We start from the raw sequence: 144179 nt of genomic DNA, 5'->3' as shown, positions 1-144179 counted from the left end.
CATTAGGCAAGTACTCTGCCACTGAGCTATGTCTTCAGGACTGACTACTTTTATGTTGGAACTCTAGAGACTCTTTTGTGAAGGGGCTCACCTGACTTAGGTCAGGGCCACCTTGGAGAAACACTTTTTTTCTTTTTTTAAAAGAGGGAGATGGAGAGGGAGAGGGGGAGAGGTAGGGGGAGGGAGAGGGAATTTTTAATATTTATTTTTTAGTTTTTGGTAGATACAACATCTTTATTTTATTTTTATGTGGTGCTGAGGATGGAACCCAGCGCCCTGTGCATGCCAGGCGAGCATGCTACCACTTGAGCCACATCCCCAGCCTAGCATTTTTTCTTTAACTTAAAATTAATCAACTAGGAATTTTACTTATGTGTTCAAAATCTTTCACTCTTTCCATATGATGTGACCTGACCAAGGGAGTGTCATCCAATTGTATTCAATGGTCCCATCCATATTCCAAGGAAAAGGATAATTCAAGGGCATGTGGCACCAGCAAGTAGGAACCTTAGGGTTATGTTAGAATTGTGCACTACAAATGGTATGTCTTAGTACCATTTGTGAGCTGTACTTCTACTTGGCTCTTATAGTTTGTCTTGGTATTTTTTGCCATATTGTACTAGTAAATAGCCAGAGTTTTAAAATTGCATTTACTTTCAATAAAACTAGAATTCTACTAAATGTAATATTCACACAGAAGACTTTGAGATTTAAAAATCATATCTACTCTGGATTAACATTCTTACAATCCTTGTGCATGAAACACAAGAGTTTTGTTCTTTGTTTAAATGGGGCAATGATTAATGTGATTAAAGAATAAAGTGTTTTATTCACAAGCTACATGGGGAAAATGAAGGTGGCTTGAGCCATTAAGTAGCACCTGTGAGAAAGGAAAGCAATATTTCTATCAGAATAAACTTAAAATCTTTATCCTTCCCATCCTTATGGCAGTGCACTGTGTCACTGAACCAAATTTGATTACCACTGTCAATGCTAGAGACAATGGAAATGAGCAAGCCTGCCTATGTTTGGGTCTTTTAAGCTAACAGTCTGTGGCAGGGTCAAATGCTCCAGATCACACCACATAATCTATAATGTTTTAAAGGTGTTCAATCACCTCCCTAAAGAAAGGAATGAGAAGCAAAGAAATTTCAACACTTAGTAGTTTCTCCAGAAATATGTTAACACAGTTGCATTAATATTTTCTTTACTCAGGGGTAAAGATATTTTGTGTCTTTCAATATTTAAAAAATTAGATGTTTTGCTTCCATTTGATCAATAGAGAACTCCATGTACCTCCAAATTTTATTCATACTCATCCATTTTCACAGCAGAACCGACCAAAGTTTATTAAAATAAATCATTACAATTTTGTTTCAGTTTTTAAAAAGTGCAAATACATTAAAACTGTTAGTGTCATAAGATTGCAAACATTGTCTTATGAAATTATAAAGATGTAAACCTGTTTAGTAAAAATTATGAAATATCAATTCAGTTTTCACATATAAAAATATATTGTTTTATGAAACACTGAACAGTTAAGGCCACAACACTTTTTAAGAAGAGTTTGAGATGTACATATTTTGAAACTGCTGTTAAAAATTAGCATAAATAAATATCAAAACTGGTCGTACTATTTAAACAGATCCAAACATATTAACTTATATTTTTAAAAGTCTTTTATCAGAAAATTTCCTTCAGAAGTCATACCATTTTTTTCAAGTATAAATTATGAATGTGCTCAGTGATCATGAAAACATAAATGTATATTTATAGTATTGTACAGGATTTTGACTTTGCCTCCATAGTTGGTGGTGAAGTATCCTGAAGGTTTTGTCCCATGTGGTTCTGGTTTGCATCTTTCTTATTGCTTTGTAAAGCTATTTGATCTCCTATTGGTTTTATCTCTGGGAGTGGCTCGCTATTATTCTGCGTAATTTTCTGACCTGTCAATGACATCCGCTTAAAGAGGAAAATCTGGAAAAGACACACAAACAAGATATTTCATTTCAGTAAATCAACTGTTCACTTAGTATCGAGGGATATCATTTTTTTTTTGTGTGTGTGTGTGTGTGTGTGGTACTGACTGGGATTGAACCACTGAGCTACATCTCCCAGGTCTTGGTTTTGTCTTGTTTTGTTTTGTTTTATTTTCAGATATGGTCTCACTAAATTTCCCAGGCTGGTCTTGAACTTGTGATCAGCTTCTCAAGTAGCTGAAATTACAGGCAGAGCCATGGCACCTGGCTAGGGGTATAATTTTTAACAAGTACAAACATGATTTTCTCACACCTTTATGGGGCTGTACATGTATAATGGTATGTTCTTAGCATCCATCTGTCTTTTCTCTTTTACCAAATTGCGGTCCTGATTCCACTCTAAAGCAAGACCTTTCAGGATTTAACATCTAACAACATTAGCATCTTGGTAATATATTATCATTTTTCTTCAAAGGACACATTTAATATTTCATTTTGTTGGATTATAAGAGGAAAACAAAGATATCATTTATTATAGTATTTAAATTTAACCAGGATGGGTTGTTTTGGGGGCATTTCTGCCACTGCCAGTGTATCACAGTTACATTGAATTTCTATTGTAATGTGCTGGTGAAAGAAGATATATTTCCCTATTCCTGTGGATCAGATCTTTTGGCAAAATGTTAGTGCTGCCAAATAACAGCAGTCTGCACCCTGTGGGACTGAGTAGGCAGTAGGAATATAGAGATGCTGCTTAGTCAAGGCCAGGGCTGTAGATATGCAGAATACTGATAAAATTCAGTAACCTAGGGATTCTTGGTATGCAGAAAAGAAAATATTAATAAAAGAGACCGAAGAGGAGCAAAATATGAGAGGCAAGCTCAGGGAGAGGAGCCAACATTGAGGATGGAGGTTTGTAGGAGCAAAACTGGCAAAATGAGGCAGCTTGGAAGTCAGGGGAAGAAAATACAAGAAGGGAGTGGCCAACAGGCCAACATACAGGAGAGATCAAGCAAGATGATGACATAATTCATCTAATTTAGGCCCTTTGAAGATTTAGCCAGAGAGAAAGATAATAGCATTATTTAAAGAGTTACAATACAAATAATGATTCTGACAATATGCCAAAACCCGAAAAAGAGGAAATGAACACTAGATGAAAACTTGTCTCTTTCAGAAGCCAAAATGGTGACAATAATAGTAGCTAAACCTTTATCTTTAAAAATAGGAGAACTAACGTGAAAACTTGTAACCCCAAAAGTTTAGGGTCTATGAATGAAAATGGAAGCGTTTGGAGGCATTTCTGTTTTTGCTACATTGGAAGAATACACATCTTGAAAAATTCTGCCACCACTAAATACCAAGAAATGCTAAGTATAAAAAGTAGAGTTTTATAATGTGTGAGTAATCTCTGAAGAAAATTAAAGGAAATCCCCTGTGGATGAAAAATAAGGAAGGAGCTTCAAAAAGCCTCAGAGATGAGTATTGACATAGTTTGATCTCATAACAGACTCTTGCTCGGGTTTTAATCTCACAAAATGTGGGAAATTGGAGCTGAGACCCCTAAATAATGTGGGTATCCTCTAAGGACTATGTCTTTAACATAAGGCCACAAACATTGGGGGATAACAAAATGTCTCCCTTGGCCTGGCATTTGAGTGAAGAAGAAAAATGTTTGGTTGAGGTGAGTTTGAGGTTCACATTACCAGTGTGAGTGAGTGACCCTTAACCCTTAGGTGCTTCAGAACAGACTAATAAACATTCTCTATGGATAGACTCACTTTAATCTGACTTTTATAGGATTTCCACAACACCTGATTAAACATGAACTTATAATCCAAATTCCAAAACACATATGGAAATAAGTCATTGCTAGCAAGTCTGCCAAAGCAACACACAAATTTCAATCTTAAGGATGAATGACATTGGAATTAAGAAACAGTAAAATTATTTAAAGCACAAAACAAGATGCTAATTTTTAAGATAAGATTGGTAAGAGAAACTATGGAATCAATAAGAACCCTGAAATTACCCAGAATATCACTTAGATATAGAAAATATGGAACTGACATTGAAAGATATGGACAAGGGCTAAGAATGTAGCTCAGTGGTTGAATGCATGTCTAGTATGAGGGAAGCCCTGGGTTCAATTCCCTAGTACCTCCCCCAAAACAAAACAAAAAACCCTAAACAAACCATAAAAGACATGAATAACAGAATGAAAAGTTTTATATCAGAGTTTGAAGAGGAAGAGAGGAAAGAATCAAATATATAATGGATGAGAATTTTAAAAACTATGAAAAATGTTATGAATTCTCAGAGTTAAAAGTACTAAAAAATTTCAAAAAAATTAAAATAAAAAAAATTTTCACCTAGGTAACTAATTGTGAACTGAAATATATCAAAGAATCTAAAAAAGCAGCCAGGGAGGGGCTGGGGTTGTGGCTCAGAGGTAGAGCACCTGCCTTACAGGTGCAAGGGCCTAGGTTCGATCCTCAGCACCACATAAAAATAAATAAATTAAAAATAAAGGTATTATGTCCAACTACAACTAAAAAGTGATTTTTTTAAACAAAAGCAGCCAATGAAATGACAGACTACATACAAAGTTATCAGCAATTACATTAAAGCAATATTCTTAACAATGGAAGCAAACACTAAGGAAAAATAACTGCCTATGGTAAAATAAAGATGTTTTCAAATGAACAGAAACTCAAAGTATGAACTACCAAGAGACACCTATGACAACAACTTCCAAAGGATTTCTTCAGGAGGAATAATAAGGATGCCAGAAAGGACATTGGAGATGTAAAAAGAAATGGTGAGTAAAGCCAAGTAGTAGAGAAGACAAATAATAACTTGATTTGTGAAATGAAAAAAATTAAAACAGTGTATGATATGACAACTTGTAAAATGGGAAGGAAGAGGTGATAGGAAAGAAAACTATTCTAAGATCCTATCTTTCAGGAAAAAGATAGGAACTCCAATTAGTTTTAGATTTTAGGTAGGCATGTCAAAAATTTCAAAGACAAAATCCAGCTGTATAGGTCATTTACAAGGTATCTAAAACACAAGTAAAAGGTGGAAAGAAGATCTATCAAGCAAATGCTAACTAAAGGAAAGATATTTTATTAATATGTAAAACATCAATCTGAAATTCTTCACATATTTTTGGGACATAAAAACTTATATTAAGATAGTTAAGGGGCTGGGATTGTGGCTCAGTGGTAGAGCACTTGCCTAGCATGTGTGAGGCCCTGGGTTCGATCCTCAGCACCACATAAAAATAAATAAAGATATATTGTGTCCAACTACAGTTTAAAAAAAAGTAAAATGTTGTGGATCACCATATGAAAAGCAAAAGGGGCAATTTGATACTTAGTTCTTAACACTACAATGGAAAATTCATTTCACTCACCTTTTTGGTTTTTTTAATATCCTTATTTGGTGTTGATTCACTAACTTCCGAAGCTTCTGAAGAACTGCTCTTTGCACGATCATACACACATCCTACAATTGAATACAGTTAAAAATATTGTTCCAACTGATGAGGAAAAGAAAAAAGCTGTTTACTTCAGCAAACTCTATTGACCTTGACTTATAGGGTAATATAAAAAAAAGCTCACCACTGGACAATGTCTATATAGTTGTAGTTCCTAAAAAGGTGAGTTAAGGTTAAATGCCCAGAATGACCTGACCAGTATTGAAATGTTTCAGTGATCTGTATCTAAATATGGTCACAAAGGTAATAGAAAAAGTTAGAGAAGACTTCTGTAAAAACATAAATCACTTTTTAAAACTTAGCCTAGTTATATTTAGATTCTTTTACTCAAATGGACTTGTTATTTTAGGGTGTTTCAAATTTTCAAATTAATCCATATATTATGTGGTTGAATAACAATCTTTAAAGTACACTTATAAAGCATGCTAATATTTTAACATTATAGACTTCTTACAGCTTATATTTAATTTCTTTTTTGGGAGGATAACGGGGATTGAACTCAGGGGCACACTGAGCCACATCCCCAGCCCTATTTTTTTTTTTTAATTTAAAGACTTTAGTGCCTCACTTTTGCTGAGACTGACGTTGAACTAGTGATCCTCCTGCCTCACCTTCCTGAACCAGTAGGATTACAGGCATGCACCACTGCGCCTGGCTTAATTACTTTTTGACACTATTGGCTATATGCTAAAAATATTTAAGAGGTGATAAATACTTTAACATTTTGCTTAAAATATTCTAAAACTTACTCTTTTTGTAGAAGTTAGAAGGACAAAAGGATTAAAAAAACCCCTATTCCTTCCCTTGCTTAAGTTTAGATCAGATAGGCAGTATTATGGACAGTTTTTTTTTTAACTGATTGACTAATTGTGATACTGGGGATGGCACCCAGGGCCTTGAGCATACTATGCAAGCACTCTATCACTGACCCACATCCCCAGCCCATGCACAGTTATTTTTAATGAGAACATGATAAAAATCACACCCTGGTGTAGGGGTATTAAAACATAATGTAGGGACCATGAAGCAAAATCACAGATGATTTGGGTCTAGAAAATGTAGGTCTTGAGGGCAGTGACAATCTGCTCTATTCTGTGGCACTTGTTCTCTAATGCCAATAGCGTGGCTTGGGAAAGGACTTCTTTTCAATGCTCATGTAAGGTCAGAGACTCAGGTCTGGACCCCGGGCGGAATAACTGGCTGGCTACAGGGACTCTTGGCCAACATAACATGGGTAAAGAGATCCACAGTGCTCACCATAGATATAAACTGGGATTTGGGGCAAAATCTCAACTTAATAATACTGATTGAGTTGGAATAAAATAGGGAATAAAAAAAGCTGTCCTAAATCCCCGAACACTGACACATGAATACACATGAGTACAGTGACTATCTGTATATGACAGAGCTGTGGTACTTATGAGATCAGATAAGGGTGTGTTACATATTTCATAACTTGCTATGAGAGTCCTCTGACATAGAAATATAAAAAGCAGGGGCTGGGGTTGTGGCTCATCGGTAGAGTGCTTGTCTAGCATGTGTGAGGTACTGAGTTGATCCTCATAAAAATTAGTAAAATAAAGGCAGGTGTCCAACTACAACTGAAAAAAAAAACTTTAAAAAAAGTAATATATGTATTATAGTTACCCAATCATGGTGCACGTGCAAGCACACACACACATACATGTTCATATGTATGTATGTTATGTATCTAGATTTTTAAAAAATATGCTTTTGAAGTGAAGTATGCTCATACCTTTTGGATTTTCATTGTATTCACGAATGGCCCGTTCCTCTAGGTTGGCTTTTTTCTCCTATAAATAACAAAGAAACAATATGACAAAAAACATTTATGTGGTGGTAGAAAACTTAGTCTTAGTTTTAAAGCAGGGTTCCAGAGCAAGCTTTTATAATGACTTAAATGTGTGACAACCACTTAACTTTACTGGGCTCTTGTAAAATGGAGCATTTTAGATGTTGATTAACTGCTAATATCCTCCTAGCTCATAACTGTATGATATACATATATATGGATATATATTTATATATATCAATATATCATACTTATACCTACATATACTATATATTATATATAATTATATAGCATATATATTATATACATTACATACATATAATATATATGCTATACAATTAAAGAATTCTCAAAGAAGATTCAGGAATACCAATTAGTATATGATTTGTCTTAATATTTTAAAGTGTCAAATTGGTGTTTATAGAACAGTGATATTTTGTTAAGTTAAAAGTACATGCATATAAAACAAGGCATGTTTCACAACTACACATTCAAATAAAGGACAGATATGATTCAGTAGTTGTCTATGTTAGGGAAAAGGGAGACAGGCAGAGGCCTAAAAGGGAATGAATTTAAATACGAGAGAAGACCTTGGGTACAGAGCAAGGATGAGAGTATTTCAGCTATAGGCAAGACTAACTCATGTTCTTCATGAGAGTCCCAAAAGCGCAAATGAATTAATACAATGTCATTTAGTTTTGGGTTTCAGAATTCTGTGCCTCTGAAATGAATCCACAGTACTGTTAGCAAAACAAATGATTTCAAACCTATCAACTGTCTCCTAGCAAGGTCATTCTCAGACAAAACCACCAAATGCAGATTATATTTTTGGAATTTCTAGTTCCACTTTCAGGATAGTCTTTGTTTACTCAGTGATTCTCCCTCTTATTTCTCCTACATATACTTTTGTCTAGAGTGCATCTAAGGAAGAACTGATCGCAACCTCAGATACTGCTGTGACCAACTTTCTTTGCCTATATACATATACATGTGTGTGTATATATATATATCTCCCATTTCTGCCACCAGCACGAGGCTCCTAACTTTGCATTTCAGACTGGGTGCCCAACTTTTTGGTTCACTTCCCAACAATGTACTATTGTGGCCCATACAAGTTTATTTCCATTCATGTAGGGAACAGAATGCTACCAAGCAGTGCAGCAAATATGCTCTAGATGTTTGCTTGACTCATAAACTAGCCAAAGCCTTTTCCTGGCACATAAATGAAGTTATTCACATAACTATTTCTGTTCCCAAAGGAAACTGTAATCTTCCCTCTGCAGGGACCAGAGGACCCCCATGCTTCTCTTTGGCATGATCTCAGGACTTAAGCATCCATCATCATACCTCTGTATCAACTGCAGCTGGGCTGTCATGGATACTGTTCAACTTCTCTGTTTCACCATGGTCATCTGCAGAAATACTCTCATCACTTCCTACAGATTTCTTTTCTTCTGTCAGATATTTGTCATTGATATCCTTATTAACGTCTTCTGATTCTGTTCCAGTTTCTGAAGATTCCTCATTCTGTGACAAAATTGATCATCAGAGAAGAGTAAGAATTTCTTTTTTAAAAATTAGAGATTTGATACAGCTGTCATAAATAATTCATACCACCTAAAAGAACATGTAGCAAATAAAATCACATACAGAAGCTGAAAGAATAAAATACTGTGTAATCCATGATGAATATCAAGTTACTGTATTTTATGCATGCTTCTCTATTTCAACTACTAAGATTCCCAAAATTCTATTAGTACCTATGGCAAGGTTAAAATGGGAAAAAATGAAATTCATTTTCTTAACTGTCTCCAGAGTGCTTTTAAACTTGAGAAGTTAAAAAGCTTTTTATTTACTATAGCAGCATAACATTATTATGTTCATTTTCTAAGACACAGGGATTTAGAATTCCTCCAGTGGTCCAATTCACTGATATTCCATAAGAGAGGCAAGTATAACTATTTACATTTCAGGCAAAAAAGATAAAAAGATATAGTTTAAATGCTTTGCTCTTGGTTATTAAAAACAAAGGGAAAACCAATTGGAGATAGAATTTTGTTTATCTGGCTACTATTCACCCAATCCAAATTATAAAACACCCAGTGTAAGGATCAAACAGATGGTTAATAAATCATATAATAATATTAAGAAAAGACATAAAATATTAATTTTAGTCTTTGTTTTATACTGAAAAACATATTTGCAGTCAGGTTAGGTAGGGTTAACCATGAGGTAGATACCACTTACCAAAGACTTCTAAAACTTTTTTTCTGCATGTTTTCCCTCTAAGTGTATTATATGGTATATTATGCCTAGCCAGATACACATTGTGGGTAGTTAACATTATCAGGGACAACTTCACTTTGAAAGGGAATAAGAAGCAAGGCTACTAGATCAAAGGGTAATGGGTGATAAATAGATATATTCATAAATATATATAAATGAAAGGCTAACTAGAAATAACAGTGCTCCTGAGAAATAGAATTCCAGACTATGCCCCCAATGCCTCCACCCCCATCTCACAGAGGGAGGGTCAGTGAGAGCAGTGTTCCCAGAATAATCCTCACCTGGAGAGTCCGGCTAATCTAGCACCTGGGTCAACTCCAATCAGGCTTGTTAATTAAGATATTAATGTCATTATAGGATAAGAGCACGCTATTATAAAAAGGGATTTGGAGTTTTACCTTATTTAAAAATAAGCAAAACACAGCATCTGTTATAATGAATTACAATCTTACTCATTAACTAAGAAAATCTATAATAAAAAAAAAATTTTTGGAACTGCATCATTTTCTAAAATTTGAGAAAGCTATTAGAAAATGACATTGTTCACTAAAAATTACATCAATTTTAAGACTTTGAGCTTACTAAGCACATTTAAATTATTCTATACACATCTGGACAACGAGTTTAAATCACAGAAAACACTTTACCTTCAAACTGAAACAATTTAGGAGAGATTGGCAGAATACTGTCATTTTATAAAAATAAAGGGTGAAGTTTAAGCACATTCTTGGCACTAGAACCATATAAGGCATGTAAGGTAGTCTGAAAGGGTCAAGTATGTGTCTTATGTTAGGACATCAGTAAAGAAGCAAGTGGGCCTTGACCTCTTGGTTCAGACACAGCACAATGAGCTGAAGTCTTTGGTGTGGTTCCAGGTAACATTTAAAAAAATATTTCTGATGGAGATTATCAAGAAAGCCAACATTCCTTGTAAGTTTCAGTTTGTATAAGAATATAATTACAGGGCTTGGGGTGTAGCTCAGTGGTAGAGTGCTTGCCTAGCATATGTGAGGACCTGGGTTCAATTACCTGTATTTTTAAATACCAGGACATTAAAAAATCTACATTGCATATTTTAAGAACTAGAGATTGGTGTCAGAAATCAGCATAGTGGTTACCCTGGGGGGGGGGAATGGTAAAAGACTGGAAGGGAGCTTCTGGGGAGTCGATAGTATGCTTTTTCTTGATTTGAATGCTGATTAGTTTGTAACGTGTGTTCAGTTTGTGAAAAATGCATTGAACCATGTATGTATGGGATATGCATTTTGTGCATAGTATAGTTTTATACAGTTAAAAGAACCCTAAATTCCACAAAATTATAAAGCATAAAATTTTGTGCTATAATTCTGTATTTGTGATATGCTTCCATGTCACTTAGTGAACTTTTTCCAAATAGGTTATTATAGCCCTAAACATTTGCATCTTAAGTAATATCTGTCAGGAAAATGTCTTTATTTTTAAACTTTAAGTTCAGGGTTTTTTTAAGGGTAAGTTTTATTTTTTTCTTTGTGCATTTGGGTGTGTGTCTGTATGGCACTGGGGACTGAACCAGGGCCTTGTGCATGCTAGGCACATGCTCTACCACTGAGTTACACCCCCAGCCTTCATGTTTTAACTACACTAGAAATTACCAAGGTAGTAGTGAGGAGTGGGAAGGACATTAAATACAAAGGTTTAAGCACTGTTTTCTAAGCCTTGTTCTATCACTCACGGCCTCAGCATGACACCTAATCAATGTACTTTACAGGCTATCTGTAAAATGGGAAAATAACATTAGCAACACCTTATTCGGAGTGTTTGCGTAAAGATTAAAAAGACTACTTACACAAAAATAACATGAGTAAATAGTGCATATATTGTACATAAATATTATTTTATACAGGGCCCTCCATAAAGAATATTTCTAGTGTACTGAGGACTGGCAAAAAATAAGAAAGTTGGACATTTTTTGCCCTTATGTCATAGATCTTGTCATTAGAAAATAGTTTATTTAATGTACCCTTGTATTTATTCTACCCTCATCCGTACATCCTTTTCTTCTGAGCCAGGAGTCCTGCAGCTAAGCATGTAAGAAGGCAGCTGCATACCTGTTAGAAGAATCCATGGGACCTTAGCAAATTGGGGGTGCGTCAGCCTTGACTCTACTTCAAGCTAGGGTTGCCCCAGAGAATGATGCTCCTAGGCACTCAGGCTTTCCAAGCGAAGTCCAACTAATATTTTAATAATGTAAAATCTCCTCATATTTCAACATTGGCAACCAATCCAAATTTCTAAAAAATCACTGTGTACATAGGGCAGATCACACTCATGGGCTACCAGTTATGACTTCCAAATTCTTGTCTTGATACCATTTTAAAATCTCTTAAGTCTTCCTTCTTTCTAGGCACTAATCTCTTATTCCATTCTTAATTCTGTATTTTAATTGCTGAATGTATTGTAATTTAACTTTGAAAGATACAGACCTTCCTGCTGATAGGCATTTTCAGATTTATTCTTTATTTCCCTCTCTTTTTCTTTAGACACTTTATTTCCTTTTTGTATCTTAGACAAATATATGATTGCATGATCATACTTTCTGTGCTAATTACTTTATATAATTTGACAATAATGTTGGTACACAAGAAAATCTGTTGTGTGACAGCACTAACACCTACATTTTAGGTTAACCACTCGAGTGTGATCAGCCTTTCACTGCACTTCAAACATGGAGGGGCATTACTGACCCACATAATGGTGTATAAAAGTATTTTCACTCCACCTCTTGCTAAAGGGTTATCAATATTATAATCTAATTTATTCCCAAAGATCTATTCCCATAAGTCATTTTTGGTTGGTATATTGTATTTAAACAAAAGCCAAGTTCATAGGACTAAACTCATGCACATCAGTCAGTGACTTGAAAATTCCTGACTGTACCTTTGTGTGTGACTTGGTGTGATCAGAAACGATAATTACAGTGATACAGAATACTATTGCTGAACGCCCATAACATACTTCATGTACTAAGTACTCTGATCAAAGGACCCCTCCTTTATTAAAAGAGGAAATAAGACTCAGAAAGGTAAACAAAACAATAACTAGAAACCTTTTCCAGGGACGCAGGGCTAATCAGTGGAAGGCTGAGATTTGAATTCAGGTCTGGACCCTAGAACCCATATTATTTCCCAACTCTGCCCAAATAATTTGAAGATCATATGGGCTGCCCTCACAACTATTTTTTTCCCCTCCAACACTGATATTTAAAGTATCACAGACTCTTCTTGTGGTTCATAAGCTCCTACCAATAACATTCTTATGTACCACTGTACATATTAATAAACAAAAATTTAGAATATTTTCCTCAAAGTATCCAAGTCTTGAGAATATATATTTCCCTTTCTAAACTGAGAAATATGCCAGGAGCACTCTATGCCTGATATTTATTTTTCTAAGTTTAGAACTGATTCCATTCCATGCAAATGTCCCCTGTCTTCATCCTCCCTATCTTATTCCAGGCCCTCTTCATTCTTTGTCTGGTTACAACAACTGCCTCTTAACTGGGACTCCCAACTCATCCTTGTCCTCTTCAAATCCATGTTCCATATTGCTACTAGAATGATCACACAAAAAACCTTTAACATCTTGGTTAACAAACACATCAGGCCCTTTGCCTCTCTATTTCTAAGACCAAAGTATACCCTAGGCTGTCATTACTTCAAACATTCTCATGACTCCCATCAGCCTGGAAAGTCCTCATATCTCCTTGACCCATTTACCTGATTGTTTTATTTGACATGACTCAGTTCAAGTTTTCCCACTTGTTCCTAGGAAGCTCTTTCCTAACCATTGTCTAGCAGCTGAACTTCAATGCCAAACAAACACTAATTTCCCATTCAGACTACAGAGTTCCTTGAGATCAGGAGCCACATCTTACTCCCTGCATACCCAAAACATGAAAACCTTTTCTTCTTACTCATTAAGTAATTTAATGGAAGAAAAAAATCATAGAGTTGTTTTGAGGGTCATATTTTTGTCTGGGCAGTCCTGGCAAAGAACACAGGGTACCAGGAAACAAATAGCACAGTTAAGAAACATCCTTTGGAGAAATATATACCTAAAGTCCATGACAGCTAAGAGGGCCACAAGAGGTGGATTGTAAACTGTTCTCACTTTTTGAGATTGACCTGACTTGAGGAAGCTTCTGTTGCTTTTTGGTGTTTGGTACATAAGTATTTGTTGAATGAATAATAGGTACCAAATATTAAGCCATGATTCAGGTACTGGAATTGAATTTGCACAATGAAAAAAATAAAGGAAGGAACTACAGCACCTTCTTCTGGGTGCACATTTTATTTTTTATATATACACGAAGAGCAGTTTATCTCTATCATGAATTAACAAAAGACATTTCAGTTGTACTCACCTCAAGTGCTGCTGTTCAGCAGCAGCAGGTGCTTCTGCCAGTACTCCTCAGCAGCTTACCTTAAAAAGTCTTTTTCTGCCAAAGTCCTTATTAGGAAATAGTAACTCAATGGATTCTACATATATAACTTATACTTACTTCCCTCAGTAATGACCAGTGATAAGCTATAGTAAAAGCTCAAGAAACCAGCAGATAGGAATGATAAAGAAGCAACCAGTGATTTTAATCTAGGTAACCCAAGTGTTAATTCATGAGGGGCAATGTGGTCTCATTCTTAACTTCCTTTCCTTTCTCTCCTTATCTTTATATAATATTTACAAATATGCAATATATATATATATATATATATATATGTAATATTTATAAATAATCAAATCCCTTCTATTCATAAAGGTCTCGGTTCTTTTACCCACACCATCCCACCACTAACTAGCAACAAACTCCCTTCCATAAACTTCAGAGGGCAGGAGGCCTGCCACATAAATGATTAAATAAATGTTCATTGAGCAGTGGGCACTGAAAGTTTGCATGCTTAGTTTAGTCTAACTGTTAGTATGCTTGAAGGTGGGATGATTTTGGTGATTGAGAATTTTTTTTTCTGAGAAAAAGAGATACCAGCAATTCTGGTTCTGACAAAGCTGTAGTTGGTAAGGAATACTTAGCGTTCCTATAGAATTACTTAACTTGTCCATTCTAATTTCATACTTTTCCAGGTAAAGAAACCAAAGCCTGCAAAGGTTAAAAAAAAAAAAAACGGGCTCAAATTCATATAGCTTTAAAGTACAAATCTAGAAGTAGGGCCTTGGCCTCAAAATGACTAGTATACTGATTTTAACCAGAACATTATCCCTATAGAAACTACTGCTTCTAAGTTTTTGGCTATGGAAATGGAAAGAAATGTTGTCTAAAAGTGGATATCCAGACCAGCTGAAATACTAATACGTGCACACATTAGAACATGATTTCAGTATTGCTGGCTGGTTATCTCTTAATTGGAAGATGAATGCCGCTACCTTTAAGTTTAGTAACTTGAGTTTAGAGTTTCTCATCTCCCTTGAGTTCCTTTATGGGCTTCCTTTTGATCTCTGTCTCTATCATCCATCTTACTTAATCACTTTAAGTCTACTTTTTCAATATCCATGTTTGGCACATAAATTTTATTACAGTATTATTAATCCCACTTCTCAAACACTTAATGAATGTGGTAGAATTTGGTTGAGGGCTGCAATGCCAAATCAATGTATTTGGTTAGATATGGGAAGCTACCAGAGATTCTAGCAGTTAAGATACAATTTATAGCTGTTTCTAGAAAATGCTTCACTTTGATTCTAGTCTTTCTTCTCTTTTTCATTTTTACCTAAGAGAATCGAATGTGCAAAGTATTTATCTACACAAATTTCATAGGAAGTTTACCATCAAGTTTACTTCTTTGATTAAAATATAAGAAATCCCTCATGTCCAAAATATGGAAGTGACTGGGAAAGGAAATCAGTTGAAAAGGGAGCAATAAATACACAACAATACACAACAATCAAACTAACTGCATTTTATACACTGAAAATTTATGGGAAGACTAAAATTACTCTAGTGGATATTAGTCTAAATCTACTTTAGCCTCTTTAAATTTCAATATCTAGTACTAGACAGTTTCTTTTCACACACAATTACTGACTGTATACATTTAATCTTTATTTTACTGGAAACATCCTGATATGCAATAGACAAACTGAGAATTACAGGATAGTTAATGAAGAGTACATACAGGGCAGGTAACAGACACTGAGTTTGAAGGTTCTGACAGTACAGTTAGAGCTCAGAAATGATAGTTTAGAAATACAGAAGACAAGAGACATTAAAGCCAACAAAACTTGTTAAGAGTAGAAAACAAAAATTTATAAAAACTTAAGTTAACTTTAAAGTATATATTTTTCTTCCTTGAAAACTTATTATACAAATAACAAAAATGATAGAGCAAATCTGCTTGTCAGAATGGAAACAATGTTAAGAATTAGAAAAGACCATAGTTATATCATCTCATCCACTCTATTTCATGAATGAGGAATCAAGCTTACTGAATCACTTTGCCCATCTGATAAACACTTAAAAGTTATACATACTTTCAGATTACACATTTAAGTAAATCTCCATTTCATTAGGTATACTAATGAAATGGAGAGCTCAATTAGGAGGTAATCCCTGAACATAGCTGTCACTTTGTAGACACAGACTGAAAAAAATGTGCTAACATATGTATAAGAACTCAGAAATTCTGATAGCCCTTAAGAATCTATACTATTTTTAAATGGACTGATTATTAATACAAACAAAATACTCTTGTAGTATATTTCTATTTCCAAAATGTGACTTAATGATGAAAATATAATGTCAATTATCTGTTATGGTCTTTTAATATTTTCTGGTTATAAATTTATAATTTGGGGCAAAACTACAATGAGATGCCAGTTTAGAAGAAACTAATTTTGCAGTGCCTCCTTCTGCCTTTGACCCCTGAACACAACCTGCATCAGTTACTTCTTTACCACATGTAAAATAACCACAAAACAAAATCAGTTTAGTAAAATGAGTGCCAATCACATGCAAGGTGTTCAAATGATTTAGCTGGCCATAATCAGGTCAAATTTAAAGTCTATTACTTTAATTCCAAATAATGTGGTAATACATTATTCCAGAATTTTTTGGAACCTGGTGGCCCATTCTCTAAAAGTTGTTTTGACTGCACTGGCCTTTTGAACCTCTGCTCTTTCCCCCTTCCCTGTGAGTTAGTAACAGACTTTTTTTGATATGTTCTATGTCTGTCACATTCCATAGATCCTTTTATTTTGCTCTCTTTTTTGGACTCTTTTCTGTTACCCTGATTTTCCTTCTCTTTTTCACCCATTTCCTGGTATTTCCCCTCTTTTTCCTCATTGTCTACCTCTTCTTCCTCCTCCCCTTCCCTCTCCTTCCTTTTCCTATTCTCCCCTTCCTCTTCTCCCTCTCCTTCCCTTTCTTCTTCTTCTTCTTCTTCCCCCTTTCCTTCGTTTTCCTCTTCTCCTTCCTCTTCTTCCTCCTCTCCTTCATTTTCCCCTTCTCCTTCTTCCTCTTCCATCTCCTTCCTCACTTTCCCCTCCTTCATTTCCCTCCTCTCCTCCTCTCCTTCCTCTTCTTCCTCTCTCCTCTCTTCTCCTCTCTTCTCTCTCCTCTTCCCTTTCCTTCCTCTTCCTCCTCCTCTTCCCTCTCCCTTCCTCTTCCTCCTCCTCTTCCCCTCTCCTTCTCTTCCCCCTCTCCTTCCTCGTCTTCCCCCTCTCCTTCCTCGTCTTCCCCCTCTCCTTCCTCGTCTTCCTCCTCTCCTTCCTCGTCTTCCTCCTCTCCTTCCTCTTCCTCCTCTTCCCCCTCTCCTTCCTCTTCCTCCTCCTCTTCCCCCTCTCCTTCCTCCTCTTCCCTCTCTCCTTCTTCACTTTCCTCTTCTCCCTCTCCTTCCTCATCTTCCCCTTCTCTTTCCTCTTTACCTCGCTCCTCTTCTTCCCCATTTTCCTCTTTTCCTTCCTCTTCCCCTTGTTCCTCTTCCCCCTCTCCTTCTTCCTCTTCCCTATTTCCCTCACTTTCCCCTTCTCCTTCCTCTTCACCTTGTTCCTCTTCTCCCTCTCCTTCATTTTCCCCTTCCTCTTCTCCTTCTTTGCCCTCTCCTTCCTCATCATCTTCTTCTTCTTTTCCCTTTCTTTCTTTCTCTACCCTCTCTCCTTCCTCTGTTTCCCCATCTCCTTCCTCTTCCTTCCCCTCCTCTTTCTCTTTTTCTCTATCTCTTTCCTCCCCTCCATTCTTTTCTCCATCTTCTTTCTCCTTTCCCCCTTTTCCTTCCTCTTCACTTTCTCCTTCCTCTTCTGCTCTTTCTTTTCCCTCTCCTTTTTTATTCTTCCCATCCTCCTCTTCTTCCTCTCCTTGCCCCTCCTCCTGCTCTCCTTGCTCCTCCTCCCTTTCCTCCTGCTCTCCTTGCTCCTCCTCCCTTTCCTCCTGCTCTCCTTGCTCCTCCTCCCTTTCCTCCTGCTCTCCTTGCTCCTCCTCCCTTTCCTCCTGCTCTCCTTGCTCCTCCTCTCTTTCCTCCTGCTCTCCTTGCTCCTCCTCCCTTTCCTCCTGTTCTCCTTGCTCCTTCTCTCTTTCCTCCTCCTCTTCTTGCTCCTCCCCTTCTCCATCCTCCATCTCTTGGTTTCTTTCTTCCTGGTGGCCTTTGTCCCCCTCCTTTTTCTTCTTTTTTACCTCATCTCTTTTCTCCCACTCCTCCTCCTCTTTTAGGTACTTGCCTTCTTTATCCAGACTCTCCATTTTTCCTCTTCTTTCATCTTTCTCCCCTTCCTCCTTCCCATGCCATTGTTCCACTTCTGAACTACCCTCCTCACAGATTTGGTTCCTTTCACCTTCAGTCCCATCCTCCGCCTCTCCCTTGCCTTCACTCACCTCTGCTCTGTCTGAAAGGTCATCTGACAGGGTTCCTGCTTCCTCCTCCTTTGTCTCTCCTTCCACCTCCACATTTTCCTTATGTGCCTCTACCACTTGCTCCTCTATTCCACTTCCTTCTGAATCCTCTGTTCCTTCCTGTTCCTCTGGTATCTCTGACAAGTGGTCACACTTAAAATCATATTTTGTCATGAATCTGGATACTCTGGGTTCAGTCTCGAGTCCTTGTTCGACATATTTTCTGCTGAACCACATGTGATGATCAGTTTCCAGTTCATCCTCTTTCTCTTCACTATCAAATTCTATTGACTCGGGCTGATCCAATATGTCGGCTGTACCCATCTGTCTCTGGCTTTCACATTCCATGTAACTGTCTGGCTCCTCTATCAATTCTCTTTCAGGGTCAAAGATCATATCTTGCTGCCTACTTTTCCTTTCCTGAGTAAAGCCTTTGTCGTCTTCATCCTCAAAATTCACATCTTTTTCTGGTAACTCATCAAAGAATGTATCATATGGTAAACATTCTATATTCTCTTTTTTTTCTTGTATATCTTTCAGACCTGCCATTTCCATCAGCTCAGTTTTCTTCTCAGACACTATTTCTTCTCCATCACTTTCTTTTTCTGTGTCCTTAGTATCAAGTTCATCAACCTCACTTTTACTCTCATGTCTAAATATCTCTTTTTGCAAGCCCTCTTCATTGATGTTGGCCTCAGGGTCCTCCTGGTCTGAGTCATTATCTACTTCCTCATCTGTAAAGGTTTCCATAGTCTCAGCTGCTTGCATCATGAAGATCCCTTCATCTACCTGTTCCTTATATGATTTCCCTTCTTTCATTTTTGATACCTCTTCATATTCATATTCATTACTATCATCATCATTTTCAGTACAAGCTGCATGCTGAATCAATTGGTCAACTGCTTCTTGTTTCTGTAAATTTTTTGAAGTAATCATCATACTACTATTAGTTGACAATGGCAACTTTTCTTCTATAAATTACTGCTACGATTTTACACTTTTAAAAGTAGAATAAAAACGTCCAGATAGAATAAAATTATCAGATATTTTGCTGAGGTTTTATTTTCTTTAGGAAAATATAGCAGTATATCTAATTTTGACTTAGTAACATGTATCTGTGTTTGTTTAGCTTTCAGTTTTAATCATGTGCCTTAATTCTGCCAATCACAATTCCAATATTTATTATCTACCCTTTTTCTCAATTGGAGTAAAGCCTTACATTATGACATTTCCAGACTGATTTTGCAAGATGCTATTTCAAAATTTACACCACACTTGCATGAATCATTTCAGTATAATTTTTCCACCTTCTCTATCATTTTTAATATCCAAATTTTGATTAGTCTTTGAGTTCATGAAATCCACAAAATTAATCAATATATGAAAATTTTTAAAATTGAAAAAAATGAGTAGCTTATTTTTAGAAGAAAAAAAGGAAAACTGCACATGAAAATTTTTTAAATCTATAAGCTAATAACAATTTTTTCTTTCCTAAACAAAATCTTTGTATGAATTTTCAAAAGTTTTACCCTATTATATTCTTTAAAATAATTTGCAAACATGAAAAATCACTAAAAAGAAAAAAAATACTTAGGGCAAAATGTAAGATTTAGGTAAAAACTATGAAATCACACATTGAGATTTGAATGATATATCAACAATATAAAAATAATTTCCTGCTGAACAAAATAAGGCAAAACCAAATTGTTGACCTAAATTCTACAAGTTAATGAATTCAAATATTTGATGAATTTGGATCTCTGGATGGTAAAAGCTCACAAAATCAAATTTTATAAATTGTGATGAGTGTTAAGGCATAGGAAGAGGTTCAACTTTTACCAAAGAAATAATTAAAACAGGACAAGTTACGAATTAACAAACTGATATAGAGAAATGGTATAACAAATATGTTTTACTTACTAAAGTAGGCCTGATAGAGCCTAAACTTAAAAGGACTATCTAAAGTATAAAATACATATCAGCTTAAAAGGAAGTACTTTTTTCTTCTATTATGTTCTAGGTCTGTCATTTCAAAAGTACTAAAACTTGAAAGTTCTTTCCAGAGCCCTAAGAGAAACAGGCCCAACAGTCAGAACTGATTTCTAAATGTATGTGCCTTTCTTTTCCCAGAACAGTAAGGTAGCCCAGAAGAGGCAGAGCCCAGAGTCTAAGAGCAGAGAAAGGAAAGAGGAAAGATGGAAGTATAGTCAGTAACTAAAGCAGTTAACATTCATTGAGCTTCCACAACTGCGGTGGAAGCCATATTCAAAGGCATGCTGTTATTCACCATGACTCTCACTGATATACACAGGACTAATGAAGACTGGCTCTAAATTTTTATGATTTATCAAGATGCTCTTTAATTTCAGTGGCTTTGGTTTGAAGAATTTTTATCTTAATGTGGCAAAGACACTAGAAATAGAAAATGTTTTTTACAGCCTCCTTCCTTTAATTTACATTTCTCTGCTTTATTTTTCTAATCTCCAAACTCCTCACCCTTTTATCCCACTAGTTCTTAAAGCCAGGGAAAGCAAAAAATCTAAGGGAAGGCCTTTATTTCTCCAGGGTTGTGGAAGACATAGACTACTCCTTCCTCTTGCTATTTGTTATTCATTAAAGGTCTCCTTTTCACCCATAAACAGTCTCGAGTTTCCAAATATTTATTTTAATAATGTTTTATGCTATCCATTCCTTGATAAATTAAAGACAAATCTAAAAATTAGAAGTGATTATCAAATATTTTTACTAAAATCACAAAATATCAGACCTAGAAAAAAATGTTAATATCACCCAGTAAAGTCAGCATAGTAACTCACCCAACATCATATTCAACCAGTCAGAGAGCCACTCTGATAAACAGTGGCCTCTTTCTATAAGTAAGAAATACAATTATGAACTATTGCTAGACAGAAGAAAATATAATTATCACAACTTAAGTTAGTAACTCCAAAGAACAAATTTCAGTAATGAAATTCTAGCATTCTTGCTGCATCACAGAAAATACATACCAACAGAACAAGACAAATGGAGGTCATCTACATTGTGCTCCTCTGTCCTTTAAATTCTTAAATAAATGAATACTTACCTTTCTTGTGGTCTTCCCAGAAACTTTTCAAAGCAAAATAATTTAAACTGTTCTTACCTACCATAATAAAAATAATACTCTATATTATACCTTTTGTTTTTGAATTGGCGAAAATGTTAATGACTTGTCATCAGAATTCAGGTTCATCATATGTGTCTGAAATAAAAACAAGTATATGTTCTCAAAAATATAGGAGATACATAGGCTAATGCAGGCTATATATATGATCGTGCATTCTAAACACACACACACACACACACACACACACACACACACACACACACACACGCACAGTAAAATGAATGCCAAACAGTTCAGACAGTAATACAATCTACTCTCAATTGCCATGCTAATAGTGTGAAGATAGAAATAAATTTTATCATACATTAATTGAACTTTGTTTGCTAATTTTTAACCAATAAAGTTGGTTAAAATTAGCAAAACCAAAGAAATAGTTTTTTTGTGCACCAGATTATAGAAGATATATACATACATGTTCACACATAAACACATGAACCAAAATTTATACCAAACTCATCTAGATAGATACAGAATCATTACCATATTTAAGATATCATTAGTTTCTTCAAGGCTTTCTGAATCTGCTGCTGAAGAATTTTCTGTCTCTTTCTCCTTGGTCATGTTATCTTGAAGAAAGTCTGAATGATGAGAAGGAAAAAGGAAATCCAGATTTCAATAGAAATATAAAAAGCAACTAGACAGAAATTCTATAATACAAAGTGTGAGTACAATTTTACCAAAGGTCCTTTGATTTAATGTCAGGGGAGCTGAACAGAAGTAAACCACAGTAATAACGTGTTTTAAAATCTCTTTTTCAAGGTTTAAGAACTTTGACACCAATTAGATAATAACTGTGTCATTCATATGGACAGGTTAATACTGCTCCTTTGGGATACCTACAACCCACATATTGAACACTGGATGCTAGCCCCAAGAAAGATCCCAATCACCCATATATTCCTGGATTTTTACCCCAGTGTAGCTCCCCTATACATCATATCAGGTTGTATGGCCAATTAAATAAAGCAGACATAACTATGATGTCATTCTAGCTCTGCTTTGCTACACGCATGCTCTCTTTTGGATCACTTACTCTGGAGGAAGCCACTTTGTGAGCATCTTTACATAGAAGCCTATGTGAAGAGTACAGGAAGCCCTCTGCCAATGGCAACATGAATGAGCTGGAAATTCAACTACAGCCCTGTATGACAGTGTGACTTTAACTTGATGAGTGAGCCTGAGCCAGAATTACCCAGTTAATGTGATCCTGGATTCTTGACTCTCAGAAACTATGTGAAATAGTGTCTGTCATTTTAACTTGCTAAGTTTTATGGTCATTTTTAAATGTAGCAACAAATAACTATCTCAAGTACCTTTCACAGAAAATGGCAAGTTATTATATCATAAAGCAGAAAATTAAAAGTCATAAGCTCTATTTGACCTTATATTTTTCTAAAATTTCTCACTATATCCTCTTTGATCACCTGTCCATTTATTTGAGGGGAGTTTCTTAAATGAAGTCTTAACTACAAAATGCCAGTCCACACTGATCTGTCCATTTTAAATCTATTCAACTCCATGAGCAAGTACTCATTTTGTATCTATTCCATGTGTTGTAATATGCAGAGACAGTACTTAAATTTTAACTGCTAATTCTTTTGTTGTTCATTATCTATATTTAAGTTTTACAACAGATGCTGATATACATAGACTATAAGTTCATTAAGAAGTAGCAATTATCAAGGGAATATAAAAACATAGAGGAAAGAGAAATCACACATGAATGTTGGGAATCAGGAATGGTTTCACTAAAGAGGTGCATGGAAGGATGAGTAGTGTTCTGAGAGGCAGGCAGAGATAGAGCTGGAAAGGGAATAAATGAATTCCCATTCCTAATAAAGCCAAGGAGTAGGAAGAGAAGCACATGGAAGGAAGCAACTTGTGTTGAAGGCTGCCAATGTCCTAAGAACATATACTCTTTTGTGTGTTGTATTAATACTATGATAACAAGAAAGGTTAAACATTATATTCTCATTTTGCAAATGAGAAAAGTATACTTAATTTACCATTATAGTACTTAATGTCAATCTCAGGTCTATGCGACTCCATAGCCCATGTTCTTTCCAGTAAGTCAGACTCTGAATTGCTCAGTTTGATCAAAATCAGGGGTAACATTTTTTTTCTCTAAAAGACCACACAGTAAATATTTTATGATTTGTGAGCCATATAGTCTCTGTCCTAACTTAACCTCTGACATTGTAGAATGAAAACAGCCATAGACAACACATGAAAGAATGGGTATGAATGGGTTCAAATAGAAGTTTATTTACAAAAACAGGTGGATGGCTAGATTTGGTCCATGGGTCATAGTTTCCAGACTCCTGATTTAAATAAAGGTTATAAGAAAAAAAAGATTACTGAGAGAGCCAGAAAAGCAGTTGAGAGTTATAAGGAAACATTTATTTTCATAAATATCAGGGATCCTCTGAAGACAGTGGAGCAGACAGGATCTGAACTGGACTTAAGGGAGATTAATGTGAAAAGTGTTACATTGGATATACTGGAGGTAAGAAAATGTAGGTTTAGAAAATAGAGTAGCTTTTTTAAGCTGATGGCTTTGTCTCAGATGAGAACACAGAAATCACTAGACATGATGTGCTTGATCTTATCACCAACATACACTATTACCTAAATTTGTGCCCAAGTTCTCATTTTCCTGTTAATGTAAAATGTCTTTCCTATTACCAAAGACTGCTCTGTATGCCAGCCTCTTCTGTCTTCCAAGAGCTTTGCATCTTGTCTCCTAGGGCTACCAAGATCTTCTGATTATAGGTATACACATGTGTTCCAGTTTTTCCCATGGATCCCACAGTTCCCTCTAGCTGCCTGCCAAGTGTTCTGGACTATCTCATGACCAAATAAGCAAAATAATGATCTATACAGCCTATCTCCTCTTCACTTCCTCATTCCCTATTCATGCTTTAATACTTATCATTCTGGCTTCTGTGATCTTTCCTTGGAACTGCTCTTTGTTGAGGTCACCAGTAATCTCCAGGATACCAAATGCACTGGATGTTTCTTTGAGTTCTTTTCCCTTAATCTTTGAGCAGAGATTTGCATTCATGCCTCTACTTTTTCCTAATTTTCCTCCTCCTCTCTTACTGACTGATGAGATCGAGAAGGATATTCTTATGTCTATATCCTGGTCCCTCTTCTCTTCTGACTCTACTCTCTGTTGATCTCACCAACTTTGTACATTTTAAATACCATTTCTCTACTGATGGTTTCCAAATTTTATCACTAGTTCAGAGCTCTTTTCTGAACTTTAGGCTATTTTTCAACTGCCTGCTTAATATTTCCATTTGCATGTCTCAAAGATACCCCAGGCTCAATTCTTAAATTTCTTCCTCAAACTTGTCCATCATCCTATTGCTTAGGAACTACCCTTGATTCTTCCCTTTATGTCATCCCTATGTGTAATCTATTAATATGATAAGCAAGTCTAGTTGTTATATGTCTGAAACATATCATCTCAACTGCAAAGACCTTGGTCCACACATTGCTATCTCTTGCAAAAAAAAAAAAAATCTGACAAGTATTCTTCTTCTTCTTCTTCTAATATGGCTTCCCTAGAATCCACATGGAGGTAGAAATGATCATTTTAAAATATCAATTGGATTGGAACATATCAGTCCACTCTTTAAAACCCACTAATTGCTTTTTATTGTATTTAAAACCATTCAAGCTTGACACAGTAGTGCACACCAGTAATTCCAGCTACTAAGTAGGTTCAGGCAGTAGGATCAAAGTTTGAGGACAGCCTCTGCAACTGAGAGACCCTGTCTCAAAATAAAAAAGACTGGGGATGTAACTGAGCAGTAAAGTATCCCTGGGTTCCATCCCTAGTGACATACACACTAACACACACACACACACACACACACACACACACAGAGAGAGGGGGGAGAGGGAGAGGGAGAGGGAGAGGGAGAGGGAGAGGGAGAGGGAGAGGGAGAGAGAGAGAGAGAGAGAGAGAGAGAGAGAGAGAGAGAGAGAGAACCATTCAAATTGAATAGGCTCTTTCTGGCCTATAAACTGAGGAATAATTTTTCACTGTCTTTTCTCCAACATCATCCTGTTCTGTCTTTTCCCTCACTTTATAGCCCTACTGGTCTTTCCTTTTCTTTGCCTCTTATTTTCTCTGCCAGGAATGCAACTACTGTCAATTTATGTGGCTATGTCTTATCCTTTATGTTTTAGCATGAATGGCATCTTCTCAGCAAGACCTACCCTGATCCATTTTCTTCCCTTATAAAGACAAAAGTCTGCAAATGATTTAGAACAAATCATATCATATACTGAGTATAACTTATAAGATAATTATTATAAAGAAAGTTTTATCAGTCACAAAAAGATAAGGGAAAATTTTCCTTTTGATCTAGGTACAAAATTATGTATATATTTACACTTAAATCTCTTGAAGTGGGAAATGACTTTCTTTCCCCAAACCACATACTTTTCTTCCCTGTATACAGTGCTTGTCAGAATTTACTACTACACTTTCCATGTCTAGGACTGAAAAGCATCATTTGACATTGATTTTTTTTGCGAGGTGGGGGGTCCTGGGGTTGAACCCAGGGGCATTTAACCACTGAGCCACATCCTCACCCCTTTTTTTGCATTTTATTTAGAGATAGGGTCTCACTGAGTTGCTTAGTGCCTTGCAAAGTTTCTGAAGCTGGTTTTGAACTTGTAATCCTCCTGCCTCAGCCTCCCAAGCTGCTGGGATTACAGGTGTGTGCCACCGCACCCAGCCTTGACACTGATTCTTATTTCAAAAAGACCATACAGGAGAATTAGGGTTGTAGCTCAGTGGCAGGGCACTTGCCTAGCACATATGAGGTACTGGGTTCAATCCTCAGCACCACATAAAAATAAATAAATAAAATGAAGGTATCGTGTCCATCTACAACTTAAAAAAACAACATACAAAAGTTGTGGTGAAGAAACTCAGCTCATTATCAAGGTCCTGTGTCTAGATGATAGATTGCAAACAATAAAAATTATGTGCCATGGTTCTTAATTCCCAATGTACAGGTTTCTCTTTCTCTTTTCTTTTTTGGTACTGAGGAGTGAACCCAGGGGGCACTTTATCACTGAGCTACATACTCCATCCCTTTTTAGTTTTTGAGATAGGGTCTCTCTAAGTTGCTTAGGGCCTTGCTAAGATGCTGAGTCTGGCTTCAAATTTGTCATCATTCTGCTTCAGCTTCCCAAGTCACAGAATATGGACCTGTTCCACCAAGCCTAGCCAGGTTTATCTACTTAAATTTCAAATCTACTTCTTCTTCTGATCTCCTGGACCTGCGCCCATCATCCAAGCATACACCCTCTAATACCATACAGACACTCCTTCAAGATATAAAGTCTATGAACACAATCATGTGGAAGAGGTGTATAGTAGTAAAAGAGTTGAGATTACAATTTAAAGTATGAATATCTAATAGGGACTGAGATAGAGGTGTTACTGATAATCATAAGTATATTTATTTAGGGGTTTCTAGAGGTGATGAGCTCAATGCTAAATATTTTACATGCCTGATATCACTTAATCATTGAAATCATTCTCTGAAGTAGGCATCATTAAACCTATTTAAGTGATAAGGAAACTGAGGCTTAGATTTAGTCACATAGTTAATAAATGTCAGAGCTGGCATGTAACCCTAGATCAATTTTAATTCCATATCTCATGCTTTAACCACTATGAATCAATAATATAGAACTTGACATAAATATAGAACTAAAATATAGAACTTGACATAGATCCAGAAGACCTGCATTCAAATCCTGTCCACTTCAGATATAAACTGACTGACCTTGGGTAAGTCACTTGATTTCTTCAGGTCTAGCTTTTCTCATTTGTAAAATAAAGAATATAATTCCCACTTATTTCATGAAGTTGCTTCAGGTTTTATAGAAAGTAATATAATAATGGCATGCATATTATCTCCATTACTCTATAAAGACATGCTGCTATGGTTACAAGATTCATTGATGGTGCTTTGTATTTGTAAGGGTATTTTTGGGTTTGAGTTCAAGTGGGTGATATCAGGCTCTAATTGGGGATGAAACAATTTAATGAACTAGAGAAAACATCTTAAGATAAAACATAAAAGCAATAGGAATAAAAGGCACATTTCTTCTAAGAGCAAGCAGGGTGACAAGTATTACCTGGATCCAGTGGCTCCAAGAAGTCAGAGGTGCATTTCTCTGAGAGGTAATTCATAGGCACAGGGAAAGAGATTGAAGAAGGGGAAAAATAAGGTATGGAGGCAGTCTCCTCTAATGGAGGTAGTGTTCGAACCATGTGAATAGATTCTGGGGATTTCTCCTTTAAAATAAAATAATAAATATCTGTCAAATTATGTTATATATAAAACATTGGCATAAATTTCCTTGCGGTTGCTAAAAATATTTAAGAGAAAGAGTCCAAAGTCTACCAACATTCCATAACATTCACTTCTTAATAATCCCCAGGGGATCAAAAACGTTTTGTTCTGTTGTCTCTGTATCTTAGTTGCTCTAAATTGTCAATTGGAAAGCCTGTTTTTCACATTTTGGGGAAAAAATGTGTGTGTGTGTGTGTGCGTGTGTGTGTGTGTGTTTTCTCTGCTTTCTCTTATAGAAACAAAAATTTGCTCATGAGATATAAAAAATTACAAAACATGGGTGGAATATTTCTCAACCTTTCCATATATACTTTCTATAAATAAAAAGTCATACTTAACTTCTACTCCAAAAGGAAAGAATTTAAGAACTTAAAGTAATTTTCAAAGAGGAATGTCTCCTTTAAATATTTGGCATTTTCATTTTTTAAAAAAGTATAAGTGTCACTGAAAGAGTAATTTTAAAGCACATGAGAATCTCCAAATTTAATTGAAAGAAAATATTCCTTTTCTCCAAATAAAGTCCTTCTTGGTTTTTCATGTTTCATAGTTTATAGTATATAACCTTCCACCACATGAGGTCTAACTAAAAGATAAAAGAATATAGCATTAGGCAAGATGATGAAGTCCTAGAGATGTGCTATACAACATAGCGCTGTGCCTATGTTAATAATACTGTATTGTATACTTAAAAATCTGTTACATGGGTAGATCTCATGTTCTTACTACAATAATAGAAAAAAGGGTGTGACAAGTTAAAGTAGAAGATGAATCAAATGAAGTTAAAAAAACAATGTAGCATCTACTCTGAGGTGTAAGAAAGGTCTGTAAAAGGATGCTTTGTATACTATCACTGTCTACAAGCAGAGGTTATCCATGATAATTTGAATTATCTAATTTGTGTCTTTAATGGCTTATTCTGCACTCACTTTAAAAGTCCAAAATCTTCAGCTCTAATCACTTTATTAGCAATTTTATCTGAGAAGAGCCTTTGATTTTATAAAGAAAATAGTTTTTTTCTTCATGTTTTCTTTTTTTTAAGAGAGAAAGAGATAGAGAGAATTTTTTTTTAATATTTATTGTATAGTGTTTGGCGGACACAACATCTTTGTTTGTATGTGGTGCTCAGGATCGAACCTGGGCTGCACGCATGCCAGGCGAGCGCGCCACCGCCTGAGCCACATCCCCAGCCCCTCTTCATGTTTTCTTAGCAGTGCTATACAATACTATTATATAGAATAGGCCACAACTGTACCCGCTCTCTTCGCCGCAGACGTGCTGATAAAGTTCTATGCAGTAAATTTCCTGAGGTCAGATCAGTGGTGGACAGAGAACTAGCTGCAGGTGAGGATGAATCACTTATTTCATCTAATTCAACTTCTCCTGATATATTGAGCCGTGGAGTGGCAAAAACTAGCATGTGACATCCACCACAGGCAACCTGCAAGCATAAAGCCACAGAAAAATTAATCAACATTGGATTCAAACACAAATGGATTTTGTAACAATTATCAGGTCAGCTACAAGAAATTTACTTAGTGGAACACAGCAGACTTCCTAAACTGACCGACTCACTGATCTCTTTTAATCTCTCTTCTCCCTCTTTTCATTTAGATATACATGTGTGAGTGTGCATGTATACATCACATGTCTGAATTATATCTATGAGAATTAATGTATATATTCTTTAAACACTACAATTGAAAATTAGAACAAGTTTAATTCACCATTTGCTTTCATTTAACATAACAGAGGGAAAAAGTACTTGTCACTACATGTTTCATTACAAGTTAGAAGGTGTTATATTTTCAACTGGGAGCAATATTAAAAACTTAAAAACTATTCAGAGAAGATCTACTGGGAAATAAAATGAGCCAAGAATAAAACAGTCTCCTGAGATAACTATATATCCAAAGCTTTTTCTTTACATGAATATTTTCTACATTTAAAGCTTAAAAGTCCTTAGAGAAAAACAAGAATTCACAATGATGAAACAATGAAAAATAATTTTGAGATATCAATGGCTTCTAAGAAAATGCCAAAAAAGATCCCATAGTGTATTTTGGGGGAGGTACTGAGGATTGAACCCAGAGGAACTTTACTACTGAGTTATACCCTCATCCCTTTTGATTTTTTATTTTGTGATAGGGTCTCACTAAATTGCTCAGGCTGACCTCGAACTTGTGATCCTCCCACCTCAACCTCCAGAGTCACTGGGACTACAGAGGTGCATTACTATACCTGGCCCCAGTGTTTTTAATACATAGATTCTAGCCATTTTATAGTGTTTTGACTATACCTTTCTTTTATAATATTTTCAAATTTAAAATTCATGAACAATTTTATTTATCACCATTTGAACTGATAATCTCTGTAAGATTATAAACCCAATGAATGAGGATTAGTTTCTTCATCACTGAATACTCTGTATTCCTAATAATTAATCCAGTATCTTGCACATAGTCAAATCAACAAATGGAGCTCCATAGTATGAGACAATGCATCTTTGGAGAAGTAAAATTATTGTCAAATAAACAGAATTTTCACAAGTCTATATAGCTCTTAACAAGCGAAAGTATTAGAAACAATAGACATACAATGTGTGATGGTAATGTTAAACTAAAGCCACACATTCTTATCTAAATAATATTTAGTCAATAAAACATTTTCACACCTCTTCATTTGTTATCAGATTCCTCTGGTACAGGATTTGAGAGTCTCAGTAACATTTAATTGCACAAATATTTACTGAATACTACTGTGTTTCAAGAGACATATGAAAATACAGCAGAAGAGTTAAGATTTCAACAAAAAGGAAAATGTTAAAGGAGGAAAATTAGGAAAGGGACAGATTTTCAGAGTGGCATAATGTATGAAATTTGACTTTTAGAAACTAGTTGTATTGAGTAGATAAATATATGATAGTCTCTAATATAAACATAAAGGTAAGTATTATTATGAAATACTGAAAGACTCAATTATAGAAATATAAAAAACATAAGGAGGGGAATGTGATAACCTTACCAAATGAACTGTAAATTTCAAAAAATTAGAGCACAAAGTTGGAAAGAATTGATTGGTAAAATTCTCCAGTCCAAGTCCTAATTTTCCATGTCGGCCATCTCCAAAAGTATACATAAGGCCTACATCTAAAATGCAAAAATAAATAATTAAATAAGGAGAATTATACAAGTGTTACTTGCATTCATCTATTTATAATCAGACGAATATATTAATTCACACTGCAGTTATAATTTTCCCATCAAATTCTACATTGAACACTCTGGTCCACTGATCTTTCCACACACACTGATTTCTATGGTCCTATACATAACAATATGCAGTAGATATTCTGAGAACAAATCACTAAACCCTGGTGGTTGGTGAAATTGATGCCTTGTGGTGCAAGAAATTATATGGAACACCAATAATACAGCATGAGATCTTGTGATGTACATCATATTCTCAAGGAGAAAGAGATGCTTGTATTCTGATCTCTTATGTTGTGATATAACCTATTTTATTTTTTCCTCAGATCACTGATTGATCAGTTTCTCAACCTCAGCACTACCGACAGTTGGGCTGAATTATTTTTAGTTGTGAGAGTCGGTCCTGTTCATTGTAGGATGTTTAGCAGCATTTTTGGCCTCTGCCCCACTACATGCCAGTAAAACTCTCCTCTGCAGCTGTGACAGTCAAAAATTTCTCCAGACATCACATCTGTCTCCTGGGGGGAACAAAATTGTCAGTGGTAGAGAACTACTGACTTAGATCAATCCAACCCCTCTCTTTTCTTAGTTAGGTTCCTGGACTGAATAATGCTGCCTAAAGAACCTACCATAAGCCAATCAATAATGCTGACCAGTCCCTATACCAATAACTGGGTCTCACCTATAGCTGAGCTGCTGATAAGTGATCTGGTTACTTCTCTCCAGTTATCTTTTTGCCTATACCATAGTGGTATATTCTGAACCTCAGCTCCTCTTCTCAGGCCTCTCCTCCATATACTGCATCTCAAGTGAGGTAGGTACCATGGAAGCAGAATTAATGAGTGACAATGTGTGTGCAGAGAGGGATTTCCCTATAGTTTGAGGATGAGGGAAAACATTCAAACTGAAACCTAAAGGATGACTAGGGTTTAGCTGGAAGAAGAAAGGAATGAAGAATTCTCCAGGTAGAGTCAGCAGTAAGTAGGAAACACCTGAATCAAGAGAAATCAGAGCTAAGACAAGAAGGTGAAGGCAACCAACAAGCCCAAAGCACAAAGGGGAAAATGTATGAGTGAGTCTGAGGAGGAAGATAGAACCATACCTCAGAGGATTCCATTAGTTCAGATTATAAATTTTTGAATTCTAAAGGCAAGAAGAAGCCAAATGAATGGTTTTAGGCTGGGAAATGATTAGATGATATTTAGGGACTTCTGGTTTAAGAAGGCAAAGTAACTGCCTACCAAGAAAATATATAAAAATTGACTGAAAAATGACTGTAAATAACATAATTCAATAAAGTGATAAGTTCAAAAATTAACTTACAAAAATAGATTTGTATAAATAAGCAATAACCAGTGTTTAGATGTGTTAGCTCTTATAACTCTATTTCCTTTCTTTATATACTCTATTACTGTTATCCCTTCCTCTCCCTTCTTTTGATCCCAATTTCTTTGTTCAAAAGTGATTTTTAAGGCTTGCCTTTCTAATTTGATTATCTTTTGCCTCAAAAACTAAACTCTGATCCAAGCTGCCTGATTACACTTCAAACCTCAGAGTGATTTAAAAAATATGAGCCACTGGCTATAATGAGGAACTGATAAGAACTTATAGATAACTCAGTATACACATCTCATCAGTCTAGAGGGGAAAAAAACTACACTTGTCCTCTGGGGAGGACAGAAGAGCAAAAAGGCAAGTGAAGTTTATGTTCAATTATTTGTGATATAACTCTTTTCATTAAGAAGAAAGATATTATGAAATTTTAACTAAATAACCTAATTGTATATTAGATGATACATGAAAGTCTGTTTACCATCAATTGCAATTTGGAGTTGATGAAAAATGGCACTAAGGACAGACAAACTGAGATTAGGACCCCACAATAAGGGACACATATCAACTCTAATGAGACAACAAATGAATAACATTACTTTACATTCTATACAGTACTATTTCATGCCATGTTAACAAGAACATAAATAATTGATGATAGGCAGGTCATCCTCTCTGAAGAGTTCTGTGGGGAAAAAAGAACTGTTTAACTTGTGTGTGCTGATTCCTACACTTCCTCTAACCTGTTATCATTAGATGAGCTCCACTGTAGCAGTAGCATTTTTAGAAAGAGGGAAAAAGTAGAAATACAAGTATCTGGATTATTTCAATATACTAGATGATTTCTGAATATTTGGTGCTTTATTTCATCTTCAGATAGAAAAAGTGAAATTACAGACGGTTTTCTTATAAAGCACTTAAGTTTGTGGAGTCTATCAATTACCTATAAGTAATTGACTGAATTATTTCGGGGAAGCATTTTCTTGAGTTCTACACTATTAGCAGAACCTAATTTCTGAAGTTAAGAAGCAGGCCCAAAGGAACATCTCCCTGGATAAAGGAGAAGCCACAAAATTGAGAGATGTATTCACTTGGGGGTCTTTGAGGTACCTTTCTCTCTATCACTGTGGAAAGAGGAGTTATTCCTGAAAACGCCTCCTGGTGGCAAAAGCAGCATAAAGAATTTACTCAGCCTGAATGCAGCTCTGTCAAAATGAACATGAGAATGTTCTTCTGAAAAACTTCTTTCTTTCTTCCCTGTGGCTTGCACAGCGTTAAAAGCCTTCAATTTCAGTAAGATTCTAACTTTCCGCCAAAGTACAGTATATTATGGTCTTTTGACATCAGTTGGTCTATTTTGAGGTTCTAAATCTTTAGATCTTTTACTTTTTTTTTCGTGTTAGGGATTGAGTCCAGGGTCTCATACATGCTAAACATGCATTCTACCACCTAACTAAAACCCCAGACCCTACATTTATTTTAAATTGAATTAAAATAATCAAAATGACTTTATAACTTTATACTTTGGGATATTAATCAAAGAATTCCAATTTTCTCAATTATTAATTCTTTTACTTAAGTTAGATAATTCATTCCCTATATTATTTAGTTTATAATAAAATACACCCAGTTCTAGAAATATAAAACAGAAAAATCTAATCCATACCTGTTATCAAAGCTGTGTGATTTTCTCCACAGGCAATATAACTTACTCTCTGGTCCTTCATATTTGCAATGACTTTGGGTTCTGAAGTTTCAAAAAGAAATGTGCCAAGCCCCAGCTGACCAAACTGCCCTAGCCCAAAGGTATACACAGTTTTCTCTGAAAGGAAAGGCACAATACAAGAAAAGGATTACATGGAAGCAGACACTGTCACCATCATATCTAAAAAGATTGTGACATTCTTCCTTTTATATAACAATGGTAACTTTTCTCTGAAAGAAGTACTCATTTAAGAATACTAATACTGAAATATAATTTTTTCAGTGATAAAGACAAAAATCAAAGGCACACAATTAGTTGTGTGTGGCAGTGCATACCTGCAATCCTGCCTACTTGGGAGGCTGAGGTAAGAGAATCACAAGTTGGAGGCCAGCCTTGGCAATTTAGCAAGACCGTGTCTCAAAATAAAAAGGGCTGGGGATGTAGCTCAGTGGTAGAGCATTCCTGGATCCAAACAAAAACCAAAAAAACGAAGAAATAATAAAGAAAAGGTACACACTGTAAAAAAATTATGGCAGGTGTTCAGTTTTATCTTTCATATCCATAACCACAAAAGGAACTTCTATAAGTAAGAAACTGATACAATAGAAGATATATAACTCAAGGAACTAACCAACATGTCCCTATAATTACCATGTCAATTCAAAAATCATAAATTTTCATAAAGGCAATTTCTTTCACTGCCAAAAATAAAAATGTGAATAGTGTCTCCTACAAAAATAAGCATCTAACTTTTAAAAGAAGTTTAATAAAACTATTTTATAAAACATAATTTCTGAAAATAATTTGCAGAGAAATTAAGATTTATGATGGATATGCTATATTCAGTCACAAGTAAAGCTCCTTTATTAGGAAATGCAATGCTGAAGAAAGGACAGGAGAAGCTTTCCTTTATACTGATACTTTTGGGGTGAATACAAAGGACCTCAATAACTCCATTAGCTCATATATTTTCTAGAAATGCACAAGTACAAAAGCAGGATACATGCATGGTGACAAATGGGTTCTTTGAGACACAATTTCCCTGGTCAATGTGTTAGGAAGTACAGTGCCCTTGGTTCAATCATGTGAAGAAAGAACAAGAAATTTGCATTAGGGCCCAAACTCAAATCATGGTTATTACCAGCTGTGGCAAGTAGATAAGTTTCTTAGATTCTCTGATGTTATAATCTTTATTTCAGGTAGATTAAGACATTTAGTTTTAAAGAACAATTTATCTTTGGAAAAGTCATCATTTAATCAACCCATCTAATTCTGGCAATTGCAGGGGTTACTGATGAATTCAAAACTGTCTAATACCACATTCATTTTACATCATTTTCTGCCTAATAAGAATGTTTGCTTTATCAGTAAAACATAGATATTACTCCTTATAGAAAATATGCTGTGTCAAGGACATGAAGCCATACTGAGGCAATGGCAAAACACATTCTTGTTTTAATATAAAAAATCTTTTAGTTAATTAATAACCACATGGTATATTTCCAGTTCTAAATGTTCAGCTTAATAGTAGAATGTTGGGTAAATTAAAACAATTATTTACTGTTAGCTTATCAACAATTACTCAACTTTCCTTGGGCTGTCTGATATTAGCCTGTGAAATGAGGCCATTTAGGTAGGCAGCTTAATCATATTTTAAAAGTTTCATTTTATCCTGTTAGGTTCACTTTCAAGTGCTTGGATGATTAGTGATGACAGCAGTTTCTAGTTTTTAAATATCTACAACTCTTTCAACTAAAAATAGTACATATAAAAAACTAATATAATTTTTGGCCATATCACCTTTATGATATTTAACAGTGTAATTTATTATCCTGTAGAGAACTCAAGTTTGTCCAAACATAATCTGGAGAAGCTAGATTATCATTTGCCTCAGGACCCACAGACTTCATTGTGGACCCCTCTTATAATTGGCCTTTCTCATCTTTTGGTAACTGCTATGGGTAATGTAAAAGATTACATCTATCACTCTGTCTCAGTGTGTCCCAAGTTCCAGTCTGGCCCTTTCTCCACAGCAGTCCACTGTTCCTGCTTCTAAGGAGAAACTATAATCATGCCATCACTACAAGCCGTAGTTGTATTTTCTAACCTACTGTGGTCACATGCCTATAGTACCTTTTAGATAAATTGATCAGCAATGATCTGCTTATCTTTAAAATGGTTTAATGAGTGATATCCAAACTGATTGTAAGATCAGAGTTATAGACACAAAAAAACAAAGTTGAGGAGGGCCTCTATAGAATCATCTAATCACTACTTAAGAAATGATCTAGAATAGATAATTATTTATTTTACCGTAAGTTCTCAGAAAGTATTCCATAACTTTCTTAATTATCCAATTTAGTACTTAGTGAAAATGATGATCAACATACTCTTCAGGTCCATTTCTTCATTACCTAGGACTAAATATTAAATATTTCTATCTAATTCCAGTACACAGGTTCCTCACCAGTGGTGGCTAATAACAACAAAGCTCTCATAGATTCATGGAGCAATGTGGAAAATAGGCAAAATAGTGAATTTTCCTTATAAATAAATTTGTACAATCTAACTAGATATATTTTATTACAAAATTAGGAGCTTTTGTTTTGAAAATGTTCCTTATTTTATGACATGATAGCGAAAACAGTCACTTTTTTCAATGCTTATATTTAAGCAAATGCAAGTCAGAATTTGACAGCCATTATTTTTCGAACTTAAAGTTTAAATTCTACTTAAAAAGAAAACAAGTTCTTCACTGTTTCCAAGGTTACTTATAATTTATACAAATTTTATCTTCATATTTTCCCCTGTATTACAAGTTTTTCTCTTCTATTCCCCTGTTCAGTCTACCACAATCAGAAAGACAGGAAACACATAAAAAAATGTTTTTTCCTGCATCTGTAATAGAAACCTTTGCAGTAGATAGTAATTGCTCCAGATCTGTCAATAAATATATCTCATATTTAAAAAAAAAAAAACCTTCACTGATCTGTGAGATCCCAAAGTGCAAAAATCTGGAGAGAAAAATCAATTTCTGGAAACATGATTTGTAAACTCAAAATCAAATTCACAAAAAGTTAAATGTATAACAGTACAAGAAAAAAAATCACACTTTAAGTGTATTCATAATTTTAAAGAAAATTTTAAAGTATCATTGATTACTTTCTTGTTCACATTATATATTTTACAATATATAGTTGAATGGTTTATTTTAATTATATAATCAATATCTGTGTCATTCCAAATAATCTTGAATCACCTAGTAAATTTTCTGTTTGTAAAAACTAGAGAAAACACATAATGCATAAAAACTAAGTTGTCTTTTTAACTATAGATTAGATTTTCAAACAATTTATAAAGATTTAATTTAGAATACATCTTTTAAAATTACATGAAAGCTCATTTTGTAAGCAGGAATTCAAAATAATCTTAAACCTTAGAATTATTTCCAAATTTAGAGCAGAGGTTTTGAAAAAAATTATTTCTAACTTAGAAAAGATTCCATCTAGAAGTTGTAATTCTGGGTAACTAAAGTTTAATAAACATGACTGGGACTAGAATAAGAAGTCAAAGAAAAGAAATACAACAAAGGAAAATCTAAAGATAAAATACTGCTCCTCCATTTTGCAGCATTAAAAATATCATCTAAGAATTGGTTATTCAGAATTTGTCTAGAATACTTCTAGCTTTAGGTTACTAAAGATTAAGTAGTGACTACAAACTGTTAATTTCTTAAAACTCATGATAATAATTCACTAACTACATTACTCCTATATTACTCATCTAAAATAAATATAATACTGAATAAATTTGAGAGCATCAATTTAGCAGGAATATTTTCAAATGTGAATATATTTCAATATATTGACTAGAATCCTAAGAAATGACATGTCACACACCAAATATGAAATTCAGAAGCCAAAAGTGATATTACTATTAAGGTTCTAATTTTTGTTAACTATAATTTAAAAACTTACCACTTTTTAATGAATTACTATAACAATGTAAAATCACAAAGAAATCCCTAAGTTATATATTGTGACTATCACAAAGAATTATCAATGACGTGTTGAAAATAGCATGAACAGGAAGCTTCTCCAAAAGAAAGCATTTTAGGAAAAATAATATCAACTTTAGATAGATAAGTAAATAAATATATATATATGAAGAAAACAGTTTGTCCTTGAAAATGAGCTAAAACAACATTATTTGCTGACATTAAAGGTATTTAAGGCCATGAAGATATCAATTATGTTAGCAGAAACAATTCGACAAGATTCATTTTTTTCTACTTAAAAATTCTTCCATAAGCCAGCAATGTATATTAACTATAGAGTTAAAAGGTGGGGATCTTAGATGGAAGGCTACTTCCATAAAGAATCTAAGAGAATCAAGCTCATAAAAGCTAATAATCAAATGGTGGTTGATAGGAGCTGGGGGTGGAAGAAAGGGGACATGCTATACAAAGGTCACAAAATTTCAGTTATACAAGGAATATTTTAGAGATCTTCTGTATGATATGCCTATTATACACTTAAAATTTTGCATAGAAGTTAGATCTTATATTAAGTGTTCTTACCACAGAAAAAAAAAATCATCAAAAAAATGTCATGAGCCACCCCAAGAAGCAGGGATTCTACACATACCTGTGAGAACTACAGTATGCCCTCCACCACAAGCTACTTGGATCACCTTCTCAGGAATTTTAGCCACCAGCTGGGGTATTCTGTGATTGATTAGCATCTGACTGGGAAGACCTAACTTTCCATTCTCAGGTTCTCCAAATGTGTACAGCTCACCATCCACTATTGAAGAAGGAAAAGCAGAGTGATCAATGATGGCATAAATATGAATAAAACACTGGTCTTGTTAGTATATGTTCTCAAGCTCCATAAAAAATTTAGACAATGAAAACTTACTAAATTTGACCTTTATTGAGATATTCTTACTATATGGTAAAGAAAGAAACTAGATTTTCTTTTTCGCTTGATTATTTTACTTCAATAATCTCCATGAATTCATGACTATCACTACTAATAAACCACCAGAAAACAGTTTTAGCTCTTTTGCAAAAGATATTATCTTCTGATCAATTTTTTTCCCAGTGCTTAGGATAGAACCCTGGGCCTCCCAAATGCCAGCTTAAGTGCTCTACCACTGAGCCATACCCCCAGCCCTCTATTTGCTTTTAATAAAGCAGATGACTAGATATTAAGCTCCCATAACTACACAGATTTTTGTTTTTATCATCATGGTATCCCAGAAACCCAGCTGTGTCAAGCACAAGAATTTAATGAATACTTGTTGAATATATGCTTTCTATGAAACTCATTTTAGAAAACTCACTTTATTTGTTAAGTACAAATGTGGAGTGATTCTTAAGATAGCAGACTTTAGAGTTAGATGGCACTTTCTCCAGACTCTCTTACCCTAGGAGCTCCTAACACTTATGACTGCCTTGTATGTACTAACACTAATGATATGCTTTTGTATTATTCCACTTATAACACTATATTATGACTGTGAGTTTCTTGAAAGGAATTTTATAAATTTCTGTAATACTGCCACTTACTCATTGAGTCATACTGAGCAATCACTGTGCCTGTAAAATGGGAATAAAAGTACCTATGATATAGGGTTGTTATTTAATAGGAATAAATTAATTAATGCATTCAGGAATACTCTTTAGAACACACAGTCAGTGCCCAGTTGTTATGAGTTGCTACTACATTCTCCTCCTCCTCATGTGGGTTTAGAAAAACTGGGTGCCAACAAAAGTCCTTTAGGCCTATAGAGTCCAAAGATCAAGGTCCAAATTCTGGTTCTGCAACTCAGCTGCAGTATCACCTTGAATAAAGCATGTTCTAAACCTGCTTCTGCATATGTAATCAAGAGACACCACTGCCTCTCTCACAGAGTTATCATGAGATTAAGTGAAATGTAATTTGTACTTGAAACACGTTGTAGATGGCAAAACCTTATACATTTTGGAGTGAGTAGACTGTAAACTCTAAAAGATAAGCACTTGCTTTAATCAACCTGGCATTGTAAGAAACATACTTTAAGATGACTTGTACATGGTAAACTGCTGAATCATTTCTTACAGTGTCAACTTTTTAAATCATTTACACCTATAAAGGGTTAGAAAACACATTTCCTGTAGCTATCACTAAGACCCTCTTTAAAGGTGAAGGTAAGTGCTTTTATCTGTATAAAACATTCAATTTAACTTCAAATTCTTTTTCTTATTTATATATAAAAATAAAATAACATCATGATAAAGAAATAGTAATTTCATCTTACTCATTTTTACTTTATTTGAGCCTACTAATTTTTATAAAATCTGGATTCCTCAAACTACCTACCTGGCTCTGATATCTGCCTTCTCCAAGATTATGACCTTAACCACCCTGCCATATGTCTCTTCTCCAGTCTCTGAAGCCTGTTCCACACATCCCTGCCCTGAGTCCCCACAGCCCCAGCTCTTTACTTATATTCTCTATTGTGTTGCACATAATTCCCTCTTTACTATATGGTCCATTGGTTGCAATGCTCAGACTCCAACTATTAACGCATCAGATGAAAGACATAGAAATCAGTGATAACACCTGAAAAATCCACATATTTTATTTCAAATATTTTAAATTAAATATTTTATATAATTTAAAACCATGGACTTGAATTTAGAATGTGAACATAAGCATTCAAATACACAAGTAAATTAAAAATTTGTAGGAAGCCTTAAATGTGACTATCTCGGTGATATGTTCTGCATTTTTATTAAAAATTAAACTCTTCTTTTTGGTCTCTCAGCTTGACATACAAAGACAAAAAGATAACTACAGTCCTTTTCTATACAACATTTTTATCTATCATGAAATATATATTAAGTAAAATCTCTTATACTTGGGTTATTTCCAAGATGTGTAAAAAGTTGCTTTAAACTATTAAAGTCATAAAATAATGGCTAGTGTGAAAATTACTCACAATTCATATCAGTTGTTATAAATGAATCTCCAGCAAAATGTTTAGTATAACAGTTCACGGTATATACATTTCTGTGAATATACTAAAAAAAATCTTCAACTGTATACTTTAAATGGGTGAATAGTACAGTATTTAAATTATATCTCAATAAAGCTATTTTTAAAAAAAGATATAAAAACAAAAACAAAATAACTCAATATAATGCTTGCTGGCTTAAGACAACAATTCTATGTATTCCTCTAATGGCTAAAGCAGAGTTTATTAATAAACTTGGCTTGCTCCCTTAGTATTTATTAAGTCTGTGCAATAAACCAGAGATACAGTGATGAACAATACCAACAGTCAGGTTTGCCCAATCTTGGTATCACGCTGCTACCAATCTGTTGGTAACTCTGGGGGTACTGGGATTGGTCAGTCAGCACTTCTAAATTTCAATCTGTAGTATACAGAACAAAGAGTAAACATTTATTTATTTTTTAAATAATTTAACCTTTATTTTTTATTTATTTTTAATGTGGTGCCAAGGATCGAACCCAGTGCCTCACCCATGCGAGGCAAGCACTCTACCACTGAGCTACAACCCCAGCCCCAAGAGTAAGTATTTAAATAAATATTTAGAGAGGTATCTAAGAGGGTTCACAAGACTATTTTCTCTAGTAAATTAGATGGAAATCCATAACCATACTTTTCCTATTATTAATAGTGTAGATGCAGACTATAATAGAGCCCAACATTTCAAATATTTTAAGGCAGAAGAGATTGTCAGTAGGCCCAGAGAAACTAGAGATGCTGAGAAAAGTCCCACCCAAGGAAACTATTTCATACTGAGTTCTCTTCCTTTTTGATCTAGTCTTCACCTCACTTCCCATTCATTTACTTGAAATAATAAATGATCAGTACAAAAGAGTAGAGGTAGGTTAAGGTACAGAGGCAAGTGGGTCCAGAGGAAAGTGGCTCATAGGTCTTTTTTTCAATGCCAAAGGGATTTAAAAAGCTTGAGAATCAATATTTAGAAAGGTTTCAATTATATCAATTGACATAACATTCAATTATATCAATAGACATAATATTCACCTAAAAAGCCAACATGTCAGAGAGAATCTAAAATTACAAAATTTATTATAGAAATAGAGAAATACTGTGATGTAAAACAGATGGAAATAATTTCATTACATGGATAACCATGGCACTATTTCTACAGAACTGTAGAATATGTTAATATAATTTTATTATTAATTGAATATTTCAGAAATGAGAGATAATGTGATGAATCCAAAATGTTCTGCTTACTTGTTACAAAAGCTGAATGGTAATAGCCACAAGAGATCCAGGAGATTGGTTTCCCAATGGTCACTTGATGAGGCACACACACATTACTCATATTTTTTAAACCAATTTGCCCTTCAGAATTGTCACCCCACATAAAAAGTATTCCATCCTCTGTAAAGAAAACACAAGGAGAGAAAAGTTTTAAAAGGTAGTAGGGCTCTGCAGCTATTGTAATTCCAACAGGCCATTTATTTTTTTAATTTAGAAAAACTATGTCTTAAAAGAAAAGTACCAAGACAATTATATCAGCTGGCTACTAAAGAGTTCAATTTCTATTATGAAATACATCAATAACAATAAAAAACAGAGAATGACATGATTGTAAATCTCTTTGATTATGTTCATACTTTTATCTCGATAGCAAACCCAGGATGTCATTTCCTATAATCACCTTGTCTCATTATAATGTCTCTAAACAGAAATATTTTCCTTCTTCCAAGCAGTCTACCTGCCACTGAACTGAGAGCCAGCATGAGTCACACAAAACATCTCCAGAACAAAATAGCAAGTTCCAGGTCAAAAGTGAATGGAAGACCTTGCTCTTGAGAACACTATATAAATGTTTTAAATGAAGAAGAAGAAGAAGAGAAAAGAAATATGTTTCACTAATCTCTTTTCTTTATACCTGAAAACACAAATTCTAGTTTCAGAGAAAGAGGAGATATATTACCATATCTAGCATCTCAAAAACATGTTCATTTATGACCTTTCTGATACGGGTTTTCAAAGTTGGAAAAAGTTAAATTAGGATAAAAAATTTAGAAAAGAATTACTAATGCTTATTTGCATTAATTTTTTATTAAAAAACTTTAAAAATCTTTGAAGTGGTTTAATAATAAAATGATAACTGAAAACTAGAACTGAAAGAAGAATATGAAAAAGCTAACTATCTGGTTGACAAAACTGAAGAGAAAAGCTTCAGATACAACTCTGACTTTCCTAATAGAGCAACACTGGACATTTATAGTCTCCTATTTGGAACAAAACAGATAGCAAACAGCTTCAGTGACACCAAGGTGATCTTGACACCAACTTTTAAAGTTCTTATATGTGCTTTTGACAGGGAAGGCTGAGATATGCAATAAACATTATAAACCATAATATTTTTATATCGTATGCCCAACAGGTTTCCATAGATTGCTTCTGATTAGTAACTTCAGTTAAAACTGGAAGTATATCAGCACACAATTAAGATAATATTTCAGATTATCTAAATTAGTAGATGGATAGTAGAGCTTAAAATTTATTTACAAATTACCTCTAAATATATGTTTATATCCCACTAAAAATATATTGAAAAATGAGGCACACCACATTACTCATATTTTTAAAACCAATGTGCCCTTCAGAATTTACACCCTACATTAAAAAGTATTCCATCCTCTATAACAAAAACAAATGTCTTCTGAAAGCACACAGTCAATGCAAGAAAATTAAATGACAATGCTGTCTTGAGTTTACCAACTTGGTATATCTTGGTCTTAAACGAAAGTATGTGTCCCAGATTGAAATTAAAATACATCTTACCAGTTAGGGCAGCTGACGTGTTAGATCCAGCAGAAAGCTGTTTAATATTATGCTGGGATGTAAAAAAGCTAATTCGATGAAAGGTGTTTCTCTCTTCAGTGTCACCAAGTCCCAATTGCCCTTCATTATTTCCTCCAGCTGCATATACACTGCCTCCTTCTGTACACGGAAATGAAACATTGTAATACTATAGTCATCTTGCTTACAAGACGGGTTAGTGTATACCAGATATTCCCTCTATTAACAGTGAAGAAAAATATAAACAAAGGCAGACTGGTGAGGAGGAGCTAAGGCAGAGAGAACAGCCTAAAGATAGAAGCAGCTTAGGGATGGAGGAAAGGAAGGAGTCAAGAAGAACTGTTAAGTAGTCAGGAACTGCTAATTGTTAAATTTGTTGAAAATACTTTCCCTGGGTGCAGTGGTGCATGCCTGTAATCCCAGAAGCTCTCGGGAAGCTGAGGCAGGAGGATCATGAGTTCAAAGTCAGCCTCAGCAAGGGCAAGGCACTAAGCAACTCAGTGAGACCCTGTCTCTAAATAAAATACAAAATAGGGCTGGGAATGTGGCTCAGTGGTTGAGTGCCCCTGAGTTCAATCCCTGGTTCCCCCCGCCCCACCCAAGAAAAAAAAAGAAAATACTCTCCACTGATTGCCGTAGCACCTTTGTCAAAAATCAGTGGGGCATATATGTGAGAATCTATTTCTGTACTCTATTCTATTTCATTCTCTTTCTCTATCTTTTTGCTAATGCCATGATGTCTTGAATATTATAGCTTTATAGGTCTTGAAATCAGGTAGTATCAGTCCTATAATTTGGTCTTTCTCAAAATTGTTTTGGCTGTTTTATGTCCTTTGATTTTCCACATATATTTTAGAATCACTTTGTCAATTTCTACCCCCCCACACACACACAGCTTGTTTGGATTTTGATTAGAACCACGCTGACTTTGGTTGGCTTCCACTTATCCTCAGTAAGGAAGAGGTAAGAACAAGAACAGAAGCAACTAGATATTGAGGTGTGACTATAGGTAAGGAAATGCTGTCCCTTGATATAATTTAACAAAGGCTTTTTCTTTAGTCATTTAACATTTATCTGCATATTTACAAAGGCAAACATGTACTAAACACATTTTTAAAAGCCCTAATCTATCTATTGCCAAGGTACCATTTTCTATTAATTTTATAAACCCCAAAACATTACCAGAGTGAGATCTCAGTTCTCAAAGCCGGGCAAGAAGTCATACCAGTTAAATACTATACCTGTTGAAACTAGGGTGTGGTTCCTTCCACAGGCAGCAAGTTTTACTTTTTCAGGTTTAAGAGCTAAAAATATATGAATATGACAATTAAAATATTTTATGGTTATGAAAATAAGAAATAGTCCAGGTCAAATGGTAACTAAATGGTAAAAGAAATTGTTTATTTATTTTGGTGGTAGGGATCAAACCCAGGGCTTTGTGCATGCTAAGCATGTGCACTACCACTGAGCTACATCCCCAGCCCCAGAACTGAGATGAAAAGCAGGTTTACCTGATTCCAAAGTTGATGTTCTTAACTAGTTTTGCATTATAACACAGTGAGTCACTGAAAACAGTGAGTCAGTGGGTCTGAGGTAGGGCTTAAGTATTGGTATATTTTTAAAATCCCACAGGCAATTAAAAGATGCCACAATCCACTGGATTCTGTTGTGCTGCCTCCTCACCAACCTGATCCATTACCTAACCTGCCATCACCATTATCAAGCTCATCTTTTACCATATCCAATGGAAAACCATAAGTCCAATATTCATAGGCATACACCTATGTTAAAGTTGTTCATTAATTTATCTACATATTAAAAAACATTTCTAGAATATCTTCTAAGTGCTGGGCATAGCATCTACACAGATGATTAAAAGCCCCTGGTCTCAAGGATCTCCTTTTAGACTATTAGATAAGATATTAAAGAATAAGCACTATGGGCACTGTGAATACCCACAAGCATTTAGCAGTTTGACCATGTGGAATATTTCAAAAGTCCCACAACAATACCTATATAAAGAACATGGATAAGATAAGCTTGCACCTGAGATTCTGAGCTGCAATTTAAATTTTAGGTAGAAAGATAAAGAATACTGTTCTAAGGAATGTCTATCACCCTTCAAATTTAGTTGATGTTAATGGTTATACCCAGAGGCTTTGCTTGTAACAGTTAGAAAGGTTTTCTGGGACAGTCATGATTTCAGATGTTTAGTCCTGAAATTCTTGCACACTAGTACTAATCAATCCCAGTCTTAATGTTTTGTTCAGTTCATCTACTCATTATGTACTACAGCATAAAGTATGTTTTACAAAACTAACAACTACATATGACCATGATATATGAGAGCTCAAAACTCTAGCACATTATAATATCTGTTATCTATGTATGCAATAACAGTAATATTTAAGTAGTTTTACAAAGAAGCAAAAAGAGGATGTCCAAATGTAATACTGTAAAATCATGACTTCCTTTGTGATCCCTGGGTTTAAAAATCAGTGTGATTTTTAGACTTTACCACATAAAAGTAGGTTTGAATTTCATATAAAGTTCTGATAATATTCAACTGAATGTTACAAAATGAAGAGCTAAAGACTTTATCATTTATGACATTAAAGAACTACACAATCAGTATGGAAGTACTTTATGTAGTTTGTTAAGTATTTAAAGTGATAAAGAAGACAAGACCGCATACCTTTGACACATGTTGGCTTGCTGATGGTTGACTTTGATCCTAATCCTAACTGACCCCAGTTGTTACTGCCAAACATGTACAATTTATTATTTCCTAGTGGGAAGAAAAGAGAAATAACAAATTAAAACACTCTTCAAATAAATAATGTGAGATAATATTATCACATGGCAATAAAAAAGTTATGCCTAAAAAAGTCACTATTTTTCTATGTTAAAACATATTACCTTCAATGTATGACCAGATTTTATTAGTAGCTTCTAAGATTATACAGCAACAATTTTTATTATATTGAAATAGACTTATTTGAAGAAAGTTGTATGTATAGGAAATCATATTTTAATTAAATATATTAAAGTAACTTAAAATCAAAAGACTCTTGATGGAATCAGTTTGTGAAGAATTCTCTGGCAAAGTAAAAAACAACACCTTTTATTATCTTCAACATGTTGAAAACACAGCACATCTATACTATTTAGAATTCTCAAAGTATTATTGTTCTGATTAAGGATTGTAATACTAACCTGTAACAATAGCAGTATGTTCATCTCCACATGAGAGATATGTAGGTATGTCATGTTTAAACCAGAATTTACTGGGCATGTTTTCAGCAAATTTAGTTTTTCCAAATGTAAACACAGCACCCGAATCTGCAAATATAAGACAATTTCTATTTAACAACTTTTAATATGCTGCCAGTTATGAAAATACACTTTTAATAATATATCTACACAAATCCCTGTCTCATGACAGTTCTACCTTTACTGGAGCACTGTTTAGGGGGATGGTGGGGTTACTATGGATTGAACACAGGGATGCTCTACCACTGAGCCATATCCCCGGCCCTTTATAATTTGAATCTTGACACAGGGTTGCACTAAATTGGTGAGTCTGCCTACAAACTTGCAATCCTCTTGCCTGAGCATCTAGAGTAGATAGGATTACAGCCATGCTATATTATATTAGCATCATACCCATGTATATTACCATCATACCCAGCTTCAAGCACTTCAAGTTTCCCTTCTTCCCCCTTAATTCAGTCTTACTCCTTAAACGTCATTCTAATTTGACCTATAAAATCTATTAGTGAGAAATATATTATCACAAAGAAGTCAGTCATCTATTTCTAATAGTTCTGCTGTCATCAGGTAGACATCTGATCCTGGGAATGAGCTGGTACAATGTGTGCCCTATTCACTCTGGTTAACACCTCAAAGTCTGGTCCCTGGACCAAGAGCTCTTTTCTACATTCAGAAATAGGGCAGTATTGAGTTTCTTCATTAGGCTCACCAGGACATTCTAGGGGAGGATCTATAAGTCAGTTTGAATTTTCTTTGGTCCAGTTTTTCAAAAAAACCTCCAGTGTTCTCATGCTAAGGGAAAGGAATGTAACCACAAATGGTCAACTCTTTATGTGTCTATTGGTAATCACCATGAATACCCATAAAACCAGGGTCAAGACAGAAACAAATTATTTACACAATACCTCTTTCATTTGTACTATGGGACAGCAGCTAAACAAAAAAGCTTTAAGTGTAAAAAATTAGGTATTCAGATTCTTACTCTGAATAATTAGCTATGTGATCCTGAACAGGTTACTTTACTAAGACTTCGATTTCTCGTTGATGATTAGTCTTTATTTGATAGTGTCTAAGTACCAATATTCCATCTTATATACCCTGAATCTCACACAGGTATAAGCAGGTTAGTGAATGAATGTAAAATGCATTTATAATAGTGTAAATACAGGGCTACACCAATTTCATAGGGTTGTTTTGAGGGTTAAATGAGATAGTATATGTAAAGAATCTAGTATGTTGCCTAGAATGGCCAATATTTGTTAGCTCACAGCCACCTTCATAAACACTTCCTTTATTCAAAGAGCTGGAAGTGATCATTGGTTTCTCTGAATTATGAGATGTACAGAATTTATATGGCAATTAACTATGCACTATTAAGCAACCTCTCCAATCAAATCGTTACACACATCTTTTGTTGCTCAATATTTTGTTTTCTCACTTATATTCTAAAGTTTCAGAGAGTGTAGATTGTCCTCAGTACCCATACTCCCTTACACAAAGTGGTCCTTTAATAAACTTCAATTATTTTTAAGTCTGTTACCTTCTTACACACATACATTCATAACTGTTTTCAGGTAATCTTAATGGTGAGCAGGTAGTCAAACATAACTTTCAACAATCTTAATGTTAAAGATAAGATTATCTAAGCATTTAACAGAGAAACTTCAGTTTCCTGCTGATTTTATTGAGAATTGAGGATTCAGTTTAAGGATCATGTATATAATGAAAAGATTCTCTCAATAGAACTACTCAGGAAGCTTCTCATTAGTTACAGAGATGTTTTCTTTCTTTCTTTTACCATAAGCTCTGTAAGGGAAAGAATGGTTTATTTTGTTCCTTCAAACACTATAACAAAATGCCATGATTCTAGGAGATTAGGGGCAGCAATGTAGAAATTTAATATTCTTAAATTAAGTCATTACTTGATTTGAGTAGTATTCACAAATTGTTTTGGCCCAGTACCATTTTGAAGAGAGACTGAAAACCCCTGTAAGTTCCCAATAACCATTTAAACACAAACACATGCCTGTACTAAATAGGCCAGATCCAACTTCTGAGGAAATCTCAAGGAGGATCATCACATAAACTAATTGGTACCAGAAAGGAAAATGTAGCAAATATAAGTATTAATAATAAATATCAATGCTCATGAGACTAGCCACTATGGAAAATCTTTTGAGAATCCTTGTGAAGCATCACATTTCAAATTAATCATTGAGAGTTGGGAAGCCAGGATCAAAAACAGTTTCCCCAGAATGAATCACTGAACTGTTCTGTCCTGATTCTCCAGGAAGCCTCCCTCTGCCACCCCACCCCAGGCTAGGGTTTAGTGGCTCTGTTCTGGTCCCCTGGCATCTATTGTCAAACTGCTCTGTTACTTTTTTTTTTTTTTAATTTCTTGTCAACTTTCACAACTCCAGGAGGCCAGGAATCTAAGAATGTTTGAGCCTGGAACATGGCACAAAATGCAACACATATTTCAATGACTATAATTCTGTTCTAGTCAGTGCTTTTTTTAAATTCAAACTGTTGGTCGTGATCCACTAGTGGGTCAGGAAAATCAATTTAGTAGACTAAGACCAGCATTTTTAACAAATGTATTATAGAAAACTCCGAGAGCATCTCAAATGGTTATAACAAGTAGTGCTTCGTGAAACGTCTATTATGTCGTAGAAGGTACAGGTCACAATGTCAAATGTATTTCAAATCGTACAGCTGATGGTGGGGGTCTTAAAAAACAAATAAACCCCAAATCACTATCTCAAGCTTTCCTCTTCTCCAATTCGTTTTTTCCACTCCCTTTAACCCGAACCCCCTTATCAGCCCCCTTTTTTACTGCGCTGAATATGTAACCGGGTCCTGCCGATCTCCAAGGCGCCCAAGTCTGAAGCCCGTCGTACTTCGGGAAGTTTGTAGTGAAGAAAAAGGTGTCCCTGCCTTGGAGAAACTCATCAAAAGTTTACCTGCCTTGGAGAAACTCATCAAAAGTTTATTTAAAACTCAGAAAGTCAGGAACCCTTTTCCCCACTGTCCCCTGTCCCGTCCGTCCCGTCTGATCTTGTCCCCTTAGTTACTCGCGGAGGCCGGGCAAGAGATCTGGTCTCAGTCCGGTCGCTAAGCCTCAGGCCTGTACCCCGACCGGGCCCGCCCGGAGGCGGAGCCTGGCCGCTCGCCCGCCCGCGGACCCTCCCTCCCGGCCCGCCGCCACCGTCGAGGGCGCGACTCACCGGGCACCAGAATCTCGGGCTCCCCCATGCCGAGGACCGTAAGGGAAGTCTCCGTCAGTTCTGGGAAGAGCGCGGGGGCAGCTCGGGGGAGCTTAAGGCAGTGCCTCAGCCACAGTGCGGGCTTCTGTACCCCCGGGGGCCCCCATAGCGACCCTCTTGGCATTGGCCGCTGCCGCGCTCCCGGAAGTCAACAAACAGCCGCTATGGGCAACGGAGGCGGAGCGTTAAGGCACGAGGCGGGACGGGCGCCCAGTGTGGGACGGGGGAGGGGAACGGAGGCAGGGTGGCCAGTGCGGCGCAAGCGCAGATGGCAGCGGGCGGGGCGGTAGAGACCGCGCGCCCTCTGGCGGCTCAAAGGGGAGGAGCGGCCCCACCGAGCTGCGATTCCTGCAGTGAGCGTTTCTGCTGGGAGGAATACTGGCTCCACAGGGACCCTGCCTGGATTAGTGGCAAACGTCACAAATCTCACATATTTGATCACTGGGGCTTTGTGACACATGCGAATGTCGATGCGCAGCTATGACAACTTACTAATAGTAACTATATATAGCGTTAAATGAGCTAGGCTTTCTGCTAAACGTTTTATATCCTAAATTACATTTGTACCCCCAGTATGTCAACCAAAGCATAGCATACACTAGATGTTCATTAAATATTTATTAAACAAATGAGGGCTATTATAGACCTGTAAGGCAGTTAATGTCACCCTATTTATAAATGTGGCAGATTATATATGGAGAGAGTAGGAGTCCCACTTAGCTTGTCCATTTTGTAGTCTGAACAACCTTGCTTCCCAAAAGAGGAAAAACTGAGGTGTATAGAATTCACTCAGTAATATTGTATTTTTGTAGGTCACATCTTGTTTTCCTATGCATTCATATGTAACCATCATAAAATAAGGAGGCAAAAAGTCATCTTCCAGAATGAGTACATCTATATATCTGTGGTAGTTGTAAGCAAGGGCTCTAGAATCAGACCCAAGGATCCTTGAATTATTTGTGTGAACTAGAGCATGTTCCCAACTCTTTCTCAGGGAATTCACATTAAAATGGCAGTTTAAATTATCCATTAATCATTCATTAATCATTTACTTACAAAGCACACTGAGGCGTGCTAAGAAACTGTTTAACAAGAAACACTGATCTGGTGTGGGATGTTAAAAAAGACTTATTATGTAACCCAATTGGCCATGCCTTTTTTGTTGATACACTTTTCTATAGGTTCTTCCTTTATGGTCAGTTTATCCCCTTTTCAGTTTAACCATCTTTTGCTGAGCCATTAAATTTTAAATTCTATGCTACTTATAATAGCCTCTTTTTCCTTCCCATTCTAGTTTACCTGTCCCCAAGGTTGTTATCACCACATAAACCCAGGAATTCACCAAATATGTGCCTCCATATGGGGCTTCTGCCTACCAATTGCCTGCTCAGCTCAAACCTCCACTTGGATATCTTAGTGTGCTCAAGGCTGAACCCATCTATCTAACCCAGAAAGGACTTTAAGTCTAAAAACTGAAGAAGGGGAAGCTGAAAGGGAAATGAGACCTCTGGGCAGAGTAAGTTGGCTGTGTGGCTCCTAAGGCAGTTGGTTCTTTCCAGGAACTCAAAGAGGCTGGCTCCAGGTGAGGGGCAGGGTTTGGGGCCTGTTAAAGAATCTGAGATTTTATCCTCAGGAAACCACTGAGGGGTTTTAAGCAATGGAGGGACAGGACAGGATCAATTACACGTGTTCCTGAAATCATTCTGCCTGACTTGGCTATCCCGTGGGGAGTAAATTAGAGCAGCGAGAACAGTTCAAAGACTATCACAGGTGCTGATAAATAGTCAGGCTGACTTGGATTTCAGTGCATTGGCACTGGAAAGGAGTAGGCAGATTTAAAAATATTTTAGGTGGTAAAATCTGATACACAGAAATGGTGTCTGTGTATCAACTCTTAAAAAGTGCTGGTTTACCAAATAACAGATCAACAGCAAAAAAAGGGCCCAAAGGATTTGTTGTTCACTTTTAAAGGATCATAATAGTTACTGTGGGAAAATCAGAATTAAAAAAAAAGACTTACATTAGTTATGATATGCTTTCATTTGCTTTTTTAAAATTTTCAGAATGCAGTAAAGCACATTTTGATGCTGAGCACTTCTGTAAGTATTGATGTACCCAACACTCAGGTTCCCAACATAAGCAAATTGGAGTGGGGTGGCACAATTTATGGATATGGGGAACTCTGAGGAAGGAGGCTTGGGTTAGATAGATGGGGTACAGTGAGTTCAGCCTTGAGCACACTAAGATATCCAAGTGGAGGTTTGAGCTGAGCAGGCAATTGGTAGGCAGAAGCCCCATATGGAGGCACATATTTGGTGAATTCCTGGGTTTATGTGGTGATAACAACCTTGGGGACAGGTAAACTAGAATGGGAAGGAAAAAGAGGCTATTATAAGTAGCATAGAATTTAAAATTTAATGGCTCAGCAAAAGATGATTAAACTGAAAAGGAGATAAACTGACCATAAAGGAAGAACCTATAGAAAAGTGTATCAACAAGAAGGACATGGCCAATTGGGTTACATAATATGGACAAATAGAGTAAAAGCCAAATGGCTACTTAATTGTGCAATGTGGTGATCATTAGTGTTATTGAAAAGAGCTATTTGGTAGGATGATTTGAATAGTTGCAGAATGGGAGAAACTGAGGGAGACATCAAGGTGATAGCTTTGGATAGGATATAGAGATGGATTCAGTGGGAAGGGGAGACAGTAGTCAGGGAAGTTAGGTGGATGGAGGGCTTTTGTGAAACTTGGAGAAACTTGAGAATACTGAGGACTCAAATGGAATAGATGGAGAGAGAGTGTGCAGAGTCAGGAGAGTGTGAGAATGATCAATAACATAAAGCAGGAGGAGATGACATCCAGACCCCATGTGGAGGAGCTGCGTTAGTTAGAAGGAGACAACATTTCTAGCATACAGGAATTGAGGGAGAAAGACCCCATTTCACAATATAATTTTGATGTATATGATACATTTATATATGTAGATAGATGACATCTATATACTGTCAATATATATGATCTAGAGTTATGTCATATACATCATACTTTAGCTATGCTATAGTTCTAGATCATATATGATACAATATATGGTGATACTATTGTCCAGCTCAGAAGGCTTTTGGGAGATATTAGGTAATGCATGTGAAACAGCTTAGAGCCTGGTATAGAATAGCACTCAATCATGTTAGCTATTATTAATGAGGCAGAGTTGACTGTGCCAACTGTGCTCATCAGCAAAATTTAGGCTGTGCCTCAGTACAAACACCCAAATCTCAGTGGCCTAACACAAACAAAGAAGTTTTTTTCTCATACATGCTACACGTTCAATGTGGGTCAATGGGGAGATCTGCTCCTTCTGGTTACACAGGGACCCAGGCTACTGATGGAGGGTCAGTTACCTTGTAGCTACATCATATGCAACTTCTGATCTCTTTGGATGCTGTAGCAGGGCCAGAGAGATGGAGCAGGAAATTAAATGCTTGAGGCCAGAAGTGACATGTTTCTCCTTCTTATAACCCATTGACCAGATCCAGTGTTATGTGCCTCTGTGTTCTACCAGGGGCCTGAGGAATGTGGGAGAGCCCTTGAATATTTAGTGAGCAGTAAATACCTCTGCTGCAGTCACTGCAGTCAGATGGCTTCAGCTCATGGAGTTTCCTCCCTCATGTTGGAGAAGGCAGGGTGTTCCGCAGTTTATGACTCTCAGCAGCAGTCATGTGCTCTCTTTTGATGTCCTCTGCATACAGGGCCAAACACTCAGATACTCCTCAGGAAATCGTGTTGATACACAAAAGTCATCACACATCTGAAAACATGTACAAGACTTAGCAATTTCCTCTATTAATTCTAGTTGTTATTCATTTCTGGAGCATTTTGTGTCAACTAAAAATAGCGGCATTTATGAACAGGGAAGACATTTGATAGATTATGCTTCCTAGCTGAATTCATTTCTTTTTTTGACAGCATTCATCAAAACTTCCAAGGTCTGCGTTCTGAGCTGCATTACAGTGCAGCTGCCATCACTGTTTATATCTCTCTTTGGAACCAGATAAACCGATGTGTCTCCACTTTGCAACCTCCATTATAAAATTTCCACAAGCATCCAAAATTTCAAAACATATTCTAATAGCTTTTTTGATTTCTGAATTTTTTCATGCAGCACTGAGGACTCACGAGTCCAAATCTTGGCTAAAGTTTTACTTATGAAAAAGACAAAGGTAGGTGGGGTGTACTATGCTACTACCCCACCAAAAAAATTTGCATTTTTGTTTCTTTCATAATTAGTTGGTATTTTAAAATCCTTAATTTGTACACTGATCATCTAGAGATCTTGTTAAGATTTTGATTCTACAGATCTAGAGTAATCTGAATTTTTTAAAAATTCCCCGCTGCTGCTGTTGCTGCTGATTATAGATCACACTTTGGGTAGTGTGTTAATCAGCATTTTATCATTGGGATCAACATATCTGACAATAACTACTTAGAGGAGAAAAGGTTTATTCTGGGCTCATGGTTTCAGAGGTTCAGTTTATGGTCTGCCAACTCCATTGCCCCAAGCCCAAGATGAAGCATAAGATCTTTCTAGAAGAGCATGACAGAGAAAAGTGGTTCAACTCATAACAGACAGAATAGGGAGCACAAGGAGCCAGGAATGACCCACTTTCTCCAGTTACACCTACTTGTCTACAGTTACCACCCAGTTAGTTCATTCAAATTATTAATCCATAAAATCTGATTTATCTACTGTCTTGGTTATAGCTCTCCTAATCTAATCATTTCACCCCAAACATTTCTGCATTAATGCAGGAGCTTCTGGTAGATATCTCATATCCAAACAATAGTAGGTAACAAGAACTTAAACTGTGGAAAGGTATCAAAACTAGTCTATAGAAGCCAGAAAGGAAAAGATTGGTATATGTGATTGTAGGTTCTCCCTTTATGATCAGTTTCCTTTTTAATGGACAAAGAGGCTAGTATTAAGAATATGTACAGGACACCAATAAATCAATAAGGAAAAGGCAAAAGATGAGAAAAAATGGGCAAAGGAGGGGCTGGGGTTGTGGCTCAGTGGCAGAGTGCATGCCTTGCACATGTGAGGCACTGGGTTCAATCCTTAATACCACATAAAAATAAATAAAAATAAACAAAAATAAAGATTAAAAAAATGGGCAAAGGATATTGCCTTCATAGAGGTAAAAATCCAAATGGCCAATATATTTACCAAAAGCTATTCAGCCCTACTGGTCATAAGGGAAATGTAAAATAAGTAATAATTAGATAACATACTTGTAAGATTGGCATTAAATGTAATAATATCAATAACTTTAGTTTTGAGTGTTTATGCAGGATATATCTTCATAGGAAGACTACTGCAATCACATTAGAAATTAATTTGCTAATACTAATCAAATTGAAAAGGTAACCTGTGTCAAAGAGGCATACACGAGGATTCTCATTACAGCAGTAACCTAGGAAAAAAATGGATATGATTTGCATCAGTTTCCTCCAAAAGAGGGAAGTGTGTTAAAGGTTTGTTTGCTAATCTACTACAATAATGGGAGATGGTGGAATCTTTAGTAGGTAGGGCCTACTGAAGGAAGTTAGGTCATTGGGGGCATGTTCTTGTAGTAGATATTGAGAGACCATGGTCTCTTCTCATTTCCTTTGCTTCCTGTCTGCCATCAGGTGAGAAGTTTCCTCTGTCACACCTCCTTCCACAATGTACTGCCTTGCCTCAAGCCCAAAAGCAGTGGGGCCAACCAACTGAATCTATGAAATTTTGAGTCAAAATAAAACTTTCCTCCCTATAAGTTGCTTATTTCAGATATTTTGGTTGCACTAATGGAAAGCTGACTAACATTTAACCTAAATGTCCATCAGTAAAGGAGTGGACACACTGTTTATTTATATAGCAGGATATTATGTAGCAGTTAAAACTAACGAACCAGTTCTACATGTATGAAAGTGAAGAATTCATGAAAACAAAAATTTTGAGAGAAAAATAAAATCACAAAATGATGTATATTATATTATGCTATTTTATTAAAAAATTAAACTCAGAAATACCTTCCAGTGGCTACTGTGTTCATTCAAAATGAAAACCAAAGTTTGAAAGCCAAAGTCCCAACTATAGCCTTCATGACTGCATTATATGGCTCTCTACCTCACTGAGCTTATCTCCCACTCCAAATCTGAACAGCAAGGAATAATTAAATCACTTTACATATGTTAGTGATTTATAAGTGATTCTGTTAGCGAATATTGAACCAGGATTTAAACCTAGTTTTATTCCACACTGGACTCCCTCCATTACACCATGCTCTAATAAGATGGTGATTTTTTTGCTCTAATATGAGCATTACTTTTTGCTAGACAAAACTCATATATCCAAATGAGACGAGTCCCTTTATTTGGGAGGTCACCTAGCCTAGCATTGCTGCAAATTGCTGAGAAAATTCTTGGACTCTTTTTTTGGAAAAGACATCAAAGCATGGGATATGTTTTGGTTAAAAAGCTATGGAAATGGAAAATCCTTAATCTTCGCATATAAGAAAGATTTTTAGAAAACAATTTTCTTTTGATTAGATTTTAGGAAGCCAAGTTATTTTGAAGAAAATTTGAAGTGTAAATTGATGAAAATTTAAAATATTGTCAAGAACAAAAATAAATTGCAAATACAGGATGACTACCAATAAGTAGATCTGATGATCTTGGATGGCTCATAAATTAAATCAGGATGCAGTTCCAAAAGAAGAATTTTCCAGTAACTGTGACCATAGTTGTATGATGAGACAATGTCCTGGATAACTACTTTGAAGGGCCGTGTAGTGTGGTGATTATAGCTTAGGTTAATCTCTCTTATTATGCACTAGCTATTTCCTAAGCATTCTATGTATTAACTGTTTATATATTACAGGAGAGAAAACCAAGGTATACAGAGATTATGTTACCCATGGTCTCTCAGCTAAAATATAATAGGGCTGAGGTTTGAACACAGGCAAACTGGTTCTAGAATCTATGCTTTAAAAAACTACACTACTGTCTCTTGAAACAGCACTGAGCAGTACCCTTCAAATTTTTTAGATTACACGTCTTCACTTCTCATAAACCCAAAGTCAGAAGACTTAATAGAGCCTATTGATGTAGCCATGCAAATCAGCTTTCCTGGGTTGATATTTGGCACTTAAGACTATCCGCTGGTGCACAGACTCAGGGTGGGGGGAGATTGAGGAATGAGGCTCAGATGAGAGGGCAGAGATCGAAAGATACTACCCAGCCAAAGCAGTAATGTGCATTTACATATTTATATGTATGTACTACTGTTAATGTTGTATGCATTGTAAAACATTCATAAAACAATAGAAGATTTAACATGGTAAGATTTTAAAAATAACTAAAAGTTCCATTATTTGTTTTGCTTCACTGAGATGGATTGTCTTGAATATCCCATGGGGGACACACATCCTAGACTAGGCTTGGGATAGCAAGGTTTTGAATCCAGGCATTACCCTAGTACTCTGGGCAGTTTCTTGCTCTCTGCCTCTGACTCTTCATCTGTTGAATCAGGATATTAACTTCTAATTTGCAGAATTACATAGTTTAAATGAGATGCTGTGAACAAAACTATAGTTCCTGTCTTTTGGCAAGCTCTTTACATATTACTTTGCCTCATAGTTTTGATTCCCCTTATTTGTGTTTCATGGTCTGTGTTTTTAAAGTTTCATTACTTTGTACACACTCCTGTAATTAAGTTGGAAGCAGCCTTGCAGTTAGGCTTGGTGCATCTAGATGGAGCCAGATTAATAGCTTTTTCATGCTGCATCATTCTAAACATGGCGCAGCTGTTTCTCTTTCACAGCAAAGAAAACTGGGCAGGAGACATCTGGAAGAACCTGTGTGCATTTTACTTTGTGTAAAGCACTATAGGAATCGGGAGGGAGAGAGGGAGGACTTAATGACTATCAGACACTTAAAAATGAATGGCCCAACTGTTCAGCAATTGTGTCTGTGAACAGAGGTTCCCTTTTACATCAGCTGTTTGTCATTGCCCTTTGTGACTGGGAATCAGGCTTGAAAACTCTCTCAGTGTATTCTGAGCCATTTTTATCTCAGCCTTTCCATGGGTCACTTTTTCCTAACGGGGTCGCTTGGATACATTCAGCCCATTTACCATTACCATTCACTGAAAATTTCACCTTTGATCCCAACTCTGAACTTTTGTACTCTCCTTATCCTCCTCTTAAAATGCTAAGTCTGTTGGGTTTCCATGGCATAAAGTTAACTAGAAAAGGAATGTACTTGAAGGCCCATCAACTAGGTTTCCAACTAACAGATGACACCCTCTTGTTAGGATAATTTCGTAATTTAAAAGGAACCAGTTTATAGGAGTTTATTGGATTAGACAAAGGGGGGTGAAGGGAAGGGACCAGGGATAGAAATAGGAAAGACAGTGGAATGAATCGGACATAACTTTCCTATGTTCACATATAAATGCACAACCAGTGTAACTCCCCATCATGTACAACCATAAGAATGGGAAGTTATATTCCATGTATGTGTGATATGTCAAAATACACTCTACTGTCATGTGTAGCTAAAAAGAACAAATTAAAAAATTTAAAAAGGAACCAATTTTAAAGGTGTTGGCACAAACCCAAGGCATAGTGCTAATATCAATGTTGGACACACCCAAAGCTAACAGCAGTGAAGGTGTTACTATCCTTTGGCCCAAAGACATAAAGGAATGGAGAGTTTATTAGAACTTGGAAAGAGAAGGAGTTGTGTAGAGCAGGTCACCTTGAAAGGAAAAGTAAATTTCTATTGAAGAGCAAGCCAACCCATGATATCCATATAGGGAGAGAACAATGAGAATTAAACAATCTTCACTTGACCTTTCCCCGTTTTTCTGCTGGGATTCCAATAGTCAAATCCAACCAAAATCTGGAAGAATAAGAGAGCTCATTGATGTAGCCCACACAAATTAACTTTCAGAGGTAGATATCTAATATGTGGGGCAATCAACTGTGGCAGAAGCAGTGCAAAGGCTTGGGATGACAGGGGAAGGAGGCTCAGTAATAGCAAAGACAGAGATCAAGAAAGGCCACTCAGCAGGAGTAATCTAGCTCAGACATCACTTCTGGATGTAGCTGCTGCTTTCACCATACTTCTAATTTCATTGATTGTCCCTTCACCATTTGGTCACACTCTCAAGAGCAAAGTCCTGAGTGGGAACACTCAATTGGCTGAGGCTAATTCACCTGTCTACACCCTCTTTTCCAAGTGCCTGGTAGAGGCAATATTGCCTGCCTTTGGCTTTCCTGGTTGCAACTGGGAAACTGCCTTTTGAAACTCACACAATTAGAGATTTCTAGGTATTAAAAATAGTTCAGAAACAAGGCTGTGTCCTTTCTAAAAACAGACAAGTCTCTACTAACAAATGACCTCCTTAGTCTTTATTTTTATTAATCTGCAACAGTAAGACTATCAAACAAGAGTACTGACTTTTAAAAATTTCTAGTTCCCTCCCTGTCCTCTCTCTCTCATTTCCTTCCCTCCTCCATTTCCTGATCTCAGGAAGGCCTCTTTATCTCTCTAGATCTTTATGCAAGAGAGCAAGACCATGATACCCAAATTTAGTTAGGAGTTCAAATGCTGGGCAGTCAAAAATATATACAGGTCCATCTAATAGAATTCTCTAGTCAATATTTTCTTGGTAGAGTGCTTAAAACCTTTTGGGCTATGGATGTATAAATGTCACTGAACATGCATTTCTGCTAATACAGTATTGGAGTTTTTCAGCTGCTATCTTTATAGGAAACATTTATATGATAGTTATGTCCTTAAAATGAAATGCAACATTTATTAACTGAGTAATAAACATGACAGACATAAGAGGCTGCCACCCTATATGGCTTCTGGTGTGTACTCATAGGGACATCAACATTCCTACCCACTGAGAAGTCTGTCCACATTTTCCATAAAAACCTTCTTGTCTCCAGTCTTTGATCTTGCCCTTCCCATATGCCTAATTATCTGGCCAAATCATGAACCACTGCTCATGAAGTGGTATAGATCCATGCCTCAGATCATCTTTCCTTTCAGGTAAAATGCAGTGAGGCACACTGCTTGGACTCGTGCTCACTGGGAACATTACCTCATTCACTCCTTGGATTCAAGATGGCTGCTCCTCAATCTACAATGATTCTTGAATTATTGGACCAATATAAAATCACATTTCTCATCCTTGATCAAACATCGTTATACTCTATTCCCATATACACTTCTCAGCGTTTTACCAACAAAAACTAGAAATTTGGAAGTTCATTGACTTTCTTTGGCTTTTGACTTTGTTAGTGCCACCTCCTTCTCAGGGTCATGCTGACATCTGACAATCTTGGGAATTGATGGGGGAGGGAGGAGGATGAAGTGAACTGGCTTCATCTTGCAAGGTAACTCCCTCAGGTGAAAGAGCATCTTCAATCAAGGGAAGAATAGTCTCATCAGGCAAGGTAGGAAAGGTTTCTTAAGCTGGCAAGGAAAATTCAATGAGAATTAAGGGTTCAACGTTCGTAGTAGGGTCCTCTAAATCCTCTCATATATTTCCATGTCAATTTTCCAGCTTTCAATCTAACCCAGATAATGCCACAATATGCAACTCAGAAACCTGTCAGGGCTGTGAATACTACTGATATTGTAATTCATCAACACACTGGATCAAGTCAAAGTCTGAATTTATCTTCAACCATCTCAGATCTGCTGAGGCAAATGACTTTTTTTTACACCATTAAGCTATTTATTATAAGAAGCAGTCACCTCATCAGCTGCCATTGAACTCCTCGTGCCCTTCATACTATTCTCCTTCAAATTGGATGTTCATTGGACATTCCAGGCAACCATAGGCAATTGTTTAATAAACTGGTTTGCTGCTGTGTTTCTAAGGGGGAGTTTTACTGTCAGTCAACCAATTCCAGTTTTATCAATTTTCTCTGAAGGTCAGTTGCCTCCAGCTTATTTTATGATACCAATTTCTGAATCAGGGTTCTTGGAGGAAAAAAAAGATTTAGTGGGAAACCATCAGGGAACTCATAGAATTAACAGGAAGGCTGGAGAGGAATGCTTGGGTAAAGGTGGGAAACTAGGGAGGGGAGGCAATAGGAGATTAGGTTGGGGTGTAGCCAGTATCTTTGCTGTATTCCACAGCTACTACTGGACCTAGTCACTAAGGCAAGACCTTGCTAGCCACTGGATATGGCCAGAAATACTGGTGGATACAAGCATGGTTGTCAGGATCCGTCCATGGGTTGCATGTGAGTGACTATTCATGGAAGCCTCGTGGATAGAGACATCTGGTGTCTGGGAACGGCCAGTGGACATTTCCTCTGGTCAATTGTCCAGGGACAATAGGAACCTCTATCCCACTCTGCTGTGGCCCACACAGCACCTGAGATGGGTGTGACCTGCCAAGATGTCAATCAACCTGCTGACTACAAGACATCACAAAGCAAAACTCTGCCTTCGAAACCTTATCCCTGCCTCTGATGTCCCCCCTTAAATAAACCACTAGATGTCATTTTGTCTTTGTCTAGTTTCAGAATCCATGTGGACTAGATCTATCAGGGGCTTTGCTTTCTGTAAATATATTTCTGAGTATTTGTGCTTTGTTATTTACTAATTATTTGAGATTGTTTTAGAGTAGATTATCCTGGGCAGGAAGAGGAACCCCTTAATGAGCCGATGGTGCTCTCCCCAACCCCATACATGGTAAATTTCATTTCACTGGATCTTTTTCTTTAGTCATTCAAGATTCAAAGCCCAAGGTAGGAGCATCTACTGGACTGTGTGCCAATAAGTTATATTTGTGAAGGGTGGAGAAAGAGTAAAACTTTATACTAACTGAAGTGGGGGGTTAGATGCTGGGCAGTGAAAACCCCTCCTTTTCCCTCAATCAAGAGTAAAAAGAGGCGAGGCGCAGTGGCACACGCCTTATCCCTGTACAAGGCTAACATTAGGAGTTTAATGCATGCATAATTTAAGATCTTACCTTTTATCTAATGAGTTGTTTCAAGTGATCGTTTTGACCCAGTTGTTTATTAAATATAATATTTCTACATATGTCACATTCTACATATTTATTGAATTTCCCTATAATATTAAATACTGAAGCATTTTTTACCTTACTTGCCTTATGACATTTCTAGTTGATTTTAATAATTCCCTTGGTAACCTCCTCCCCTGCCAATTTAAAATGAATATAAAAATCAAGGTGAATCTTAGGGAGAACAGTGATAAAGGAAGTTGATATTCCAGGAGGCCTTAGGGTCTTATCAAGGTTGATGCATCACTTTTACTTTAAATCTCTTATCTATCTAATTATTTCACCACTTTGATTAAATGAAGCTAAAATTGGTATTGATGAAAAGAGAAAGCACAATCAAAGAAGCAGATAAGCAAATAATTGAACACAAATAACTTTTAATTATACTCTCTTAATAAAGTTAAGGAATGGTGTCAGGTGCCAACATCACTTTGTCAAATCAAAGGGCAGAGTCAGGATGAAAAAGAAGAAAATAGCTCAGAATGTTTTGAAAATTGTAGTCCATTTCAAAAGTATAAAACACTTCTATAAAAATTTGGCTCCAAAACAACCTTAAATCCTGGGCCAAGAATATGTTCATGCCCTCCAATGAAAACTCAATTGTTTACATCCCTCCTCATGTCTTAACCCTTTGTAGAATCCTACTAAAGTCTCCAGGATTCTTTAAACTCAAAGAAATAGGTGGGTTTCCAGAGATGACAGTTATACCTGACAAGTTTAAAATGCAGTTCAATTTGGAATTAAAGTAGGGAAACTAGCAAATAGCTTTCACTTTAAGTTGATCGAATAGTTTCTTCTGAACTCAATAATGCATTTACCCTTTGCCCCCTTCCTAACCCAAGGTTATCTGGATTATTTATTCTCTCTGTCTAGTGTTCTGCTGCTATGATGCAGAGAGTATGAGAACAAATACATGGTAGTGATACATAGGTGGTTCCTAACTTACAGTGGTTTGGCTTTTTTGTTGTTGTTGTTTGTTTTCTTTATAATGGTACAAAAATGTTATGCATTTAACAGAAACTGTACTTGCAGTTTTGAATTTTGATCTTTTCTTGGGCTAGCTCTATGCAATCTGATACTCTCATGATTCTGACCAGCAGCAACAAGCTCCAGTTCCCAGTAAGCTACATAATCACAAGGGGGAAACAACTAACAATTGTGTTGTGCTGTGTTGCTAAGCTAGGATAGTCAGTAGGTTAGGTGTATTAAGTACATGTTTGACTTAAAATTATTTTTTTCTATTACTGAGGATTGAACCCAGGGGCACTCAACCACTGAGTTCTAGCCCCATCCCTTTTTATTTTTTTTATTTTGAAACAGGGCCTCACTAAGTTGCTGAGTGAGGCCTTGAACTTGTGCTTCAGCCTCCAGAGTCACAGGAATTAATGGCATGCACCACCGTGCCTAACTTCTAAAGGTGATTTTGATGTGTTATTTCCACATGGACTTTGTAAAATGTTAATGTCTCCAGAATCATTTTGTGTTCAATTGATTGGGGCAAACCTCCTTTAGAAAATGACTGCCTTGTTTTCATGGCCCTCATTGCTTTGAATAAGCAGACTGTAATTGTAAATTTTAAGTGGCAAAAAGAGTAGTGGCCATGATAGTGAAGAGATTTTATGATCCATTTTTATTATACTTCTTTACACTGGAAGGCAATAATCACTCTTGGCATTTATAGAGTGCTTTGTATTTTTGAAGCACTTAACAATCATTAATTACTTTATCTCATTTTCATCTCAAATGGGATAGGTTGCTTAGCGTGACAGGGTCACAGAAGGACAATAAAAGATTAGAAACTTACAATGTTAGTCAGTTGATGTATTGAGGGAGAACAAAGTTCTTTGTTTTCACATCATTTATGGGAAAAAGGAAAAGAGAAAAAGAAGCCACACCATAGGTACTCACTGCAAACCATTGCACTTGTTTCTTATTTTTTTATTTAGAGAACAACAGGGTGATTTGAAATTTCATACAACCCCAAAGAGTAGATGAAAGAAATTAAGGCCCCCAAGTACTTTTATTTCTAGGAAAGTGACTATTATAAAACAATCACAGGACCAGAGGTGGGGGCTCTCACCACATGTACTGATTGTAGTAATTTACAAAAGCTAATATTTATTGAACACTGATGGGTTAGGCACAAACATGGCTGTATTTAGTCTCCTTTGCTAAGACTTCTGGGGGGCTATGTTATATTTTTAGTGTGTACCAAGGCTGGGATTCAGTTATTTATGGTTAGTTAACATTGTGGTTCAGTGTTTAGATTTAAGGTCATAAACATTAAGTTGTAAGCATGCGCCCCCTTATGTAACCTGTTGGCAGTGTGCCTTCTTTGTTTGGCCTGCATATAAAAGGGATAGGCTAACTGGGACAAAATGAAGACTAAAATGAAACTGGCTGGTGGTTGAAGCTGAAGCTGGGGGCTTGCTAATGGCGATGGCCGCCTCCAAATAAAGAATGACCAATATCCCCACCATGCCTTTCATCTTTCAATTGCCAGAACCTCCAGCCCTGTTTCTTGGGTCTCATGACAAACACTGAGCCACGTACCCTACAATCCACTATCACATTCCATCCTTACAACACAGCTACAAGTAGGAACTAATAGTGCCACCAATCAACAAAGGAAGGATCTGAGGCTTAGAGAAACTAATTTGCTTAAGATAAATTGCTCCCTCCCAAATCCTTGGATTAACTCGCCTACACTGCTTCCCAAATGATTTGCTTATTCCTTAATGGCAATACACTGGGTAACAATCAAGGGTGACCTGGGAATGAACTACTTGGTTTTCCAAAAGAAATGATCCTGAACTCCAGTTGAAAAATTCTGGAGGATGAAATCAGTGATGATGAGTGCCCATTCTCATAACCCGGCCTCCAAATATTCAACTAAGTTGCATTAAAAGGGCTTGTTTCTCTTTTATATTAGAGACAAAAGATTCCCATAGTGTATCTTCTAGATACTGGATAGGTAGCATCTTTACAGGCCACCGAGTTGTTTCCAATGGATCAGCCTTAAGAAAAGAAGGCTGTGTTTAACCAACAGCTGAAGGTGAGGGCTGAGCACTTGCTTAGCACATGTAGCCTAAAAAAACAATCAAGAGCAAGTTAAGATGATTTCCCAAGTAGGGTCTGGAGAGAGGCATCAACCACAAAGATGATTGCATGTTTCATCAAGAAGTAGAAATGGGCATAGAAGGCATTCAATAAGCATGGCTTTTGAGTACATCTAAGGATATGTGTCCTGGACTTGAGGGGAGAATATTGTCATGGAAATTATTCCCCACACAGTGCTTGTAGACTAAGTAGGAAGCAATGCCAATGATCTCACAAGGTCTTCATTACTCAGGCCTGGAAGTGTCTAGTAGTCCCAGGGAGCTTCAGGGATGATGGTTGAGACACTGGTGAACTTTGAACATCTGTGATTTCCCTGTTTGCTTAATGCCTGATAGCCTTTGGTCTGCCAATAAATCTCCTTTATGCACAACTTGACCTCTGCACTTCCAAGGGGAGGAATTGGAATCAGCCTATGGGGGAAGAGATGACTCTAGGATTCTGGGTGGGAGCTTGAGCAAATAAAAGGGTACCCTTGAAAAAGAACTTGCCCTTTGTATCTCATCTGCCTCTGACATGAGGTTGGATCATTAACCATAAAATTTTTACCCTCTTCCTATCTCATAAATTGTGCGGTGCATTTCTTAGTCTTGTCTTTTATGCTGAAATTTACTAGATCATAAAATAAAAGGCATTAGGCATAAAAACTTGAGATTTTTGTCCCTTCTAAGCTCTGGAAAATTCAGAGCTCAGATTAAAACCAAGAACTGCAAGATTAAGTGATCATCAGAATGACTTCAATGGCAATGTGGTCTATATGTCAAGAGAAGAAAGATTATATTTTCTTCTCTTTACATCAAATTTAAGATTTAAGCCAATCTTAAATTTGATGAACAGCATTTCACACTCTGTTCAGAATTTTGGACTTCATGGGGAAACTGATTACCTTCTTCAAATGCCTCATTTGAAAGTATACAATGGGAAAAGGGGTAGAGATAATCTTTACTGATTTCACAATTTCCCTTAGGGCCTGCCATTTGAACAAACACTTAGCAGTGTCATAGCAAGAAAACACCCCTGAATCAATATTTTTAGACAAAGTACCATTACCATCTGTTAATTGAAAAGTAATTTTCAGATTTTCTGTAAATCAGGAGCTCCTTGGGTAACATATAAACATGGGGAGAGAAAAATATAACCAGCTGATAGGTAATTTCTTTCACTACCATAATTCTAATTTTTTTTCTTATTGCCAGTTCCCATGAAGATCCAAGTCACATAATAATTCTTCCATAGGGCAGAGCTTTACAGCTTACGAAGCATTCCAGGGATATTAATGCATAAGAATTATTGGATTCTTCCCCATACTGGATCTGATCCAGGACATAGAGAGCTCATAAGAAAAGGGAAATTGGACATCAATATGTTGGGGGAAAAATCCTCAATCTAAACCACAAACCTTAGATGAAACTTATCTCAAATAGATCATAGATCTGAATACCAAATGTATGGCCATAAAACTTTCAGAATGCAGAGAAGAAAATCTTTGTGACCTTGGGTTATGCAAAAAGTTTATAGATATAATATCAACAACTTGATCCGTGAAAAGAAAAAAATGGTAAATTGAAATTGATCAAAATTTAAATTTTTTTCTTTACAGAATATACTGCCTAGAGGCTGGGTTTGTGGCTCAGTGATAGAGCGCTTGCCTAGCATGTGTGAGGCATTGAGTTTGATCCCTGGCGCCACATAAAAATAAACTAATAAATAAAAGTATTGTGTCCATCTACAACTAAATATATATATATTTTTAAAAAACTTAAAAAATATATACTGTCTGGCCAGGGGGAGGGAGAAGGGAAGAGAAAGGGGGAATACTGGGGAATAATATTTGCTAAATTATATTGTTATATTATGTGCATGTACAAATATGTAACAATGAATTCTTACTTTATATACAACTATAATACATTAATAATAATAAGGAAAAAAGACACTGTCTGCAAAACAAAATACAAGCTACAGACTGGGAAAAAAGTATTTGCGTGTCATATATACAATAAAGATCTTGTATCAAGAATATATATGTATGTGACTATATATACACAATAAGAAATAACTTAATTTTTAAAGGGTAGACAATAGGTTCTAACAGAAATTTCACTATAGAAGACATGGATGACAAATAATCACATAAAAAGATGTTCAAAATTATTAACCTTTACAGAAATGCAAATTAAAACCATAATTTGCACTACATATCTGAAAAATAGTGACAATACCAAGTGCTGGAAGGATCTCTCATGCTGTACTTCTGGTGCAAAATGGTGTAGTCATTTTGGAAAACAATGTGACAGTGTTTTCAAAAGTTAAGCATATAACTACAATAAGATCCAGTCTTTCTACTCTTAGATATTTACCCTAGATAAATCAAACGTATGTTCTCACAAAAACATTTACAGAAATGTTTATAGCCAATCTATTTAGTATAAGCTACCCAACCAAGAAGCACCCAAGTGTCCTTTATGGGGAATGGATAAATAAACTGTGATATGTCCTCACAATTGGGTACTAGTGATACATGCAACAAGGATAAATTTTGAAGACATTATGCTGAGTGAAAGAAGCCAATCTGAAAAGATTATGTATGATTCAATTTACGTTACATTCTGAAAAAGGCAAAGCTGTAAGGGAGAGAAAAATCATCAGTATACAATGGGTTAGAGGAGAGGGTGTGATTACTTATGGATTTAGGGGCAGGTTTTCTGAGGCTGAGGTTGTGGCTCAGTGGTAGAGCACTTGCCTAGCAGGCATGAGGCACTGGGTTCGATTCTCAGTACCATGTACAAATAAATAAAATAAAGATCCATCAGCAACTAAAAAAAAATAATAATAAAGGCAGGTTTTCTGGTGTGATGGAACTTGTTTCTATTTATAAATAAAGAAATTGACTTGCTTAAGGTTATTCAACCAATAAACAATAGGTTCTGAACTAGACATGATTTTTTCCATGTTGTTATATAAGAAATAAATCCTTCAAAACTTAATCCAAATTGTGTATTAGTAGGCATTTGGCAACAAGTAACTAAACCCCATTTCGGAGTGATTTCAAGAACAAGGACATTAATTATTTCACATAATAAGGTGTTAAATGGTAGTGAAGGTAATTATGTTGGTTGATTTTAAAATTTAATAATGTCATAAATGACTGAGTTTTTTCCTTTTTCCACTCTGCCAATCACAATTTCATTCTAAGGCTACTTCCTCTCATGTCCATAGGATGGACACTGGGCTCAGACAAGGATACAAGGTTTTTTGTTCATATCTAGTAGAAAATACAACATCTGCAACAATTTCACAGAACTTGGAAGACAACTAAAGGGTGTATTGCATGCAAATGCTGTGATTTCTTTAGGAGTCTAGACAACTGGCTATACACATTATTTATGTAATTAGTCAAACTCAGAAATAAACCAGAGCTTCTCACTATAGTAACAACTATATTCCTTTTTGTATAGAGCTCAAATTTGCAATATATGTTTTTTGTAATAGCTATACCATGCTGTTAGACACTTTACCTCATGTTTGGTGAGCATGCTAAGGTTTCCCAAGCACTGTCTAAGTCATTTTATAAAAACTTTTGTTGGATAGATGAGGATTCTGAGGATCTCAAGTGACTCAATCAAGTTCACCATCAGTGACTGAGTCAGAGGTCACATTTGATCTTCAAACATCATTCTCTTCATTCTTTCTTTTACATCACATTGATTCCCTGTCTAGTGCTCGGATTTTACTAGGGATGTAACTGGAGGGACATCATGTTAAGCAAAATAAGCCAAACATAGAAAGACAAGTATCATGTTTTCTGTCAATGAGGAAACTAAACAAACAAGAAGATGGTCTAAATATAGGAGAGGGACTATGAGGGACTGGGAAGGGGGTTGTGGGGAAAAGGAAGGATGGACACAATAAAGCAGAATATATGCATGTATGGAAATATCCCATTAACTTATACAATTAATATGTGTTAATTATAATAATAAAAAGGAGTGTCAGGTATGTCAGGGAAGACTGAATGCCAAGGAGATACAAACAGGACACAGACACTCATGGTTTTATATTTTTCATGGCGTTCTTTGTGGTATCAGGACTTCATTTAAATGGTCAATGGATGGGATGAACCCTTTTTTCCACCTGTGAATCATTGGTTGTTACCCTATATACTCTATTTGTTCAGTCTTCTGTGTCTATTCAAAGCTTCTTCATTTGCTATAAAATCCTTTTAGATCCTTCCAATTTTGAAAATTCTCCAGTTCTTGCAATTCATTGAAGATCAGGACCACCTCCTTCAGAAAACCTATCTAATCCCTATCCTCTGATGGTGGAAGCTGATTGAGGGTCAAGCCAAGCTGGGGGATCTCATGTGGCCTGAAGAAGGGAGTAGGTAACAAACCCCTCTCCCTTAGTTAGGATGTACGGAGTCAAAGGACAGAGACAAAAGTTGTATCCCAGAGTCATTCCAAATGATGAACTCCAGATGGGAAGGGACTCATCTCTCATCACTATATTCCTCAGAGCCCACCCAGCACAGAAAAAAAATATGAATGAATGGAAGACAGAATAAACAAAGGGAACAAGGTAGGAAGTTAAACTAGGCAGTTGAAGCTGGATTACAGAAATCACGGAGGGGTCAACAAGAGCCCTTGGATGAATTCTGAGGATGGGCATCAAAGCCAATAAGGTAAATAGGCTCCAGAGATGGCTTAGTCAGTGAGAGAGCCTATCTTTTCAGATTTAGTGAAATTGCCTTTAATCTCAACTCACTTCAAGTGCAGCTACTAATTTCTATGGACAGCATCCATTTCCCTCAGTCCCCTCCAGCTTTGAGCTCCTACTTCCTTAGAATTAAGATTTGTGTGTTGTTTCAGCATCTCAGAAGTGGTACCCACGTTCTCTAGCTCAGAATACAAACACAGAAGACAAGAATGACTTCTCCCTGAGAACTGCTCATGCAAGTTGTTTGTGTGGTTAGCACAATTTGCTGACGATAACAAGGTGATGATATGCACTCTTCCCGTGGAAACATCCAATTTCCCTCCCTTGTATTACGTGAGCAATTTGACTTTTCTGAAACCTGTCCAACAACTGGCCTCGTTTTGCCTCTTTAAAGATGCTTTACTGTCTTTTCAAACAAAGCAGTCATCTATTCTACTTGGCACATTTACTTTCTAATGTCTCATCTCTGTGCCTTTAAAGTTGCTTCTTCCTGGAATATTCTTTTCCAGAATAGAATATTTGGCAAAGGTTCAGAAATTTGTCTTTCTCTTTATCTCACATCATTCTCCATGAGTAGAAGGGAATAGTGTCAAGATTTATTCCCCTGCTAACATCAATTATGGCATCACAACTATCCTTGTCCCTGAAGTGGCCATAGTTGGTTTTAAAATCACACTCATTTTTGTATTGTTCAGACTTCTAGAAAGTGCTTTCCTAGGTTGGGTAAGTCATATAAATTGGCCAGAAGAGGTGGCACCCACCCCTTTCCCTTCTTCCTAGCCTTCCACATCTTGGAACATTCCCCCTTCTCTGTGATGCAAGACAAATTTATCTGGACCGATCCTGTGGGATTGTATTATGGATGTTTATTTACAAATATTATCATCTTTATTGAAACGTAAACTTTGCAAAGGTCAGATCATTTCCTTTTCTGAAATTCTAGTCTAGCCCACTAAGACACAATACACTTTGGAAACATCTGATTTATATCTATGGATAAATGAATGAATGTGAAGGTGTGGATGGTCCCTTGGTGATCTGGAGAGACTGCTGGTGGGGAGGGAGGACGATATAATACTCCCTCCTCACTTCTACTGATGGTCCCAGTCCCATCCTGCTAGAACTAATAAGCAGCTATTTATTTATTGAAAACCTACTATGTGCAAGGAACAAGGGAAGCTTCAAGACAGATCTTTTTATCATACCTCTTTCCTATCTCTAGATTCTCCTCTCTCTCTCTCTCTCTCTCTCTCTCTCTCTCTCTCACACACACACACACACACACACACACACACACACACACACACACACCTTCCAAGCCACTTCTTTCTGTTTGCTTTTGTGGAAAGCCTGGGACAGAGAGGTAGGAAAGTGGAAATACTCAGGCTGTCACATCTACATCTGGGGTTCTGCACTGCCAGTTCACATTTTCTGAATGAGTTATTTCTATGTACCTTCACAGCAGCCAGCACCACAGTGCCTTGCATACATTATATGCTCAATAGGTACTTGTCAACTGATTTTATACAAGCATCTGACAGTATAAATATATTATGAAAAATGAGGAGGCTGGGCACTAAAAGAGTCAGGATTTTTTTTTCCCAAAAAATACACAGCAGTGGAATTAGGCTTAAAGTTCAAATGCTCTTGCACCCTGCCCTGTTGTATCTGTAACCAGAACAAACGGATAAGGTGGTTGAAGGGTGATTCAACCTTTGCCCCCTCTCTGCAATTGAAAGCATTCACAGCTTTGAGGTGGCTCCCACTGGCTGACTTGCTGTGGAGTTGTCAAGAGCATAGAGTTATTCTTTACACATCAAAAGAAGATGCTGTTTAATTTGAGGATCCTGTTCAACAATGCATCTCTTAGAAATGGTCACAATTTTGTGGTACGAAATTTTCGGTAAGTGACAGAGATTTGGGTCTGATTTAGGAACCATAGTGATAAATGAAATTGCACACTGCAGAGGAGTGCAGTTGCAAAATATCTCTTTCTGCAGAGTGTAACAGCATGGTCTAGCTTATGTGAGACAGCTGTCTCTAATTCCAGTGAAATTTTCATTTCTCAGTCTTTCTGTAATCAGATTTCATTGTGCACCGGGTTGGGGGAAGCTACCGGCAGCAGGTATAACAGACTAAATATTCTTGACATCTTCCATTTGTGTACATTTTAAACAAGCAACTGGCTGAAGGAAATGAGAGGAACTAATTTACACAGGGCCTTCAACTTGTATTTGGGTTTTCTGGAAAATAATACATCACTCTAGGGTGTTGGGACTAATCAGTTCCTTTTAAAAACAGACTACAAATAGCAACCCGGAAAATATTTACAAAGCTACAGTAAAGGACCCTTATATGTAATGAGGATAACTGTGTTTTTTTTTTGTTTATAAAATCCAAATTTGAAATTCATCTCTGAAATTGTTGGTGGCATGTGCAAAGGAGGTTGCCTACAATGAATTCATGATAAAAGCTTACATCCTGCTTGCAGCCATTGAGCATGTGGTTGAAGGTGACATGGAGGGTGGCGGTGGGGAAGAGGGAAGAGAGAGCAGGAAAATGAGTTAGCTGGGTAAGCAAGGCCATGAAGTACAGACACGAGTGCCAGGAAGCTTCTAGAGTATAATTGCCTGTTGACAATCAGAATTTCCTCAGAGCCTCTTTACACTCTAAACCAACCTCAAAAGAACCTCTCTGACTTCCTAAAGGAAGAAGGTTCTGGTGTGAAGTTTTCTCCTACTATTAGGAAGTGGACCTAATCTGACAGTGGCCCTGGGCCTCACTTCTCTGGATCACCTGACAGCTCTAGGTTCTCTGTACTCCACTGTTAGTTCTCCTTCTCCTTCTCCTTCTCCTTTTCCTCCTCCTTCTCCTTCTCCTCCTCCTTCTCCTCCTCCTTCTCCTTCTCCTTCTCCTCCTCCTCTCCTCAGCCTTATTTTTCTTTTTGGTACTGGGGATTGAACCCAGGGGCACTTTGCTACTTAGCCCCTTCTAATTATTTAATTTTGAGAAAGGTCTCTCTAAGTTGCTTAGGGTCTTGCTACATTTCTGAGGCTGACCTTGACTTGGCATCCTCCTGCCCCATCCTCCCAAATTGCTGGGATTACAGGCATCTGCTACTACGCCTGGCTAGCACCACTTCTTTGGTGAGGCTCTTGGAAGTCAAAATGGCATAGTGACTGATGATGTAAATTAAGCCCATAGTATTAGACTTAGGTGAGACTTCATAGCTATGGAATAATGCCTTCTCTTATTTTATAGAGAAGATCAATGAAACCCACAGAGATTATGGGGTTTACCAACTAATGCCAGAGTTAGGCCATATAATCCAAGAATCTGGAGAAAAACTCGGATTTAAAAGCCTAAAGAACTAAGTTCTAGGACTGGAACTAACTAGCTATATAACCTTAAATAAGTCATTAAACTAATCTGTAATGTTGCTTCCCCTACAAAATGGGAAAAGGATAATACTTGGCTCTGCCTACATTGCAAGGTAGTTCAATCATTAAGCCTACAAACATTAATTGAGCACCATTTCATGCCATGCCCTATGCAAGATGTTGGATATATAGTAGTAAATAAGGTAATAAGATATTTCATGCCGGGGCTGGGATTGTAGCTCAGTGGTAGAGCACCTGCCTTGCATGTGTGAGGCACTGGGTTTGATTCTCAACACCACACAAAAATAAATAAACAAGATAAAGTAATTGTGTCCATCTACAACTAAAAGAATACATTTAAAAAGATACTTCATTCCAGCCACATGAAGTCACAATCTAGTGATAATCAACGAGACAGTGTGTGAGACCTATAAAGTAATGTCCGTTGTTTCTTTATTATCTTATTCCAGTGAATTATATCAGATAAAAATTTTGTGATGGAATTTTATTCCATACTTTTAAAAAATTTTTTAAACAATGTTTAGTTGTTGATGAACCTTTATTTATTTTATTTATTTTTATGTGGTGCTGAGGATTGAACCCAGTGACTCACACATGTTAGGGAAGTGCTTTACCACTGAGCTACAACCCCAGCCCTTATTCCATAGTTTTTAACAAAGAAAAAAATTGTTGAGATGAAAATACTCTAATGAATGGATAACCAAAACTTGATACTTGTCCTCTTCTTGGAAAATTACAGTTGTTTGATTTTTTTAAACTATTCTTGCAGATTAAATTTGGCAAGTAGAATTTCTTCCAAATAACTGGGCCTTTTTTGAATATGCACTAATATTCTCTCTATATATCCAATTAGCTAGACTACATTTCTGAAAATCCTGGCTAGCTATCTTTCATAGTGAAGGAGACAAGGGCAAAATATGGCTAAAGCAAGCCAAATCTATACTTGCTGTTTGAAAATAAGAAAGCCTCAAGCCACCTAGGTTGTGAGAAATCCAATAGTACGTCTCCATTGAAAAAATAAGTTATCCTTGAAATGGTTTCAATACGGTGTTCTCATGTGGCACAGGTATTTTTCTTTCCTACTATTTTGTTTAGCCATACTACCTGCCAGCTAGATGAATTCAGAATTGCTGGTCTTTAATAAGACCTACACCTTTCATTAAAAAAAAAAAAACAAAACAACTCCCCTCAATGAGAGAGAAAAGCTCCTGGGCAATTTCGTGTTATATTTCTATTTTGATTTTCAGCCTTCCACCAAGATTTGGGTTCTTTGTGTTTTTTTCCCATCTCTTGGAGAAAGTGGAAGAACCTTGTTATGCAACATACCATATGAGTTTACCACTAGAGAGTAATGGGAAATAGGTGGTTAGGGTTTGGCAGTGCTACAAAAAAGAAATTGCACAGTTTTGAAGTGAGGAGCCATTTTGCCATGGACAAGATAAAATAACAGCTGAAGTGAGACTGTAACCATCTACACAGGCCCCTGGATCAATCATTTTTAGTCAATTAATTTTTCTTTTTTACAAAATCAATAAGATCAGACACCAAGACTGCTGAAAACATCCAATCCACAGGCTTTCTATCTCACAAACAAGGCTCTGGAGCCTGGCTGTGTTTGGATAATAGTGTCCTATGATTTGTTGCCTATTAGGGAAACCACTTAGAGCTTTTAAAGAAACCACTAAAAATCTTTTTCTTTATCAGAGAAGACCAATTTGTAAGCGCAGTTCAATTTCATCTCACAAATAGAAATTTCTTCAAAGAATATTGAGCTAAGCCACCAATTCTGTAGAGGTTATGGATTGGAGCTGGAGGTGACTGGTTTTCAGCTATTTCATTCCAGACCTCTATAAGGACTCACATAACTCATTATGTTCCCTTCATCCCACACACATGCCCATCTGTACACACATGGACATACAGATGAAGCAATTACAGACCTTCCATGCTCTTGTATAGAGGAGAGAAAACAGTGCTCTTTGATTATTCACATTTTATGTCAAAACTAAAATGAATGCCTTTTGAAAAAAACATACATCTTAACTTGACTTCAGAAAACCATGTAAGACATGATACTAGGACCAGAATAGAGACATGATGTTTCCTTTGGCCAACAGCCGAATTGTTTCCTAGTTTGTTGTTTTTAGCAATTTAACTAAGAAAAGAAGCCATGTATTTTTAAGCAGGTTCAGGTTTCCAGCCCTTTCATAATAAATCTACCTAAAGTAAGCCCTCATCTGATCTTTAAGTCTCAGAGAATTTCCACAAATTTAGAATATTAACAATCAAAGATATTTTAGAAACACCCTTTCACTCAGTTATTAATAATAATTTACATTTCATATGGATATTCTTTCCATGAGTAGAGAAGATTTCAAGTGAATTCTGCTTAAAAATGATTATAGCTGCTAAAAATAAAATTAATAATTTTAGAAAATATTTGTATCGTTTTATATATACATATATCCACGGAATCATTTCAAAAGTATTGTGAAAATAAACTTGCTTTCCCTTGCTTACTTTCTAATATACCTTTTTGAGAATGAGAGAAAGGGATGAGATTAAAAAGAACTGAGAACTGAGAAATATTGTGTTTATAAACATCATGAGTATTGTGGAAGACAAAGACATGGAGAAGCACTAATTTAGTTCATTTTCTCAGTTTTTTCAAATGGGCAATTGAGACCAGAGATGGCTGATGACCTTCCCAAGGTCATAGTTTATTCCTGCAACTGGGCCATAGTAGGTCATACTCAACTATTTAAAGCCACAGTTTTTTTCAATATGCTAACTTTGGTCCCTCCAAATTGATCAGATTGGTCAATCTACCCTTGCCTCTCCTTTTTTAGGTATGACCAGAATAACTCAAAAAAGTAAAAAAACAAGAAAATATGCCTTAAATCTTGCATTAATAAAAGGTTAAGAAAATATCAATTTCAGGCTTCAGGCCTTTTGGCCCTCTCTTATGACTCCAGAAGCTAAAGTCTTTATCTCAGATTCTCAAGGGAGTTCAGAATATCATTTGACACTGAAGTTTTTTCTATTCTGGCAAAGTCAGTATCTGACTGACCATATTTTACTCAAATCAAACACTTTCTTTTCCAACAAAATACAGTTATACCAGAGAACCCCTCCAAATTGGGGGATGGGAGTATCCCCCAATTTACCAGATTTGGAAAATGCAGACTGTAGCAATGAAAGGCTTCATTTTGCCAGTAGCAAATTCTCTTCCATTTTCTAACTAGGAAGATATTTGGGTAAAGCTAATTCAAGAATCTATTATTACCTTGGCTTAGCTTCTTAGCATTCAGTGATTTGAGGTTAAGAAATCTCTGTAATTACTTTTTCAAGGGGTAAAATTAATATAAAGAATGAGTCGTGCCTTTTTTTTTCAAAGGCTCTGGCTCTAGCCAGGCTGCAAATGACATTTTAAAAAATCTTTATTTTATTTTGTTTTTTGATTGACACATAATATTAGTACACATTTAAGAGGTACAGTGTGATATTTTGATTCATGTATATATTGGATAGTGATCAACTCAGGGTAATTAGCATATCCATCACCTTGACAGTTTTGATGGAAAATCTGTAAGTGGCTCCCATTGTTTTCCCAAAAGTTGTCTCCTCCTTATTATATGTGAGCTAAAGAATGATAATGTGCTGTAGGTCTGGTTTAGCAAGGCAATTGCTTATTTCTTTCTGGCTTACTTCTTATACACTCTGATATAAGAAGACCAAGCCTTTGATGGAAGGATAACATAGTGATTTGGGCCTTGGTTCTGGAGCTTGTGAGCCAGAGCAGGCTGTCTCTAATTGAGGCATGGAGTCTCTTTAGGAACTTAATGACCTTATGCCAGCAGCTGTGACTAATTCAAGTGTGCATTTATCATCAAAAAGCAAGAAAATTCTTGATACAGACCAGATAAAAAGAAGCCTGTATTAGAGGCATTTCTATGTGCTCCAATTGTAGAGCTCTAATTCTCTAATTTTTATTAACTTTGCAAAGAGGAGTGGCAGCTTCATTTTGGAGCCAAAGGGAGGTCTTTGAGGAGATAATAAACAGGATAGGAATTTAAAGTTGGACCATTGTGTTTGCTTTCCTTCCAGTGATAAATTTTCCTGGTTAGTTCTTGATATCTCTGAAAAACAACTCTTTCCCAAGCTAACATTTCCTGCCCCACCTCTTGGATAGAATGGAGGGAGGTGGTGATTACTCTAATGACTTTTCAACCATATAAACAGCATGGCCCCCTTCATCAGTAGAGCTACAGTTTTTTTAAAAGTTTTCTAGTTAATCACTCAAGTCCTCACACACTGGTGTGACAAAATGTACAGTATCCATCTCTCTACCATTTTTGTTCCCAAGAACCCTGAGGATTTATTCTATCCAAAAGGGGTTTGTCCATCACTATCACTGTACTTCACATTCAACCCTCACCACGCTGTGGGCAAATGCTGGTCCTACTTGGTCTTCTCACCAGTTTTTCGGGTTTGGGCACTTTATTCAAAGAAATGTTCTTAAGATACAAGGTTATAATGCTCTTGTTTCATGAATATATGTCCAACCCTTGTTCCCAGTAGGACAACTAATATATCAGACTAGTTGGGCTCTACAGCCTTTCATCTTTAGCAACACTCTAGGCCACGATCAATTGTCCTCCATGACTCTCTTATTGGTACCAGGAATTGAACCCAGGAGTTCTCAACCACTGAGCCACACACCCCAGCCATTTTTATTTTTTTCTTTTGAGACAGGGTCTTGCTAAGTTGCTTAGGGCCTTGCTAAATTGCTTGAGGCTGGCTTTGAACTTGAGATTCTCCTAACTTAGCCTCCCCAGCCACTGGGATTATAGGCGTGTGCCACTGTACCTGGCCCTCCATGACTCTTAAATCTGTGTTTAGCCTGGTTCACAGCCTATACTTGCTCTTGCTCAACTTGTTTTGAAGGTTCTTGGTGTCTTGGATCAGAATTTCGTTAAGACATTGAAAATCCATCATGGTAAATCTCTCTAAATTCATTCCCAGAAATCTACTGAATTTGGTGGTTCCAGAGACCTACTATCATTTTTTCATTCATTTACTTGAATTATTTATTGAGTGCCTACTCTATCTCAAGTACTATAATAAATACTGGGTATATATTAGTGAATAAAACAGGCAAAGTCCCTGACATCATGGATCATATAATCCAATAAGAAGTTTAAAAGTAAGCAACAGACAGACATATGAATATATATTAAAAACCATGACAAATGTTATGAACAAATTGAAGGTAAAATTAAGAACACTAAGCACTATTAGGGAAGGAATCTCAAAGGAGACAGTATTTAAACTCCCAGCCCAAAGAGAAGGAGTCAACCTTGGAGCTGAGAGAAGAGTGTTCTAGACAGAATAAATGATATATCAAAGTGTCCTGTGTTGAGAAAGTATTTGGAGTAAAGGCCGCCTTTCTCTTTCATGGTTCTAATATGCATGAATTTTAACCACCACAGTTTAGTTAATAGCACTAGTATCCCAAAAATACAGTTTAAATTTTTTTCCATTTTTTATTTGCTTTTTTCTTTTTTTTAAATTGATTTTAAAAATGACAGCAGAATGCATTACAATTCTTAATACACATATATACCACAATTTTTCATATCTCTGTATATAAAGCATGTTGACACCCAATTCGTGTCTTCATACATGTACTTTGGATAATGATGCCCATCACATTCCACCATCCTTACTAGTCCCCTGCCCACTCCCTTTCCCTCCCACCCCTCTGCCCTATCTAGAATTCGTCTATTCCTCTCATGCTCCCCCTCCCTACCCCAATATGAGTCAGCCTCCTTATTTCAGAGAAAACATTCAGCATTTGTTTTTTTGGGATTGGCAAACTTCACTTAGCATTATCTTTTCCATCACCATCTATTTACCTGCAAATGCCATGATTTTATTCTCTTTTATTGCTGAGTAAAATTTCATTGTGTATATATATGCCACTTTTTTAAAAAGTCCATAACTCTGCATCTAATAGAAGAAAAAATAGGCCCTAATCTCATCATGTGGAATTAGGCCCCAACTTCCTTAATAAGACTCCTATAGCACAAGAATTAAAACCAACAATCAATAAATTGGATGGAATCAAACTAAAAAGTTTCTTCTCAGGAAAAGAAACAATCTTTTTTTTTTAATTTTTATTTTTTTTATTGGTTGTTCACAACATTACAAAGCTCTTGACATATCATATTTCATACATTAGATTGAAGTGGGTTATGAACTCCCAATTTTACCCCAAAAGGAAACAATCTTTGAGGTGAAGAGAGAGCCTACATCCTGGGAGCAAATTTTTACCCCTCACACATCAGATAGAGCATTAATCTCTAGTGTATATAAAGAACTCAAAAAACTAAGCACCAAAAACACAAATAACCCAATCAACAAATGGGCCAAGGACCTGAACAGACACTTCTCATAAGAGGATATACAATCAACCAACAAATATATGAAAAAATGCTCAGCATCTCTAGCAATCAGAGAAATGCAAATCAAAACCACTCTAAGATATCATCTCATTCCAGTCAGAATGGCAGCCATTATGAAGACAAACAACAATAAGTGTTGGTGAGGATGTGGGGAAAAGGTACACTCATACATTGCTGGTGGGACTGCAAATTGGTGCAGCCAATATGGAAAGCAGTATGGAGATTCCTTGGAAATCTGGGAATAGAATCACCATTTGACCAGGTATCCCTTTCCTCCGTCTATACCCAAAGGACTTAAAAACAGCATACTACAGGGACACATCCATATCAATGTTTATAGCAGCAAAATTCACAATAGCTAAACTGTGGAGCCAACCTAGATGCCCTACAGTTCAAAATTTTATTACCATAAATTGTCAGTAATTATATAAAGTGAAATCTATATTGTTAGCTCTTCAGTCCACAAATCAGTATGCAAATAACAGATATGCATCATGATCAGTGACCAATCACATCACTTCTTTCAAGTCTCTTGGTAATTGGTCATTGCCTATCTGTTACTCAATTCACATACAGACAGCAAAGAGTGTAGTTGTGCAGCCTCCTTTTCTCCAAGTGATAAACCCATGGATGTTTTATGGAAATGGATAATCAAAAGAGGGAATTGCCAGCTGACAAGAAAGTTCAATAGAGAAATAAAATGTGATAGCACTGCAAGTTAAATTTGAATTGAATGTAGATAGAATTATGGAAGAAAAAGCTGATTGAGACATTGTCAACATTGCCTCTGTTTGGGAAGCACTAGATACACAGCCAGAGGAATTTAGTGAAGGCAAGACTATTGATGTAAATGCTGAAAATGGTTGTGATGAAAAGGATAGAGATGTCCCAGAGGATGTTATTCTTTGTGGATTAATAAGAATAAAGTGATTTTCTTCTCCTTCTTCTTCTTCTTCTTCAAAAAAAGATATCTTAGAGAAAGTGACAAAACACTTGACATTAAAGGAATTCTAAGAGATGTTATTAAACACTGAAAGTGCAAAGGATAAAATGTTGGAAGTTAGTTCAAACTGGGAATGGAATATGATAATTCACCAAAGCACAGAAAAGAAGCTTGCTCTATATGGTAAGTTTTATGATTAGGAGGCAAGCACTTTGCAAACTACCTCTGACAAGAGATTTTTTGCAAAAACATAAACTACTATAATTCTCAGTGTTTCTTTTAAAATTGTGGTGTAGCAAATATACATCAGTTTTACTTTTTATCACTTCCCTACACATTTGAATGGGCCATAAAAGAGTTTTGTATGCTTTAACAAAAATTTTTAAAATCATGGAATGAAGCTAGGCACAGTAGTACAGGCATGTAATCCCAGAGACTCAGGAGGCTGAGCAAAAGAATTTCAAGTTCAAGGCCAGCCTCAGCAACTTAGTAAGGCCCTGTCTCAAAATAAAAAAAATACAAAGAGCTGGGGGTGGTAAAGAGCCTCTGAGATCAATACCCAGTATCAAAAAAAAAAAAAAGTCATAGAATGATCATGATTTTCCCCACTATTAAGGTTGTTTTGCACAGTTTAAGATTTAATGGTTATTTATAGTCTCACACTACTATGCAAAGCCAAGACAGCCTACCTGTTTTTTTTTTAAAGCAAGCTTTGGAAGACATTATGCTTAGTGAAATAAGCCAGTTACAAAGACAAATATTCCATGATTTCATTTATATGATGTGTCTAAAATAGTCAAACTCATAGAATCAGGTGATACAATAGTGGTTGTCAGGATCTGGGGAGTGATAGGTATGGGGAGTGTTCAATGGATATATAAAGTTGCAGTTATGCAAAATGAGAAAATTCTAAAGATCTGTTGTACAACTTAGTGTCTATAGTTAGCAATATGGTATTGTACACTACAAAATTTGTTCGAATACCAGACTTCATGTTAAATGTTCTTTCTGAAAAACAAACAAAACCAAAAAAGGACACAAGGAAGCTTTGGTGGAGTGAGCTTATCTGTTACCTGTTTATGCTGGTGCAATCTCAGGGCAACAAGAGTGAGAGGAACATCATCAGAAGCCATTATCATGGAAGAGAGATTCTTCTGATCACATATACTCCCAGGAGAAGTATTTAAAATACAATTTTTGTTCTATATAAATTTGAATATCAAATTTGGCAAAAGTGAAAGATTCAATCAGGATGTTTGTTCTTTCTACCTTTGTACTTATATGCCTTCTGTCAGTGGACACAAAAATGGTTCTATCTCAAATATAATCCCAACAGCAGAATATAAATCTGAACCCTAAACACAAGCTTAACCCCACCTCCAACCCAGAAACTTCTCAAAGTGTGTAAGAAGAAATATAAAAAAGCCACAGAGATTTTATATCTCCTTCAATCTGTCTTTTATTTTCTAGCAGGGGAAGGGTAATAAGAACTGGAAGTTGGAGATTCTGAAGTAGTAAAGTTGGTTCTCCCTTTTTCTGTATCCTTTCATGAAAAGTGGGGAGAAAAGTTTAGATCCTTGAAATTTTACCTTTTCCTTTTTTATTTCTACTTGGATTTCTCTGAGGCTCAACAAGAACAACATAATTTTAAAATCTATGATATTATTTTAAATGAAACTTGGAATCCTGTGATAATTGAGAAGGAAGGTATATGACAAAATCCTACAGAAGATGAGAGTGGCAGAGAATATTGAATTCCTTATATTCAGTTTTCATGATATGGAAGACTTCACATGAACCAATATGGTGTAGCAAAGAAAACTACCATCATATTATTTCAGATAGGACCAAGAGATCTCCTGGAGAAGTGGAAAAATCTTAGAAACAAAAAGGTTGGTGTATCTCTTCAGTGACAGAGGAAATGTAATAATGTAATTGTCCACATCAAGAACTGGTGGGGGAGATTCCTGGTGATGATGGAACTCTCCAAAGGATCCCCCAGAGCAACCTGCCAGACAGAATCAGCCTCAAACCCCTAAACCAACACTAGATAGTCTGAACATAAGCTTAGAACAGAACTGGACTTTCTATTGGCTCTTAACTTCTCACCTTCCCTTGGCTTCACTTGGAGAAATGGATGGCAAGGACACACAGGAAACAGCTCATAGCCCTTCTTCCCCCATAGAGAAGGCCTGTTTGTATCAAGCATGAGTTAGAAGATAAAGGTGTCAACTTGCAGTAAAGTTCTTAAGCATTTTTAAAAAACCATTACTGTTATTACATTATTACATGTTATTTTACTTGTTATTTTACTGTTATTAACTCTTTGGGTTAATGTAATAAGCAGAGGTCTTCTTGTTTGTGAAAGTTACAAGAAAAGCTACAGGGTCCATTGTATTTTCATTCAGGAACAAAAAAACAAAACCCAGAGCCAAAAGAACAAGTCTTAAGAACACATTCGAAAGGGAGTTGTAGAGGGAGTGTGAAATGGTATCTACAGTGCATTACAAATTCTGCTTATACAGTCTAATAATTTTAATAATAATAGTTAAAATGTATAAAATGCATATTATATGCCAGACACTATCTGTTTTATATGTATTAAATGATTTCATCTTTGCAATAACCCTGTAAGATTATTATACTCATTTTGTCAGTGAGAACTTTAGGTACAGAGAGAAGTTAAGAAACTTGCCGGAAATTCCATGACTAGTAAGGGTCAAAGCTACTCGTATGGGCTATTTCAAGTGAATCATGTTTTGGTTTGGATATGAGGTGTCCCCAAAAAGCTTATGTTTAAGACAATGCAAGAAGGTCCAGAAGAGAAATGATTGTGTTATAAGAATCTTAACTCAAATTAGTGAATTAATACCTGATGGGATTAACTAAGTGGTAACTGAAGGTAGGTAGGGTGTGGCTGGAGGAGGTGAGCATTGGGGGTGTGCTTTTGGGGCATATATTTGTATCTGGAGAGTGGAGTCTCTCTACTTTCTGATCATCACGTGAGCTGCTTCCCTCTGCCACACTCTTCTGCCATGATGTTCTGCCTCGCCTTGAGCCCGGAGGAATAGAGCTGGCTATCTATGGACTGAGACATCTGAAACCATGAGCCCCCAAATAAACTTTCCTTCTCTAAAATTGTCCTTGTCAGGTCCTTTAGTCACAGAAGCAAAAAAAGCTGACTAAAACAAATCAGAATCCAATTTCTTTCCTCAAATTCTTCTTTTCTTTCAACCATTCAAAGTACTTTTCTTTCAACCATCCAAAGTACTGGATATCTAAAATATAAATCATGGCCATATCAGTTTCAAAACACTAACACTTTGTAGGCACACACCAGACTACAATGAGCATTGTCATATTTTGTTTGAAGAATAGAAAAACAGACCACTGTACAACATGTTTTTTTTTTTCTTAAGTCAATTTTTCTCTTCTTTTTCTTCTTTTATAGGTGTGGACAACCGCTACAAAATGAAGTACGGCTAAAGGGTCGTGACCTTCTGACTCTAAAGGACTTTACAGGAGAAGAAATCAAGTACATGCTGTGGCTATCAGCAGATCTGAAATTCAGAATAAAACAGAAAGGAGAAGTACGTAACATTTGCTTTTTACATTCCATTAATGTAATCAGCCTTTTCAAAGGCAATCTTCCCAAAGAAAGAGGGAAAATAAAATACATTAAAATTCCTTAACAGTAGCTAAGTAATGAAACCTCACAGTCAAGGTAATTGATTATCACTGAGTGTACAGGCATATAAAAAGCATAAAAATCAGTTATTCTATGACAAGTCATTGCAATTCTTTCATGTGGAATGCTGAAATTCATTATTAACTGGATCAGAACCTAAGGAACCATTTGTCTGGAAAGATTTTATTTTTACACCTTTTTTTCTGTGTATTTTCTATCAAGTTAAAAATAAGGATGGTTTATTTTTTTCTGGCAATAAATTCCAGTTCTAGATGCATATCAGATGTAAGATCATTAGGATAATATTTTAAAATTCTCAACAATGTGATGGTGTTTAAAAAGCATTAGATTAGCAAAGAAACAATTAAATGGTAGCCAAGTAGGGAAAGAGATGGGATATGGTGCTTAGCTATAAGCATTATTCTGCATTTTGAGCAATTTATGTTTGAAACACAGTTAATTAATGCAGTGGTTTCATTTAGGCTGCTTAATTGTGAAAGCATTTTTGTATTCCAAGCTTGTTCAAAAGCTTTCTAAAGAGCTTGTTTCAGGTTGATAAAGTTCGACACAACCTTGATTTTCTTATCTAGTTGGCTAGCTCTCCAAGCTTCAATGTACAAACAGGGGACGGGAGTGACTCCAGCTGCTGTGGGTTGGTGTTCCTATGGAACCCTTGAAATGAAGAGAAAAGGTGTCCCTAGATCCCAGGCCTTTGTTCTTCACAGTCTGTACATGAGGAAGGTTAGCTGGCAGAAATCTGTTTGTTGTAGAATTTATCCTATCAGGAAATCCATCAACAGGAGAGGAAGGAGGAAGAGCTCCACCCCACACCCAAACTCTCCAGATTGTTTTCAAGTGACTTCCAGAAACAAAGCCTTTGTATTCCCACGAGAATGTGAGATGAGCGTCTAGCTGAAAATCCGAGGCTTTCACTACTGACCTAAGCATGAGTCTTAGTGCTTAGTGATCTAGTAGCTTATTCCCAACTGAGAAAACACCACAGAACCAAATATTTTCAAGGTCATTAACAATTGAATGGGGATTTCAACAGGGTTAAGTATGACGATGGTTCCAATATGAAATATCATTATACTTTGGAACAAATGCCCAGGTTGAACCCATAATAATTAATATTGCTTTCCTAATTACATGTCAATAAGCTGTGGGAGTAACTATTCCCTTCCCCCATTTGTATTGAAAAAGAAAAAAAACTGCTTTAAATTCACTTTTTAAACAATACTGTGAATATTTATTTGGAAGTGGTGATTAATTATTCTATATTTCTAGTAGTGTAAACAATAAGTTTTGAAACATAATCCTCCATGTTGGATAGGAAATATATTTTGCATTTTAATTATATTTTGTCCTTGATTTTCAGTATTTGCCTTTATTGCAAGGGAAGTCCTTAGGCATGATTTTTGAGAAAAGAAGTACTCGAACAAGATTGTCCACAGAAACAGGTGAGTCCACTGAAGAACTTCCATTTGTGTTAAAGAGGACTTAAACCCACTTGTTGTCCAGTAAGGACTTGGGAGTCTAAGTCAGTGGGAGAGTTTGTTTGCCTCTTTAGCAACCACAAATAGCAAACATTTTCACTGGGAGCAGTAGTGTAAGCCCATGAATGCTTCTTCCAATTCTCATAAAAAACTGTGAGCAGAAAGATTAGCTTCATCTCTTGGAATTCCATGACGATTTGAGTACAAGTCCAACACAACTCTTCATGTTGAGGGCAAAATGTAGATGGATGCAAAATCTCAGGTCTTAAACTCATGTGAGTAACTGATGTGTTCATTTTTATGACACATGAAGAACTTTTTCTTGTGTGTCCCATTTCTGCTGGTGGGTGCAAATGATCTCTGCCACATTAGGCAATCCTTAGTTGTTTTAGGGTTTTCTTTGTCAATTTCAGATCTTCTCTCCCTACAGGCAGGGCTAATCCTGGAGGGTATCTGAATGTCAAGATATCTAGGGATCTGATTCTTGGTCATCAGAATTTCATCATCAAATGTCTATGTTAGAGTCTGCTGGGACTTCTATATTTCTGTTGGATCCTGGCAATCTCTAATTTACTGCAGGGTTTGCTTCACTCTAATCAAAAGACTGAATATATCTTTGTTTGGTTCTCTATCCAAGCTACAATGGGCACAGAGATACTGCAAGGTTGTCTGTGCTCTATTGTTCTTTCCACAAGCTGGGTGCCAGGGAGATTTTTTTTTTTTTTTTGCAGATGGGTACCAGGGATTGAACTCATGGGCACTTGACCACCAAGCCCCCATCCCCAGCCATATTTTGTATTTAAATTTAGAGACAGGGTCTCACTAAGTTGCTTAGTGCCTCACCATTGCTGAGGCTGGCTTTGAACTCGTGATCCTCCTGCCTTAGCCTCCCAAGCCACTGGGATTCAGGCGTGTGCCACCATACCCAGCCAGAGAGCTTTTGAACTGTCACTCCTTTGTAGAGCTCTGTTTTAAAAGCAAGAAACAGTTGTTTTCAGTTCTGGGGTTCTTCAAACTCATCTGAGATTTCTATCATGTTCCATACCCTTTGGAAATTGGCCTGGGGAACACACATCTGGTATAGTGTCAATTCTATTTCAGTTGCTTCCTCTCTCTTACTCCCCTTTGGGTTCCCAGTGTTGAAGGCCAGGTGATAAAACAGGAGAAAAAACTGGTTCTAACTAGCCATGTGTTTTTCCAAATCTATTGTTTGTGCCTAGAGTTCCAGGCTGTGAAACTCAAATTTTCTCATTTTTTTCTAAAGCTATTATCTCTGTGATGAGTTTCAAAAAGCCTATTTTGACACTTATAAGCCATGAATTGCCTCTTTCTTTCTCTCTGTATTTCTGCTCCATCAGACTTCCCTTAAATCAATAATATGACTGCTTAAATGGACTATCAGACAAGGTTGAGGAGGAAATATCAAAAACAAAAACATATCAGCTGGGCTGGGGTTGTGGCTCAGTGGTAAACCATTTGACTAGCACATGTGAAGCACTGCATCTGATCCTCAGCACCACATAAAAAATAAATACATTAGACTGGGTTTGTGGCTCAGTGGTGGAGTGCTTGCCTAGCATGTGTGAGGCACTGGGTTCAATTCTCAGCACCACTTATAAATAAAGAAATAAAATAAAGGCACATAAACAACTAAAAATATTAAAATAAATAAATAAATGCATACATAAAATGAAGGTATTATGTCCATCTACAACTAAAAATAATTTTTTAAAATATCAGCTGGTTCTTTTAGTATCTTATCCTACTTTATAAGCACCAGAGCTTTCTAGAGCTTAGATGTAAACCACTACTGTACTACATGTGATTTTTGCCTTCCTTGTAATGAATGATCAATAATGAAATTCACCAAATAGATAACAAAAATGTTTATTATCTAGGGGGATTAAGTGACTTCTCAGTTCACTCAATTAATACAAATAGCACCAGAATTCAAATATCAAACCCACTTTTCTTATTACTGCAATCCCTTTGCTCCCTGAGAGAAGGAAGCTGGAAGAGGAGAAACATATAAGTTTCTCAATCAATAGTTCTCAAATTCTGCTCCCTTCTGACACCAGTCTTTTATGAGTTGAGCTGAATTTTATTTCATCTTTTTAAAAATTTTAGCATTACAAATTAAAACTACACTGAGATCCCATCTCATTACAGTCAGAATGGCAATTATCAAGGATACAAGTAGGGCTGGGGTTGTGGCTCAGTGGTACAGTGCCCACCTAGCACATGTGAGGCACTGGGTTCAATCCTTAGCACCACATAAAAATGAAATAAAGATATTGTGTGCCCACCTACAACTAAAAATCCATATTAAAAAAGAATACAAGTAACAATAAATTTTGGTGAGGATGTGGGGAAAAAGTTTCACTTATACATAGCTGGTGGGACTGAAAATTGGTGCAACTACTCTGGAAAGCAGTGTGGAGATTCCTCAGAAAACTTGGAATGGAACCACCATTTGATCCAGTTATCTCATTCCTCCCTCTATACCTAAAGTACTTAAATTCAGCATACTACAGTGATGTAATGGATCAATGTTTATAGTGGCTCAATTCACAATACCCAAGCTATAGAACCAACCTAGGTACCCTTTACCAGATGAATGGATAAAGAAAATACAGTGGAATATTACTCAGTCATAAAGAAGGATGAAATTATGGCATTTGCTGGTAAATGGATGGAACTGAAGATTATCATGCTAAGTGAAATAAGCCAGTCCCAAAAAACTAATGGCTGAATGTTCTCTCTGATATGTGGATGCTAATTCACAACAAGGGAAGGAAGAGAGGGGAAGAACAGAAGTTCATTGGATTAGACAAAGGGGAATGAAGGGAAGGAAGAGGGGATGGGAATAGGAAAGATACTTAAATGAATTGGACATAACTTTCCTATGTTCTTATATAAATACACAAATAATGAAACTCCACATCATGTACAACCACAAGAATGGGATCCTAATTAGAATAAGTTATACTCCATGTATGTATAGCATGTCAAAATACACTCTACTGTCAACTATAACTAAACAGAACAAAATTTAATAGCAAAAAAAATTAGCATTAGTCCTTAACACAGGTGGTCTTCTTGGAAGCCGCCAAAAGAACTGTTGAATAGAATTTTGAGTTGATAGATTGACTGAAATGGACTTTTCTTTGTTGTTTGTGTTTCTACCACTTTTCTCTGTTCAACTGTTATGTTTAATATCAAAATGTCCCTGAAGAATTGATCAATTTCACCATTCACAATAATATGGTAGTTAAGCTATGAATGAAAACAAGAGCGAGGATTTAACATGGTTTTGTATGTAGACTTTGTGCCAAGTGCTCTATATTAATTGCATGGATTATCTTGCTTAATCCTCACAACAACTTTATGAGGGCAAGACCATTAATGAAAACAGGCTGCAATGGATTCAGGAAATGACCAATGGAGACATAGTTAATGAACAACAGGCCCAGGATTGGAAGCTATTATTAAATGTATTTTTTTTAAATATCCAGTTTAATTCAGGCATGTAATGGTCATGTTTTGTTCTAGTAAGTTTTTTTTTTCTACAAATGGCATTAAGCCTTTTGTTAAATGATGGCTTTCTCTAAAGAGGTGTTATAAAACCTGCACATAACTGCAAACCATCACAATAAATATACGAGGGATGTTTGTCCCTTAAAACTTAGGGTTCACAGAGTATTTGTTATTATCCTCAATAAGTACCTGTGGGTCTAATTGCTTATGGCATGCTGCCCAACTTGGTAGTAGAACAACCTGGCAGAGTGAGAAGCTGCTCAAAAGCTTATGGAAATCATAATCATGGTAGAGCATTTCTTTGTGTTTGTGCATCCCAATAGTTGTCATTCAGTATGATTTTTTCAACAGATAGAACAGGTCCGACCTGTTTCATTGGTGTTTAGAATGAAAATAAGATGTAATTAACTGTCTATTACTTCCCTCAGAATTGTACCAACCCCTAGGATGGGGTGATCCTCACATGATGGTCCTTGAGGATTCCATCTCAAGCTGGACAGTCAGAGATCCAGGGGCCAGGAATGTAGCTTAGTGGAGAGTGCTAGTCTAGCATGTGTGCGGTCTGGGGTTCCATCCCCAGCACCACAAACAAACAAAACAGCACAGATATTTTGGGGAATATAATAAAATTCTCTACTCAATTTAAACCATATTAATTGTTTATGTAACATGTTCATTAAAATGTAACATGTCAGCCAGGCACAGTGGCACCCTCCTGTAATCCCAGCAGTTTGGGTGGCTGAGGCAGGAGGATCAGGAGTTCAAAGCCAGCCTCAGCAATTTAGCAAGGACCTAAGCAACTCAGTGAGACCCTGTCTCAAAATAGAAAATGAAAAGGGCTGGGGATGTGGCTTAGTGGTTAAGTGCCCCTGGGTTCAATCCCTGGTACCATAAATAAATAAATAAATAAATAAATAAATAAATAAAATGTAACATGTCTATAGAAAAACACACAAATCATTAAGTGTACATGTACTTCAATGAATTCTTATAGTGAATTCACTGTTGTCACTAATACACAGGTATAGAAATAGACTATTATTAAGTACACCCAGAAGCCCTCTCCTCCCACCTTGTATTTCCTTCCACTTGCCCCATCCAAGGGTAAACATTATCCTGGCTTCTAATGCAGATTAGTTTTGCAACTTCATGTAAATGGAGTCATTCAGCACGTATGCTTTGAGTCTGGCTTCTTTCAGCATTTGTGTTTGTGAGGTGTGTCCTTGTTGCTGTGTGTGCTTGGAGCTCTTTCCCTCCTCATCGGCTCTTGTGTATACCTCCCTGGCCAACCAGGCAATTCTCCTGTGTGTCTGATGATTATATTCTTTTATTCCAAATTAATTGAGCTGATGGACAGATACATTTATTAATCTCAGGAAGTGCAGTAGCTGATAGAAAAATGCACAGGGCATTTTAAGAGTGGTTCTTTTCATCATTTAACAGATATGATTCACTTTCAAGGTGAAATAGAAGTTGGTGCCTTAGCAGCTGTTTCAAGTTCATCATCTTTGAAAAGAGGCTAATACGAAAATTGTGATACTATTCTGCAGCTATGAAAGTCAAGCACAGAGAAGTTAGTAAGACCCTGTCTTAAACAAATAAGCAAAAAATCTGGGAGTTTGGCTCAGTGGTAAAGTGCCCTGGGTTAAATCTCCAGTCCAAAAAAAAAAGGTTATTGGTTATAATCATCATTAAACTCAAGTATCTCACTTCAGAGATAATAGAAATTTGTTTATTTTTTCGCATTAACAAGATGAGGGAGAATTTGCCAATGTGGAAAATGAGCCCTTTCTCCCAAGTCCTTCCTTCTTTTCATTCAAGGAGTGTTTCTTGAGCACTTACTATCCACCAGTATTTATTTTAAGTGCTTGAGTAAAAGATACATGAGTAAGCAAAACAGGAAATTCCCCACATTTGTGGAGCTTGCCTTCTAATGTATACACAGACAACAGACATAAGAAATAAATGCTTGATATAATGTGTTGGAAGGTGATAAGTGCTCTCAGCAAGCAGAAGATTGTGCCCAGAACTGAGTGGGAAATGTATGCCATTATTGGGACTTTGGTTTTTACTCTGAGTGAAATATGGGCTCATTGGAGAGTTTTGAACAAAGGAGGAACAAGATCTAATTTGCACTTTAAAAGATCACTTTGATTGCTCTGTTGAGAATAGGCCTTAGGGAAGGGGGGTTTGTAGAAACAAGATACAACAGAGAGGGGAGAGGGAGGGACTGGAGCCAGGGTATTGGTATTGAGAGGGGTAAGAGGGGCACATTCTAGATATGTTTGGAAGGGAGAGCCATCAAGATGACTTATGAGGGGCTGGGGTTGTGGCTCAGTGTTAGAGCACTTGCCTAGTGTGTGAGGCACTGGGTTCAATCCTTAGCACCACATAAAAATACATAAATAAATCAAAGGTATCATGTCCACTAAAATTTTTTGGAAAAAAAAGGTGATTTATGAATTTGACAGAAGAGTGATATCTAGAATGACTTCAAGATTTCTTCCTGAGCAACTTGAAAACTGCCGCTGAGGCAGATTGAAAGAGGAAGGTCAGGAGTTCAGTTTGGGGTGTATTGAGTTTGAGATGTTTATCAGATTTACAAAGAAAGGTGTTGAAAAGGCAGTTGGATACTGAGTCTGGAGTTTTGGAGTGAGATCTGGCTAAGAGAAATTTGGAAGTCATCAGTATATAGAGGGCATTTAAGTCCATGGGACTGGATACTGGATTTGAAATTTTTGCTAGTGCTAAAGCAAGGAACACCTGCATTTTCCTAGAATACCCAGATGTAGGGCAGAAGAGGAAGGTGGAAAGGTGAGCTTGAACACTTTCAGGAGTCAAAAGTCAAAAATGGCATCAGACTCTTTATTACTGGACCTATGGCAAGTAGGACCATTTGGGTGTTTCATATTCTCTAATTCTACTTAGAACCTGGCACATCTAATCTACAAGGGATCTCAGGACTTTAGTCATTTTCCAGAAGAAAAAACATCTGAGTACAGTTTCACTATGTTGTCCTGTTCCTGTAGATCACAATGTGGGCAGGCTCAGAGGGGAGCTCCCCTACAGGGATTATAAAACAATCTTCCACAATTTTTTATATTCTTTGATTCTCAGAACCCCTGTCTATAAAATTCTTATAACAGCATATACTATGCACTTTATCAGAGCAGAGGATTCAGTAGAAGGATGTTTATAAAACTCTCGCACATGACTGTGTTCTGTGAATAATTATTGCAAGTATCAGAACATGGTGGCCTCTGGATGAAAAACATTTGGTTTGGATTTATTTTAGGGAGAACTTTTAAGTATAAAATAGGTAGAATATAATTATTTCATTTTTATACAGTGACGGAAACAATGACAAGTTTTCAAATGAATAGAAAAATAGAAACATTACCAGAGGGAGCATACTAATACTCTTTTTATAATCTAACAATTGCCAATATACTGCTGTCTTTTATTTATTTTTTTATTGCTGAAATCTTTTTGATTTTTTTTTTAGTTGTAGATGGACCAATACCTTTATTTATTTATTTATGGTTTTTTTGAGGGGGGGGGGTACCAGGGATTGAACCCAGGGGCATTTGACCACTGAGCTACATCCCCAGGCCTATTTTGTATTTTATTTAGAGACAGGGATTCACTGACTTGCTTAGCACCTCACTGTTGCTGAGGCTGGTTTTGAACTCGAAATCCTCCTGCCTCAGCTTCCCAAGGTGCTAGGATTACAGGCAAGCGCCACTGTGCCCGGCAATTTTATTTATTTATTTTTATGTGGTGCTGAGGATCGAATCCAGGGCCTCACACATGCTAGGCAAGCGCTCTATCACTGAGCTACAACCCCAGTCCACTGCTAAAATATTTTAAATTGAATTAAAAGTACAATATTTTTATCCCCGAATACATCAATTTGCATCTTTTTAAAAACAAAGGATATTTTACTATATAGCTATATCATTACTTACATAAGAAAAATAATGATTCCTTAATATCATTTAATACCAGTTCATTTTCAAATTACATTATTCTAATTTTGTTAAGGCATCAGAGGAGAATTTCATAAGTCCTTGAGTCAAATTCTCATTTGTGGGTCTAAAACAAACTCCTCATCTCTGGTGTGGGGCTGTGGCTCAGTGGCAGAGCACTTGCCTAGCACGTGTGAGGGCCTGGGTTCAATCCTTAGCACCACAAATAAATAAATAAATAAATAAATAAATAAATAAATAAATAAATAAATAAATAAATAAATAAATAAATAAATAAAATTGTTAAAAAAAAAACTCCTCACCTCCTCCAATTCACTATGCAATTAATGATTTCCTCCTCTTTCATGGAAAACAGATGGGATTATCAAACTGTGACTGTTGCATATTTCCCAAAAGATAAATTAGGCACAATGTAGTATGAAAGGAAAAGTAATATTTGCAAAATACCTCAGACAATTTTCTATCTTGTAATTATGCTTATTTGCCTTTAATTATGTTTTGGAGGAAGTCTGCCCGTTGAACCTGTCTCCAATGAGATAGCAATGTTCTGGCTGGATGTCACCATCTCCCACAGTTTTGCCCCAGAGGAAGAGACAAAAGGCTCTGCTTGTGCCTGCAAGTTTAGCTGTGACTTGGAGCAGAGTCCTGTGTGTAGCATTCTCTTCAAAACAATAGAATGTGTTACAAGGGCAGAACAGGGTGGGAGCCATCCTCACCTGCTCAGGTATCCACAATACTCTCTCAATGCAAGGGTGATTGAAAAAGCAGTGAGCATAATGTGTGAATGGAACTTCACAAGAAAATGTGAATGTCTTCATTAGAAAATGTAGAAATCAGTAAAGTGACCCTTTAACACTTAGTGACTTGAAAGCACAATCTCTTTGCTTACTTTATTTTACTTTTAAAAAATTAAGGTACTTATAGTAAAATACATAGCTTTTAAGCATATACTTTAATCAGTGTTGACAAGCGTGTATATCCATGTAATCCACAGTAACGCACACTGTATATAAAAGATATAAAACATTTTCATTACCTGACACAGTGGTGCACACCTGTAATCCCAGTGGCTCAGGAGGCTGAGACAGGAGGATTGAGAATTCAGGGTTAGCCTTAACAATTTAGGGAGCCTCTAAGCCACTTCGTGAGACCTTCTCTGAAAATAATAATAATATTAAAATAATAATAACAACAATAGGCTGGTGTTGTAGCTTAGTGGTTAAGTGCTCCTGAGTTAAGTCTACAATGCAAAAACCCACCAAACATTTTCATTACCCTAGAAAATTCCCCAATATTCCTTCCCACTCAATCCCCCACTCCAGAAGCAGCCACTGTTTTAATTTTTGCCACTCTAGGTTAGTTTTTTCGTTTTTGGTACCAGGGATTGAACCCAGTGGTGCTTTATCACTGAGCCACATCCCCAGCTCTATTTTGCATTTTATTTAGAGACAGGGTCTCACTGAGTTGCTTAGGGCCTCACTAAGTTGCTGAGGCTAGCTTTGAATTTGCAATCCTCCTGCCTCAGCCTTCTGAGCTGCTGGGATTACAGGTGTGCGCCACTGTTCCTGGCTCTATGTTAGTTTTGCCTAGACTAGAACTTCATATACATGGAATAGTAGTATTTATTCTTCTGGATCTAGCTTCTCTCATATTATGTTGGAGATAGTTTATTCCTGCTTATTACTGAGTAGTATTCCATTATAATCCATAATAGCCCATATAACTATTTTATTTTTCTATTTTCCTGGCTGGACAGCTTTCTATATTGAAAGAATCAAACCTAGGCATAGATCCCAAACAGGAACAATGTTCTATCACTGCCATGTCCCTAACAAATAGATGCAGAGATAAGTATACACCTGAAGGAAAGTTAAGACCTTATGCACAAAATTTCATCCACTTCCCTCAATTCTTCATTTTGCTTTGTTTGGAAATTCCCTGTCAGAGAGGTCGAGAGCTTTAAAGATGGTCACTTGTCAATTGAGATGGTGTCAATTTCTCGTGATTTTGTTTCATATTCCAGTTCTTTTTTTTTTTTATTATAGGTTTTGCACTTCTGGGAGGACACCCTTGTTTTCTTACTACACAAGATATTCATTTGGGTGTGAATGAAAGTCTCACGGACACAGCTCGGTTTGTAAATCTTTTCTTCTCTCCAAATATTATTTCAAAATTTGATGGATAAATTTCAAAAAGAAAATGTGCTACTCTGTAAATAATGGTCTTCCCTCTGAGAATCCTTTGTACCATTCTTTATTTTGTCTTTCTCTGTTTACCTGATAAGTGGACTCTGGCCACTTTTTCATGAATTAAGATATTTTTTTGTGTGGTGCTGGGGATTGAACCGGGGCCTTGTGCATGTGGGGCAAACTCTCTACCAACTGAGCTATATCCCGAGACCAAGATAAATTTTTCTTAGCATTTTTTGAAGAATTTCTGATTATAAAATTTCAAACAATGAAACTCAGAAACCATGAAGTATGATTCTTACGTTTAACAGTTGTGAAAATGGAGGTCCAGGAAAATTAACATAACTAGTTAGTATCAGAGTAGGTAATAATATGAATAGCTAAAATTTATTGAACATTTATTATGTGCCAGCTACTGTTCTCAGTTCATCTTTACAACAACCCACAAAGATTATCAAAAAGATGTTAAACAGTCTAATTAGGAATATACTAGCTGCTGTAATACAAAATTTCAAATGTCTTAACGTAGTCAATGACTTAACTTAGTGCAGATATTCTTGATTGCTAAGAGGGAAGGACAGATTATTAAGTTACAGATTCATTCAGCAACTGGCCTAGAGTAGCTCTTCCATCTTCAACATGTGGCCTCCAAGGTCACTCTGGATGTCAATATCCAGCTAGGACCTAGGAGAAGAAGGGATACTTGCTTCAAAGCCACCTTAGCGGGGAAGTGGCACAATCACTTCCATTCACATTCCATGGGCAAGTACTAGGAGCTCAGCCTAACTTAGATGAAAGGAGAGATGGCAAAAGGCTCTTGTCCTCTATGTTATAGTGAAAGACTGAAACAGGCCTTCGGACTCCACATGCAATGCTCTCACCACTACAGAATGTCTGGCTGAGAAATCCAGAGCAAACGTCTTTGTTAAATGTTTTACCCTCAACAGAGAAGACTAATGTTTTTTCCCCTCTGAAATGATATGCTGTAAAGTAACTCCTTGCAGACACTGTCTGCTTTTTATGGCAACAATCCAAACGTACACTAAAGAATTCACCTTATTTGACTTGCTGAAGAGATTTCAAATATCTCATCTTCAAAACTTTTAGTTATGTTATTTCAGGTGGGGCAATGCCAGAAATAAGAAGTGTGATTAGCCTCTGGATACTAGAGACAGAATAAATGAACATAAATGAGTTTTTCTTCCAGATATGCTGCCACTGACTGCGATTATATTTGCCTAACGATTTTGCTTATGCAAAAGCGAAACATATTTTATTCATAAGCAAATATTAAAATCAGGTTAAAGGATGAAGTCAGTGAAACATATAGGAGAGAAGTTTCAGTGGAGATTCTCCACTCAGGACCAGGTGAACCATGGTGAGTGACTAAGTCATGTGTGAACTAGTGGCTGGAAAAATTGTGTAGTTAAAAGAACATGGAGCACCCAATAAAGACTTAAGCAGGGCAGATTAGCATCCAGAAAGAGGTCAGGGCCTAGAAATCAGTAGAGTGGGAAGGATCCTATAAGTCAGAAACAAATAGCCAAGCATAGTTTGAAATTTGAGGATGAGTATAAACATGCTCATTTTCGTGCCTGCTGTCCACACAATTCCCACTATGAGTCCTTGGATAGAGGAATTCTAGAAAGATCCTAAGGAAAATTGTGCTCAAAAGTTCCAACATGATTGCAGCTTTCTGAGTTCATGTATTTAGTTCCATTGCTTCATAAATATATGCACACATAGGACTGAATCCACATAATTCTAATTGATCATTTCATCTGATCCAAAAGACTGAATAGAAATAATCGGCACACCTTAAAAGGTAACTGTTATGGACCTCTTATGTCATTAACTCTAGATCATTGTAAAGATCTTATAAAGTAAATATTATTGGTCTGTTTTTATAGATGAGGAAACCATGGCTCAGAGAAGTAATGGAACTTAGAAACTAATTTAGGATTGAAGTCATGCCATCTTTCAAGGCCAGGTTATTTTGATCACCCCAAATGCTTCTTCTATTTAGACCATGAGAGGGACAGTGAAATAAGTTATGGAAAGCATTGGTTTATGTGTAAGGAGGCCCCCAGGGCCAGTAGAAGGCCTCAGGACTCAGCATAGTCATATTCAATCATCAAGGGGAAAAGACACAGGTGGTAAAGTCCATAGGAAACCAGGTGCAAGCTTCCAAAAGTCTTCCCCTAGTGGGGTCACGTAGGGAACACACGTAATTCTCTTAGTAATAGATTCTGACAACACATGTGCAATGTCAACAAAGGAAACTCATTAGAGACTGTGCACCCATGGTTTTTATTGGAACCTGGTAACATTGGAACCCCCTCCTTGGCATGTACCCAAATTCTATATGTCCAAAAGGAAAACAGGTGTTCACCTTATGTCATATTGTTTGTAAAAATGCTTGAGGCATGGTGAGTCATTCTTATCAATCCTGGGAATGGTGGAAACTCTTCCCAGAGTGAAGTTCCCAGATGTCATCCAAGTGCCAACCTTCAAGGAAATGTTTCAAAGAATAGCAGTCAGTTATATAGTTAGCGCATTTTGGTGAGGCTTGGAAATCAGGATACTTGAGACCTAATCTCAGCTTTCCAACTTACCTACTCTGATTTCATAGGAAAACACTTCACTGGATCTTCATTTCCTTTTCTACAAAAGGAAGTCATTCTGATTTTTAAGGTCCAATTTATCCTCCTAAAAGCATACAGTATATCAGATAACAGGTGATAGTCCTTAAACAGAGTTGTGTGTCCCAGTATAAACTATGTGTAGACAGATGCAGAGGAATTTAGATCAGGGTAGAGATAGTAGGTAGAGAGATTAATTCCAGGGTTTCTAAAACCCAGTTTGGGGATTATATTGGGGCATTTGTTAAAATGTAGAATTCTGGACCCCACACTCAGAAATTCTAATTCTCTATTTTAAGTTTCAGATGGCGTGAGGTAATCTACATTTTTACAAGCTTCCCACGTGATTCCAATGCAAGAGTAGGTGAACTATACTTTGAGAGATCCTGAGTTGACAGATGATATAGGAAACCTGGGCTGTTGTGCTGTGTATGTAGACTAGTAAAGTCATGAATGGTAAAGAATGGATTGATCATAAGAGATTTTTTTGTGGTTTCATGTCAACTGATTATGACAGATGATTAGATAATGGAGATGAAATGATTCTCGATTCATTACTCTTAAAGGATGTGTGTGTGTGTGTGTGTGTGTGTGTGTGTGTGTGTAGGCAGAAAAGGAAAGAGAAAGAAGTTTCTGCTTTGTGGAGAAGGTATATAGATCAGGTATTGGACATACTGCATTAAAGATTGAACCTTTAAATGTACCATGTTCACAAGCCACTGGAGATAAGCACCTTGGGTGACATTGGGAACTGGAAAAATATAAGTACCTATAAGCTCAGTGGTAAAGAAAAAGAAATGAGCTCCAAAGTTTCTTGGGAGAATTGTAGAAGGCTGTACCTTGAGGGCAGGTGTAATTAGAGTAAAATGAGAACAAAGATAGTATAATATTAGAACAGTCTGGAATGGGAGATGTGGGGTGTCAGAAAAGGGGACAGAGCAGCTTACTGTGGAAATCTGGCTTTCTCCTGTGTGTCCCAGTATTGCTTAATCTGCCAGAATACCTAACAAATAAGATATGCTGAGACTCAGAAATTCAATAAACCCAAATTGAAGAAGACAAGAAAAATCCACTGCCTTTTACAGAAGTAATTGAACAGGAGAAGTAAAGAAGCAGATCTTAATGACATCTATTCTGCAACATGCACCACACAACCCTTAACAATTGCCTCTTTTGCTTTTTGTAGAAGTTTAAATTTTTAAGATGTAAAGGGATTGGGTGATGTTTAAGTGAAAGGGCTTGCCCTTTCAAATCAAGAAAATAGTGCACACCTGACACTGATTGATGGTGTCGCTTCTTCAATCTACCTGTCTAGCTGCTCTGGGGGCCTGGTAGAATAAAAAAGTGCCTGCACATTGGTGAAAGAAGAAACTGAGGGGGAATTTAGTGAATGCAGTAACAGAAATTGGGGGAGTAAAGCCAGGCCAGTCTCTTGGAAGGTGTTAAATGCAATTTCCAAAGTGTCACTTATTTTTTCAAGTGATTTAATTATTCATTTATTCAAAAACAGTTATTGAATACCTAGTTTTTCTTCCAGACATTTTAGCACTGAGAATAAAATGATGATCAAATCAAACAAGATCCTTGTTGGAGTGGAAATAAAATCCAGAGTGAGGAGGGCTTTTAATAAATAAACAAAACATGAATTAAAAAAGCAGGTTGAAATATGTACTATAATGAAGTTAAGGCAAGGTGATCTGTCAGTGGAGGTGACCATCAAGTTTAGAACTCAATGAAAAGACAGAGCCAGAAATGCAAAGCTATGGGAAGAGCATCACAGACAGAAAGAACTGCTGGTGCAAAGGCCTAAGGCATACACATTGCATGTATGCAGGAATAGAAGGAAAAGCAGCAATGTTGGAAAATGTCTGAGTCGTGGGTGAATTCTCCTCAGCTAAGTCTGAGTTGAAAATTGTGAAATCTGAAGGTAAGTGAAGGGGAGCACTGATAGGAGCTGTCTATTGACATTTTGGAGGAACTGGTATATCAGGGAGCACCCAATTCCATTCCCAAGTTCAATGATTCATTAGGATTTATAGGGCTCAATGGTTATATTCATGGCTAAGATTTATGACAACTAAAGGATACAAATCAAGATTGTAAAGGATGGTTAGGAGTATACATCATTGATAGAGCCCTTGCTAAGCATGTACAAGGCCCTGGGTTCAATTTTCAGCATCACACATAGGCACACACATGCACATTATCACTCCATCACGCATACACATACACATACTACAAAGGAAAAAGGCACATAAAGTCTAGAGGAATCCAGGTACAAGTTTCCAAGTCTTACCCAGTGGAATTACACAGGGTGCACTTAATTTTCTCAGCAAACCAGCTCTCAGAATTTTTACTGGAAACTGGTCATTTAAGCACCCCTCTGCCTAGGACAAACCCCAATTTCAGTCACTCAGAAAGAAAGAATATATTTAGCCTAAATAATAGTGTGTGTACCCCCATCAGTTTTGGGAATGGTGGAAACTCTTCTAAAGTCCAGATTCCAAGATGCCTGCTGAGGGTCACCCTTGTAAGCAGGTCTTCAAAGGATAGATGTCTAATGGCCACCATATTAATTCTTTTCTGCACAACCAGGCTCTCATCTCTCTTCTGCATTTTGAAAAGAAAAAAAAAATCCGTATGTTCTCTAACTGGTAAGGATAGTCTTAAGATTTGAGTTGTTTACTCAGTTCAATGCTGATCCCTAGAAGCCAAGGCTCCCATCAAATAGAATCAACCTTTTTGCTCACTTCCCTCTTTTGAGAAATCTCTCTCATTAATTCTTTTCCACCCTCTAACATATCAGAAAGCACCAAACATATACCTGTGCATTGAGCTAAATTTGCTTCACATTGGACAGCATTTTCAGATTTTGTCAATACCCTGGTGCTCTATTGGGGTTAAGAGATAGATATTCTATTTTTTCCCTTGCCCTGGGCTTGTACTTTTAGATGTAACAGCAGAAGTGACACCTTAGCATGACTCAGATCGCTGATTCTTTGGAAATTTAAAATCAGATGGAACTTAGCAACAGCAGTGGAACATTATCACTCCAGTTTCAAGGCTTTGTGTTTCTTCCATAATGATAGCTGTTCATGCCTAATGCTCTGAGTGCACAATTGAAAGGTGCATAATAGCTTCACAGTCATTTGCACTTTAATACAGTACTTAGTAATATGGCTTCAGGAACCATGTGTATGAAAGGCTCCATATAAAACCAAATAATGTAATGTTGTTCTACTCTAATTACTTTCCCTATAGAAGTAATTTACTTATGGTAGTGATTGTTAAAGTGTGTTCTACTAATGTAAAACTAAGAGAGGAATCAGCATAAACCATCATACTAGTTTCCTAGAGCTGCCACAACAAATTATCACGAACTTCAGTGCTTAAAACAATAGAAATTTATTTTCTTACCATTCGGGAGAGTAGAAACCCCAAATCCATGTGTCCACAGGACCATGAGTCCCTTTGTGGTGGCTCCTGTAATCCTTGGCACTTCTTCACTTGTAGTTACATCACTCCAAAATCTGTCTCCATCTTTACCTTGGCTTCTTCTCTATGTGTCTCTGTGTACCCTGTCCTCTTCATAAGAACAGTCATTGGATTTAGAACCTACCCCCATACCAGTATGACTTCGTTTTAACCAGTTACATCTGCAAAGGCCCTACTTCCAAATGAGATCACATTCTGAGTTTTTAGTCATCAAGAAACAGGCCTTTTGGAGGGACAACATTCAAATCACTCTGCCCATGCAGCATCATGGAAGAGTTGCCAACTGTTATTCTGACACTCCACATAATGGAAATTATGGAAGAATTTCTACATGAGAAGCAGTCAAGAGAAACAGGGAATCATGGTCATATTTAAAGGAATGTTTTTTAAAGTGTTCATACCAATGGTATAAAGATCAAAAATGTAAAATTTATAGTATTTATTGGCAAAATATTTTAAAATATTGGTACCTAATGGGAAATATTTGCCTAATTAGGTACTCAATAGATCGGTGCCAAATGAGGAATATGACATCTCCTTGAATCTTTACAGAGGACACCAAGACACCACACAGGACAGTTATATATCCTTAGGTAAATGGTGACAATATAACATAGTTCTCACAGCCTGAACTATGTTATATTCTCTTAGAATCATGTGTTGTAGTATAAAGAACAAAGACATTGAAGCAGAGTCAGGTTTTGATTCAATTCATAGCTCTCCTACACACTGGCTCTTGTGGTTTGGGCCAGTTGCTTCTGAGTCCCAGTTTCCTGAGTTGCAAAGTAGAGATGTTTTATGAATCATATGAAGAGAAATGTGATCATACTTGTAAAGTATGGGCATACAGAAGAAATTCAAGTTATGTTAGTTGAATCAAGTTATGATCTAACCCAATCTTGGGACAATCTCCAACTCAAATCTGGCCTTCTATGTGGTTTCCCAGATGGCTCACACTGAACTTCCTCTAGCTCATTTTGAAGAGATCATTCTGAATGCCATAGTGCCCTACTGATTTTTCTCAAAGGTTCTCAAACTTGGAATCTGACATTTAAGCCAAAACAATCTGGTCACTGTAAAATATTTCATGAATGAGTTGAAAATGGCAATTTCATTCCTTCTTGGCTTTTTCTAATACTGGCCTATTTGATAAGGCCCTATGTAGGCTTGATGAAGGTTTTCTTTCTTTCTTCATCATTCTTATATTGATATAACTAAAATGATAACCTGAGTATAAATACCAGAGGGTTGGAATATTCTCCCTCCTCAGGGGAGACTCAGAGAGTTTATCCTTTGACCAATTTACATTGCATATCCTATTTCTCCTCTAGGGCCTTGACCCACTTTTATAACAAATAAAATTAGGAAACATCCATTTTGGAAATGATGACAGTACTCTCAATGGTGTCATTATATGCAACCAAAGTTCTTCTCAGTTTCCTAGTCAGCTATTCAACTAATAAATGTTGTCATTGATAACAAACTGGAGTCTAGATTGCACATGGTCTAATTTGAGGCAGAATGGAGACAAAGGAGAGAATGAATAGCAGGGCCCTATGAGAATACAACTTCTGCTTGTTTTTGGCTTTTGTGAATCTGTAGGGATCCAGCTTGACTTGACTGCATACATCTTGAGTTATAATTACCCTTGTTGCCCCTGAATAACCCTGGCTTGTTTATAGATAAACAAAGCCATTAGAATGGTATGTACTGCATATGCCAGGAATGTGCCTGATGTCTTTGATGTAAGTTTGAGATAATCCAGGTACATTTCAGTTTAAATGAAAACCATTTTTGCTCTGGTCACCATCTAAGCCCCCTCCATCTTGTCCAAGTCTTGTTGCTGCCCTTGACTGTTACAGGGCTGGGGTCTTCTAGGCACAGCCTGAGCCGCCACTGAAGTTCTTGGGTGCTTGTTCTTATGAATCTGCTGGAAAGAATTTGAGAGAAACACAGAGTAGTAAGCAAAAAGACAGTGAAAGGACAGGGTAACATATGACATAGGACCTGTACAGACCACCTGGAAGAAATGGCAGTGCAGTGCTCACAGATTTGGAGTTTTTAAGGAAGTTCCTTCCCTGTTCTTGCCTGGGTTCTCCTGATTCCTTAATTGGTTTATTATCCTTTGGATAATCCTCAGCAAACTTTCTTTGTGAGGTCTTGATGTTCTGGTTGACAGGGCGATTGGGGGATGTGACATAGTTTCAGTGACAGGGGAGGGTTCTGGTGATTTGGTTACAAGAGGTAAGGATATTATGGTCTAAAAACAGTGATGTCCCTTGAGGAGCTATAATCAACTATAGCTGAGGAAGGTCTTGACATCCCAAAGCCCACTTTTCTGAAGCTTGTGCGCTTCAATTAGGTTTCCCCATGATTTTAAGTAATAGTTCCCTCAAAGGATCATAATTACCTACAGCTTGGGGAAGGTTGGGCATTCCAGCCCACATTCCCAAATGCTTGCCTGTTTAGATAAAGTTCCCTGTGGTTTCGGTTTTATGACTCTTGCATTTTTCTTGGTGCATAGGCCTAATGTCTATCCTGCATTGTCCCTTTTCCCACTCACCTGTTCATGGTTAACTAAACTACCTAACATTGACCACACTTCTCTCAGTGAATCCTGAATAGATTGCACTCTGTTCAATCCTGAATCTATCTCTTTCTTTGTTCTCCTGGTACCTTGTAGCCAGTTCTCTCGTATCAGCAGTGGATTTTCCCAAAACAGTCACAGTCAGTGCATTCTATTATTTTAGGAACAATTCAAGTCCTTCTAAGGACATTAGAATTGCTGGGGGATCATCCATCTCCACCATATCCACATTTGCTCTTAAGATTTGTCCCTGGAGCTGGGGATGTGGCTCAAATGGTAGCGCGCTCGCCTGGCAGGCGCAGGGCGCTGGGTTTGATCCTCAGCACCATATAAAATAAAATAAAGATGCTGTGTCCACCGAAAACTAAAAAATAAATATTAAAAAATTCTCTCTCTCTCTTCTCTCTCTCTTAAAAAAAAAAAAGATTTGTCCCAGCACACTACGTGTGTGTGTGTGTGTGTGTGTGTGTGTGTGTGTGTGTGTTCACTCAACCCCATAGACTCTGCACTAGGCCTCCCTGGGGCCATGGAGGACTTTGCTTACTATGTATTTTTTTTTCATTTGGGGCTTGAGGGTGTTTTAGTTAAGTCCTAAGCAAGTTTCCATCTTATACTAAAAGAAAAAAAAATATCTAAAACTAACAGAAACTCAGGGTTGGAAAGGATTTATTTGATTCACTTTTTCCACATCACTCCTTAAAAAAATGGTCATTGAGCCCTGCATGAAAATATACAGTATGAGAGCACTCTACATACTAAGCCATCTTGTTCCATTTTTATGTAATGGGATTGTTCTACCCAAGAGTTTATAATCTGAGAGTTCACTTTTATTTATATTTTATTTTTGTTACAGCATTATATACTGTGATATATATATATATATATATACACACATATATATATATATACTGTGATATATATATATATACATATATATATACTGTGATATATATATATATATTTGGAATTTTATATATATATATATATACTGTGATATATATATATACTGTGATATATATATATATATTTGGAATTTTATATATATATATATATATATATATATATATATATATAAATATATATATATTTGGAATTTGATTTCAGTCCCTGTTCCCTGCCCTTTTCCTCCCTTTTCTCTTCCCCTATTCTCCTCCCTTACTCTACTGATCTTCCTTTTGCTCATTTATTTATTATTTTTTGATTGGTTGTTTCTACTTATACATAAAGGCAAAATTCCCTATGCTATATTTATATATGTGCTTAAAATTATTTTTAAATTTTTTTAGTTGAGGATGGACACAATACATTTACTTTATTAATTTTTAAAAATGTGGTGCTGGGGATTGAACCCAGTGCCTCACATGTGCTAGGCAAGTGCTTTACTACTGAGCTACAACTCCAGCCCCACAGAACATGATTTTGTTAAATTTGTTCTATATTTCCTCCCTTTCTCATCCCTCTTTCCTCTCTTTCCATCTCCTTGTTCTAGTCCACTGATCTTCCCTATATCTTTATAATATCTGATCCCCACTCCTTCTTTCCTTTATTTTGGAGAGCCCTCTTTTAAAATAAGTTGAAATTGGTCTTGTTACTAATCTTCTCAATGTTCTTCTGATTTTTAGTATCTTTATGAACTCATGGGTTTTAATATATTTGAAGGTTTCACTTCATTCCAGTTATTATCATTATTGATGCTCAGACGTGACCAGTGTAATATGTGTTCAGATTAGGTTATTTTGACCGAGCTCCATTTGTCTTTGATAATTCCCTTGCTTTTTTGTATAACAGGATGTTCCCAGGCTCATCTTGTACATTTCTTTACCAAGGCCAAGAATTAGCCATTGCTCTAAGAAGCCTTAGTTCATTTTCATTTATTTTCAAAATGATATTTCAAAATGATATTTGAGAGAAATTTCCTTTTTGAATGATGTTTTTCTGATCATTACAATAGTACTTCTTTTGATAGAAAATACTAAAAGAGATGAAAAAAATCTTATAAACCACTGATACCACCATTATCTAGAAATAGTCAATGTTAGCATTCTATCTCACAAACCATCTTTTCATTTAAAGTCCCATACCATGCCTCTCCTTTTTCTTAACAGCAGAGAAATAGACCACATATTAAACATTTAGGCAAAATAAATTGAATAACTTATTTTGAAAAATCTTGATATTGGCTATTCAACATCCAGAACAAACTGGTATATGTGAAGAATGTGGATAATGTGGGTTTTGCAAAAGCTGTTTTGGCACCATTGTTGGCAATACCTAAAATCGTCTCCAAAGTTGCAGGAATCTGCTAGAAGGCAAGCAGAACTCCATATTTTCAATGAAAATGAAAATATACCAAAATGGAGTCTCTATGGAGCCAGAGAGTATTTTTAACTTGTCAACCTTTCATTTGTAGCACATATAATAAAGTTCTTAAAATGTTTAAAGCTGGGATTTTAAATTACTGGAGAGCTATATAAAGCTTAGGTTACTATTAATGTGCCTGTAGTCCAGCTCTAGTTACAGGGTTGTCATTGTTTCTGATGACAAGGTTTGTTTTTATTTTTTCAAGATCTTTAGTAGCCTGGAAGAATAGGAATGGGATCCTCTCCATGTTTACAGCAATTTCAAGCATAAAGTAGAAACCAGTGTCATGGACAAAATCATATGAACTAATTATCTAAAGTGTTTTTAATATCTTTGTTCCCCCAAGTGTTTCCAATGTGAAAACAACCTGGGAACTGCTTTCCCTTGCCCCACCTCCATATCACTGGGTTCTGCTTCACTTGCATCTTCCCTGGTTGAAAGAGGACCAGGTGGCATTTACTACCAAGTTTTGTTCCTTTTGTCTACAGGTGCTTCAATGTCCAAAGGGCTTTTTGTGTCTACAGCAATATTCCTATAATCCCAGCAATGCAGAAGGCCGAGGCAGGAGGATCACAAGTTCCAGGCCAGTCTGGGCAATTTAGTGAGACTCAGTCTCAAAATATAAAATAAAAAGAGCTGAGGATATACCTCAGTGGTAGAGCCCCACTGGGTTCAATCCCTAGTATCACACAAACACACACAAAAAATTAAAATCACTCCAAGTTACTCATGTACTCCAAGATTAAAGTTAAACAACGTTACCTGTTTTGAAAACTATACAGTGGATCTTTAATTCGCCTCTCTCCTGTGCTAATATATAATATGCTTAGATAGTTAAGAGCAGTGGTTTACAAATCTTGCTCCCTCCACTGATGCCTTACTATGGAGAAGCTCCCATCAGTATTGAAATAAGAAAAAATTTAATAACAAAGTACATGTATGAAGACATGAATGGGTGTGAATATACTTTGTACACAACTAGAGATATGAAAAACTGTGTTCCATAGGTGTAATAAGAATTTTAATGCATTCTGCTATCATATATAAATAAAAAAATTAAATTAAAAAAAGAATAATATGGGAGTGGTTGGGGTTGTGGCTCAGTAGTAGAATGCTTGCCTAGTATTTGTGGGGCACTGATTCAATCCCCAGCACCACATAAAAATAAATAAAATAAAGGTCCATTGACAACTAAAAACATTTTTTTAAAAAAGGAATAATATAGGAAACTTCATAAAGTTCAATTGATTCATTTAAAGGATTATTCTTTATAATTCTGTCTTTTCCATTTTCTGTGTTCAAATGTTCTTTTCTTTATTAACTGAAGGTAATAACATACCTCTTTTTCACACAATTACTTTTATTTTTGTGGCAATTACATATTAAATATACACTTTAAGCAAATTTCCAGTACACAGCATATAATGTGGTGTTAACTATAGTTTTCATGCTGTACAGTTGAATTCTAAAATTTTATCCTATATAACTGCAACATTGTATCCTTTGGCTCACATCTACCCCTTTCTCCTGCCTCTCTGGATCCTTGTAACCATCTTTTGTTTAACTCATTTGCTTCTTTGCAGGGGTGAGCAGGATACTAGGGATTGGACTCAGGGGCGCTCAACCACTGAGTCACAACCTCAGTCCTATTTTGTATTTTATTTAGAGACAGGGTCTCACTGAGTTGCTTAGCACCTGGCTTTTGCTGAGGCTGGCTTTGAACTCATGATCCTCCTGCCTCAGCCTCCAGTGGCGCTGGGATTACAGGCATGTGCTACCAAGCCTGGTTCATTTGCTTTTTAAAGATTCCATGATAAGTGCATAAGTGAGATAATACAATCTTTTCATTTGCTTTAGCATAGTATCCTCTAGGTTCATCTATGCTATCACAAAAGGCATAGGCTTCTCTTCTTTTTTTTCTTTCTTTCTTTCTTTCTCTTTCTCTTTTTTTTTTTTTTTTTTGGTGGTGCAGAGGATTGAATTTAGGACCTCATGCATGCTAGGCAAGCACTATACCACTGAGCTACATTCCCTGCCACTAATGGTCTTTCTGTAAGGTTGGACAATATTGCACAATTTCTTTATTCATTCATCTGTTGAAGGACAATTAGATTATTATTTGCTTGTTCCTTGTGCCCTTATTTTGTCAAACAGAGAGTTGAGACTCTTATGTTGATCTCCACGTGGTTTTTGGAAATTTTGATGATTTGTGAAATCTGAAAATCTAGGAATTATGGGTATGAGAAATCTGAAAGTTTGATGAAAAATTAAAAATTTGAGGAAATGTTGTAATAGGAATATGATTTTCAGTCTTTGATCCTCTAATCCCTGGGGTAAGGAGTCTCTTGGAGGATCCCTGAATTTTCTAAGCACTGAGTTCATTGTTGACTTGACAGTTCAGGTCCACTAAGTAGCAGAATTGAAGATGGAATTAGAAGAGATTTATTATAGGAAACACCTATGAGGGACAAAGAAAGGAGAGAGCAGGAGGGGATTCTGGGAGAGATGTATTAATGCTGAGATGCAGGTCTAACCTGTGTGGAAGAAAGGAATTAAGATGGGATGGGTAGGAAGAGCCCCAGAGAGCAGCACACTTCTGGGAAACATCTTGGACAGGCCAATGGGGAATCCCAGAACAAAGACTGCCCATCAGAGAGGTCTCATGTCAGGCAGGCATGGCCCAGCTCTAGTCCCAAACTGTTCTCACTTCATGACTGAGCACTGATACAGCAGATCCTGAAGGTGCAGCAGCTAGAGGTGGTAAGTCAAGAATTTTCCTCATAGAAAGGGTTTTCCTCGTAGAGCAATCTGTGTGGGCATTTCCATGGCTGTTACATAGGTACTTTCAGTTATACAGAGAGAATGTATATTTCTCTCTTGGATAAAGTGAGAGAAAATTAGCCACACACCAGGTCATTAATGTTTCTCTGTATATCTTGCTTTTGGTCTTGTCCCTTTAAATTTAACTAATGGCCACTTATTGATTATAATTTATCATTATGTCTGCTGGGCCCACAGTTGATTTCTTATTTGCATAAAAAGTGTAAAATCCTGGTGACTGCGGAAGATATGGCTGGAACAACATCTGTCTTCTGTAAGGACTATGTTTCATATTAGCTTTGAAATCTTTCATGTTGCTAGGTAGTTATATAATTTAGTAAAAATTTTAATATATTAACATTTCTTATTATTGTTTAGGACCTTGTATTAAAGAAGGAGTTTTTAAGCATAATTACTGTAGTGTGTCTTTTCTTGGTTTGCCACAGTGTGTTATCTAGCATGACAGATGCAGTATTGGCTCGAGTGTACAAACAATCAGATCTGGACATCCTGGCTAGAGAAGCATCTATCCCAATTGTCAATGGACTCTCTGATTTGTATCATCCTATCCAGATCCTGGCTGATTACCTCACACTCCAGGTTGGTGTATTTCTTTGCCTTAAAAAACAACAAAATCAACAAATAATTCCAGACTAGCACCAAGTGGAACCATTTACTTAAGTTATAGTAATAGTGTTTCATTTCATATAACATCTTGACAAAGAATTGTAGCATATGTGTGCACACTACAAATCTGGGGAGGAAAGGGCATTGTGAAAAACAGACTATAAGATTCTTCCACTCTCAACCCTGTTCCCAGCCCCGGTTCCCAAGTTCGATTCTTTCAATTACTTTGCTGTTTGGGTGCCATATTTAACACAGTGGATGAATAGGGAATGCTGGAACATTCTGAGTGGACTAGTCTTGTATGATCCTACACATACTGGACTACATGGCTTGGGTTTGGAGACCACGGGAGTTTGCTTAGAATATTTAAAATGGTAAAAAAAAAAAAAACAACACATTGAAGAAGGGGGCAACTTTCTATCATTTTAAGTCAAAATGAAGCTGTTCAGAGATGAGAATAAGATCCATGGAGAGAAGAAACAATGATTTCAGATGCCAAGGTTCTGTCTGCAGGTGTGACTTTGCATAGATACCAAGATTATTAGTAAAATAAATTCAATGAGGTGAAATGAGCTGTTCTGTTCCTCATAGTGTCCCCTACAGGGTCTTGTGCAATGCTTTTATATAGGAGAATATAAAGTAGGATTTCAATGAATTGGAAGCTGCTTATCAAGAACATGAGATCTAAGTCAGATGAACCTGGATTTAAATCCTAGCTTAGGGGGGCTGGGGTTGTAGCTCAGTGGTAGAGCATCACTTAGCATGTGTGGAGCCCTGAGTTCAATCCTCAGCACCACATAAAAATGAATAAGTAAAATAAAGGTATTGTGTCCAACTACAACTAAAAAATAAATATTAAAAAATAAATAAATCCTAGCTTAGCTACTTAGTTCTGTCATCTCAAAACTGGTTAGCCTCTTTTATTTTTTTTTATTTTAAAAAATTTTTATTTGTTCTTTCTAGATATACACAGCAGTAGAGTGTATTTTGACATATTACACATACATGCAGTATAACTTCTCATTCTTATGCTGGTCGTGTATTCATATATGAACATAGGAAAAATATGTCTGATTCATTCTACTGTCTTTCCTATTCCCATCCCCCCTTCCCTTCTATTCTTCCCTTCCCACCCTCTTATTGTGTGTTAGCATCTGCATATCAGAGAGAAAGTTTGGCCTTTGCTTTTTTGAGATTGGGTGTGCCTCTTTTTAAAATCTTATCTTTATAAATACATAAATATTGATAAATACATGAAACCTATAGACACTTCAAGAAAACTAAAGCAAGTGCCATGTGCCCATTATGCAGTTTTCTAAAAAAAAAGAAAAAAAATTGTACTGAAGATTGAGTCTAGGGATGCTTTCCCCCTGAGCCACATCACAGCCCTTTTTTATATTTTATCAAGAGACATGGTCTCACTGAGTTGCTCAGGGCCTCACAAACTTGCTGAGGTTGGCTTTGAACTTGCCATCCTCCTGTCTCAGCATCCCAAGCTGCTGGGATTCCAGGCATGTGCCACTGTGCCCAGCAGTTTTCTGAAATCTTAATGTGATGAAGCAAATACTTTATAATTTTTTATTGTTTTGAAAAAAAAACATTACAGGTATATTTGAAGCCCATGGTGTAACTGCCTGATCCTGTATACTCCCACTCTACTTAATTATTATTTTAATGTTTGTATTTATAATTCCCAGGTATGTGTCACAAACATCTATACCCATAAACAACAGTATTGTTAGGCACATTTTTTAACTTTACATAAATGTGAACATACTCAGAACACCACACTGGTGTTATGGGTGCATTGGATTTCCTCTTTCTTATACCCAACAGTGAAAGCTCTGTAAAAGCAACAATTTTTGTCTCCTTTGTCCTTTGTTATACCTCCAGGGACAAGGACAATGTCTGGACACTGTTGGTGCTCATTTCTTGATAGACTATGACTGAGATTCATGTGTGAAAATCTGAATCTCTGTACAAGGTCATCTGATGTCTTGGTTTAAGATATTAGGATTCTTTACTATTGTTTTGTGATTGTTCATTCATATTATTAAATCATTTTATACAATGCAAAAGTTTAGTAGTTTATTCATTCCAAAAAGCATTAAAATTGAGGTGAAAAATGCTTCCTTTATTTTTACCTAATAATTGTTGCACAAAAGTGGATTTTCTCCCAGACTGAAACTCCTTCATCCCTTGCATTTTAGGAACACTATGGCTCTCTCAAAGGTCTTACCCTCAGCTGGATAGGCGATGGCAACAACATCTTGCACTCCATCATGATGAGTGCCGCGAAATTCGGGATGCACCTTCAGGCGGCCACTCCAAAGGTAGGGAAATTTTCTACCTTGAAATGAACTCCCACTTAAATCATATGCAATTACCTAGTGAAAATAAAGCTCTCTTCCATTCAAGGGCAGCATAGGTGAGGCCACAAAACTTAGGTTATGTTACCAGCCCTACTATTAAATAGTTATCCGGCCTCTTAAGAGCCCCATTTCCTATCTCTGCAATAAGAGCTAATCTTGGATGGTGCCTTTCATTCTGTGAGTCTGTGTTAAAAGCATGTCTGAATTATCCCTTTGAATGCCCTGATACCGGCCATTATGATGACTGGCATCCTTGTGCATTACCATCACACAGGCTGCAGAAAGCAGCAAAATCCAGCCAGTGTAGAATTCGCAACATATAGGAATGATGCTGTCATTTTTCTAATATTGCAATTTGGTTGAAAAATTTCAATCCAATATGAAGGTCACAGTGATGGCATCTACACCAGCTTAGTGTTTCAAACCTCAACTCCAGGGGTCCTTTGGCTTTTTAAATCTGAGTCTTTTGTGGCTGTGAAGATGATCCCTGCATACTTTCTACCATGCTGCTAATCTCCCACAGATTGTATGGAAAGCCTGACATCTTTCATAGGCCCATGTTAACCCTCTTGATTCACAAAAAAATGGTAATAGTTGTTGCCTTTAAAGAGAAGAACTGGGAGGTTCAAGGATAGAGGCAGGAGGGAGATGTTATTTTCACCATTTATCCTTTCATATAGTTTGAATTTCTTCACATGAAATTATTTGATCTATATAATAGTATGCATGAATAAATTAATATACAAATGTGCAAATCTTTCTAGAAGAAGCCCCATTTTAAGATACTCCAGCCCCATACAAAATAAATAGCCTTTTTAGAGGGTAAAATTAATCCTACAAGAGACTCAAACACAAACCAGCTTTGAATGATGCAAGAACCTTTTAAACACCCTATCTTTACGGATTCTCTTCTCTATTATGTTTTTCATCAGCTACAAATATCCTATCAGGAGTCATTTGAAAGGAAAATTCCCCCAAATAAAAACGGGATCCCAAACAAAGTCTTCACTTGTGATAAAAGATAGAATTGACTCTCTCATTAAGAGATGATGCCTATAAGTTCAGCGACTTGAGACCCTAGGGCAGGAGGATCTCAAATTTGAGGCCAGCCTTAGCAACTTAGCGAGGCACTCAGCAATTTAACAAGATCCTGACTCAAAATAAAAGAATAAAAAGGGTTGGAGATGTCGTTCAGTGGTCAAGCTCTCCTGGCTTCAATCCCCAGTAGAAAGAGAGAGAGGTGGGGAGGGGATTGTTTATAATTACTGTGCACTAGTGCATCTCTGACAAGCATATGTGTTCTATTATCTGCATAGTTACTACAGTGGTTAACCTGGAGAAGCTAAAGCATCCTGAGGTGAATATGTGGGGTTTCAAAATCCCTTTCTGTTTCTGATTCTTGAGTTTGTGATGGGTATTTGCCAACCACAGGGAACATAAATTACACAATGTGGATTAACAGCTGAATTTCTCCAACAGGAAATATCCAAATCCTTGAGTCTCTCAAGTTCTTTTAACCCCCTTTCTGATCCCCACCAGTATTTTAGACCAGGTTCCTCACAAGCAGACACCAAATGGGAATTTGTGCACAAGTGATTTACTTCTAAGGGAGACCTATCCAGGGAAAACAGGGAAAGAGAAGAATTCAAACAAGAGTGCCATTTATGGTGGCCAGACTTTCTGAAACTGAGGAACTTCTGTAGGAGAGGAGCTTTCACTGCTAAAATTGGAAGAATCTTGGGTAGACCAGATGATTTGGTTCTCCTAGTGTCATGTCAGGACCAGTCTCATGGAAAGTAGCTTCAGCTTGATCCCACAGATGAGCTCTGGAGGATAAGTTATTCCTCAGAATTGTCTCAATCAGGGGTGAGGATAGTGGGCTCTTATCCTTTTGAACCTGTTATTGATCAAGGGCAGCAGAAAATGTGGAATGGTAAATCCCCTGTCACTTTTGTAGGAAAGCAGCCTGGTAGCTGGAGGACTGCCTTCTGAAGAAGAGCTGAAAGTACTAGGTGTTAAAAACCCGCTGAAATTGGAGGAGGAAGCAAAAGTCATAAAAGCGGATCCTCTGAGGGCACCTGTGTAGGGCCCCAGCATCATCTGTTGCATCTTGCCAAAGCAAAATGAAACAATTCTAAGTACTTTTCCCTCGTGTTCTTGCTGAACCAGTTTGGGTCAATGCATCTTGCTATCTTAGTTTCCAAGGGTGTCCATAAAAAATTATCACAAAGTGGGTGGCTTAAAACAACATAAATGCATTGTCTCACAGTTCTGGGGGCAAGATGCCTGAAATCAATGTGCTGGCAGGGCCACATTATGTCTGTTACTTAGCTCAGGGCTACATCACTCCAATCTCTGCTTTTGTCATTTTCCCTCTTTGTCAATGTGTATCTCTCTGTAAAAATGCCCCTGTTCTTATAAGGATACAAGTAATTAAATTTAGGCCCACCATAATCTAGTAAGCTGTCATCTTAACTAGCTATATCTGCAAAGTTCTTATTCCCAAATAAGGTCACATTCTGGGATTATGAGTGGGCATTTCTTTTTTCCTTTGGGCAATACTGGGGATGGAACCCAGAGCTTCCCATATACTAAGCAAGTATTCTACCGAGCTATACATACAGCCCTAGATACACATTTTTTGAGGACAGTATTCAATCCAATGTACCTGCCATTAGAAGAAATGGCATACATATGCAATAGCAGGTACTAGAAGCCCTCCTATTATGGTAAATTTTTGTGACTCAGAGATATTACCCCTATAATAGATAATTCTCTTCTTTTATTCAGCTTGAACTGAAATAAAGGGTCAGATATGACATGTGCTCACAGTGGGTTTTCTTCACTTATGAGATGAGCACACTCTCACAACAAATCTAGTTTGAAGAAAGGCTCTGAATTAACGCTATCTATTATTGCATTTGGTTCTATGGATGAAACACACATTAACAATAATTGTTTCCTGCTATAAGGTGCTTTTAGGGAGGCCTTATTCTGTTGAAAAAATATATGGTTTAAACATTTTATTGCATGTCAAAGATGTTTTATTAACATGAAAGGAAAAAATTCCAATATTACAGAGTAATTTCAGTATTGTTCTTATGCAGGAACTCATTTAAATGATAAAGAGTACTAAAACCCAGTTAAATCTTGGTGGGAGTGAGAGTTTTAAAAAATCTTCTGGAAAGTCTGATAATGCAGAAGTCAGTCCATCAATTTGTAATTCTTTAGTTGTTAGTAGACCTATTTCCTTTAAAGATAAAGCTAGGAGATTTATTGTAAATTTAAGAAACACTGAAAAGTTTCCACGGCTATAACTAATCCATTTCTCCATTTTTCAACCAACAATAACTTACATGTTCAAGAAAAAATTTTGTCCGTGATTGTACGATTACTCCATAAACTATCAATGGTAATGATTTTAACATTGTTCTAAGTGAATATTTAGACTGAAGTGGATTTGTTAATCACTCTCATCATCTGGTTTTAAGATTTATGTAAAGGCCAATGAGCGATTTAGTATTGAAAGCTGAGATGTGAGTAAAGAATTTCTCTCTGTATTCTAAGTCATGGTCCAGTGCCTGCAAGGTTGGGTGATTTTCTAATTTCCAAACCTCTTTCAGTTCTCTAAGTACTTATTGATTCCTTCTCTAAGAATGATTATACTGAGTATAAAACCTGCTCTCCAAAGGGAAGGCTAAATTTTCAGGGCAGGAGGTACCTGGGGTAATATCCAAGACTCTTCATTTATGTTTACCAGTATGACTGTTCACAGCATTAGTTATTAAATTAGCAAGGCTTTATTAATCACTTTCCCCAAGCTCATATAAACAGTGGCCCAGAATCCATGGCCATTAGATAATGGCAAAATGACTTTAAAGTATCTGTAACCACTATCATCAACATTGGAGTAGTTTTTAAAGAAGTTTGTAATTTGAGAGGAACTATAGTAGACAATCACATCAATCACATGTAAGTAAATATGGTTACAAATGAATAAACCAGGACATGCCTGTCACATGTTTCCGTGTACCAGAAAGCAGAATCTGAGAGTTCAGTGTGCAGGATGTGCAAGATGTTTATCACAGTGTGCCCTTGAGATCAACAACTGTGGAAAAGTAGAAAAGGAATTATGAGTGGACAGAGGTAGAGGCTGATCTGAAAAGCAGGCCTAACAACAGTCTTGGCCAACTAGGGAGTATTCTGAATCTGAGATGGCCATTTGGAGCTTTCCAGAGCTGGGCAGAGAGGGTCAGGTTTTCATACTCTCCTGTTAATCACTCATTGAATATGGGGCCCTGGAAAAATGCATGACCTGGGGTGAGGTAGTTCTCTGCAGCTCAGTCAGTACCCAAAGGGAGCCGACAGCTAAAGGTAGTCTTCTGGCAGCACCCCAGCAGCTAGAAGGAATAATTCTTTATGCATAATTATTCACGAAGGGAAGGGGGCTGAGAGACCACAATACTCCACTGAAAAAAACTTAAAAGTCAAGAAATGCTCGGAAACCAGGAAGATGAGAAGAGTGGACGAAGGTGAACATAATCATGGTATTTGAACTGACTAGTTTTCCATATGGGAGGTCCAGAGGAAAGACTGAGCTGAGGTTTTGAGGAGTTGGCCTCTTCTGATGAAGATTCCCAGGAGGGGACAAAGGGGATAGTGTTCAAAGGTGAAAGGCTGTGGTTGGGTTGAGGCTCAGACCCAGAGAAACAGATTTAGGATGCTGGCCAGTGAAGGAAGATGCAAGGCACAGTTGAGACAGTAGACATGCTTTATTCAGAGGCAGCAGCAGCCTCCATTCCCCCAACCCACTCCAGGCTTTCTAGAAGCCTTTTTTTATATGTAGGTCCAACAAAGAAGGCACAGTACCAAAAGGTTACATAAGTGAATGCATGCTTATAAGGAGATATTTATGACCTTGAGTACATATGCTGGATCAGGGTGATTATGACCTTGACTACATACTAAAACATAACTGGCTGCAAGTCCCAGTGAGGGAGCCTAACTATAGCTATCTTGGGCCTTTCCTACAGCTGCAATGGCAGAAAAGAACAGAATGTGTGTAGGGACGACAAGAAGATTGGCTTTCCTATAGCAAGATATTGAGACGAATTAGAGGCAGGGATGTAAGTGGGAGATCTTGATACTCTTAATCAGTTTTGACTTAAGAAACAAGTAGTAAACATGGAGGACTTCAGAGAAAACAATTCTTACTACTGTGTACAGAATAGATTGGAGGGTGAGGAAAGGCTACCTGTTGGAGTCTAGAATAGCTTGGGTAGACTTAGTTTCCCCAAAATGTCCCTAAACTTGGACTAGGGTGAGCAAGGAAGGCACCTCGAATGCAAAATTTGTGCTTGTACTCTAAGAACAAGTGCTTTCTAGAATTTTGCACCTTATGCACCTTGCCTGCCTCACCATACCAATCAAAAAATAATATTAGTAAAAAAAAACAGTGTACTTGTTGTGTGAAGACCATTTTAAGGCGAGTACCCTGCAAAAGAATAAGGTTTTGTGGGGGAAGTCTGGTAGTATTTAGCTGGGTGGTCAGTGAGGGTTTTCTGAGCAGGGTTCATTCAAACTGTGATCTGAAAGCATTATCTACATGGGATGGGTGGGGAAAAGCATTGCAGACAAAAAAGAACAGCATGTAGAAATGTTCAAACAAAAATGCACGAAGTTGTACAATTATGTATATAATCCTCTTAAGCTCTTAAGGGAACAAGATGAAGGTCTGCCAAGAGCTAGAAAGCATACTCCATATTTATCTTTATGACTAAAAAGAGGTCAAAGATCATCAAAGAAAGGTGAGCCAATTAGTTGCCTTTTTAAATTTCAAAAGGCACTATGAAAGTTTGAAATTCTAGATATAAAAATCAATTCTACTGAATGTGGTTGGGCGATATCTTTAAAAATGGAAGGAGAGAGGGCCTACTCTCAAAAATAAAATAGTCCATGCATTAAAAAAATGTATAAAACAATTACTTAAGGGAGGGTGTATCTCAGTGGTAGAGCACTTGTCTAGCATGCACCAAGCCCTGGGTTCCATCCCCAGCACTGAATAAAACAAAAACAAAACAAAAATTTAAAAAAAACAATTACCTAAATAACAGTTAAATTCTTCCTCTTGCAGGGTTATGAGCCGGATCCCAGTATAACCCAGTTGGCAAAGCAGTATGCCAAGGAGGTATGTTCCTTATTTGTAAAGCTATGATTGCCTCACTCTGTCTCATGAAGTTGTTTAACCAGCATGCTTATGTATGCTAGAATGGTACCAAGCTGTCACTGACGAATGATCCATTGGAAGCGGCACATGGAGGCAATGTATTAATTACAGACACTTGGATAAGCATGGGACAAGAGGAGGAGAAGAAAAAGCGGCTCCAGGCTTTCCAAGGCTACCAGGTTACAATGAAGGTACAAGTTGATGCCTCTCTGAAGGTTCATTAATTCCATTCATAAAGGCCACAATCATCGAATCACTCATTCATTTTAGGAAGAGCAAACTATCCTTTCATACTCCATAAAGAACTCATGTATCCCCCAGGGATTTCTCTCATCCCAGTGATTACCTGTGTCCTTTGGGAAAGACACTTTTTTTGCTGGACAAAGAAATCTGAAACCCAGGCAGCAGAGAGAAGCCTGTTGTTCCCTGTTACAGGAACAGAGATATCAGAATATCATACATCCATGTATGTTTAGAGATATTAGGTTACTTCTGATGCATGCAATTTCTTCTGATTTCTCTTGTAAGAAAAGCCCCATAATCATGCTCATTCTTGCTTCTATTTTCTAAGGACCCTACATTCAGTTTAGTTTTGCCAAATCCTTCAGGGCATTCCCAGCAAACTCATTCAATTTGAAACCTTCTGGTAAGACCTGAAGCAGTGTAATTTTGATCAGGCATTAGAATCACCTGGAGGAAATGTTCATGCATTGCTACCTGAGCCCCTCCTCCAAGGATTCTGATTCAGTAGGTCATGGGTGAGACCTGAGAATTTGCATTTCTATCTAGTTCCCAGGTGATGTAATACTATTGGTCTAGGGCCACACTTTGAGAACTGCTGTCTGGGCTGGTCACAGTACTGCATGATTGTAATCCTGGTGATTGGGGAGGCTGGATCACAAGTTCCAAGCCAACTGGGGCAAAAAAATAAAAATAAAAATAAAAGGGTTAGGGCTATAGCATGATGGCAGAGTGCCCCTAGGTTTAGTCCCTAGTGGTCCCACCCCAGATACCCTAAAAGTCAGGTGCACATGGAGATTTGTCAGCAGAATAACTGATCTACTTTGTTGAAGAAAGTGATTAAGCAAGTACAAAAAATATTTTAGCCTGACTTGCTGGCACATGCCTGTAATCCCAGTTGCTCAGGAGGCTGAGGCAGGATGATTGCAAGTTCAAAGCCAGCCTCAGCAACTCAGTGAGATCCTGTTTCTAAATAAAATGTCAAAAAAGATTGAGGAGGGGCTGGGGATGTGGCTCAAGTGGTAGCGCTCGCCTGGCATGCGTGCAGCCCGGGTTCGATCCTCAGCACCACATACAAACAAAGATGTTGTGTCCACTGAAAACTAAATAATAAAAAATATTTTAAAAAAGGATTGAGGATATAGCCCAGTGGTTAAGGCCCCAGGTACCAAATATATATATATATATTTTATTGGTAAGGTATATGTATACAAGTTTCTTATTATTTCATGTCAAACAGAGTGAAAGTTTGAAAAACAGAAAGTGAAAATATATTTTCCCTACCTTCTTAACAAGTCACTGTTCCTGTAGGTATCCTAACAATTCCATGTGTTTCTTTGCAGACCTTTTCTGTGCATTTACACATGTATGCCTACACACACACAATCACATTATGACTTTTCATAAGTATTATTTTAGACCTATTATTCTGACTTACTTTTTCCACCTAACAAATATATTCATTGAAATATCTCCATTCTTTTTAATAGCTGCATAGAATTCTGAAGTAAGAATGAAACATAACTTGCCTATAATATTTCCTATTGATAAATTAAGCTATTTCCAAATATCCCAGTTGCAAACAATGCTAATGTACACAATTTAAAGATTTATTTGTACAAATGTTACTGGAAAATAAATCCCTAAAAAATTTTCAAAATATGGGAGATGCTGTTAAATTGTCCATCTAAAAAGGATGAGCAATTTATTTTCCACAGATGCATATGATACTTTCTTTCTCCACATGTTTTCCATTCTTAGTTATTTACACTTTTAATTTTTGTAAATATGAAAGGAAAAGGTAACTCATGCTTTTTAGAATTAGAATTTGCATGATTGCTAATGAAGTTAAGCATCTTTTCATGTTTATTGGCCATTTTCACTTTTTTCTATTAATTGCTATCATATCTTTTGCTTGTTTTCTAATTTTTGCCTTTTAATCATTGATTATAGGGGCTTTTTATATGTTACAGTGAATCCCTTATCATATATGTTGCACATATTTTCATGGAGATATTTTAAATTATCCATGGTTTCCCACATAATTACCTTGACTACTCTTAGGTGTTCTTCTGGTGTCAGGAATGTAGGTGTGAAGAATGGTTATTCACTAATGTATGACTAATATAAATGCTACTCCTTTTCCTTGTCATTTTTCTAGTATTTTAGAAATTAAGAATGTTCTGAACTTAAAGCTAGGGTGGAGGTAGAGAAAATTTTTAGTACAAAAGTAATGCTTTTAATGTAAGAAATTATGAGGAAATATAATTTTGAATCTGTTAAGTGTACTATGGAAATAGAATGGAAAATGTAACTTTCAAAAATTAACTGTTAGAAGCCTGGCATGGTGGCACATGCCTGTCATCCCAGTGGCTTGGAAGACTGAGACAGGAGGATTGTGAGTTCAAAGCCAGCCTCAGCAAAAGTGAGGTGCTAAGCAACTCAGTGAGACCCTGTTTCTAAATAAAACACACACAAAAAAATAGGGCTGGAAGAGTGGCTCAGTGGTTCAGTCGCCCCTGAGTTCAATCCCCAGTACCCCCCGTCAAAGCAAAGAACTAACTGTTAGAGAAAACTGTGACTGCTAATACATTTACATTAAGAATGAACTATCCTTAGAACTGTAATAAATAAATAATGTTGGTTTTAAGTAAAAAAAAAAGAACACATTTGTTATTACTGTAATTACCTGTTATCTGATATTACTACCAGTATTTTCTTAACGAACAATGTAGTGGTGGTTAATATGAATATTGTTGACTATAATATTTTTGTTATTTCTTATATGTAAATAAAGTATTACATAATTTTTTAAAAAGAATGAACTATATAGTGTACAGTGTTCATAATCCTGTTTAATGCACTCTTACTTTTGGGCTTCTTTTTCCCCAAAAAATGCCATAGTTAGACACAATGTATGCTTCAAGTGCTAAAATAATTCTTTGAAAATAAGCTTAAAATCGAATATTCAAAGCAACTTCTTAAATATATTGAGATAAAATTGGTGATTTTTGCTATCAGCCACATATTATACTAGTAGAGTTCTTTATTGAAACGTCCACTATCCCACTAGACAGAATACCAGAAAATCAAGTTTAACTTGGAGGTGATGATCTCCCAAATAAAATAAATGATTATTGAAATGCCATAAGGTTAAAATACTATATACATTTCCCTTGGGTGTCTTATGCTAAAAACTTTACTCTGCCTCTTTGTCTCTTTCATTACATTGATCCCTGATTCCATGTTATATGTGTTTTTAAATACTGAAAAAAGATAAACATGACTGCCACATGTAATAGTCAAACTGTGATCTTGTCTCCATCTCTTTAGACTGCCAAAGTTGCTGCCTCTGATTGGACATTTTTACACTGCTTGCCCAGAAAGCCAGAAGAGGTGGATGATGAAGTGTTTTATTCCCCACGGTCACTAGTGTTCCCAGAGGCAGAAAACAGAAAGTGGACAATCATGGTAAGCGAAAATGGGAAATTAAGGGATAAAGAATTCTTTGTGTCATTCCAACTTGGTTGTTCATGCCTTCTGGTAAATAATAAGCAACCAAGGTTGTTCATATAGCATCTATTTCTTTTCCAGAAAACTCATGATAAATTGTTATTATTTATTAGTATTTATAACATATTTTAGTGAAGTAAAATTTTAGTGAATTACCTGGTCTTAATAGTTGTACCAGTCAGAGTCTTACACACAAACAAATGAGTCCATTCTAGGTGGATAAATAGAAAGGAATTTATTAAAAGATATTAAGCAGTTCCCAGAATCTCTCAGGAAGGGGATGTAATGAATCATTCTTGGACACCACATACCAGGGTCAACACAGCAGGAAATTTACTCGACAACATTGCAAATCACTTATAGCCAGAAAACCATTGATATAGTCACTCACAACTTAGTACCAAAGGCCTTTGAATTAGATGCCATACTCCAGGTAAAACAAATACTTCTACCTGCATATGGAGCAGAAGATCCATTCTCTCAGAGTATGGCTTCTACTCCATGTTATTCACTTTTGCATCCAAGCGTTGAGTAGATGCAGCTGAGTCATATGCTTGCATCCTAGCTTCAAGGGAGTCTGGGATATGTAGTTTTTAGCTTTCAGTCTTGGAGTAAAGTTGGAGATGACTATCTGCTAAGAATTTATAAGTAAGAATATGGTGTTGTGAATATTAAAATGATACATGTAAAGAATTTAGTAGTACCTAAAACATTGTAAATATTATAATTATTATCATCTTCATTGTTGATTTGATACAATGACCAGCAGGAGTTCAAATTCCACTATGGCTGCTTAGAAGCCAATCATGGCTTCTTTTTCTGGGGGAAATTCTCTATCAGGCCTAAATTTGTCATATCCAATAATAATTATTTTACTGTATTTATCCCACTTGTCACCTCAGGATACTATCAAATGTTAGATAGCAAATGAGTTTTAATCTTGGGTTCTTAATCTCATCAACTGCCCACTTGGAATCTGCCTGTGGTATGGGACAGAAAGAGTGGCATAACCAATTAATTAGTGTGTATGATATGGACACTGGAAAGGTACTCCTTATGTCTCTGAGCTGGATGATCTGGAGGTTTCTTTGAGTTTGGTTCATTTCAGCAGTCATAGCTTAGCATCTACTATGACAAATGACAATTGCCATGTCATCCAGACTGGATCTTCTGAAGCTTTTGTGCACTTAACTCACCCAGGTATCTTGTTAAGTGCAGATTCAGATTCAGTAGGTTTGAGATGGGGCCCCAAATTTGGCACTTCTGATAAGCACCCAGGTAATTGAGGTGTCACTGCCTTGTGAACCACATTTTGAGTAGCAAAGAACTAGATGACAAGAAAGAAAATGGAAGCTCTCCAACTGTATACCTCAGGAAGAGAAAAAAAAATATATCCTCGAGTTCTGTTTTTCTCATCAGAAGACAATTGGAGTTACAAAGATAAATGAACCAAATCTATTACAGCAGATTGTAGAAATTCAGGGGATAAAACTTGGAAAAAACCCTTCTAAAATATTAATTTTAGAGATGCTCTACAATTCTAAATTTTTAGAGCCTAGTGAACCGTATATTTAGATTCAATTTATTTAAAATTAAATAGCACATTCACATGGTTGAAATGTTTACAAGGAGACACACACAGTGAAATCTTATGTTCCATTTTGCATCCATATAGGTCTTGCTGCTGTCTCATCATTCCCTATTCTCCTGAGATAGCCACTATTATTAGCAGAAAATGTGTCTTAAAAAACATGAAAGCAGAACCATGTTAAACTGAAGATAGAGAATCTAAAGTAGAAAGAATGCTCAACTAGGAGTGAGGAGATGACTTCTATAACTGGCTTCTGTTATCTTCACCATCTTGGAAAAGTATTACCTCTCTAGGTCCCAGTTTCCCCACTGATAAGTAGATTGAGCCATAGAGATGGAAAATGAGTTTTAATCTTGGGTTCCTAATCTCGTCAATGGACTCCTTGGGATCCTGTGTGGAGAAGGATTCTGAATCTGCTTGCGGTGTGGGACAGAAAGAGTGGCATAACCAATTAATTAGTGTGTGTGATATGGACACTGGAAAGGCACTCCTTATGTCTGAGCTGGATGATTTGGAGGTTTCTTTGAGTTTAGTTCATTTCAGCAGTCATAGCTTAGCATCTACTGTGTACCAGAACCTCTGCCCAGCATTGGAGATTTAAGAGAGAAAAAGAAAAATATGCAGTCCTCACATAGTCTATATAATTCACAGATGCATAAACTTTCCAAGTAGGATGAGAGCTTAGAGATCAACTGGACTAAGTTCCTATTTTATAGGCAAAGAAATTATTCATAGACAATTTATTCAGAATGGCCTTTAGGCTCAGCACCACCGTGATTGATTTTTTTCTAGGATCTCTAAAGGGACAATACTTGTTTACCTCTAGAACTGCCCTATCCAATATAGTTGCCACTAGGCACATGCAGCTATTTAAGTTTGAATTAAATTTTAATAAATTTGAAGAATCAATTCCTCAGTCACGCTAACCACAATACTCATATTAAGTGCTGAATACTCACTGTGGTTAGTGACTACCATGTTGGAAAGCACAGACAGAACATTTCTATCATTTCAGAAAGTTTCTATTGGACAACATCACCCTGGGGAATGATTTTTGCACACAGAAATTCATTTAAGATGGAAGAAGGAAGAAAAAACACAATCTGGCCTCTAGTTCTGAGCTGATGATATCTATAATGACTGATGTAATGTAAAGTCTAACTAAGAGGGTGAAGAACTTATTCCTAAAGCATGTGACAACTTTCAAGCAGAAGTGTACTCTTTCAGTAGCTTTTATTTTTTGTTTTGTTTGGTTTTCATTCAGAGTAACTTTTTAACAGCTTCATGCTGGGTGATTTCCAGCAGTGATGCTCTGAAGGTTCTAGTAGTCACACCTTTCCCTCCACAGCACATAGGTCTTTGGATCCCTTTGTTTTAAAACAAAATTTACCCTTTTCTCCCTACAAAGCTTGCTCTTTTATTTTTCAATGATCAGTAAGGCAGTAGGTCTCCCAAAATGTCAGGTAGATTTCTTCCCCTGCCAATAAATTTTGGAACTAAAGAAACATAAAGGGACTCTGCAAAAGGGCTGACACTTGATAACACTGTTATCTGAATGACCCTTAAGCACATAACACCATTGCAATTGTAGCTTACCGTATTTAGAGTCTAGGGTTACCAGATAAAATATAGACACCCAGTTAAATTTGAATTTCAGATAAACAATGAACAATTTTTTCTATAACTATGCCCCCATGCAATATTTGGAATGTGCTTACAGTAAAAAATATTTTTTGTTTATCTGGCATCCCTATTTAACTGTCTATATTTACTAAATCTGGCAGCCCTATCCCAAGTTGGCTTTCTAAGTTTTTTATTTGAAAATAAGTTTGACATGTCCAATGACTCTGAACCTTGAACAAAGCAAAACCTCAGATGTGATCCCAGGAACTCATAAAAAGCTTAAAATATTTTTACCTGGCAGATATTCTTATCCCAGATTTTAACTACTTCCGTCTTGTCATTCAGATCTCACCTTAAATGTCATTCGTTTAGCAAGGTCTTTCCAGTCTGGTTACTCTTCCCCCACACTCTAGGCTACCTATTCTTAAGTGGTTCCTTAGCCTCCTTTTATGCACTTAAACTTTTATTTTTCAAAGGTACTACCTGGTATTTTCTTATTTCTTTGTTACCTGCCCCTCTCCCACACACACCAAAATGAAAAATCTGTCATAAGAGCAATCATCTTGTCTATAATATTCTGCATTATACCTAGAAGAGTGCATGAAACATACCCTAAATATATGCTCCATACACTTTTATAACTTAAAGTCAACATAGGGTACTGATTTTAGTACACAGGCTTTGGAATCAGGTTACAATTATTAATTTCTGTGAGATCTGAAGCAAGTACTTTAACTTCAGTAAGCCTAGTTTATTCATATGAAAAAATGGGGTTGAAAATAGAAACAACTTCATGAAGTCAAGAAGATTCAATGAGATAAGAGTCATCTGAAAATGGTCAGATTCCAGGGACAGTCAGGTGCATATCCACCTTTTGTCATTACCACTCAGGAAAACATACCTCAGCTTCTTCGTGTGTATTTTACATCTCTTACCACTTCCTATTGTAGGAAAGGATATTAATTAGTATGACTAAGCACAGGTGTCTGTTTAATAAATATATTCAATGAACACCTTTGAAATATAAAACCTGTTCTCCTGATACAGCCTAAGGACACTTGTGCAATACAGCTGAAGTATAAGAGCAAGTACCTGAGAGGCAGTGAAAACATCTCATAAGAGTGAAGTCAGAGAAACTGGATTCCAATCCATTTCTCACAATCTGTTGTTTCAAGGGTTGGTCTCTTAGTCTACAAACAATGATGTCAGAGGCCATCTTAGAAGATCAGTGCATCAAATGAGATAATGCATGAACTTTTCTCTCCAATTCACCAAAGTACCTAGTACAATGCCTGCCAAATAGTTTTTGACTGACTGACACATGGTAAGGCATTTAATACACTGTCTGGTACCTATTAAGAACTCAATATATGTTCACCGTTGTTTCTGACATTGTTATTGTTGCTGTTATGGAGATTGGGAAGAATAAAAGCGAAAGTCACTATTTGTGGCTGACAGCCCAAGGGGAAGCTATACTCTTGGCTATAAAGTTAATGTTCTTTCAAGAGGACAAAAATTCATATTGCAGACGTTATTCATTAGCTCAAATAGTTTACTTTCATTAGTCTACATTTGATTTATCCTAAACTTCTCTAGGTTGCAAGTGACCAGACCACAGTGTAAACATGAGAACTGGGATAGGGGGGGGATTATATTTCTCTAAAACTGGCCAATTTATGGGTTTTAATTCATGATTGGAAAACACAATCATGACAACCATTATGGCATTACATTTCATCTCTCTGACCTACTAGTCCTGGAATGAGGCCTAAGTAAGCATAGTGTTTATGCTTATATTTGGGTCAGCTTGATCCCTCTGGACCTTCCTTTATCCGAATAAAAATAAATATCAGCTCAGAACTGTTCCCTTATCATTTCCTTGGAAAAACACATTTTAACTCTAGGCCTGCAAAACTGAAACCGAACTCCTCTTCCTTAGGTCCCAAAGCAGAATCTTACTAATGTCTCTCTCTCTCTCTCTCTCTCTCTCTCTCTCTCTCTCTCTCTCTCTCTCTCTCTTGTTGTACTATCCCAGGCTGTCATGGTATCCCTGCTGACAGATTACTCACCTAAGCTCCAGAAGCCCAAGTTTTGATTCTGTGTTGCTTGTCAAGAGAAAATGTTCTTCAGTAACAACAGAATGGGAGAAAAAGAAGAGAACCTAAGATATAAATAAATCCCTAATACATGGTATGGGTGAACTGTATGATATTGCTTTGTCATTGTGAGACTTTCCTGAAACCCTTCATTTAAGTGTCGAGGCACTGTAATACCTGGCTTGACTTGGTTTATACTCTCTAATTCACAATTTCTGAGTTGCATTTGGGTATCATATTAATCATCATGTACATTTGCTTCAACTAAACATAAATTACCATGTTCATCATGCATAATATCTAAGCCATTAAATGTAATCTATGCTTATTACTTTAATAAATGATAAGCCATGCTAATTTATAAGTAAACATTTACCAGGCAGTCAGCTTCTGGTAGATCTGTGGGCTGTGTTCATGTCCCCCAGGACCAACGAGAAAGCCAAATGATATATCTTGCAGATGTGGTAGTTTTCAGACCAATGAGGAAGATAGATAGTCACAGAGACAAATCATGAAAGTCTTGGAAAACAGCTATTACTGTGTCTAAACTGGAGGGTTTTTTTTTTTTTAAACATTTATGGGAAAGGACGGGAGTCCTTCAAGACTATGCACCTTTTCTCTGTAATGAATACTTAGTAGCACACTCTGAATGAAGCCTTTGCTAGCAAGTAGAAAAATCACAGCTACCTAGCCAAGAAGATAAGATCTAATAGAAAGTGAAATTTTCTTAGATTCATATTTTCCAGCAAGAGCAATCTAATTTTTTTCACATCAGTCCTTATCGTGCATCTATTTACATCACACACTGGATATTTCCATAAATCTACTACTTGCCACGTTTTTGCCACTGTTTCTCCTCTAATATTTCTTCAGGATAATCAAAACTTGCATTATTGAATTGTCATAATATAATTAAAACTAGATTTCTCTTGTGGGTAACCAAAATTTATATTGTTAATTATTGTGATATAATTAGGAGTGTTTTGGTTAAAACATTAAATAACATAGGCAGAGCTTTAAAAATATAACATATGGTACAGAGGATAAAATAATCCAATTTCCTTTATATTCCACTTCTAGTGTTAGAAGAATGTTTCTAGGCTGGTTGACTGATATTCTTCAGCAGACAGCTATGACTTAATTGAGTAAGCAAGAGATGAATTACAAATTAGATTTGCAATGAAGATGCAATAAAACATATTTTGTCGGGCAGGGGGAACTCATGACGTTTGGGAAAAAATCAATTTTTCCAGTAAATGTCAAAGGTGACTTTCACATCTATGGTAATTTATTGGAAGCACTTTAGAAAGAGAGTAGAGTTTAGTGGAATCTTTTTTTTTCCCAGCAGAAAGCATAGGAACAATGTAACCAGAAGGTGACACACATGGATTGTAGAGCTTTGCCCTCAAACTGCCTACATAGGAAGGAAAATTCTTCCTCTTACCAAATGGCCCCCTCATGCTAATGAACTCTCATATATTTTCCTGGCTACTTTTTGAACCAAATGGATAGTATTTATCCTTTTTCCCTCAATCAGAAGGAACATGTAATCATTTTCTTGCTAAAATGTAATCGCTTTTTCCTCAAAAAGCCCCAAAGCTTTCTTTTTATGTATACACAATTTGACATACTTCTCCAACCAAGCCCATAGGAATTTCTTTGCTCTTTAAACTTCTCCTCTTAACAAGATATTATTTATATCATCAGGAAAAAAGAAAACAGTGGAGGAAAGTTTGGCTTTCATTTTTGCAAAGCTATTTTTATCTCGTCTTTCTTCTTATACTGGCATTCATCATTCAATTTCTTATGTAACTACTGCAACTCCAAAGATTAACAAAAATTCTAGCAATGACCTTTGGGTCCCTGGTGTATATATGAAATTCTATCTACTTAATTAATATAACTAACCAAAGAATTCTTTTCTTCCAGGCTTTCGCCTCTGTAATATTGGGAATATAAATCCCAGGTGATTATACTGCAATGATTTCAATGTTAAGGAAGAATCCTGTGTGTGTGTGTGTGTGTGTGTGTGTGTGTGTGTGTGTGAGAGAGAGAGAGAGAGAGAGAGAGAGAGAGAGAGAGAGAGAGAGAATGCAATATTAATTTTAGGGACTTCAGAAAAATAATTCAGTGTCACCTATGTCTAATGCATATTTTACTAACGATTTGGCTTATTGTAAAGTTCCCCAGGTACAGACAACTGCACAGAGGATTGACGTGGCAATGGCACTTTAGGCCTCCTACCCAAGTAACCCTAGAACCTCAGTGAAAATAGTAGGGGCTCCTTGATACAAAACCAAATTTCTGAAGCAAGTCTTCTCATGTGATAAAAAAAGTTATGGAAGAATACATAAGGCGAGGGTATCCAGAACACACTCCCTTTGGGCCTTTTTGTTTTGGAAATTCTCATCAATGTCTATAGTGATGGTTGAGGTACATGGTGCCATTCAACAGTTTTGGAGTATTGATGTCTTTTGACAAATATGAAGGGCCATACTGAATAATGGAAAAACAGTCAAGTCACAACCAGGAGTGCCATATACTGCAAGTTGTGCATTGGGCAAAGGTCATAGGTGAAAGATGGGAATAAAAGCTGAGATGTGGTCTGCACTTCAGTTACCAAGTCTAGTATCTCCTTCCAGGCCTTCTAGCCAGGAGGAAAGAGTGCCTTTTTTGTGAATTGTCCATCCAGTATTTTGTAAGCTTGAATAGGTACTTTGTTTTAAGTTATACAGAGGATCAGTATTTGGTAGGCAACCTTGCCATCAACAATTTACAACAGGAATGTTTTCAATATCACCTTGTACTTGAAGACAATGACACACAGACACAATGCAGCAATGCTTTTAATGGTTTGGGGTTTTGCTAGATTCCTTAATATCCCATAGTGGAAATAATAGTATCTGTCCATCTTTGGACATGACACAGATCATTGAAACAAGGATTTGAGAATCAACTCTGAAGTACTTTAAAGAATAAAGAAATTCTTCTTAAAAATTATCCAGAAAAATTAATATCAATTATGGCTAAAAAAGGAACAACCATAGTCAGATCAAATGGAAGTGAATTCCTTATAATGGGCTAAAATTTTCATAGTCTTATCAATGCCAGACTTATGCCAGTGAGAGGAAACTTCATTCCTAATCAATGTTGTTGTGAAACTCATCCTTAGTGGAAATGTGAGCAAAACTGCCTTCTGGAACAAAATCACTAGGCAAATGAATTTTAAAATTGGAACAGGGTTTTAAAATTATCCAGTCTATCCCTTCATTTTACAAAAAGAAAGATCTAAGAAATAACGACAATGTTCCAAGGTAGAAATTTGCCCAAAAGGGAGGGATAATTCATGGATTTAACACCCCTCTGTAATCTACTTGAGATCCTACAAATATAGCAACTTGGCTTGATTTGCCCATAGACTGAGTGGAGAATGGGAAGCTGGCTGGTCCAGGACTATGGTTCTGTGAGGTCAGGGGGTTAGAGAGCAGAGTTCACTCTTGAGGCAGGGATGAACACTGATGTCCAGATGTATGCACAGAAACCCAAAAACTCCACATAGTAGACACCCATTCAGATCCCTTTTACCTGGGTTTATCTTTCCCCTAGCTATTGTCAGAGGTGGCTGCTGATACTCATGGCTGCCCCTTTCTATGAATTGAGGCTCTCGGCCACCAGAAATCACTTTTGGCCCAGGAGGTCACACTCACTTGCACCCTGCCACCAGTCGCCCTCCCTACTTAGCTTCCCCTTGCTACTCTAACCTACTTCCCTTCTGAGAATGATTTCTCAATAACTCCCTTGCATATTAATCCCCATTTCAGGCTCTGCTTCTATGAAATCTGATCTAAGATGGTCTGTAATAAAAAGTTTGTGGGGAGTGGTGCTGAACAACTCTTCCTTTAGGCATCAGTAGAAGAGTAGGGTAACAACAGACAATATTTTTTAGGTTCCTGGATCATCGGCCTTTTGTAGAACGTAGCAGAATATTAGAAATGACAAATATTTTCCTGTAGCATGTTCAAATTCATTACAAGGAGTTTGTTACCAGCACAGAATAGAAGTAAGACCAATTTACTTTTCCTACAGAAGAAGATATCTAACGACACAGTACCTATGATTTATTTCTGTGATATTCTAGCACCTTTACCGATTGGCAACCTCAGCAGCTATTTAGGTGGTCTGCCCTTTGCACTGACTTTGAGACTGTATTGGCCTACTTTAGTGGTTCTCCAACTTGAGGGTGCAGCAGAATACTCCAGATGCCTTGCTGATACATGCATCACTGAGCCCCACCCCAAGCTTCTGATGCAGCAGGTCTGGAGTGAGGCCTGAGAATTTGCATTACTAACAATTTCCCAGGGAGGCTGATGCTGATGGTCCAGGGACCACACTTTAAGAATCATCGGTTTTGGACAATTCTGAAGACTAATATGAGGTGTTTTCATCCCCATATCCATAAAGTCCCACTATACGGTATTTGACACAACCCAGATTATCTAACCATCGACCTCTTTTGAGGCACTGAGGCCTGAGTTTCACTCCTTCTCTGCTATCTCTGCTATCTCATCCTGCTCTCCTTATCTGTAAAGTGTGAGTAATACAGATCATCCTATAGAGTTATTGGAAGGATAAAGCAAAGTAACATATATAATAATATTTGTCTCAAAGCAAATGCTAAATAAATATTATCCCCCTTTTGTCTGTTCAGATGTTTCTAAAACCTTATATTTTTCTTTAGTCATTTATAAAATAATTATATCCCATTATCAAAAAAATGCTGAACAGCATAGCTGGTATAAAACATAAGGACAAGGAATGAGATTGTCTTCTGAAATTGGTAGAACCCAGCAGATTCAGTTAAGCCATTTCTCTCCAGAGATTGGTTGTAAATATACTACTCAAGGAAGTGACCTTGTTCTTAGCCAAACTGAATCATGGGGGCCAAGAAGACTGGAAATTCAATCAAGGTGACTAAACTCCTTGCTTCGGAGGCCTTAATGTGAATATACATTTATGTGAAATAAACTGTAAGCATCCAGCAATTCTTGGATAGGGGTCCAGCTGATAAAAGCAGAAAAGGATTACGAAGAACTGATCAGGGTTGATCCATCTTTGAGGATAAGACCGCTTGAAAGAAGAAGTTTTTCAAAGTGTTCTTAAGATAGCAATTCTCAGACGTTTTCTTCTCAGAAATTTCACTCATAAATTGTGAAGATATCAAGTTCTGTTTATGGGAAATACATCTGTTGTGTATACCACACTAGAAAGCAAAACATAAATTTAAAAACATTTATTTATTAATTCATTTTAAATAACAATAATAAATCTATTAGTGGTTGACATAAATAATGCATTTTATGAAAAACAATTATATTTTCCCCACAAAATGAAGTTAATAGAGTGGCTGACATTGTTTTATATTTTTGCACATGTCTTCAATGCCTGACTTAGTGGAAGACAGATGAATTTTCCTATCTACTTCTGCACTCCAGCTGTAGAGTGGAAGACAGATGAATTTTCCTATCTACTTCTGCACTCCAGCTGTAGCTTTATGTTAGTTTGAAGTATAGAAAGAATACATGATTTCACACCGATAAGTAGCTGAAAGGGGAAGACTATTTTAATAGTATTTTCAAATAATCATGAATATTCCTTAATGCTATGCTGAAATTCTGCAAGTGATATTTCCCTAAATATTAATTGCAATTTAGCTGGGCATGGTGGCACAAGCCTGTAATCCAAGCAACTTGGAAGGCTGAGGCAGGAGGATCGCAAGCTGGAGACCAACCTCTGCAACTAGTGAGGACCTAACCAACTTAGTGAGACCCTGACTCAAAATAAAAAATAAAAAGAGTTTTGAACAACCAACAATAAAAAAATAAAAAGAGGTGGGGATGTAGCTTAGTGGTAAAGTGTCTCTGGGTTTAATCTCCAATACAAAATAAATAAATAAATAAATAGTTGCAATGTGAAGTCTGAAACCAGATCAATGAACTTTTCTATACTCATACTTAATTCCATGTCTATTTTACAGTCTGAATAGATCTTTTAACCAGGCATGAGTCCACATTGGTCATTTGAAAAATCTTCATTCACCAAGATAGGCACATCCTCCAAATAATGACATAGCTCGTTTTTATAAAAACACATTTGTTAATATCACCACTGACCTCTTTAGGAAAATCTTTAAGTATTGAGAAAGTAATAAAAATTTCATACAATTCCAATTTTCTCTTGAAGTCTCAAGTTTTATCTTTGACAACAAACATTATCAGTTGCTTTTGTTTTTTTCTTTTTTTTATTAGTTGATTTTTTTACAATGACAGCTTCACCTCATTCATTTTCAAGATGTCTGGCAAATGTCCAAGTCTGGATGACCACAAGTTCGCCAATCTTTTTTTTTTCAAGTAAAACTGGTATCTTGTGAAGAAGGTGGTTTGTCAAAATAAGTCAAACTCAGAAGGTCAAGTGTGCATGTTTTCTTATATGTGGAAACTAGAGAGGAAAAAGTGGAAAAAAAAAGGTGTGTTGTGGGGGATGTTATAAAAATCAAAAAGAGATCTGTAGAGTTAAAGGAAAGGGACCAGTGGAGGGAGAAGGGGAGGGAAAGGGAAAATACAGGGAAATGATATTCACCAGATTATATTGTTATATTGTGTGCATGTATGAATATGTAACAGCAAATCCCACCATTATGTAGAGCTAAAATGCACCAATTAAAAAATGGGGGGAGGCAGGGCTGAGGAATAGCTCAATTGGTAGAATGCTTACCTTGCATGCACAAGGCCTTGGGTTCCATCCCCAGAACAACAACAACAAAAAAAAAAATGTGGGAAAAGGAAGGTGGTTTGTTCAACATACAACTCAAAGAATTACACAAATGCCTTCCTGCAAGATGACCATCATACTTCATCACACAGAAGCAGAGTTCATTGCTCACTTCCCATTTCAACACATAGAATATTGAAAAGATGTGTACTTAAGAGTTGAAATTTAATACTAATATTTTTTTCCTGATTCATTAAGGACATTCTTCAGTTTTTAAGTGCCTCTGTGTGATAGTGAAGAACGCAATAACTTTTGGTTCTACAGACTTGACTTGTGCTAAAGTGTCAGCAGTTTTACCCCCCAATCCTTTTTTTTTGTTCCAGGGATTAAGCCCAGGGGCACTTAACCACTGAGTCACATTGCTTAGTACCTTGCTAAATTGCTGAGGCTGGCTTTGAACTCAAGATCCTCCTGCCTCAGCCTCCCAAGCTGCAGGGATTACAGGTGTGTGCGACTGCACCCAGCCTCATCATTCTTTTTTTGCACCATCTGTTCATGCTGCTGCTCCAGGGACCACCCTTTGTGAAGCATGGTTCTTTTCTGCCTCCAGTGATCCAAGAGAGGCCAAATGAGTAGAACTTGGGAATGGCCATTCCCGATTAAACCAGGACAAATGAGCCCATTCTGATTTTACCTTCCAAAAAGATTCTGGTGGAAAATAAAAAGTGTGTGATTCATTGTTATAAAGTAGGTCTTGGTTGCATTAACTATGGAAAAAATCCAAGTTTTTTATTCTGTGCATATTAAGCTATCTATTTTTTGAGCATCAGCTTTGTTCCAGGTTTAAGTCTCTGGGAAGACAGTAATTGACAAGAAAGATATGATCCCTGCCCTCATGATACTTACAGCCTAGTAGGAGGAGATTGACAACTGCTTGTAAATAGATGCTGTGATAAAAGCTGTGTGGGAAAGAATAAGGTGCTATAATAGAAAATAAAAGGGATGAGGGGCTGGGATTGTGGCTCAGCGGTAGAGCGATTATCTGTCATGTGCGAGGCCCTGGGTTCAAGCCTCAGCACCACATAAAAATAAATAAACAAAATAAAGGTATTGTGTCCAACTACTTCTAAAAAATAAATATTAAAAAAAGAAAATAAAGGGATGAGAGGAAGAGTCAACATTGGATCAATAGTTCTCAAACTTTGGTGAGTATCAGAACCACCTGGATAGCTAATAAAGAATACAGAAGCCCTGGCATATGGAAATAGGGAGTACCTGGATCTCTGTTTTTATGAAATAATTTTCCAAAATTTGACTAGTGATGCTTTAAATACAGGCCCAGAGCAAGACTCTCAAAGAAGGTGACTGGTGAGAATAATTGGGGGGCTGTTCGTTGGATTTAGATCAGGTTTGTTTGAGGTGATGCCAATACTTCTACATCTATAGCTTCACCTGTAGGGTTGGCAGATTCTTTTATGACTTGTATCAGCACATTCCTTTTCTTATTGCAAAAGTACTATATCACTCAAGTTTCTGTAACAAATATTTTATGAGCTGAAGTGATTTCATTAGACATTTTGTATTTATAAGCCTTGTCATGGAACTTCTCTGAAAGTCTATCCCATTGATAAGAGACTATATATCTTTAAAAAACTTTCACCCTAACTAGTTATTTTTCCAACACTGACTTTTCAACGTGGTTACTGGGATATAAATGTTCTCTGAAATTTTCCTGGATGTCTTGCTAAGAAGTTAACATCTAGCATGACACTTTGAATTAATTCTCAAAGTATTTATGCTAATAAGATTATCTCCCCTCAAGGCTTTTCATTAAGTATAATTGTAAAAATTACATTTCTTTAACTAAGGTCAGTAAAAGAAATTAAAGTATTTAATTTCTGATTCCCATATAATTAAGTGAAGAATGGAGGAGAAGAGTATTCCAGCTGGAGCGAACAGTGTACAGGTACAGGTTGTCCCTGAGGTGAAAAGGGGATCGTCTTTTTCAAGGAACAGGAAGAAAAGAGTACAGCATGAGTGTAATGCATAAGGGAAAGAGGAACATCAAACTATTCTATAAAGTTTAGCAGGGGTTAGCCTACATTTGCCTTTGAGGCCAAGGTAAGAATTTTGGCTTTTATTCTAAGTCCAAAGGGGAAACCATTGATGAGGTCTATCCATTAGGAATTCTCTGCGAAGACAACTTTGATTCAAATTTATCAAAAAAATGACTCAAGAAATACACTGTATTCTGATTTATCCATTGATTTATTAGATATTTATTTAGTCTGAGTATTTAAGTCTACTCAACTATTAAGAAATCAACAAAATGGCATTTCTACACCTTTAAAGCTGTGGGAATATTTGACCAATCTTGAGCCACTGAAGAATGTATGATGGATGGTGTTCTCTGGAGGACAGTCAACTTTGACAGAACTAGCTCAAGAATCTCTTGAGCTCTGTTTTACTGGCTCATGCTACTCTCCATATTTCTGTTTCTTCATTGTTAATTCTTACTTTTCTCTGCTCCTCTGAATTCATCTTCCCATTGTAATCCTCCCAACTTCTCTATCTTTTTCCTGGAATAATTGGAACTTGAGATCTCATCTTAAGTGTGCAGGATAAAATAAAGGATAAGAATATGGGCTATTCAAATTCCATCTCTCCTATTCTTACTTGCATGATATAAGTCCTACAGCCTCAGACTCCTCACCTGTAAATAGGGGATGTTAACAGTACCTACTTATAGAAATAAACATGCAAGCAAGGGGAAATATTTAATGCATGGTCTGAAATGTGGCACATTCTCAAAGATATTAGTAATAGATCTTCAATTCCCATTTAAATTTTTCATTTATAAAGTCACCTCATATATTGAGCTCCTTCAGTTCAAGGAATAGATCACTTATTTTCAAATCTATTATATCACCTTGCATTCTGTTGCCACTCTGTAAATATTTGCTGTCTGCTTGTTACAGCTAGGAAATGCCATAAGATTTAAAAAGAGGGAAAAATAACCCCTGAAGGATTGATAAGAAAACCCTTCAAGTCAGTGGATGGATGCAACTCAATCCTTGCAGACTTGGCAACATTTGACTAGGAAAAGAAAAAGGAGGAAGGCATTCTAATTGACAGAACTGTCAGAAAACCTGTGAAATGAGAATGTGTACAGCTTGTTAAATGATAAGCAAGTATTCTATACTGTTGAAAGTGGAGGATTTGTGTGTGGATGGATTTGGAGAGGTATGTTAGCATGGAACTAATGAGTACCTTGATCAACTAGCTACTAAGTTTGTGATTTTTCCTTCAGGCTTGGGGGAACCATTGAGAATTTTGACATAAAGGAGACATAAGGAAAGTAGTGTTTCATCAAGGTTGATCTGGTAATGCCATGCAGATTTATTTGGGAAACAAGTTTTGTGGCTACTGTGTTCCCTAAATTAGGGCAGCAGTCATGGAAACAGGAGAGCTGAGCCAAGAGAAACCTGGCAGGACATGGCAGTTGAATCTAAAGTAAAAGAAAACAATAAACACTTAGAAGTTGAAATTATTATGAGGATGAATTGGACCTAGATTTCCTATGTACACATGTGAATACACTACAGTGAATCTCACCATCGTGTACATCCACATGACTGAGATCCTAATTAGAATAAGATGTACTCCATGTTTGTGTAAATATGTCAAAATATACTCTACTGTTATTTATAACAAAAAGAACAAATTTTAAAAAGTAAAATAGAAAAAAATTATCATGAGGCACAAAAAAGCAGGTCACTTCACCTCTTTGCCTTAATAATTCTACATTTAAGGCAGAATTTAATAAAATATAATCTCTTAGCTTCACAGGGATGAGAAGAACTTAAGCAAGATTCTTGGTATGTAATATGAATATGATAACAGATGCAAGATCACTTATCCCCTTATCTAGCCCAAAGAAAAGCAGTTCATAGATGTTTGTTCATTTTTAAACCGTTAGAAATAGAGCCTTATAGACAAATCAAAGCAGTTTGATAAGGCAAGAATAGCTAAGGGAAAGGATTAAAGAAGATACTAGATGTATTTTTTGTCTTCAAATTTGATTTACAGATGAATAGATCAAATGAAGATATTTCCTGCTCTTGGGTATGACAGAATACAGGAAGGAAGTTACTAGTTATCATTGTTGGTGGCTTCCCAGTCTTTCTTCTTTCATCAGTAAAACCTAAATTAACAGGAGAACTTTATGTATGCAAACATCCTTGTTTCTCTTCCAAACAAAATCCAAAATCTTTCATAATTAGATTATTAATCCTTTAAATGCCATTGGGAAGAAGTTATACACATTTAAGTAAGTAGACAGTTATTCTTAGTAATAAATACATAATCCACTCCTTAGTAATAAATACATAATCAGACCACTTCTATGGTCCCCAAAGTGGTGATTTCCCTCCTGATACCACTTCAATTTTGGCCATAGACCCAACTTTCAATTTCCAGGAATCACTTCTAGTGGCTTTTCTGAGGGCCTTTGTAATTATAAAACTCTTCTTTTGTTATTTCTATAAACTCTCTTCCAAAATACCTTAATATATAGACAATAAAATGAATCCACATCACAACCCTATGTTATCTGGCAGGATAAAACTATTCAAAGCTAAGAGGTGACTTATCTTTGTACTGACTGATAGTAGCTCAATGAGTCATATTAAAAAGTGGAGAATCTGCATTTTCCTAATATTAAGGATATTGAATTTTTTTCATATACTTGTTGGCCATTTATAATTCTTCTATTGAGAAATGTCTATTTAATTCATTTGCCCACTTATTGATTGGGATATTTGTTTTTCTGATGTGTTTTTAACACTTTATATATTCTGCATATTAATCTATTGTTGGAAGAGTAGCTGGCAAAGATTTTGTTTCATTTCTGTGTTATATAGAATAGAGGAAGGATATTGAGAAGGAGGGAGAAGGAGAGGACATGGGGAAGAAATCTACCAAATTATGCTATGTGTATATGGTATCTGCACAAACAAATAACACACTGAATACAGCTTTTATATATAATGATAACGCACTAACTAAAATAATAATGATAAAAACAGGAGGTGGATTACTTTAGTAGAGCAATCAGATAAGGAGAGTGAGGAGGGGAGAAAAAGGGAATGAGATGAATCAAATTATGTTATATGCATGTACACGTATGGCATAATGATTCCAAATATTATATAAAATTATAATGCACCAATTTAAAAATGGGGAATCCACACCAAAACAGGTAAATTTTAAATGGATTACAATTCCTAGTGTCTATGAGGACAATATATGGAATTACTTAAACTCTTACACTTTGCTGATGGAAATGTAAACTGGAACAACCATGTTGCAAAACTCTTTGGCAGTCTTTAGCCAAGCTAAACATATGTATGTCCTCTGACTAACTTCACTTGATTTGGTTGATGGTTACGTGAGTGTATGTAAAATTTTATTGAGCTGTTTCCTTGGAAGTATGTAAATGTAATCCCAATTAAAATTATTTTTTAAAACTATAAATGTGGCTGGATGTGGTAGTGCACATCCAGCAGTTTGGGAGGCTCAGGCAAGAGGATCACGAGTTCAAAACCAACCTCAGCAACTTGGCCAGACCCTAAACAACTCAGTGAAATCCTGTCTCTAAATAAAATATAAAAAGGGCTGGGGATGTGGCTCACTGGTTAAGAACCCTTGGGTTCAATTCCTAGTAGAAAGAAAAAAATAGTAAATGTGTAACTATTAAAGAAGATAGGAGGAATCCAAAATACAGGGGAAATAATGAATTGCCCAAAGTTATCCTTTGTCTCGATTTAGATACATGCTTCATTGTTTTGCTTCAACTGGGAGGCATATCAAAAAGAAATTACATTTTTAAATTATCTTATTTCATTAAAAAATCAGGTATGTTCTGTATTAGAATAAGGTCTAAACTTTCTGCAACTGATCATTTCACCAAATTTCTGCTCTGTCAAACTATGAAGAAAGATAGAGGTTGTTTCCTATTCTTACTGCTAAAACTATCCCTAAAATGAGACTTTTTGGGTTGTATCCATATTTGATATCTATCAACATATTCAGATTATCTAGAATGTATAATACGGTACTATATTTTATATTTAAAGTACATAAAACCCCCTTTTTAATTAAGAGGCTATATATCTCCTTAAGGAATTGTCTTAGTACATACCACAGCTTGGATAATTTATAAATAATATAAATTATTTTCATAGTTCTGTAATATGAAGTTCAAGATCAAGGCACCAGTACATTCAATGTCTGGTAAGGGCTTGCCCTCTGCTTCAAATATGGTGCCTTGTGGCTGTGTCCTCACTTTGGCACAGGGCACAAGGTTGACAGAGGATGAAGCTGCGTGAAGCCTTTTTTATAAGGGTGTTCATCCTATTCATGAGCAAGGAGTTCTCATGACCTAGTCACTTTCTAAAAGCTCCACCTTCTCATACCATCACCTTGGGATTTAAGTTTCAACACACGAATTTTGGAGGGACTCATAGATTCAAACCATAGCAGGAATTTGTAGTGATTTTTGAAAATGCATTGTATATCTTTTAGATAAAAACTCACAGAAGTCTGTCTTGCTAAATGAGATGAACAATAAATTCTGAAAGAGGTTTTTAAAAACATTTTTATTTATTCTAATGTGTTATATATGACAGCAGAATCCATCACAATTCATATAACATTTTTACATATTTTTTCATATCTCTGGTTGGACACAAAGTAGAGTCACACCATTCGTGCCTTCATACATGTACTTAAGGTAACAATGTCAATCTCATTCCACCATCTTTAATACCCCCATACCCCTTCCCTTCCCCTCCCACCCCCTTGCCCTATCTAGTGTTAATGTAATCTCCCATGCTCTCCCCCTACCCCATTATGAATCAGCCTCCTTATATCAGAGGAAAATATTCAGCATTTTTTTTTGGATTGGCTAACTTCACTTAGCATTGTATTCTCCAACTCCATCCATTTACCTGCAAATGCTATAATTTTATTCTCTTTTAACAGTGAGTAAAATTCCATTGTGTATATATACCACATTTTCTTTATCCATTCATCTACTGAAGGGCATCTAGGTTGGTTCCACAGTTTAGCTATTGTGAATTGTGCTGCTATAAACATTGATGTGGCTGTGTCCCTGTAGTATGCTGTTTTTAAGTCCTTTGGGTATAGACTGAGGAGTGGGATAGCTGGGTCAAATGGTGGTTCCATTCTCAAGTTTTCCAAGGAATCTCCATACTGCTTTCCATATTGGCTGCAACAATTTGTAGTCCCACCAGCAATGTAAGAGTGCAGTACTGCTTTTTACTTTGGAAGGAATATCCCAGCCTGGCCCTGACCACTGAACTCCTCCACTGGGACTTCTCTTTTCTCTTTTCCCCCACATCCTCGCCAACACCTATTGTTCTTTGTCTTCATAATAGCTGCCATTCTGACTGGAGTGAGAGGAAATCTTAGAGTAGTTTTGATTTGCATTTCTTTGATTGCTAGAGATGTTGAACATTTCTGAAAAGAGGAGTTTTTAACCACTCATGAGGACTGTGAATGGACTTAAGTGGCACTATGAACCCCATGAAGTCACACATGATATTTTTATATGTGTATTAGTATGTTTCTTCTGTGAAGGGAATCAAAGCTTTTGTGGCAACCTTGAAAACACACCTCTCATATCTACTGTCAGGACAGTATGTGACTAATAGCCCTAGCACTTGGGCGTCTATCATTCTGCTGATACCAAGACTATGCTTCCCACAGCAAGTTGCCATCCAATGATGCAGGAACCTTTAATGGCAACTCCAGATCAAGTTCTCTGGCAATCTTGCTTAACTCCTTCACAATTGTACTTCAGTGTAGGATGTTTCTACCCATCTTTCTTCCTTTTATTTCTCTCTTTTCTCTCTCCTTCACCCAAGGTTAGTACTTTGAAGTCTCTAGCCTCCCTTGGTATTATGGTTTAAATATTAGGCATCCCCAAAAAGCTCATGCAAAAGACAATAAAAGAAAATTTAGAGGTGAAATGATTGGGTTATGAGAACCTTAACCTAATCAGCGCATTAATCCCTATGGGGATTAACTCATTGGTAACTGCAGGTAGGTGGGGTGCTGGCTGAAAGAGGTGGATCACTGAAGGCATGCCTTGGGGTTTAGATTTTCTCCATGGTGAGGAGGGGATTCTCTCTCTCTCTCTCTCTCTCTCTCTCTCTCTCTCTCTCTCTCTCTCTCCCCCCTCCTTCCTGGTGTGATGTCCTAAGCTGCTTTCCTCTGCCACACCTTCTGCCATGATATTCAGCCTCATTTTGGACCCAGAGCAGGTCTTTTGGTCACAGCAGCAAAAAAGATGACTAGAACATCTGGTTCCCCTCAATTTCCTCACAGATATTCTCTCTATTGAATCTCTTTCATGACTAATCCCACTGTGACGTCTACTTCTTGGAGGAGCTGGACTCCACAAATGGTATCAGGAGTAGTCTGAGAATACAGGCAGGAATTCAAACTCAGGCATTCACTGTACCATAGGTGAATAGAACATTGTCCTGGTTGATAGATGAGGTATAGTTCGTCCCTGCCACAAGGCTGTGGCTCAATTGCTGAATATTTCATCAATGGTGAACCGGAATAATATCCCAGTGGAGGAGTTCAGTGGTCAGGGACAGGCTGGGATACTCTTTCCAAAGTAAAAAGCAGTACTGCATTTTAAGTCCCTGATCACAGAGAAGGAAGCATGGTATCTGGCAGACCATTTTGGGTTCTGGAGACAGCACATTCCACTCCTAGGAATATTCTTTTGGTCCATATATCAGGGGATGCCAGCTTTGAGGACGGTCCTGAACAGGGAAAGGGATCTGCAGCTGTTCCAGGTTATGCTGCAAGTAATTCTGATTTTCAGACC

General features: G+C 36.7%; 2 protein-coding genes across 4 annotated transcripts in view; one reads left to right on the top strand and one right to left on the bottom strand.

The window, feature by feature from the left end:
* Rpgr (retinitis pigmentosa GTPase regulator) overlaps positions 1–50877 on the bottom strand; it is a 53456-nt gene extending 2579 nt beyond the window's left edge. Inside the window, exons 1-18 of one of the 3 annotated variants that reach the window (XM_021725561.3) lie at positions 50612–50877; positions 47328–47453; positions 46807–46899; positions 45353–45415; positions 44094–44252; positions 42528–42677; positions 38897–39055; positions 34212–34367; positions 31029–31153; positions 29260–29445; positions 27790–27949; positions 22099–22196; positions 21628–21693; positions 18435–19364; positions 8642–8821; positions 7238–7295; positions 5398–5489; positions 1–1977 (exon numbers count right to left, since the gene is read on the bottom strand). The exon at positions 1–1977 is cut by the window's left edge and continues 2579 nt beyond it. In XM_021725561.3, the coding sequence (XP_021581236.1) occupies positions 1771–1977; positions 5398–5489; positions 7238–7295; positions 8642–8821; positions 18435–19364; positions 21628–21693; positions 22099–22196; positions 27790–27949; positions 29260–29445; positions 31029–31153; positions 34212–34367; positions 38897–39055; positions 42528–42677; positions 44094–44252; positions 45353–45415; positions 46807–46899; positions 47328–47453; positions 50612–50774 (3171 nt within the window). In that variant the 5' untranslated portion in view covers positions 50775–50877 and the 3' untranslated portion in view covers positions 1–1770. Of the gene's footprint in view, positions 1978–5397; positions 5490–7237; positions 7296–8641; positions 8822–15650; positions 17171–17253; positions 19365–21627; positions 21694–22098; positions 22197–27789; positions 27950–29259; positions 29446–31028; positions 31154–34211; positions 34368–38896; positions 39056–42527; positions 42678–44093; positions 44253–45352; positions 45416–46806; positions 46900–47327; positions 47454–50611 lie in introns of those variants that run through there. The other 2 variants (XM_013358023.4, XM_078034970.1) reach the window with 2 other exon arrangements.
* A 21396-nt stretch (positions 50878–72273) lies between these two features.
* Positions 72274–128595, top strand: Otc (ornithine transcarbamylase). The gene is made up of 10 exons (XM_005323964.3): positions 72274–72485; positions 84845–84983; positions 86460–86541; positions 96149–96236; positions 110644–110797; positions 113035–113157; positions 119330–119383; positions 119464–119613; positions 122996–123133; positions 128425–128595. The coding sequence occupies exons 1-10, from the start codon at positions 72409–72411 to the stop codon at positions 128482–128484; spliced, it is 1065 nt and encodes a 354-aa protein (XP_005324021.2). The 5' UTR covers positions 72274–72408; the 3' UTR covers positions 128485–128595.
* The last annotated feature ends 15584 nt before the right edge of the window (positions 128596–144179 follow it).

The sequence above is a fragment of the Ictidomys tridecemlineatus genome, chromosome X (genome assembly GCF_052094955.1).
Source record: "Ictidomys tridecemlineatus isolate mIctTri1 chromosome X, mIctTri1.hap1, whole genome shotgun sequence".
NCBI lineage: Eukaryota > Metazoa > Chordata > Mammalia > Rodentia > Sciuridae > Ictidomys > Ictidomys tridecemlineatus.
This window is presented reverse-complemented; position numbering and strand designations above follow the sequence as displayed.

Coding starts and splice junctions, on each gene's coding strand:
- Otc (XM_005323964.3), top strand. CDS start 72,409: ATGCTGTTTAATTTGAGGATCCTGTTCAACAATGCATCTCTTAGAAAT. Junction 72,486..84,844: donor TTTGTGGTACGAAATTTTCG/GTAAGTGACAGA, acceptor CTTCTTTTATAG/GTGTGGACAACCGCTACAAA. Junction 123,134..128,424: donor ACAGAAAGTGGACAATCATG/GTAAGCGAAAAT, acceptor GTACTATCCCAG/GCTGTCATGGTATCCCTGCT.